This window comes from Mytilus galloprovincialis, chromosome 8, assembly GCF_965363235.1.
Source record: "Mytilus galloprovincialis chromosome 8, xbMytGall1.hap1.1, whole genome shotgun sequence".
NCBI classification, from domain to species: domain Eukaryota; kingdom Metazoa; phylum Mollusca; class Bivalvia; order Mytilida; family Mytilidae; genus Mytilus; species Mytilus galloprovincialis.
Window position 1 is genome coordinate 11367616 of NC_134845.1, and position 144179 is coordinate 11511794.

The following is a 144179-nucleotide window of genomic DNA, read 5'->3' on the forward strand; positions in this document are numbered from 1 at the left end:
ATCTATCTTTTTGTTAACGTTCCAAGTTAAATGTTTAGAAACATAACATTTGATCTTCATACATATATTAACTTCAATAACACTTACTATACACACGAGTGTCATTCGGTTTAACGAGAGAAATGATCGTGAAAGAATATCTAACGACGGTCAAGTATTGAGAGACGACCGTGAAAGCTCTGGTAACGGATCGTGAAAGACATTTAATCGAGAAGACATATGAAAGGTCAATAAATATTCTAATTTAATTAATTACACTGACAACTTAACGACAAAATAAGACTGTCTGTCAAAATGGTTCAACATTATGATCAGTATGTGAGAATATCCAGTTTTAAAAGTACATAGTTATTACAAAACAACAAAAGGCAGATTACTTCTTGACATTTCAATGACATAAAAAATGTAAACAAACATAATGTTTCACAAATTCGACTAGAAAAACTACTTTTATCCGAAAAAGGGGATTCTATTTGAATTAAGCAAAAAGTTTTCATAGTTATTTTGTATAAACATAATCTGAAACTTGGTAAATAAAGAACTATTTACAAAAGTTGATTTTTCGGATCGTGAAAGATCGAGTACCGCGTTTTTGCAGATCGTGAAAAGGATCGTGAAAGATCTGATGGTACAAAGACGTTCAAATTATTCTTCAATTATATCATAATTAATATCTGTTATTGGTATTGAGAAAAGCTAGATAGGTCAACATACTCAATAGGTTTAAGCATTTCAAAGTATTAAAATTTTCAGAAAATGAAATGTAAAACAGTTGGATGATTGTAGGATGAAGCTTTTTATTGTCATTTGAAGTACTCACTTATCACACGAGTTATAAGATACCCAAATTTTGAATATTGGATCCTATAAACTACATGTTCGTCAGACAGGATTCACCTGACCCCGAATTTGCTTCATTTCATGGATGAAGACTCATTTTGTGGTCAAGTCCGTATCACTGATTCGTTAAGCTTTATGATAACTGTCTGTTGTTATGATTGTACGGTGTACATTTTCGACTTCTGCAAGGTTTCAAATAACATCGAATGCATTAGCATGCATCATTGTCAATTCAGTTTATGTTGTTTAGCCTTTTGGATATATACCTGTATGCTATGGCGCCGATGTATTTCGTGTATGGTGTACATGTCTGTCAGCATGTTTCATATATGATCATGATGACGTCAATTGCATTTAATATATTGAAAGATAGTTAGATGTTTATGTCTGGCTGTCGGTCAGGGTTCATATACTCTTGACCTTATGTTCCGAATTAATGGGCCAAACATTACTTTTACATTTGTCAGTTTCTAACAAATACCAAAATTTATGACAAACGCGATTATTTTAATTTTCCTATAGTCAACTTTCCGTTTCTGTTTAGCAACATCCCAGCGGCACCAGCATATGGAGTATATATGTCTCAACTGATACGTTACTCTTGAGCTTGCTCAAAGTACGTTGATTTTGTTGAACGAGGAATACTGCTTTCTCAAAAGTTGCTAAGACAGGACTATGAATATATTAAATTAAGATCATCACTCAAGAAATTTTACGTTCGCCATCATGAGCTGATTGGCCATTATGACAAAAGTGTGTCAGATATCATATCTGATATTCTTCCTCATTTATAATAACCTTCCATCATTACCGAGCTGAACAAAGAAATAACACGACGGGTGTCGTATACGGTGCCGGAAATGCTCACCATTCCGTAGCACCTGATTTCACTCCCGGTTTTTAGTGGAGTTCGTGTTGTTTATTAATTATTATTTATAACTGTTGATGTAAATGTCCTTTAGTTTTGTGAGTCTTTGTTTTCTCCTTGGTTTTAGTTGTTTTTGTCTTCTAAGGCACTGTAAGGATCGGATCACATTCATTTGGTGTACGGGATATTTGTAGAGATCTGTATAACATGGTTCATCTGACCTTGAACTCTTTTTATGAACCATTGACAATCTTAAGCGCATTTGACACTTCTAGTAAACCCTTGATATTATAGACGTTCAACAAATATACTATCATGTGTAAAGCAGACGAGACATTACAGCATTTGCGCTCTGGTATTATATAGTCTGTAGTATATAGTTAAATCAATCCACATCTGCGTTGTATATAACGAACTTAAGAAAGTACTGTTGCACAAAATGTTGGTTATCGTTCAATCTCAAATTACTCATGAAAGATGCTGTTTTGATGATTTTTTTTGTTTAATGGATATCATTTTGGTTTAAACATTGCATGTCCATATTATTGGCTAAATCGTGTCGGTCTGCCTAAATTGCACTTGACCGATTCTCGGAGCTGAATCTTTCACACTTATTTATTCTAGTTGTTTTTTTCGAGGAAAAGTGTTGAATAGAAAAATAACACAATAGCTATATATATATATTTGATGATAACATTCCCAAGTTATGTCTCTATGAGATGGATCACAGAGAGCATAACTGGGAACCAGTATGTAAACAAAATTAATTTTCTATGAATATTCTAGATCTCCCCAAAAGAGGCTTGGTTTGAGAAACAGCTGTATATACAAAGTGTAATCTATAATGTTCATCTTTATCAAAATAGTTACAGGCTTCAACCATTTGCAGGTTTATCAAATGGTAAAAGAAATACTGAATTCTGATTACTAGTATTAAATCTGGTCACGCATTATCTTTCACGATCAAAATAATGCATTGCCTGATCTTTCACGATCAAGTTTGATGGAAATTCAACAAATTCAAGGTTTTCATATACAAATTTATGCTTTTAAGGGAAGAACATGCTTTAATTTAACTGTACCATCAGATACACCAAAGATTAAATTTCATGATAAACTGACATTTGACCATTATAGGTACAAAAAGCGTGTTATTTGTAGTTAATTTCATAGACATGCATTGCGCCTTTTGCGTTTTTTCATAAAGTACTGCATATTTTCTTTATCTTATTTCCCAGTTATGTTAAGGAAGTTAAACCATTTTGACAGATATATTCTTTTGTTCGGATTTTTTCCGCGTTTTGAAAATTGAACCATATTTCATAAGATTCTGAACTAGAATTAACATTAAATGTCTTTCACGATCCGTTACCAGAGCTTTCACGGTCGTCTCTCTATACTTGACCGCCGTTAGATATTCTTTCACGATCATTTCTCTCGTTAAACCGAATGACACCCGTGATACATGTCTTGGTAGTATATTATGTATAACAGTTGATAATTGTTCGATTATCAATGTGTCTACATTGACAAAAACATTGGATCACATGATAAATTAATGTGGTAGATGTTTTTAATTCAGGGGGTATTCTTCATTTTGAATGGTAAGTTGTCTAAATTACTATGACTGAAAAACTGTTTAAAAATAATTAGATGCAAAATTACTGACGATTTGTACATGTAAAGGTGACGACAATTTTCTACAAAATCGAAACACAAACAGCAGGATAAACGTCAAGAATATAGGTCATACACATGCGTACAACATTTATTTACTGGGTTTTCTTAATCATGTTAATACTTGCATTTAATATCAAGTTAAAGAGATATGGCATAACAGCTGTTTGTAAGGCAATCGTTCATATTAATATATTAGTTTAAACTCTAATAACAATATAAACTCGATACATGATTATGACCAAGGTTTCCATGTGTGTATCATAAGTGACATTTGTTTCTTTATAAACAAACTATTCACGTGACATGTGACGTTAATTGGATTTATAAATGAATGAAGGAATGCTATTTCTATTTATGTTTTTCAGAATTTTTGATTGAACTATTTATATCATATTTTCTTGAAAATCTTGTAATCTTATAATATATGACTTTGTTTTGTTATCGAACATTCCAACTATTTGCAATTGCTTGATTGTACTATCAAAACTGTTAAAACTGTATCTGTTTTATCATTTTTTACTAAGAAATGCCTGTACCAAGCTTTTGATTTTGCCATTTGATAAATAGGGGAAAATTCAAATCGAAAATACTAATTAATCAAATGGCAAAATCAAAAGCTCAGAGTCAGGTATTTTTTTGTTATTTTGTTTTATACAATGTTGATCAATGTTGCCTCACGTAAGTAATTAACGAATCCTGAATGAATTATAATAATCTTTATTAAATTTGTATATACATTTAAAAAATTTCCATTGACAGGTCATTGTAGGTATTAATTTTAACTACCAGTAAATGGAAAATTACAATGCTTGTGATTTTTAAAAATCGATACGACTTAGTTTATATCTGCAACTGAATTGGTGATTAAAAAAACAACATGTTGACGTGATTTCTTATACATGTATTAAATTTAAAAACAATGCAATAAACTTCAAATACAGTAATCATATTTCAGTAATATGTATGTGTTGGTTTAAACATGCACTATCAATTAGTGAAAAGATAAACTCATCTATCAGTAAATTGTTAAACGATTCCAATTGTGAATATATAATTACAGTTAATGTAGTAACGCCAGGTGTATTTGATATAAAAGAGGGAAGAAAGATACCAGAAGGACAGTCAAACTCATAGATTGGAAATAAACTGACAACGCCATGGCTAAAAATTGAAAGACAAACATACAAATAATAGTACAGAAGACACAACATACAAAACTAAAGACTAAGCAACACGAACCCCACCAAAAGCTGGGGGTGATCTCAGGTGCTCCGGAATGGTAAGCAGATCTATCTCCACATGTTGCACCCGTCATATAAACAACATATTGTTGAATTGCTGTACCGATACCCAATTATTTACAATTTTTAGGACTAATGCTCTCCGCTGTACATTATAACATATTTTAAGTCAATGGTTTAAAGAAGAAACCATATTCCAAAACCATTAGTTGTAAATTTTTTTAGTCAAGATAGAATTGTTAAAAACCCAAATAAAGGTACAGTCAACAACGTGGTTTCTGTATGACTTTTGAAACAGGTTGTGTATGTTTCTAAATTTTATAGCAATATGTTATTGGCCTCTCATATCTTTTAAAACAAAAAAAATCTTTAATTATGTCTGTTTCCAAATTTCGACTTTTTAACTTTGTTAGGATATGGCAGGTGTTCATGCTTAAAAGATAATGTACTTAAAAAAGGAAAATAATAAAAATGCCGAACTGAGGGGAAAATTCAAACCTGTAAGTTCCTAATCAAATGGTAATGTAAAGGTCAAATACATCAAACGAATGCATAAAAATTGTCATGTTCCTAACTTGGTACAGAATTGTCTGATCTAGAATTGAACATATTATTTCCAAGTTAACAGTGCGAATTGATTCGTTTTGGAGTTTATATAATCCCTCCAGTTTATCAAGATTGAAAACAGAAAAGTTAAATCACTTGATTAATAAGAATAGAAACTTGAATTTATAATAAGAACATAAAAGAAAAATAACAAGTAAGCAATAATTAGCACAAACACATGGACAATCGATTTAAGAAGTGTAGATTGGTAACGTGAAGAAAATGGATAGGAAATGTCATAAGTTTAGGACCCATGTTATTGTGCATTAAGATGGTCTTACGATATGTTTCATTATGGTGAGTTTGTAAACAAATACGTCCACCGCTTAAATACATTAATTTAAGGAAAAGGTATTATGAATTTGGTCAAAATTCAACTATAAAGGGACTAAGGTAAAATTAGGCTGACAAGTCACATTGACATGATGTAAGAACAGATTATAACAAATAGTGTCAGCTTTCAATCTGCGCCTAGCCTTTTATTCAAATGTTCGCTTACAATTAGGATATCGGCGAGGAGAGTTTAAACAAAGGTTTAAAATATTAATAAATTGACAAATCATAGGACAAGTTCCTTAAAACGCTTCCAGGGATACAGAAAGTTTCATTACGGGTTGACTGTTTACAATCGTCATAATTAGACCGTGTCCAGTTCTTTATTATGTTTTTACTACTTAAATGTAGCTTCATTTTGGTAAAACTACATGATTGTGGAAATAATATTTATCTTTATATTTCTCAATATTTACATGAAGTGTAGAAAACAACTTTGGCTAAAATAAATTAAAGTGCACAAGAATAAATATACACTGTAAAACTATGGGAAGTCCCACATTCCAATAGAACACAGATAGCAATATAACAATAGGGAAAATGATTTCGTACGACAATCCAATGGACTATCGTCTTAACACACATACTTTTCCGACAAAACTGAAGTAAAAAGAAGATAAATGTACTTTTTTTTAAATATGAAGTAGCTTTTAAAATCAATACATAATTCGCCAAAAAATCTGTTTATGAAAAAAATTACCAAAATGATTCAATTAATAATTTTCTTCAGGTCATGTACAAGCAATACACACGATTTTTACTAATAATTGAGTGTATATCTATTTTGTTCATATTTTATGCAATTTTAAATGTAGATAATGTTTTAATAAAAAAGGAGGTGCAACAGGTTTTGTGTGTTTTTTTTTAACATTCATGTTTTTTGTCTTTCTGTTCAAGCCCATTTAAGGTTATTGATATTCAAACATTTATGTTTTTTTTTAAGAAAACCTCGAATACATAATACAAGTTTAACTGTCGTCCGTTCAAAAGTATTATCATGTATCTATAAAAAAAATGAAAAATAATTAATGTAGAAAGGAGGCATTTCTTTGGAACACTTAAATAGTCCATAGAAATGTTTATTAAACTCTATTTCTCAGAATTTTCTGTTCAGATGATGGAATTTTTTAACGACCTTGACAGGTTATACAGCTCTGGCACGGAAATGAGCCAGTCAAGCTCTTGAAAACTTCCATCTACCAGAAAATCAAGAAAAAAAGAATTCAATAAATTACAGATTTATGCTTATAATTTTATGAACATGTGTCTGCAGATCCGTTGGCTCTAGCATCCAAACGTGTTTAAGACAATTCGATTAAAAATACCATTCTTGTTCCATTGCGTGAACACAAGATTTGTATTTAAAAGCAAAGCGTGCAAACAGGATCTTTATTTCAATCAGATGAGATTTCAAGTTTTGACAGTGAAATGGGACAATCAGTAAAGATATTAGCATACTACCTATATCTTAAACAGACGACCGCCGTACACATGCACTTAAAGAATTGGTCCGACATAAGGTAAACTAGGTCTGTTCAGAAATATTGAACATCACTAGACAATTGAAGACTACAACTTTCTACAGATTAAAGATTCGTTTTTCTCCCGCGACTTCTTTCTTGTGATAGGACCAACACAATCTGTTAATTGTCAGTTTCATTATCATTTAATCCACCATAAGTCTTTAGTTGTTGTATAAAACGGGAATAAAGATACCAATGATATAGCAAAGTATATTAAATACCTCGAATTACACTTAAATTAAATGAGAACTAAACTTTACAACAACTGTGACAATATTAAGATATTTGTTTTGTTACACAGGGGAGACCATTGTGACGTTTTCAATTTTATCACCCTAGCCCTTCAACACATGAATAAAGCTTCAACTCTACATCTCCAAGTTAAATAAGAATGACATTGCTGGACTTAGTTTACTATGAGAACGTTTTTGATAGATGATTGATTCTCCAATCGAAAAACATGTACTGGGTTATAAAATGAATCTGAAGTCATGTTTATACATTTGAAAGACTTATCACTTGGTTTTGTTCGACCGATATACATCGTTCACAGATGTCAACGGATATTCTCCATTGGTATTAGATGCAATTCCATCTTCCCTCCCTCCATGTTGTCATATCAACGAAAACGATTCATCTGCTTATATCCTCACTGAATGTATTATGTACAATGTAAACCCGAAGGGTGCCACCAGTGCGACACGAAATGTTACTGCACACCTGACGGAGGCACCTTAAGGTAGATAGGGTGTCTTCCTCCATCTTGGATTTTGAAATACTAGAAAACAAGGTCTAGATCTTTGATGAAATGTGCAAATTTTTATAGTAGTAGGTAATTTATGTGTAAGAATTTTCATTATAATATAGAAAATGCCACGTTTGATCATATTTATGATTGTATTTTACAAAAATAAGAATCCTTTTGTTTGATTTATTTTTTTCCAACTTTGTCAAATAAGGGGAAGCAACTCAAATGGAAGGGCAGATAATCCAGATAGTGTTACTTTTACAATAGAATGTGTTAGGAATTTACCCATTTTTAAATGTAGCAAGAAAACGAGTCCGGTGACCCCATTTTTTCTTTTTCTTATCTGAAAGCATAATATTGAAGCTATCTTCTCATATTTTATCGCAAAATTCTATGGTGTGGTTTGCGTTTTATGACGGAAAAATGGGTTTTCCATGCATAATCTATACAAAATCTTGACAATTTTGAACAACCTGTAGCGTGAAAATAAGTCCGGTGACCCATTCTTTTTATTAATGTTTTTAAACAAGCAGGATATGAACTACATTTTGGCAAATTATTAAAAGATTCTATGGATTATAATTTAGACACCCCATCTACCTTAAGGGTTTCGTATTGCTCAGATTTCGCGTATCCGAGTATAATTTGTCTTTCGTATTTTTGTCTTTCTTGCGGAATTGTGTTGGCTATTGATCCATTCGAGTTACAAGGTGTCAGACCACCAATTACTCCCTCCAATTTAGAACGTATGTAAAAGTAGCCCTACTCTGACACAAAGTAGTGCTTTTGATGTCCTTGTTTACTTAAACTAATCAACAAATTTGCAGAAATGAAACTTTTGGTGAAAGAGAAATATATCTAGATCATTTTGAGCCAAAATTTACTTGTCTATGAGTTTGCATTAAAAATTGAGGATTAATGCGCTCCATAGTATACTAATTTTAGATTTCCAGAAAACCAGGTTTTTGTTTTGGAGTACCTCTGTTTGATGGTCAGTTATTTTGTTAGAAGGCTTTAAAGGTATGGTGAAAATTGGCATGTAGAAAGCTGATACATGTACAATTAAGGGTATACCTGGTTTCTATGAAGTTAAACGTAAGGTAAAATATTTAGAAAGCTGTGAAAATTGCAAAATTTTGTTGAACAGATAGGGATTTTTAATTGGTGGTCTGACACCTACAATATTTATTCTTATTTCCGCTTGGAATCTTTCTTGTTTTTATGTTTTAAGTAGATCTAAATAAATGAAGAAAAAAAAAACGTATGCCTTTTAACACATGTACATGCATCAAATTATTATTAATATCTAATGTTTCGGTTGCTCATTGTGTACAACAATGGATACTTGTACGATTCACAATAAGCCTACAGTGATCAAAAAGCCCGAGATCCCATGAGAAAAGTTCAATGTCAAGTTCAATCATGAGTGTTGTCGTCTGTTCAGGAGATATTCTTCATTATATTCGGTAAGATGTCGTAACTATTATATATGAAAATGAATTATTTTCTTCTTAATAATTAAATGTTTTATACTGATGATTTTAACATGTAAGGGTTAACAATTATATCACAAACTCGCAAAACAAAATACCAGAAAAATAAGATTAAAATAGGTCATGTACGTAGTACTACATCTTGATAATTTTAATAAAGAGCTACGGTAATTATGATTACGGTCTTAAATTGTTTATACGTTGGTCACTTTATATATCTTGATAACAATACTTTTTCGATATATAAAAATAGTATGATAATACATTTCAAGTGTGGACCATAAGTGAAATTCTTTTGTTTACAAACAAACCACCAACGTGACATGAGGCGCTTCTCGAATTTATGAATGAAATACTGAATGTTTTCTGTATCTATTTTTGCCGATTTTTATTTTTGAACAAACACAGGTTTATCGTAGTTCTTAAAAATCTTTTAAGTTTACCTTGATTAAAATCTGACATTTGCTATTTTATTGATAATGGTGTCATAGTCATTTCCATAACAACTGGCCCAATTTGTCTTAGTGTCCACTGACCACATTTCTTTACGACAGTAACGTTTCTAATTAGTAAAGAAATGAAAAAAAACATTTTGTTTAGCTATATTACATATTATTTTTCATGTTGAATTTTTCCATCGACTGAACTTCAACTACTTTGTTAAACCAGAGTAAAATGGAAAATTACAAGTCATGTGATGTTTATAAATCGATACTACTTTATTTATGTCTGTTTTTACTAGAGCATGACGTCTACACTGAATTGTTGATTTATAACCGAAAAAAAATGCTGAAGACATGTATCAAATTGTAAAATATAGAACTAAGTACAATTTACAATTACATAAGTCATATTTATATAAGCATTTTTGTTTATATTTAAACAGCGGTGGTCGCAGTTGAAATGAGAACTTATTCCCCAGTAGAAATGTCTTATAAAGTGTAAAAAGATTCCAATTCTTAATATCTTTAAACACAATTCCAGTAAATAGTTGTGTTGCACTGTTGTACTGATGGCAGATGCCTTTTTTTATATTTGAAAGCGTCTTCCGTCTCCCGTTTAGATAAGACACCATGTGCCAAAAGACTTCGAATGAAAATAGAACTAAGAAAACAACTAGATACATGTACAAAGTTTGGATTCACATGGCGGGTTATGCATGCTTAGCTAAAACATCTAATGGGTCTTGCTGAAATTCGGAGTTCATGTGATTCCCCCATGTTTTCTATATGTTACCGTGATTTGTATCTTCTGAATTTACTGGATTTCAACATCGGTAATTTACTGTTGCCTCTTATATTTGATTTAGATATCATAACTCAATCAACATAGATAAATGTGATGGGTATACGGGAATAACAGGGATAGAGATAAACGCAATCAATCTTATGAGGAAGTAACTTATACCTACCAGGTTTGTATTTGTCATGATCAACTCCACGGCATCAACTGATGGATCAGATAACGCGCACTTTTACGGAACAGAAGTTTTCATCCCTCGCGCGTTTTAGTGGCATTTGTGTTGTACAACCTTAGGCCCCTCTTAACTGTTCGAAGTTTCGTATCTTCTTTCTTTTTTTCTCTTGTAATCGTTTCTTCTTTAATTATAAATTGTTCGTTACACAGTGTGCAATGGTCCGTATACGGACATTTATCGGGTCAATACAATTCATATCGAGTTTTATTGACCCGAGTCGTATTAGGACCATTTAACACTGTGTAAAGAATGTATTATGATTGTGTTATCACACCACTTATTTTTTGTTTAAAAAATAATATTCAAACAGAATTTAAATTATTAATTAGTATTAAGGACAATATCAGCCAAATGAAAAAATTGAAAATATTAGGACTTCTTTTATATAGGAGTAAATTCAGTAAAACATCTCCCATTGACTTTAATGCTAACTTCTATGTTTCGAATTAAATTTATACCTAGTTAACCATTAGAAATTCAAAGCTCTCATAAAAGTACAAACGTAGCCCTATTTTTTGCAACAATAGAAACATAGGATCATGCGGCATATTTGGGTGTTCACATGGACTTGTTTACAAACACTGTAGATTCGCACTTAATTCCTTCACTGACCCTATTACTTTTTAACCCTGTAGTAAACAATATTAGTACATCGAATAGTTTGATCCATCTATCCAAAAATATTTATTACAAACATTATATACCACTCAGAATAGCACAGAACTTTATACAGAAAGCTCTACCCCAAATGAGCGGTACCTGATGACGTATATTTATTTACTGAATTTACCCCTATAAAATTAATTACAGTCAATGGTAAAAGGGAGATAATTCGAATTGACTTAAAAAAATTGCACTGAAATATATTAGGACAATATAAGCCAATCATAAAATTAATACTCAGTTTATAAATTTCATGCGTTCAAAGCAATAAAAATCATTTGGTCGAAATTCCCCTACCTGTATATACTTGAATGCCTTCTTTATCTCGTCTTTCTGTTTACATGAGAAGTACTCAATTGAGTTATGGAAAAAAACCGGAATGATTCAAATCAAAACAAAAGACAATAAACAGTTTCGCATTGAGTGCATGATACGAACGTATTCAAAGAATAAATTTCGATAACTTCTAAATGTCATACATGTCATATCAGAAATATATATTAAAAAAAACTTAAAAGGAGGGTATTATAATACCTATAAACCAGTCACCAAAGCTTCATGCAAACTGGTGAAAGCGCTTTACAGATATTATCCGAAAACTGAAAAATCACCCCTAGAAACGCAACATCAAAAATTTATAGAAATAGAAAGGGAGCTCTTGTCAACAGACGGACGGTCAACAATAGCATGACAAAATACGTCCCGTAAATGTGCGTATAAAAAGTAGAACAAAATCATTATCCATTTAAGGAGAGGAATAATACAAACTACTTTTTATTATCAATTTCAGATACACACGATACAGTTAGATGGTAGAATTTTATTTACTACCAGTATTTACACTGCACATACTGCACCAGCTTGTAGCGCCAACGACTTCTACAGAGGTAAATAGTACACTTATCGTTAATAGTGTAGGTTCCCCTGGATGTGTCAAGGGCAAACAGTACTACGACTTCGATCAAGCAAAATGTCGAAGATGTCCACGTTGTAGAAAGGCTAACAACTATTTACAGTTTGTAAGTTGTATGTTCATGTAAAGTTATAAGTTATAGGGTCAACAGGGTAATACTTAAAAGAAATATAAAATAAGTTTATAGAAATAAAGAGCTACTACGACTTATCTTTATAAAAAAAAATAAAGGACTTAGTACCATTTTTGTTAATTCAAAACTATGTAGGTATGAAATACAACAATGTAAAGTACCATAAACATACCGTTTAAAAAACACACTACTTCTTCGAGCTAAATAAATCAAAGAAGAAAATTATCCATATTAATGTCTAACACAATAAATAACACGAATCTTAAATCGAGTCTTAATCATATATATATTTGATGCGTTTTGCTCGGTTTTAGTTTGTAGCCCGGATTTATTTTTTTCTCAATCGATTTATGAATTTCGAATAGCGGTACACTACAGTTGCCTTTATTTATCATACTTCTTTAACACTTTTAGAATATCAGAATCAGTCCAGAATTCGGTGCATTAGACTGTTATCCTTGTTACTGCAAGCTGGGTGTGAAGTTCAATAATGGATATTCTGACAGATGTAGTGAGTGTCCGATCTGTAATACACATGGCCATATGAATAAAAGCAAGGTACGTAGCAACAAAATTGACCATGTATACATGAGTTAGATGTAATATATTTCTTATACCTTTAAAATAGACGGAGAAATCAATTATTAATTAGTACTTATTTTGCAGAAACTTGTACATTGAGAATAAATATATACTCATACAGTTAACGAATTAACATTGTATAACAATATATGCAAGTTGTTTAACTTTGAACTGACTTTAGTGCATACGGGTACTAAATTCGTGATAACAAAAATTATTATTACAGGAAATACCTACCGATGAATTTCATGGAGCATTTGATTGTTATCCATGTATATGTGATCCTGGATACTTTGGGAATGCCTTGACACATTACCAGTGTACAGAATGTCTTGACTGTCATGGACAGAATAAACAATTCAAAACAAACTGTACACAGGACACAGATTCAGAATGTGGTGACTGTCTGAAAGGGTAAGGTTGTTTTCTTACCTAAAATCCTCTGTCTTTCATTTATCTTCAGATTATGAATTGAATCAGTATATTTGTATTCATACAGTTTAAACCCTAATGCTTTCAACTGCATTCATTGCTGGTTTCACCTCTCCTTGTGTTGCCTTTACTTTTCTCTTTAGCATGTAAAAGTATTATTTGATATCTTTATCAGTTTTTACTATTTTTTCTTGAAACCATTTAATACTAATAATTTTTCAATAGTATGGTACTGGATATTTATTTTTCCACTTTAGGTACACAAAATCCTGGATGGAACATGCTGCATGTGGTAAGAGATTTATAGTTGGTCAAAAAAAATAAATAATTAAGGATGTTGTTTATGTAATTCTATTTAGATTCTAGGCATTAAGGGGGCTCGCGGGTCTAAATCAACTTTTTTTCTAATTTAGGATTTTTCTATTTTTTTTCTATGATTAAACTTTATCGTATACCTAATAGAAATATAAAATAAATATGGGGTCAACGTTCATTTAAGCTCAAAATCTGCCCCCGAAAGAAGCATACATTTTTGTTAATGTCCTTTTTTCCGTTTAACTAGTAAGAGAAACATTGGTAATATCGAAATAAAAAAAGAACTTAATTACAGAAATTGCTTAAATTTTACAATACTTAAGTTAAGTACAGCTTGTTTGATAACATTTATACAAAATATAGGTCACAAATGAGTTAAAAAAGATATTTAAGGAATGACTGTAATATTTTTTCTGTCTATGAAGAAATAACATAAAAAAATTGGTGCACACTGAATAACGCGCGTAGCGGATTATTTAACAGTGTGCACCACATTTTTTATGTTATTTCGAATAGACAGAAAAAATATTACAGTCATTTCTTATAAATTAATTCTAAATTCCATTTTAAACCGTAAAAAACCTTGAAAAAACGTTGATGACGTCACGGTCACATGACTAAATTATGTCTATGGTCTGATAACAAAATAACGTCGGCCAATCAGAAGACACGCTACATCCAAAATTAAATTATTTCAATTTAAACGTCAAAAAATGACATGTTTGCACAAACAGGAGATAATTTTTGGCTTTTTCAATGATATAAACATTTTTAAAGTCATCTGTGGCCAAACCAAATCGATTTGTCTTGGTGATTTTTGTACCATATCATAAAGTAATAACTAAAAGTGTCATAAATAAAATATGAAATGAAAAAAAAAAATGTTTAATTTTTTGCAGATTTGTTTCTACCCGCGAGCCTCCTTGAATTTAACTTTTATGTATTTAGCAGTTATGTAGATTTCTAAGGCAATCATGAGAAAAGAATAGGGGATGGAAACGGTAAATGTGTCAAAGAGACAACAACCTGACTAATAAATCGGTGACCAATAAGCAGAAATAGCTGAAAGGCCGCAATAGGTGTTCAATGAATGGTGAAAATCCTTCATCTGGAGACAAGCTTCGTCTGGTCCCTGAACAATAATATAAACTAGTTAAGCAAAATAAACGCCACATAATTCTATAATTTACTTACAAGCTAGAATGTCATTTGAAAATAACAATCATTGCTCGAAAGCAAAACGTTGAAACTATAAAGAACACCTTTTGTCATATGGAATGCTTAGAATATTTCTGATGATTTGATCTCCATTGCTTGCATTAAATACCTGCTATTTATATTCTAGTGAAAATTGAAAAAAAAACGACAGTCACCCCAAAGCTCAGTTCAACTCCAGGAGACACATATTTGCCGCCAATAGTTGGTAATGGTCATGCCAAGAAATCTCAAACCATACTAGTTGTCATATTGGTTATTTCAACTTTCTCTGCATTTTGTATTATATTCTTGGGGTACTATGTCATCAAACATTCATCATGTTGTAGTAAAGACTACTATAACGTAACAGCGTCCACTTCTGCTGCCACACTCGCCCAGTCTAAGTCATCAGTGAACAAGAATGATTATCAAACAACACAACTGAATGGAGGTTCTACACAAACTATTGTTAATGCTTTACGTAAGTTGTAAAGTCGACATGTCGCAAATTTTAACTTTTGCATAAGTGAAACGAGTTGTCGTTCGTCTTGTGAAATATAGAATAAAGCTATTTGTGTTTGCATGCATTTAATAAAGTTATGTTATGTATATTTATTACATTACGCATGTGAGATAATAGGAATTATCTAATAAAACATGATTACATGTTATGCACTACACAAAAAGTCAAAAATACTTTATACTTGGGACTTGTATTTTTTTTCTTATCATTTCCAAATTTAACAAAGTCGAATATCAATAACAGTAATTTATTTTTATTACAATTCTATTTTTTCAGTTCCAGAAAGTACAGACCTTGAGCAATGTGAGAACCCACACCTTGAATGTGACGGTAAGTGACAAATACGTAACAAAAAGTAAAATTACAAAAATACTGAACTCAGAGGAGAATCCAATTGGAAAGTCCATAATCACATTGCAAAATCAAATGACAAAACACATCAAAAACGAATGGACAAGAACTGTCATATTCCTGACTTGATACAGGCATTTTCAAATGTAGAAAAATGGTGGATTAAACCTGGTTTTAAAGCGTCAAACCTCTCACTTTGACGACAGTCTCATCAAATTCCGTTATATTAACAATGATACGTGAACTAAACAGACATAATAAATAAAATAGTCAAAATATGGGTACAGCAATCATCATCGTGGAACAATTTTAAAAGTAACAATTTAACAAAAAACATCTATCTACAAACACATTCATTGATTTGCGTGTCTGACGTCAGAAAATGTTATATCGTTCAATGTATATACAAACAATTTAAAAATTGCACATGGGCAATGTTAGCATACAGGGTTAAAAATCAAAGTATGTAAAAAATATGCTGTAATGCAGAACAAAGTAAAAATGTGTTATCATGCACAACTCATTACAGTTTTCATCTCTTCAGAGATATATACACTGTTTTGCATAATTTATTATAAGACAATTCTTAATTAATTAATCAAATCAATTTGTTTTAAACTACTTAACCACAAGCAGTTTAGGTTTTAATGATAAATCATTAATCAGTAGTTTGCAGATAGCGATTTCATTTGTTCGAATGAGTTGTAGGCAATAACTTTACTGTTTTACAAATATGGTCTCAAGTCAGAACATATTTTAGGGATATCTTTTTTCTTTTCTGATTGTAGGTTTACTGACTGGAGATCAACCACAGAATGTGCGAAGAATGTCAGATGATAAAAATGTGTACATCTTTTACCAGAAAGGTGATTGTAATTCTGTTCATATTGACGCACTGCCAAGTTTACAGTCTTGATGATTATTACAAAATAGGTTATTTTTGACTGTAAATGTATCGTTTGATATTCAATATATAAATAGATCTCAGAAAAATCTCAAGGCTATATAGTGAACTCCTGAATGCAATATTTTACTTTGTATGTCAATATCATGTTATTTTGCTCATCATCTCATATAAATTAATAAATATCCACGGTGACTGAAATGGCATAATCAATTTAAAATGGACGTAAAATTGATTTCGAAACAGGACAAACTGCTCTTACATAAAAACTGTATTATCATTCAGGAGGACATAATTATCAGCCTAGTAACTAGTATTTCGCCTTATAATTTTCATGTACGTTCTCAAACCACAAATAATTTAAATGTACTCAAGTTATATTCGTTTAGGCAAAGTTTAGCCATCAATGGTTTTTGCTGTTTTGTTTAGTTCAATTTGATTTCAATGCACAAATAACTTTTTTTATTGCATCTGTCCTCCAAACATTATGTTCCAATGGGTATACAGATACATATGTCAATTACAGCTCCAAATGCGTTATCAAAGTTGAAATTATATAAGTTTTGTTGATCAAAGAACTAATCTGTCTTGAAATGATTTTGTCTTTATATTGTTTTATTTTTGTTGCTTATGGAAAAGTATTGTTGTCATAACACTATACATGTACTTTTACGTTTGATTTTGTTGCTAATGAAATTAGTAATTGTCATCACACTATAACTGTCTTTTCTTGTTTTATTTTGTTACTAAATGGAATAAGTAATTTTGTCATTACAATATAATTCATTTTCATTAATAGTATGTTAAACATATGCACATTGATTGTTCACTTGTTGATATCTTAATTTTTCCAGTATTATTGATTCAAATCAAACCTCTGCTTTCTGTGATGTTTTGTTATAATAATGTATTCTTAGCTATATAAATACACTATTATCACATCATAACAATTAAATGTAATGAATAAAACATTTTTTTTTATAGCAGCTGTAAAATCGTATCAAATATTTGACTATTTTGTTCATGTGATTTTCATTTTTGTGTTTTACGATTTTATGTATAATAGACGTACTTTAAGACTTTAAAAACTGTTCCACGTTTCTCGTCATAAAGAATTTGTTTAGGTTGGAAAACTATATGAAAATCTGTAATATTCACAATAAAACTGGTCAGTAAATTGTTACCGTCACAAAAAAAAAGAAATATTGGATACCTATAGTTTCATGTACATTGTAGATATTTTGAATGGCAATAGCCCACTAACAGTCTGTGTAAAAAGAAACTACTGATGCAGAAGTCCTTATAGTATACAGGGAAAAGCTCGGATTATACACCACTTTTAATACCGCACCTTGGAAACTCATCTTTTGTTTTCTTTACTCTCAGTATTAAAAAATGTTTAAAGTGAAAAATAAACCTTTGTTTTTTCTTTAACATTTTCCTTAAAATATCTTTTAAATAAAGAGATTGCAGAACTAGCAAGTTCATTAATTGATCAACTCAAAACAATTATAGCTTTTTTCAAAACAAAAAAAAATAGGTAATTTATGTTAACTATATGAACTAATTACTGGGCGATACAATTAATTTCTGTGTCCATAATTTGACTTAGAATTGTTCATAACAAACATTAGTTTGTCGAAAAATTGTCCAAAGCTCATGCATATGTTTCGTGTCTACATTAATTGTATAAATTGATTTTGAGACCAGAATCTCAAGAATTCAAGCAAGATTTGTGAACTAACAGTTATCGCAGATTAAATTGTATATAATATACATGTACCCATTAGTATAAACATTGGCCTTGCTTGGTAAAATTTGTTTCCTTTATTAGTCCCCTACTGACGAAGTCGAAGGGGACTTTATTGTTTTTGTTGTCCATTACGTATCTTAAACAATTTAGTATTAATGTTTTTTTTCTAAATTTGTTTTTGTTTTCTATATGTGGTTCTTTCTTACGCTTAGAATTTAGTACCTGTTTGTTATACTGCCACTAAAAATATGGGTGATAAAATGTTAATTGATAGTTGAGAAAAATGTTAGGAATTAACAAATTAAGTAATAAGTATAAATAACATTGTTCAAAGCGTTTGTTTCCTGAACTAACTGTATAAGCATTTGCATTAAGTGGATTGAAAAGTGAAGTGCTCCTCTTGAATAATGATACTGTGTTACATAATTGTTTTAAAAAGAAATGTGAAATTAGTTTAGACTTCAAGTAAGCATTAATAATTTGAATTGTTGATGTGAGAATGTAAATGGTTGCTATTGTTTGGCCTTGTTTGATATTTAAATAAGTAAATTGAGTCTACTTTTTATCATAGGGTTTACTATAGCCATTTAAAATATGTTGCAGATATTTTAACGATCCATTCGTTTTTTTTAAACAATGTAGCACGTCTATTGATTCAGAAATATCTCAATACAAACTATAAAAACAAAAGACAGTTATCAAATGTTGGGCCATGAACCATCAGGCTAACCAAACCAAGCAGTATAACGGTCAAGAAGACAAACGATGAAAGAGACGAATATAAGTCACACATTAAAGAGCTATCAAATGTCAATTCTGTGAATACTGTTTTCTCTTTTTTTTACTGTATGGAATTTTCATACACCGTTTTCAATTATTTATTAAAAGATATCAACAAAAGAAATTATGTTAAGGGAGACAACTAATAATTTTGATTAAAATTGTTTGGCTAGCGCAGGTTAAATTTAAGTTGAGAATATATTAAAAAAACCAGACATATAGATTAGACCGTTGGTTTTCCCATTTGAATGGTTTTACACTAGTAATTTTGGGGCCCCTTATAGCTTGTTGTTCGGTGTGATTCAAGGCTCCGTGTTGAAGGCTTGACATTGACCTATAACGGTTTACTTTTTTTTAAATTGTTATTTGGATGGAGAGTTGTCTCGTTGGCACTCACACCACATCTTCCTGTATCTATGATTAGAAAACTTGAAAATGTTTTTATGTATGCATAATCAAATATTCATATTGACATAATGTTTGTTCAATATTTTGTTTTCAAATCATTTATATAGATGGCTTTGTTTGTAATTCTTGCTTCTATTTCTGTCATAGATAGACCATTATTCCTTTAACATTTTAACATGTTTAATGTCATTTTTTGTAGATTTATGAGATAAACTGTCTGTTTAATCTTATATGTTATCCTGATGAAAATATGTTATGAAGTCATAAAAACTTTGTTTCCTTATTTTATTTTTATAATCTTACACACGATGAACAATATTACCGTTTGTAATAAAATTTATTAAATATTTTGTCTAAGTCGTTGATAAATTATTTGAGTATAAGAGTTTAGAGAAAAATTAGAACCTTATTCAATGAGTTATAACAACTGATGATTGAAACGGTATTCCATACCTTAAAATTGAGAATGGAAATGGGGAATGTATCAGAGACACAACAATCAGACCAAAGAGCACAAAAACAGCCGAGGCCACCAATGAGTTATCAGTACTTCTACCGCTAATTGGATAGCACATACTGGACTTACACTGTAACCGGATACTCCGTGATTATTCATTGCACCATAAGATTTGGCTAGGTTGGATACAAATGGTTTAATAAACACTGAAACAAACTACAAAAAATAAAAAAAACAAAGTAAGATGTTATCATGTTGTCTTTCTATATGAAAATAAAGTGACATCAGTTAAAGGAGTGTTATGTAATACCACCTTTTATTGCACCAGATGTTGAGTTCTACTACAATGGTCTCTTATATCCGCGGTCAAATTATCTGAAAGTCTAGACCTTATAAACATATGAAGGACCAAATAAAACAAGTTAACAATGTTGTTATACATTTAATTGATATTACAACATTTAAAAAAAGTATCTGAATATAAACTTTGTATATAATCTTCGATCGATACACAATATCTGAGACAAATTATATTTTGAAACCGTGAAAATTGACATAGTTTGTTTTTGATTTCGGTCAATTAAAATAGTTGGTTCATTAGGCGTGACGTATGTGAGAGTAAGCAATGATCTGCTTACGTTTAGTGAATCTTGCAGTCTTAAACTCTTGCAGTCTAAATGTACACGTCATTAGTAGTGTTCAAAAAATATTTGACTGTAAGGAAACATATCTAAAATGTCCCCATGCATAAAAAATGTATGAGGAATCTATGTGTAAAAGAATATGAAAACATCATTCATATATAAGGCCCTTTCTAACTGATTCGTATACCATTCTACGACCTGTTATCCTCCTAATTTTCTGAAAATATTTGTAAGACTTACAGACAGTTAAAACTACTTATTGATTTTATTTGGTATTTAATTCTTATTATTTACGATGATGACGTCGTCATGTTTGACATAGTTAATTTGTCTATTTATATAATCAAATTTGATGGCGCAGATAGCAGCAAGGGAATGTAATATATGTGAAGAAAACGAAGGGAAATATGTCTGCTACGAATGTAGTCACGTTTTTTGTGAATGCTGTAAATTGTTGCATGCTAAGTTTCCAGCTAATAGACACCATACTGTAACGGACTCTGTAACGATCGATCTTCAAACTTTCAGTTTCAAACATAAATGCGAAAAACATAACCATGAGTTTTTGCATTTCTGTAGTACTTGCAGTTGTCTGACTTGCAACGAATGTGTAACATCTGAACATAACAGTCACGTGTTTAGATCTGTTGAAGATGTTGCTACTGATGCACGTGAAATCATTAAGAAAAATATCATCAACGTAAAATCAAAAATTTCAATATTGACACATTTAGCGGAAGAAATCAAATTAACTACAATGGCACAAATTCAAAAGGATTACGAGCAATTCACTTGTGACGTTAAAAATTTATCGGAAACTTTGAAAAATGTTTTACATGAAGTTACAGATAAGAAAATAAATCATGCGTCTGACTACCTTGTATTGGAAAACGTACACTGGAACCATAATCTTGCAAAAGTTGAAACATTATTACAGGAACATACCTTCATGTGCACGAAGTTGGAAAATATTTTGAATGAATCTCATAATGTAACGTTTTATCTTAACCATTCTGAATTAATACAAGAATTTACCGCAGCTGATGAGATACCTGTTTTTGAAGAACCAACGAGAATGATTGGATTAAACGTAGGAGAATTTATAGAAAATGTGTTGGAAATGATCAAATCGAAATACAGTATCAGGTAATAATTTGAATAATGACATTTTTTATATACGTTAAGACACTTCAGTAATTGTTGATGACCGTAATACATTCGGTGTGTTTTATCAAGTTTAATGAAAGGGTGTTTTTTGATTTTCATACATACATACATCATTTTAATTGCTTATGGCAAGTACATTCCTACTAATATAAATATTATCATCTAACTTGTATTAGTCAATAAAAATCAAAATCGGGCATTTTAACGTAAAGTATATATAATTAAAAACCAATTGTTCAAAGAACAATTGAAGGTCTTTCAACTAATAAAGATCTATTTTGATATGAAAATATAGAAATTCAGTTGAAAATGTCAGTTCCTATGGCTTTATGATGTATAAATATGAATTTAAAGCAAAGGTCAAAATCTAGAACGTCCAATTAACCTTTGACCTTGACCTCAATTTCAAGGTCATAGACTAAACATCTCGAATCAAAAGACACTAGTTCCTTAATATGTATGGTTCATGAGTAATATCACTTTACGCATAATTCTAAATATAAGAGGGGCGAAAACTCCCGTTTATTGTCTCCGCACCCTTGCAACCAAAATTTATAAGTTACGACATGTCGCAACTAACAATTTAGTAAAAATAATTTGTCGATATCTTATAAGGTTAATGAAAAGAAGTGAAAATAAGCCCAAATCAAAATTTAGAATTTGACCTTGACCTTTGACCTTGACCTAATTTTCATTTTTTTGGACCAAGGATCTTAAATCAAAAGACCGTAGGTCTGTATCACTTATGGTTTACCAGTTAGAAATGCATATCACTTATATCATAAACAAAAGGGGGGATAACGCTCATATGGAGTCTCCGGATAGCTTCGGTCAAAATAAAACAGAACATCCTGAGGATATAACGAGCAATTTGGAAAAATAAATTTGTCGGTTTCTTATACGGTTGCGAAGCCTTAGAGATAACAAGAAAAACAGTGTTCGGGGAGATAACTCTTACAAGGTAAAGTTTTTTGTTACGCGGTGTCAGTTTCAGAAGCGTATTAACTGTTCGATATCATATACCATATATCTAAGCGATATCTTGGGAAACAAAAAAACAGTGAAGGAAAAAAAAGTTGGCGGAAGAAAAAAAAAAATAATAATAATAATAATAATAATAATAATAATAATAATAATCAGAACAAATACAATAGGTCTTTCACCTGAAAGGTTGAAAGACCTAATAATTGTATCTTATAATCTATATCGGTTGCTGATTTTGGTTAATATATATCAGCATTTCAAAATGCATCTACTTTGAAATTTTAAGATACGGACAAAGTGTTTTTGAAAGAGGGACGAAAGATACCAAAGGGACAATCAAACTCATAAATCTAAAACAGACTGACAACGCCATGGCTAAAAATGAAAAAAAGACAAACAAACAACAGCACACATGACAGAACATAGAAAACTAAAGAATAAACAAAACGAACCCCACCAAACTAGGGGTGATCTCAGGTGCTCCGGAAGGGTAAGCAGATCCTGCTCCAAATGTGGCACCCGTCGTATTGCTTATGTGATAACATATCCGATAAATAGTCTAATTCGGTAGGTCACATTCATGAAAGGGAAGGGGATTGTAGTTACGACGTAAGGAACATATCCGATATCATTTGTGAAACGGTTATTTTATAACGGTCAACCAACTCGTGATGGCGTTGAATTAGTACCCCATTAATATAAAATTTAACAGCTGTTGAAGTGTTTGTTATTATATCAAAATTTGTATTGATAGAGAGAAAACGGTTTAACTGGTCAGCAAAATAAAATGTACAAATAAATCAAACTGTAAATTGTGTCCCTTGAAGAAAAGAATGTTTCCAAGTTTTTCCAAAATGTAGAACAATATTACCGATAGAATTAATCTTTGAATTGAAATAAATGGTCAGCAAATAATAATTTGCCAAAAAATTCAAATTACCGAAATCGTCAATTGATCCCCTTCAAAAGGTATTGAGCTGGTTCAATACTAGTACAATGTACCATTTTAACCCCTTATTTTTACTATTGGTAGAAGCTATCGTAGATAGAGAGAATCTTTGCATAGTAAATACTATGAGGTAGAAGAGCCTTAGTAATTCAAATATTCAAAATTTTTTGTAAACAGTTAATTTGTAAATATGACCATATCAATGATAATTCATGTCAGCACAGAAGTGCTGACTACTGGACTGGTGATACCCTCGGGGAATTAAAATTTCACAGTAGCCACGAGTTTGTTGTAAAAAGTTATATCTTTTACAAATATCAAATAATATTGTCCCATATTTTAACACTATGAATCGATTTATTTCACTACGATACCATGTCGTGTTGTCTAAGTTTGTTTCTGTTTGGACAGTTTTTTAATGTAGTCTTGATAGCCGTAAAAGTCGTCATCTAATGTTATCGTTCAATTAGATACACAATGCCTTCATTTGAAAAGAATCTTGCATAAGAAAATGCCCGTAACAAGTCAGAAATATGTAACTTGTTATCCATTCGTTAAGTGTGTTTGGGCTTTCCATTCCATTTGATTAGGGACTTTCCAATTTGAATTTTCCTCTTAGTTCAGTATATTTTGTGATTTTAACTTTTTTGATTGCAATCGATCGTATGTTTTTGTTAACATTATTATCGCCAATTAATGTAGTACAAGAATAAGAATAAAAGGGGATAATTATAATTCCTGGGAAACCTCAGATTTACACCTCAATATCTGGATGATCTTCATGTACGACTACAACTTGTTTCCAATCTCCCATGAAGTTAAAGACCAATATGTTGGTGTTCTTTTAAAAAAAATAGTGGTCAAGTGAGTGTGTTTTAATATGCGAGACATAGTCGAAAGCTCTGTTATAATTCAGTTAAAAATAGTTTTTAGACATGATGTATAACGTCCATTCGATTGGCGTTACAGCCAAATCTGTTCCCGAAAACCAAGCTGTAGTGGATTAAAGATATAGTGCTGATAAGCATGAGTAATTATTTTACTAGTTTAAATATTTTCCGTAACTTTGCAGGAAATGCAAGTAAGCGGCATTTAGCATTTTGTTACCGTTTTATTCTTATTCTTATGCACAAAACATGATATATTCCTTGTTGCATATAACGACGTCAACATCATCGTACTACCTTTTAGCAATAAAAGTCTGCTTTTCGAAATGTATTGAATATGCAATGTTCATGTAGTACATGTATTATTTAATAATCCTATTTTTTGTAATTTGCACAGTTTCTTACTTAGAAGCTTTCATTTCTGTTTCAAACTTGGACAAATAATACAATTACAATCCTACGAAAAATAGCCAATATCATGGACATTGTAACTTCAACTGGGCAATTCCAGATATGAAATAGTTCACAATCGATAAAATATGCAGATTGAACTATGTTTTCATTACTTCAAAGTATCAAATAAAATTTAGAATGGAAATAGAAAGCGACAATAACCCGACCATATAACAGACAACAGTGAGAGGTCACCAATAGGTCCTCAATGCAGCAAGAAACTCCCACACCCGGAGGCGTCCTTCAGTTGGCCCCTAAACAAATATCTATACTAGTTCGATGATAATGGACGTCATACTTAACTCCGAATTATAAACAAGAAACTAAAATTAAAAATCATACAAAACTAACAAAGGCCATAGGCTCCTGACTTTGCACAGGCGCAAAAATGCGGCGGGGTTCAACATGTTTTTTGAGATCTGAACCCTCCCCTATATCTCTAGCCAATGTAGAAAAGTGAACGCCTAACAATATCCAATATTGCAATGTATAAAGTTGTTGTGTAAAAGTAAATAACTATATCCCTAAAGCTAGGTTCACACTGCCGACCAGACCAACTCGATCAATCCCGATCAAGACAATTTAAGCTATCGGGAGACAGGTCTGATTCAATTGACAAGTATGTTCGGGGTGGTCTAGCTTGGTCATCCTCGATCTTACTTTCTACCCGAGAGTTTTTGACATGTCAAAAACCTTCGAGTAAGGATCGAGAAGGCAGTCACTCGACAAGAGATCGGGAATGTGTCTAGTAGCGGTCGAATTGATCGGGAAAGGATCGTATAAAGATCGAGTTTTGTCGGAATACAAATAGTATACCGATCAGTACTCAATAAATTCGATCTTTGTTTGACTTATTTTCGATCATTTCCCGATAAACATCGACCTGATCGATATGTGTTCCAGATAAACTCGACCAATGCCCGATCGCTTCATAATCACTGCGACTTCTAAATCTTTTTCATTCCAGACTAACTCGACAAAATACTCGATCTCTACGCGACCACATTCGACCTCTCTTCGATCTCTACTCGGCCATACACGATTATCTGATTCTCTAAAAATGTGTGCAGCTCTGATTAACTCTCCTAACTTTGCCTCTGCAAAACTATATTGTCTCTATTTATTTCTTAACTATACACAAATTCCTCAATGTACAGTACGCGACTGTACTTTTGCAAGGAGGTGTAAATTTAAAAAGAGAGACAAAATATACCAAAGGAACAATTAAACTCAAAGCTCGAAAACAAAACTATACAGCCATAGCGAAAAACAAAAGCAGTCATAGAAAACTAAAGACTTAGCAACCCGAAACCCAATAAAACCTGGGATGATCTCAGTTGTTCCGGAAGGGATGCATTTTGGCCCCAGAGGATTTGTCAAACCTGAAAGTAATTGTGCATTAAAATTCATTATTAGACAACTGATGACTAATTTAGCATTCAAAGTTAGTGTTTAAGAACATCCATATTATATTTTACCTGTTGAATAAGCTTTTTTTTGTTTGACTGTCCGTATTTTCCGTTTGTCCAGAAATTTTTGTAGTCTGAGAAAAGAAAATGTGGTATAATTGCTAATGAGAAAACCAGGAGACCAAAAGAGACAGAAATTAACAACTATGTCACCGTACGGTCGAATGTTTACCAACACTTTTTTATACGCGTTTTGACGCAATGTTATATAAAAATATGAGACGAAAGACAAATGATTTTTATTTGAATCCGTGATAGATATATGTAAACAGTTTTATGAAAGGTATCCGTCAGGGGATTGGAATTCTATTCTTGACCAAATTTATGCAAAACATGTGACATCTTTACCCTCTTTAGCAATATTATTAGTAAAAACAAGCAGGTTGTTGCCATGAATAAAAAAGAAATATCTTGAACCATTCATCTACTGGGTATCATATCTTTGCACATATATGACACAAACAGTGACTGTAGGCTTAATTTGTAAGAAAGCGAAAAAATGGGGATGGTAAAATTTATGTATATTGCAATCTAACATTAGTACTTATCTAGTGAAATATCACATTTTGTTGTGCCTTTTTCAAGAAAAGAGCACTAAACTCCCATAACAAATCAGCGTCCTACTTTACTGTCAGGAAGTTTTCATAACCATTGGGGTCCTCTTTAATAAGGTCCGGCAATTTTCTCATACTTTTAATTTTGCCATTTGATTAGGGACTTTCCGTTTTAAATTTTCCTCGGAATTCAGTATTTTTGTGATTACAATTTATACTTCCCACACAGTGGTCGTCGTGTCAGCTAGATCCTATGCATCCTTTGCTGTGTACTCCTTTTTTCGTCTTCTACGCTCTCTTCAAGCTCTGTCACAGTTATTTAACTTCTATCTGAGCTCTAACCACCTTGCCAAATATTCCAACTGCTTTATTTCCATGTAGATACTTTAAATGAATACTTTTTCTCAAACATTCTGTGAACTACTGAATCTAACCAAATAAACGGAGAATGTGGCCATATGAGACACAGATGAATCCCCAGCTTGCATATAACGCTATAAAGAGTCATAACCCAAGAACGATAAACGTAACGCCACCCAAATTCGCACTTGATCTGTGTTTTATGGTATTAAGCATTGTGTATACATTTCATAGAATTTGATTGAAGCATAATAAAATAAGAGAACGGCAACTAAATGTTGGGACGTACGTACACGTACTTAACACTTAATACCCCTTCCGCTGCATGATACAAAAAAATCAGACGTTTATACTGAAATTGTACATATCCCTACCACGCCTATACAATCAAGTCGATCTTGTCTGGGTGAGATCAGGCTGAGACCGAGTATAGTTGATTTGGTCTAGCTAGTCGCGAAAAGATCGTGTAGAGATCGTGAATTATTTGGAATCATCGAATATGTGTTCAATTAGTGGTCGGGTTGGAGTCGTGATTGGGTCATGAATGAGTCGTGAATGATCGAGTACAGTCGTATAGCAGTCGGGTAGAAGTCGTAAACAGGCCCGATCAAGAATTTGGTTGCGCTTAGTCGTGGAAATTTGGACAATCGGGATCATTGTGTTGATCTGATTGGCAGTGTGAACTTAACTTTAAGCTAGGTTTACACTGCGGATCAGATCATCTCGATGACCCCGATTGTCCAAATAACCTGACCAATCATATTAAAATTCTTGATCGGGCATGTTACCCGACTTCTATCCGACTGTACACGACCTATTCTCGACAATTCACGATTCCTTAACGACTTCATCACGACTCCGACCCGACCACTTATTGCATACATATTCGATGATTCCGAATAATTCACGATCTCTACACGATCTTTTCGCGACTAGCTAGACCAAATCAACTATACTCGGTCTCAACCTGATCTCGCCCAGACAAGATCGACTTGATTGTATAGGCGTGGTAGGAATATGTACAATTTCAGTATAAACGTCTGAATTTTTTGTATCATGCAGCGGAAGGGGTATTAAGTGTTAAGTACGTGTACGTACGTCCCAACAATTAGTTGCCGTTCTCTTATTTTATTATGCCTCAATCAAATTCTATGAAATGTATACACAATGCTTAATACCATAAAACATAATTCCGACCAATTAATGATCTCTACACGATCTTTACTCGACTAGCTAGACCAAATCAACTATACCAGATCTCAGTTTGATCTCGACCAGACCAGATAGACCTCATCGTATAGGAGTTGTAGGGATAGTCGGGAAGTAGTCGGGTATGTAGAATTTCAGTATAAAAATCTGCCTTTTTATATACTCGCTGCAGCTGAGGGGACATTAAGTGTTACCCTTGTCCGTCCGTAAATACGTATACATACGTCCCAACAAAAAGTTTCCGTTCTCTAATCTTTTTTGGCCTAAACCCCATTTGAAGAAACGTATACACCATGCTAACATGTACTACCATCAAACAAATATCAAGTGGAAATTTGGATGGCGTCACATTTACCGTTCTTGGGTAATAAAATTGAGAATGGAAATAGGGAATGTGTCAAAGAGACAACAACCCGACCATAGAACAGACAACAGCAGAAGGTAATCAAAAGGTCTTCAATGCAGCGAGAAACTCCCGCACCCGGAGGCGTCCTTCAGCTGGGTGAGATTGCGTCAAAAAGTTTGTGTGAAAAGCGTGTTTGTAAAAATTCGACCGTACCCCGACATATAGTTGTTAATTTCTGTTTCATTTGGCGTCCTGTGTGGAGTTGTCTTATTGCCAATGATACCACATCTTCGTATTCCTTTACTACAAAAATTTCTGGACAGTCAAATAAAAAATAGCCTATAACAGGTTAAATATAATCGTGATGTTCTTAAAAACTAACTTTGAAGACTAAATTAGTCATCAGCTCTCTAATAATGGATTTAAATGCCCAGTTACTTTCAAATATGAAAAATACTCTGTGGCCAAAATGCGGCATCTACCTCTAATCCCAGGTTTGGTTGACTTTCATGTTGATAAGTTTTAAATTTTTCTATGCTGTGTTATGTGGACTGCTGTTGTCTTCTCGTCGGTTTTCGTTTTTCGCTTTGCATGTGTCTGGTGGTTTTCGACCTTTGAGTTTGATTGTTCCTTTGATATCTTTTGTCTTTCTTTTTAAATGTCTCCCCTCATTCGTCGGAGTTCAGTTTTGTGATTTTACTTTTTCCCCTCCTTACAAAAGTACAGGCACTTATTGTACATTTAGGACTGTGTGTACAGTTAAAATGAATAGTAACACTATTGTTTGCGGAAGAAAAATTCTGAATTTATCAGATCTGCAAACACTTTTAGAAAATCGCGTAGCAGTCATGTGTACTAGTTTATGTCCGAGTAGAGATCGAAAAGTGGTCGAATGTAGTCGCCGAGAGATCGAGTATCGGTTGAGTCGGTCTGGGATAAAAAAAAAATATGGAAGTCGGAGTGATCATGAAGGGATCCATCTTTGCTAGCCAAGGGTTACGATCCACTCCCGCTCTCTTCACCCTTGGCAGATTGAGCCAACATTTGTGATATCAATGTCGCGCCATCTATCGAAGATTAAAGTCACGTCCATTCCGAATACATTATTCTTGACCAATGGTAGCACTTGAACTATTCAATTTGGAGGTAAAAACACGGTAGTGTCTAGATTCTACCCACTTGGTAAAGCCGGAAACGAAAATATACGTCAACATCCATGCAGGAACTTCTATTTGTTGATTAAAAACATTCAAGTTGTCACTAAATATAGTCGTATGTTTAGTGATGTAAAGACTTGTTGCACAATAAACACGTGGCACTCAATTGTTTACAAACACTTTCTACATTTACACGTGATCATGTTATAGGCGCTTTTTGATTGGATGCAGCGAGTTTCTACTGCAACCAATAAAAATCCTTACCTTGTGTCTCCGAAATATTATCTCAATCCGCCTAGGGTGAAGAGAGTGGGAGTGGATCGTAACCCTTGGCTAGCGAAGATGGAAGGGATCGGGCATTGACCGAGTTAATCGGAAAATGATCAGATATTAGTCGAGCAAAGAACAAGATGATCGAGTACTGATTGGTAAAATTTGCATATTCCGACCAAACTCGATTTCTACTCGAACTTTTCCCGATCAATTCGACCGCTACTCGACGAATTTTCGATCTTTTCTCAAGTGACTTGTTTCTCGATCCGTACTCTAATATTTTTGACATGTTAAAGACTCTCGGGAAGAAAGTCAGATCGATGACGACCAAGGTCGACCATCCCGAACATTCTTGTCAAATGAGCCAGACCAGTCTCCAGATCGCTTAATCTGTCTTGATCGTGATTGGTCGACATGGTCTAATCGGCAGTATGAACCTAGCTTAAATTATACTTTAGATAATCGTATTACAAACACACATATTTAGTTATTTTGAAGATCATCTTCATAATATCAATAAATACATTTTTTTTCTATTTTGGAAAGATTTAGTATGGAGTTGTTTTTTTTGCCAAAGTCCCTCTATTATGTTGTCTTTTCAAACAATGGTAATGCTATTGTTTGTCAAATATTCCTAAAGGCAAATTTCTACATTGAGTTCTTACTAATATTGTTTTGCTATATTTGATCGCGAACCTCTGGTGAATACCAAGAAGCAGGATAGATGTTTTTATAATATTTTTACAAAACATTAATCTTCTAAATAAATACATTATGTTAAAATGCAAAACAGTGTGCGTTTTTTTATTTTTATAATCTTTATGTGCAATTTCCACTAAAAGAAGGAAAAGAAAAATAATTCCACATGAAACCAAGTAAACTTTTTGTTTATTTTTATTTTAAAACAAAGTTACATGACTGAGGAACTGACAAGATATGAAGTTGAAACAAAGACGTTAAACGAGCAAATATCGAATGACAATGAACGTTATCAGAAAGAAATAGACCAATTAAAAGACATATTAACAAAGGAACAAGCATCTAGGGATGAACTTGCAAAAGCGTAAGTTCCTGTAACATATATTTAGATATTCATAACAGAAAAACAAGTTATAAACACGTTTGTCATAGATGTGATATCATATGTATAGACTGTAAATGAGGCCTAAAGATATACAACAATTTTGTGGAAATATTTATTGAATGGTGTTTCCTTGGGTCCATAAACAGGTAGGTTGTTAAAAGTCGTGTAAAACAAATTTCTTGCAACTATAATGCTACCGAAAGTGTTGAACCGAAGCATTCATATTGAACTTAGTCCTGTTTGCACGATATTTACTTTTTATTACGAACTAAAAATAGCGTACACTCGACAAATTTTATTTTATTCACTGGTCATTTATAGCTATAGTATAAATGTTTGTGTTTGGAACCGAATGTTAACCGGATATATAAAAATCAACACAGATCACATGTAACACGTAAAAAAATATTGAATTTAAAGTTCTGATAGTTTTTTCCCCATATTTTACATGCGTTGCCGTTTGTTAATCTAACGTTTCATTAACATTTGTTTAATAATTTGGTTATTTAATTTGTTCTTTAAGAATCAGTTATTGTTGTTTATCTTAGACTTCTAGAGTCTGTATATTTTACAAAGAAAGGAATTGTGCATTTGGTATTCAAATCAGTGATGCAGATGGACATTTTGTATTATTTAGTTTATCTACAGATGTCATTGTCACTGACAACCAGGGAAAATAACAGCACCAAATAAACTTTTCTGTTTCATTTCAAAGTTTGTCAAATGAAAGGGACCTGTATGAAAAGGGTAAAAAACAATACCAAAAAGAAAAGAACAACTTACATGACGCATTAACAGGAAAGCAAGCAGAAATTGACCTAATGAACGCATCGTAAGTTTATCCAAAATTTTATGAAATTTACAAACTGATTTATTTTAGATTAATTACATATTGTGTGATAGCCAATTAGACAGCTATTCAGTTTAACTAAAAAAGAAAAAAAACAGATTTTAAATGATTTAAAAAAAAAAATGAATAATTTATAGTAGCTCCATGTTTATTCAAAAAAATGTGTGGTTTAAGTTCGTTTCTTTTTTTAGATATATCTTTTGTGACTTGAAATACTTTTCATTTTTACCGTTTGCTGGTTATCCAACAAATCCATTATGAACTAGAACAGGAAGTTAAAGATAGAATCTACAAAATGAAAACAGGTATCAAACTTTCAGGTCAATTGTAATTTGTGATTGAAATTATGCATTCAGATGGACATCTATGATTATTTAGATAATCAATAGGTTTCATTTTCACTAACTGACAGATACAATGAAACCTATCAAATACAGTTTTCTGTTTCATACTTAAGTTGGACAATTGAAAGAAGATTATTTGAGAGGGAAAAAGAACAGTTCAATAGGCAAATAAGGAAAGATAAAGAGAAATACCAGAAAGATACAGAAAACTTAAATGCCAAATTAACAAGAAAGCAAGCAGAAATGGACGAAATGAACGCATTGTAAGTTGTTATAAAATTTAATTACATAAATGAATGTACTAATGTGTGGTGTCAATGATACTACCTATAAATTAAAACACACAGAAAGAAACAATAAAAATCATATTATTCAAAGATCAAATGATATTCTTTCATACTTATTGGAAATTCTCTTTTGAAAACACCTTTTGCCCAATAGCAGCTCCTTATTTAACAACACAGCACTCCTCCGTGTTAAAATCTTTAATTTTGTTTTCAATTCGATGTAACCATAATGTCTTTTAAGTTATCGAGTATATATCACCGCGAAGACGGCATTAAAGATACTATCTGAAGACAAAAACAGAAAATCGGTATATTGGATGAGTTTGGTGATCTCCGATCTATATTTAAAAAACAATGGTTGGCATCAATCATTATGTAAACTGGGTCAAATACAAATAAATAAATTACATGGTATTTTTAAGGAGTGTAACACAATCATGTTCTCCGGTTTTTTTCACTATAGGCTGTTCCTGCGTATCGAAACATCTGACGATCGTAAGTGGCATTTTCTGAAAATCAAACATATTACTAGTAACATTATTACACATTGTTGAAGGCCGTACGATGATGTATAGTTGTTCGCGTTCTAGTTTTTATTGCTGTTTATCTTTAGTCAGTGATGCAAATGAACATCTCGGAATATTTATAAAATCTACATGTGTAAATTCCATTGACACAGTGGAACAGTTGACATTAGCAAATACGCTTTTTTGTTTCATAATCAAGTTACAGAATGGAAAAGGAATTATATGAGACGGAAAATAAAAAGGTATTTGAACAAATGAAGAGTGATCAAGAAAGATTTCAGGAAGAAACAGAAAACTTACACGACACTTTAGTTAGAAAACAAACAGAATTTGACGAGTGGAACATAAAGTAAGTTGTTCTAATATATCTAATATATACAAACAATGTTGAGTGATTATCAATGTTATATTTATTTATGGTGGCAAAGTCTTTCAACTTATCCCATTTTATTAACATAAACTGAATTCGATGAATAGTACATCCTTGTTTAAAAGAATTATTAGGTGTAAGAAGATAACGGTTGAATAAAAATCAAAAGTAAATTGTTTTATTTGAACAAAGTCGGAGATTATAAGCTACTTCTGGTTGACTAAAAGTAACTCTCGTGTCAAATTTCAGTCAATTTTACATAAATCAATATATATGGTTTCGATAAACTTCTAAACAAAAAAGTGAGATAATTGATTGCTTCCTGTTTATAAATCATTTATCTGGTAAGATATGAGTGGTACCTCACAGTGGCCTCAAAATATACGGTGCTTGTGACTTGTACATAAAATGAGTGCAACATATGCTTCTTTAAGATTATATCAGGACTCGTCCGGTTGACGCTGATCATAGTCCTATGTCCTCATAACTAAATAAAAAGAAATTATGGCTTGAATGTGTACCTATATTAAGTTACATTATTAATTCGTATATTTTTACTAATTTGATTCGTTCAGGGATAGTCACACTTTAAACTATACTATCAAAGGTAGATAGAAAACGTCGGATAGGAAAAAGCATATTGCACGATATACTTTGTGACGTAGTGTAATGAATTTCATGACATTCTTAAAAGTTTTGAAAAAAGTGTATATATTTATGATCGATAATTAAAAGAAAAAAAATCAAATACATAAGATGTACCCCCCAAAAAAACAATAAAACATTAAATGAAATAACAAATAACTTGTGTTATTGTCTATGGTACAACATGATAGCTATAGAATTCCAACAAAATCAAATGATCGAATATATTACACCTACGATTTTGATACAAAAATGGACGAAAATTAATTGTATAAAAAATATAATCTTTGTATGAGGTCAATTCAGGATATATCGACCCAAAGAAGAATATAGACCTTGGACTTTAAATTGCCCTCAGTCAATATACTTCTTTCAGGTCCATATACCCTTGTATAGACCTCATACAAAGACTATAATAGATCTTTTTACTAACTCTCGACTACGACTAATGACTCCTACAGTTTACAGGTAAAATGGAGGGGTAGTCTTAAAGACAAAAACGTCTGATTATCATTACGATATATAAATTCGGTACCTCAGTATTGCAATTTTTATTGTTATTAAATGTAATATTAGTATTTAGTACAAATATAAAATTAAATCAATCCTAATTCTTTCTTATTTTTGACAGATAGTTTTATTCATTCAAATGTGACGCCATTTTTCATTTTTGGTGTGCTGTTTTACAAATTCAAATGTGACGTCATTTTTTTGTCCTTTTTTACAATTCCAAATGTGACGTCACTTTGCGTTGAGGCCTTGACTAATTCATGTAATTCGGGTGTGTCCCTTTTTTTTTGTTATGTTGGATTGTGTTGGATTTTGCCGGGTTATGTAATGTATCCGGTTGTTTTCTGTAATTAGTTCATACTTCAGTTTTATCATGTATATCTTTTTTATAGTCATTTTATAAAATTTACTGTTTGCAAAAGTATAAATTATTCTAAATAATAGAGATGTTCTGGTACCTAACAGAAAACCCTGGCCGTTTTTGGCACAACTTTGTGGAACTTTTAGTCCTCGATGCTGTTCAACTTTGTACTTGTTTTGGCTTTCAAACTTTTTTATCTGTGCGTCACTAGTAAGTCTTGTGTGGAAAAAATGCACTTCTGGCGTATTAAATTTTAAACCTGGTACCTTTTGTTAGCTATTATTCGTGTGTTTCTTTGTCAATTCTGTTCTCCTATTTATTTGTATTGTAGTCCTGTAATGTTGTGTTGTCATTTTAATGTTATATTTAACATGGTCATAAAAGAAGGGAGGTTTGGCATGTCACAAAACCAGGTTCAGCCCACCATTTTTTTCTTTAAAAAATGTCCTGTACCAAGTCAGGAATATGTTCATTGTTGTATTATAGTTCGTTTCTGTGTGTGTTACATTTTAACGTTGTGTTTCTTTTGTGTCGTTTGTTTCCTCTTATATTTGAGTGTGAATTCACATGATTATAAGACGTGTCACGGTACTTTTCTATCCCAAAAATTCATGTATTTAGTTTTGATGTTATATTTGTTACTCATCGGATTTTGTCTAATGCTTAGTTCGTTTCTGTGTCTGTCACATTTTAATGTTGTGTCGTCATTCTCTTATATTCAATGCGTTTCCCTCGGTTTTGGTTTGTTACACGGATTTTGTTTTTTTTTCTATCGATTTATGAGTTTTGAACATCGGTATACTACTGTTGTCTTTATTTATAATCCTTTATTTTTTTTCGTACTAATGATTCTTTTTAAATTTCGTCTATGACCATGCATAAGGGATTTTTTTTTGTATCTAATTAGAGTAGTAAAACCCCGTCGCATGTTTTGTGCGCCTGAATCAAGTCCTCAAAATGTTGATACTGTGTACGGCCATCACACGATAGAAATTGTGTTTCGCTAAAAATAAACAGATGTCGACTTCTCATATAGTTTCGTTCATAACCTTGACTTTCTGTGAACTCCACATCTATTTTTATTGGAACTTATTACAAATTGTAAGTCTTAATCATTGATTTACACTGTATTGATCGATTTGATAAAATTATTTCTGGCATCTTGAGGATATACCAAGCAATTTTGGAAAATGGTGTTATCAATGTCTAGTTGAAAAGGAGTTATAAGAAGAAGAACAGATTTAGAGAAGAAACATGTACTAAACAAACATATGTGTTCGATTAAATCACTTTAAAAACTGATTTTACTGTTCGATATCATATATGAATTAACAAACCAACATCTGGCAAAAACAAAAATAAATCATTTGGAAAATAATGATATGAACAAAATTAAAAGATCTTTCCACTGGAAAAGTGAAAAGAACCAGTGACAGGTTTGAGAACGGCATTTAAAATTATCAAAACAGAAACCTGGTATACAAGTAATTACCAATAAACGTCCAAGAGATGTCAACGTGTGACACGATTCAAAGAGAAAACCGGTTGACTGAATAATGCAACAGAAATATAAGAAAAACAATTACGGCAGATTGCAACCAACAATGATATGATTGCAGATTGTGGATTTGGATAGGCACACACATAATTTAAAAAGTTTAATATATATAGGAAGATGTAGTATGAGTGCCATTAATATTGAGACAACTCTCTATCCACGTCACAATTTGTAAAAGTAAACCCTTATTGACCAAAGTACGGCCTGAAACACGGAGCATTGGCACACACAAGTTATAAAGAGTAATGTTAGAGTAATGTCGGTTATACTTTGATTAAGAAATAATTGATGTAAGTTATACGTTGTTGTAGTTTTAACATGGGTAGGCATTATATTCGTGATAATTTTTGCCCGAGCGATAGTGAGGGCTAAAATAACTCGAATATAATGCTTACCCAGGTTACAACTAGAATCAAGTATATCTTGCATTAATTATTTCGATTCTGAATAGAACAATTAAGGTAATTTCTATGGTCGATTATAGTTATCAAAGGTACCAGGATTATAAATTAGTACGCTAGACGCGCGTTTCGTCTACATAAGACTCATCCGTGACGCTCATATCAAAATATTTATAAAGCCAAACAAGTACAAAGGTGAAGAGCATTGAGGATCCAAAATTCCAAAACGTTGTGCCAAATACGGCTAAGGTAATCTATGCCTGGGATAAAAAATCCTTAGTTTTTCGTAAAATTCAAAGTTTTGTAACAGGAAATTTATTAAAATGACCACATTATTGATATTCACGTCAACACCGAAGTGTTGACAACTGGGCTGGTGATACCCTCGGGGACGAAACGTCCACCAGCAGTGGTATCGACCCAGTGGTGTAAATAGTTATCAAAGGTAGCAGGATTATAATTTAGTACGCCAGACGCGCGTTTCGTCTACATAAGACTCATCAGTGACGCTCATATCAAAATATTTATAAAGCCAAACAAGTACAAAGTTGAAGAGCATTGAGGATCCAAAATTTCAAAAAGTTGTGCCAAATACGGCTAAGGTAATCTATGCCTGGGGTAAAAAATCCTTAGTTTTTCGTAAAATTCAAAATTTTGTAACAGGAAATTTATTAAAATGACCACATTACTGATATTAATGTCAACACCGAAGTGTTGACTACTGGGCTGGTGATACCCTCGGGGACGAAACGTCCACCAGCAGTGACATCGACCCAGTGGTGTAAATAGTTATCAAAAGTACCAGGATTATAATTTAGTACGCCAGACGCGCGTTTCGTCTACATAAGACTCATCAGTGACGCCCATATCAAAATATTTATAAAGCCAAACAAGTACAAAGTTGAAGAGCATTGAGGATCCAAAATTTATTAAAATGACCACATTATTGATATTCATGTCAACACCGAAGTGTTGACTACTGGGCTGGTGATACCCTCGATAAGTATAAGTGTGAAAGCGTTTGTGAAGGCTCTTCCATGAACCTCCCTTTTTTTGTTTGTAAAGAGGCAAACGGCTGGCACTGTGATTTTTTAGAGGGAGGAGTTTGAACAGCCAGCCTGAACGGTTGTCGTATCTAGGTCAAATATGTCAATTTCGGAATGCAACACTTTACAGTCATAATCAAATGAATTATTTACATCATGGGCTCCATTTAAGAGTTTGAAAGGGTTTTGAAGTTTTGGAAATATATTAAGTACATGATAATTTGATAAAATTCATTATTCTGAAGAAGTCAATATACGCATGTGCAAACACATTTTATTGGATTTAGAGCATGAGTTTGTTCACAAAGCGGAAGAAAGCACGTCATATTAGAATAATACTCAATACATAACATACATACGTTGTGTGAATCGTCGTATTATTAGGCTCCAATCTAGGTACATTAAAAGTACTTTAAAGATTACACAGACGTTTTTGTAACAACGTTTAAGCCAAAAAGGGAGAAGCACAAAGTAAACTAGAAAAGAATAAATGAAGAGATTCTTCAATTACACCAAATTCTCTTTTCTTTTTAACAGTTGCAGTGATAAACAAATGTAAAAGCTTTCCTTTTAATTAAAATCAACATATAATCAATGTACATTTATTTTTGATAAATCACAAATTAAATAATTGCGAAAAATTTAGCATGTAATTTGTTCGCCTCACAAAAAATATGTTTATATGACCAAATGTTCAATATAAAAAGATCGACGCTGACACTTACTTTTTAAAGTTAAAAAAAATAACATTTCTTAAGAAATAAACAAAAACATGTTTTTCAAATATTTTTAGAACTTAAAAAATTGCAATAAATACGTCTTACCCTTTCTCGTGGTTATCAATTTGAATTCACTGCAAGAATTATAACATTAGTAAATTTGGCAGCGTATTTAAAAAAAATATACGCATACTAGGCTTTTGTGCAAGATATTATGAATTGTGTCGTAGTTTCGTGTCCTACCGTACTTCGAATATACTGAAATGGTTTTGCTCTTATCAAATTTCGAAACCCTATAGATTAAGATAAATATCTCCCTCATTCATATCACATTTACTCAAAAGTATAATATCGAAGACCATGCAGCAACTCTGAATGTCTGTTTTTGGTATTGCATTTTTGCGATTTTATGCTTTATTCGTGCCTAAAGTTTGTTTAATATTCGGTTTTTTTGTCGTAACTGTCAACGTCTTTTTATATGCTTTGTGAAACCAAAAAAAAATTAATATAACCAAAATATGAAATAGAACATGCATGAACAATTTTTAAATATTTTGTAATTTTCAAAAAGTTGAATATAGAAGTAACTTGAACATCAAATTGGCAAACTATGAAGTTTAAAGTGTACTTAATATAGAGGTATCCAATGACACAAATAGGAAACATTGTAAAGACATATGCCATCCTTGTCAATAGACAGAACACGTGTTTTTTTTCAAGTTTAAACAAGGATACTAGATTCACAACTTTTTAGAATACAAAATACAATATATTAAAATTCTCTCTTTTATTCAAATATTTTTAAAAATCACCAAATACTATGTAACAAAAACCAAGAAGACCCCCCACCAAATAAAAAAAAAAGAAAAAAAAAGAAACTATCGTTTTGGTTTATACATATGAAAAATTTATTTCTACTTTTAAGGTTACCACTTGCATATTTCTTGTAGAAAATTTCAACTGTAAGTGACGATAGTTATTAAACAGATCTAGTATATAGACAATAAAATCCTTTTTATGTTACTCAGGATTTAATTTATGGTTGCTCTGTTTAAACAAGTTGATAATGATATGTTTTACCATATGCAAGTTTTATTTTTTGAAAACAGGCATGGAGAGACTAGGATAAATGAAATGGAACAAACAATTGATAGATTAGAAGCAGAACTAAGGAATTGTCTTAATTCAACTGAACCTGATTTAGATAGTCAACTGTTGGAAGAGTATGTAAAATAACTATGATTGTATATGTAAATTTACATTATAATCTGTATGATCACTTTTATGTTATCCGAAAAAGGTTTATTGGCGTAGTGAACATATGTTGCAATCTGAAATATAGATTCGTGAAGAGATCAATGGAATATAACTTATCAATTGGTAGTTATTTGTTTAAGAGTAATGTGGTATATGTTTTTTTTTTTATTTGCTACATCTTAAGCCGTGTACAAAGAGTGAAAGATAAACTTAGGTAATCAGTCCGAAACAAATTGTAAAAGCCAAACAGTTTTTAATGATAATCATACCTCACAGTATGACAACCGGAAGCAACCTAGTTGGGCTTTTATTGTCAAATATCCTGTTTAATATACATGAAGTGAAGATGATAACAGACGTGCAATCAATGAGCATATGAAGTTTTTTACACAGCATTAAGTTTTCATTTTACAAATCCATAAACACAATGACAGTAAATTACATATGCATCGTGTTTAATTAAGACAATATCAGAGAAAAGAATAAATATGTTTACCTTGAATTTTCTCTCACATTGAATGTATTTGTTTTCAACCAATCACTTAATTCCTCTTTACTCATTTTGTAGGCAGCACATCCGTGCTGACATGACTTATCATTGATGGTCATATTTATAAATTAACTGTTTAAACAACTTCTGAATTCTTGAAAACACTAAGGCTTTTTTACATCAGGAATAGATTATCTTAGCTGTATTTGGCCAAACTTTCAGGGATTTTAGAACTTAATTCTCGTACTTAATTTGGCCTTTTAACATTTTTGGATTCGAATGTCACTCATGAGTCTTTTGTGGACGATACTAAATTTAATCCTGGTATCTATGATGAGTTTATTTCCATAGACTACAAGAAAGTGGTACTGAGAAAACTTAGTTATACCTCAATTATACTCATTTTATTAAGCATTGTCTTGCATTACATTAACTCCATGTTACATAGTTTTACAGATGCCACGGATTGATGAAGACTTAAATAAAACCACAACGGTATTATCAGCATTTAATATGAAAATCAATTAGTTAAAATAATATAATATAACATTGCTCAATTTAAATGTTATTGTAATGCATTTGATTGGATTTGTAAATATATACATAAAATAATGTATATTCAAACTCGTTGACACTTCCATCAATTGAAACAACAATTGTTATAAGCGTGACATTCATATTAAGTTAGAATGGTGCTTTTGTCAATAGTCAGACCTCTTAAGATATTCTTATCTGTCTAAAATGCTGTACATTTTAATTTAGTTTTATTATTGGCTGTCACGACGCCTGATAGACATGTTGCTTCCGATTCATATGATGTTCTGTTTGAACTACACCGAATGATTGTCTCATTCGCAATCATATTACATCGATATATTTTTTATGTTTTCGTACATGTAACTCCCCAAAAAAAATGTTCAAGTATTTTTTTCAAATCAACATGAAACCATCTGCATTTATTCAAGTTGAAATTTTTCATATCATCTTTGATGTTATTCTGTGTTCAAATTGTAAGATGCTGAACAATAAGTTTCTTGAATCCTTTCAGGGATGAAGACACAAAAGAAATATCGACACAAGCAGAAAAACTATACAGATGTCGATACTGCAAGTGAGTTTTAACATTGAATGTTATATTTTCACCACACACAATTGAATGATATTCATCATATTTGGTTTTGTAAGTATGTGTACTTAAAGACATCTCATGTCGTCAATTTCTACAATTTTACTTAGATAAAGCGATACTTGTGTTTTAATTTCCGGTCAATAAAAAACTTCTGGTTCTGCGGTTCTGCTGTTATGTTCATACTTTTAACCCTTAATACTTGTACGCAAAATATTCGGTCGATAATGCTTTATACAGGTCATTTTCAGTCTGGATTTGATCTTAGTTTTTAATGTTCAATTTCAAGATAGCATGTCGAGGGTTTTAATTAACAATCACGTGCCCTTTGTTGTTTCACACCATTTCTATGATTAGCTATTTGCTATAAGGTTGATTGGATACTATCCTAAGTAGATAACTACCACTTAAACTAATACAATTTTTTTAGTTTTCTTTACATATGTTTATTCATTCATTAATAGCTAGTTAAGCATTGCAGGACCTTGATTTAGAACAATACTATAAAATGTTCTCTGACATTCGCCTTAAATTTACAGTCCATCTGCCCATGTTATTACAGAGGATCTTAACATAATCTAACGTGGACATCTCCGACATGTGATATTTCATTGTTATAAGTTTATATAACCCTAATACATCAACTGGAACCATAACTTCAAAAACAAACTCTGGATTAAATTGAGGACTATGCATGAGCATAGGCTTAACTGGAAGAGATAGTCAATTTAGCAGAATATTTGTTACAAAACTATCAAGTGATTGACAAAATGTCGAATCAATAAGTCCGTCTTCAGAGACAAAGAGGCTGTGCAATGTTTCTCATCTCATCACTATAAGTATGTTGTTGTTCCTACGATTAAAGCTGCAATTACTATTGTCTTTATGGAAATTGTAGTATAATGAATGTCTTGTACAAGAATAAGAATACATGAGCACCTAGTTAAATCCACATAAAAAACAACGAAGTAATTGTACATTTGATTAAAAACAATCTTTCCGCAGTGGAAGAGGATCGTCAGAAAAACGGTGAAACTTTCTAAACAACTCATGAGAACTTCTAAAAAATATCAAATCTCGATCTTTTCCTGTCGCTAGTTTTTCAATCTTGTATACAACTATTCCACTTGTAAAATTGAAAAATCTTCTAAGAGAAATAATTCACAATAATTTTCAACATTAAAATGGTAGTATTTGCTATACATTTATTACTTTGGGATACAAAGCTTTAAGTTCTATTGTCTTTGTACTGAAATTGTAATTTTACTAGTGTACAAGAATTAGGAATAAATGAGCACCTAGATACACCCACATACAAAAACATATTAAGTCCCCAAAGGTTAATAAAAAAATCACATCAAACACCCAATTGGAGGACTTATTGTATTGGATACCCAAGCTTCATAAAATTTTGTTAAAACAACAGTACATTAGCTGGTCATCTGCACGTTCGACGAAGTAATTGTCCATTTGATTACTAAAAAATCTTTCCAAATGGGAGAGGGTCTTCAGAAAAACCATGAAACTTTCTAAACATGAAACGTGTTGTTTTCAATTTTTTTACATCACTGGGTCAATACCTCTGCTGGTGGACTATCATTCCCCGAGGGTATCAGCAGCTCATTAGTCAGTACAACATACATGTGCATCACCGCGGGCGCATCTAGACTCAAGTGTTACAATAGGAAATAATAACCAAACAGCTAATTAATTCTTTTGAACTATTCGGATGCATTCAGGTAAAGTCAGTTAAGGCACAGATAAAATGTATCGTTCTAGAAAAAAAGGGTACTTCGTGTCAATTGTAGGTATTTTTCCTAGTCTGATGGAAGATAAATATCAGAAGATGTGTTATGAGTGTCATTGAGAAAAACTCTCCATCCAAGTCATAATTTATAAAAATAAACCAGTACAGGTGAAAGTACGGTCTTAAAACGGAGCATTGGCTCACATTGAACAGCAAGCTATAAAGGGCCCCAAAAAATTACTAGACTAAGTGTAAAAATATTCAAATGGGAAAACCAAAGGTCTAATCTATATAAAAAGCGAGAAACGAGAAACACTAATGAACCATATCAACAAGGGACGACAACTACTGGATATCAGATTCCTGACAATAGACAGGTTTAAACAATTGCAGCGTATTATTACCAAACCTTAACCCTTACATGGCACAATAGTATAACACCACAACATAGAAATACACACTATATAACATCAATTGAAATGGCTTAACTCAATCAGAAGACATATAAACACAAGTGAATAAACACTGAACGAATAAGGTTGATCAATGATACAATGTAAATACAAAATCAATAAAATAGAATAAAATAAGGGATGAATAATTAAAGTAACAGTATAATACCGCTATAAAATGTTAAATGTTTTCAGAAAGAAACCACCACCTTGAAAAAAATTCTTCCATTTACAATAATATTATACACAGTTATATACCTATATGGAGTTATTTTCTTTCAGAACGACGGGTCATTCTTTTTCAGAATCAACCCGGACGATACCATGTTTCAATGATATATGCTCCAAGGCACACAATAATGACCTGTGTGAGGTCATTGTTTTCCTTGATAAACATGCAATCTATGATTTATTTCAAAACTTTATTCGTCTTATAGTTTTTTGTTGCCGATTTGGAAATTTATTTTTAAAAGTTCAATCGATGATAGGTGTAAAAGAAACCGTCATTGTAGTCCCGCATTTTAATTTTAGAAACAAATAACGTGAAATACGTGAAGTGTTGTTAATTTATCGCTACAATAAAGAAACATTATCATATATGTCAGATGAATTTTAATGTAGACTTTCATAAAATAAATCAAGATTTTACATATTCGTGTGTAAGATTTTGAAAATCTTCTTGAGTCAAACTGAATAGGTTGATTGATTTATGGTTGCTTGATTAACGTCCAGTGGCAAATTGTTCATGCATGTTCAGAACGATACACACTGAATAGGAAATCATACTGTGAGCTACATGTATTTATATTCGTCTTCGTGCCAGTTTTTAACTTTTTAAAATTTATGTATACCTTTTACTCTATCAAATGGTCAACTGATAAGATAATCTTACATTCTATTGAATAACATTAACGTAACTCACGAAAGGGTCGGGTGCGGAGGGTATATAATTATATCCTGATTATCTATTAATAAAATGTATTGCTATTCAAAAGACAATCTTTCTGAATTTTTCATTCGATTCAAGTAAAATTGTTAAAAAAATAACCACTTTTCCGCGATAGACATTACATAACAAATAGAAAAAAAAAACATAGCCCTCCCCCTTTTCCTTAAGCTAAGTGGTACAATAAACTACTTACAATGTGTCTTGTATTTGTCATACACCGTTTTCGGCTGGTAACAATACATTTGTGTCTTACTTCATGCAGTTACAGTAATATTTTTTTATTGTGTATGGATAATAATTTTCAAAAGGTTTATATTTAAATTATTTAGTGAGTTTTATTTCACATTTTAAATGAGCCGCAGGGCGTATTGAAACCTAAACGCATTAGAAAGGAATATCCCACTTAAGTTTTGTCGGTAAAATAGGATACTAAATTTTACAAATCTTTATAAAATTAATATTTTTTTTATGGTATATAAGTCAGATAATGCATATTTTAAGGTTTTCTTGTCGTAGAACACACCTCGGGGTGTCATGATTGTTCAAAGAAAGACCTCCCTCCGGTCGGTCTTTCATTTGATCAATCTTGACACCCCTCAGTGTGTTCTACACCATGAAAAACCTAAAAATATGCATTATCTATAACGTAATTGAAAATATTTTTTGTTGTTAGGTATACAGTTGAAATGGAGAAAGTAAATATTTTAAAGTTGAATATTTGTTTTTATATTTTTAGAGAGGAAAAAGTGCTACCAAAAGGGTAAGATTTGATACATTACTTTTTGGTCATAATTTAAGAAGACATATATAACAAGTCAATACTGTTTTTTTAAATTTTATTTGCGATGTGAACTGGCACAACTCTTAATTTCCAAAGGTTGTGACAGTTGAGATGTTATAACTGCATGGAGGGCAGTCCACAAACCTTCGACCAACCCTCGTTGTGGTTTATGATTGTGATGGTAAGGTCTTTGAGATCAGCTTGGGCGTGCCCAGGTGATCTCAAATGACGACTTACGAGTAGGTCGGGCTTGCAAGTGTAGTCACTTCGAGGACCATTCATGCGTTTGTTGAATGGCTGCTCTGTCTCGCCAACATACTGCATGCCACATCGACACTGAAGGAGGTAAATAACATTCTGGGTTTTGCAAGTTACATTGCAAAATATAATGTACACAGACCCAGTCTAGTTGCAAGTAAATGTTTGAATATTTAGTTTTTGTTCAGACATCGTCTGTTACCACATGACTTGCACCATCCTGGAATTGAACAGCTTTTATTTGAGGAGACGTCAGCTCTTACAAATAAGTCTTTCAGACTTGCTGGTCTCCGAAAAGCTAAGACAGGAGGATTGGGAAAGATCTTGGATAATTAAGGGTGTTTGGCAATAATTTGCCAATTGGCCCGGATCAAACGTGAGAGATTAGTAAAGGTTGGATTGTATGTTAGAACAAACGGGACTATTTTGCTGCGCCTCTTCCGTTTGTACTGTAACAGGTCATTGCAGCTGTTGTTGTTAGCGCGCAAACCCCTTATCTATGTCCAATTTCTTATAGCCTCGTTTTGTCAAAAATCCGCGACGTTCCTGTAGCCGTTTCGTGACAGCCTTCTCAGAGAAGTAAATCCGCTTTACTCTGAGAGCTTGACTGTACGGGATACGTTTTGTACAGCGTTTAGGGTGACAGCTCTGGGGAGAAAGATACTGATGTTTATCTGTGGGTTTACAGTAGAGGTCTGTTGATATATATATATAAGAAAATTATTAAAAGATAATAACGGTTTCAATGCATCACTTTTTTACTAGTACTTTCACTGCTTCCGCAGATCTTCAGGTAATGTGACTTGTATATAAATAAAACACTTAATTGACGTTAATAATAGTATGACGTTAACAAATACAAGGGAGACTACTATTGTCATTTTAATACTTTAAAATGTTACGTTAAAATTAGAATATCATTTATCATTTAATCCCGGGTTGAGAATGTTTATGAATAATTCTTCTTTCTTCCTCCAGAGAAAATCATTTTGACGATTGACCATATACAATGGAAATATTTTAAATCGTCCATTAGATTAACGATAGAAATAGTCGTTTGCCCTGATGAGTGTTAAATATTCATGGTTGGTTTGCTGTCTATGTAAAGTCATTCTAGTCCGCAGTTCATTTTTTGTCTCTCCAACATAGAATTCCTCACAATTTGAACATCAGATAGAATAGATGACCTTTGAACTTTTATAAGACATATTTTGCTTAACATAAACAAATACTTAACTGACTGAATCAACAGTTTCTGCGTATACTAAACTGTAATATTATTATATTCCTTTTCAGTTAAGGAAACAAATCTCAGTCTTAGAAGGATTAAAAGAATACACGATAACAATATTGAGATTCAGATCAGGTTTAGATGTTCTTAGTCCTCGTGCTCCTGTGGAATTTCTTTTAAATAAAATGAATCAAATATGTTCACTTGTTATTAAATCAAAATTAAGAAACTGAATGGGTTTATCAATACCAATGCTACTTCAATCTTTAAAGATCCAAATGTTGCAAAACATTTGTCCTACCTCCATGCAAAATATGTTGTTGTCCAAACAACATCGTTTTTGTGTGTAAATGTCATTACACATGTTACATAAAACTGCTTGATAAATGGATAAGGTATTGACATTTACTTGAAAACTCAACATATACCCCCACGGAACTTATCAAAGAAAAAATTCTGGATAATCATAGGTCTAATCTATTCCTTTGAAATTTCAACCAATGATGACGAACTAAATTTTCCATCATTGTATTGGATACCTTATTTTAAACTTCATAAGAGTCCTTATAAACAATGGTATACTGTTGGGTCTTTCCAGTGCTCCACGAAACCTCTTTCTTAATTATTAACATCAATTATATCAGCAATCAAAGCCGTGCTTCAAAGTAATTGTAAATATCCTACTCTAGAGGTGACGTTAATCAGATGTGAATACTAAAAAATCCTTAGATCTTTTAGAGAACATACAATCTAAAACTATTTCATCTTGCAATAGTATTAAAGCATTTGACATGTCTACACTTCATACAAGTATTGCCCATTCCAACCTAAAAGACCAATTGAACTAGTTGGTATTGCCTTGTTTCATGAAAACGAATGGCCAACGTAGTCACAACTATCTTGTCTTAGACAATATGTTTCAGAATGTAAGTAAGATGAACAGTTCAGATAAGTATTATACATATATATTCCTTTCACGCAGAGTATAACACACTAAACATACATAGTAATTGTCATTTTAAACTCTAGTACTGTTAAGCGCCTTATCTTTCAGGGGAACATATAAACTACCTACCACATTGTGTTTAAAACTAGATGATCGAATTGTTTACAGTTAACAATACAAAGATCTTCAATATCACAAACAAACTTGTCAAATATAGCAGGCTCATAATCATGTACGTCGGGGCGTTTTTATGTAAAAAAGACCCATTAGTGACTTTGGAACGATAAAAGTCCAAACAAAGTACGAAGTTGACCAGCATTGAGGACAAGACATTCCGAAAGGTTTTCCGAACACTTTTCGTGTAATGATTGTTATGTTTACGATCAATTTATAAATATTACCGTTTCAATGATAATATATGAGAACATACAATTTCTGACTACTTGAAAGATGCCACCTTTGAGGAGGAATCATCTCGACCAACAATGGAATCGACACATTAGTGGTAAATAAAACTGAACAAAAATCATTCAGTTTTTTCATTATCTTTTTGTTTATTATGTACACTTCTGATGAGCCATAAAACGCAATACAAAAGCACCTAAGTATTTAACATGAATAAAACATAAAATAGTGTAAAAGATTACTTAGGCTTATTAAAAATTAAAACTGTCACATTTTAGATTAGATTTTCGCTTGAACACTCCTTACCTACGTAGTTACATACTAAATACACTGGTACTGGTAGTATGCATCTTTTTGTGAGCATTAAATGATAAATCAAAATTTCGTAAACGGTAACAAGGTACAAATTTGTTTCAATTGGAATTGCTATGTATCGGGAACGAGTTTTTGGTCTATATTTCTTAACCATTAACTATAAATATTTCCTTTAAATGTTATGGTTGGCCAATGTCGGCATCTCCACAGGTTTTCACGGTCTCATATTAGGAATACAAGTACAGTCGAAATGACCTATAATATGACCAATTGTGTCATAATACCGAGGGTGACATAGTTTGGATTCGCTTATTTGGTGTTGCAAGGTTTCATTCATTTAGCAGTTCATGTGGTCCCCTCAGAAAGTGTATGCTGGCTTATTTTTACTCTTCTTATCTTAGTTACAAGATAAGCACATCAATTAAATGATGTCCCTTTAATTAATTCCATTTTTCAAATCGACCTGCAATAAAAACAAAAATCAACCTTATATTCCTACATTTACTCCATACATATTATACGATCTTCATAATGATTCAACAAGTATATAGCATTGATACTATTGCTAATGATGATGATGACGTGGAGGAGGAGGTTGTTGATCATTAGTTAACTGCAGATTGTTTTATTTGGTTGAATTATACTAATTGGAAAATTCTTTGTTTTTGTACTTGTAGTAGATTTATTTAATTTTATTTTGCAGCCCGTACGTAAACGTATGAAGATAGGAGAATGTTTATTTTTGTAGTAGATAAGTTTAAATTAAGCAAATGATAAATCAGTTATGTTATTAATTACAAACCAGTATATACTAAAGTTATATTCTGGATTTTCAAATAAAAAGATTTTAATCTAAGACACAAGTACAATTTACGCACTAGAAAAAAAACAATAAGCGTAGGGACATGTTTGTTACGGATATCACGTCCCATTGAAGCCGTAATAAAATTAGACACATCTCACAGCAAGTTTGAGATATCACGTAAAATTTATAAAGCAAATGTTGAACGTGCGACACAAACCTCATTAAAAACCATTAATACATTGGGTGCTCACGCCTTCTACAAGAGTAAGCAGTTTCTACACCACAAGTGGAAACCGTTGCTTTTTATACAAAAACAATCTGGAGATCTCAAAAAGTCACACCAATTTTACCAGGCTTATAATTTGGTGCTATAACTAAGAAAGGTTTAAGCGATCATCATTACTTATTCTGCATAACAATCAGTGTTAACTAGAGACATACAAGTTCACTGTTTATCATGATTCAGAAGCACATTGCTCAAAAGTTAATTGAACTTTAATCTTACTCTTATTATTGAACCCCTTAATTGAAGAGAATCATTGTGCTGTTTATGTAGATTTCAAATGCATACACCATAGTTTTATCCGTGTATCTTGATATCCTAAATGTAAGAATTAACTGTGACATAGACAGTAGATTTTTTGGGTTTTATCTAGTCTCATATTCTTGTAAGTCTTATCAGACTTGTGCATGCGTGGCTGGGAAGAATGTGTTCTTTGTGGGAATATATATAGTAGCGTAAATGTATATATGTCGTATTGAAATTCTTATATGAGTAAATTCGTCTTTATAACATGCAGCGTGTTTTGATTATTCCTCAAAGGATCCTTATGTTACCTAATTTATGCTTTAATTTATCTATGAATGTTTTTACACCGCTAAACCACTGTTGCTTTTATTTGACAAGGCAAATTATTTTGTGAACTCACACAACGATGAATCTTTATTTTTTAATTTTGTTTTGATTTTAATCAAAAATTATATTTAATGTAATTAATAGAAGAAACTTTGAATGATATATGGATTAGTTTTATAGATAATGGAAAAGACAGGATATGCAATATTCATCCATGACCCAAAATTCGGTATAAACACAGCAGACAATAAGCAAAGGTACAACTCAGTTATTGTAGTACTGTGTCACAAAGTCACAGTCACTCGTTGAACTGATCTCAAAAATTTTAGACCTAAAACAATTCAAAACATACAATATGTAATATAACTCCATATTCATCTTGTATACGTAGACCATACCGAATTCAAAACTGAACTGAAAGTGTTTTTTTTTTAAATTTTTCAGCTGGTTAGTATTACTTACGAAAGGCAGCAGATAAGTATATCTCTGGGTTTTTCTTAAAGTACAATCATGAATTTAAAAATTTTAAATAATCACCTTCATCTATAGATGACATTATCATACTTTATAAAGTTTAGTATAAAAATAAGAAGATATGGTATGATTGCCAATGCGCCCACTATTTACCAAAGTTCAGATGGTGTTGATGTAGACAATTATAGGCAACCGTACCATCTTCAGCAATGAGACAAATCTATACCGTATGGTCAGCTATGTACGCAATCATCCCATCGAACGTTCTCACCATGCAAGTTATATTTGCAACTGATTGATAATATACCTGCATGTGCTTCCTTCATTTAAAAAATTTACAAACAATTTAGAGTTTCTGACATTTGTGTCCTATCAAAACCTGCGATATTATCAATAAACATTTGGAATATCTTCTTAAACATAATTTTTGCTCTACATTTGTTGAAACTTTTCTTCATTATTTTGGAAATAAAAAGACCGGCATTTTTTGGCTGTATTTGTATATAATTTAAAAAAATCATCGGTAATTTGGTCATAAAAAATCTTTACTATCGACGTAATCAACCCCGACCTTTTCCTGTATCATATGCCCTTAAGCTTTCTATTGTGACCTTTTTATTTCTATGTATGATAATGTAAGCCTGCAAGTGAAGTTAATATCCCCCAAATGATAAAAAATCTTAGACTTGTGTTTCCTATCGTGTTTTTTTTCGATAGAGGGTTGCTGCTTACAACAAAGCTATTATTAAAGAGAGCCATGGTGTAGTGGTTAGTGCATTGGACTACTAACACAAAGGTTCCTGTTTCGATCCCTGTTCCGATGATAAAATTTCAGGGACTGAAATATCGAATCCCCCACACCATTCGCGAAAATTGTCATACGAAACGATGATAGTCCTACGGAAGGTTAAGGGAACGATAAATGGCTGACCCGTCTAACACGTAAATGCACACTTGAAGAATTCGAAATTAAGCAGGCGTATCCCGCTACAAGACAGCACTCGCACGAGCAAAGTGGAAAGGGATTTATATAAGTTACAATAACTTGTTTCTCAATCCACTATATAATTCAATATGTTTAGATAAAAAGGTTTTTCGTAGCTCAAAATGAAATCATTCATTCGAAACTTTACGAACGTCATCATAACTTTGATGACATTTATAAAATATCTGTGTCTGGTGAAAAAGTAAAATAAAAAATAATTCTGAAATTCAAAATGGAAAGTCCTAAACAAATGGCAAAATCAAGAGCTGAAACACATCAATCAAATAGATAACTACTGCCATATTCCCGACCTAAAACAGGCATATTCTCAAGAAGAAAATGGTGTACTTAAGGGAGTTCGCAGGTCTAAATCATTTATATAGGATTTTTCTATATTATTCTATAAATGAACTTTATCTTATAGTAAATAGAAAAATAAAATAAAAAAGTGGGGTCACCGTTCATTTGCGCTCACAATCTTCCTTCGAAAGAAGCATACATTTTTGTAAAGGTGTTTTTTTTTCTGTTGAAGTAATAGGAGAAATAAAGGTAATATCGAAATAAAAAAAAAGAAATTTATTACAGAAATCGCTAAAATTTTACAATAATTTAGTTTAAGTACAGCTTATATGGAAATTATATTAAAAAAGATAGGTCACCGATGAGTTGAAAAAGATATTTCAATTTTAGAGCCAAAAAATGGCATTTCTCCACCAAAGGGAGATCATTTGGAACTTTTTCAATGATGTATACATTTTGAAAGTCATCTGGGGCCACTACGAATTGATTGTTTTGAATGATTTTTGTACCATATGATAAAGTAACAACTACAAAAGGAAATAAATAAAATTTGTAATGAAAAACAAATGCTTGATTTTTTTCTGAAATTTTTATACCCTCGAGCCTCCTTAACCTGATTGTTTAGCTAGCTAAAGGTCTGATGTGTATGATTCCATTATATTTACAACAATGTGTGATGAATTTGATGAATACGCATTTCTGATTTTTTTCGATTTATTTATCCAGAAATTCTGGCCCACTTACAATTCATAGAGTTTGGTTTGAACATTGGTTTTATACTCTTAGAAAGCGAAAAAATCTTTGATAATCTCGGAAACCATTTGAAAAACGAAGATGTTCATTGCACATCTTGGATGGAATTGTAAAAAATATGTCCTGAAGCTTCCTATATGGTGATAGGAAACTCAAGCTTATCATAAGATATCTTATTATTTGGGATATATCAACTTCATCTACAGGCTGTCATGATCATATATGGCAATAGAAAGGTCACTATAGGAAGCGTAAGGTCATACTGAAGATTGACGACAGAACAGGAAATAACCAACCCCATCATTATAATTAAAAGAAAGGTCACAAAAAGTACCTTAAGGGCATAGTGCAGACTGTAGACAAGAAAGGGAAAAACTTACTTCATCTTGATTTTTGGTATTCCTGTGTATATGTTGCACCAATAAGCACATAAAAGTGGAATAAAAAAAGGAACTTCAAGGAAAATACAAAACGGAAAGTCCTTGAAATAATGGCAAAAGCAAATGCTTTAACACATTTTACGAAAAGAAAACAACTGATCTTGGTACAGGTATTTCTTATGTAGAAAATGGTGACATGTGTAATTATGAAAAATGTCTTGCTGCGTTAATGAAGAGCCCATCCTAAATTCGGTCACGAAGTTGAGAGCAAAACTCTCTCCAATATACAAGAAAAAAAAGAAAGAAAAAACCCCACTTATGACAAAAAGTAGTTAGCTGTCACTACAAAAACTTTAATTAGCTTTTCAAGACATCATAATTATTTGGGCTAATTTCGACGTAGTTATTCGAATGATATATGTTTCTTTTGAATTTTAATTCATGATGTTAAACAAAGTTGTCTTTTCGTACCTTCTACCTTTATGCATATTTCCCCATCAACTGATTTATTTTATTTGTTTCAGTCGTTGTGATCACTGTCGTATGTAAGTAATAATTCCTTGTAAAGCCGTTAATGTCAGCGTCTAAGCCGATATATGAATATGCCTTGCTGTTTGTTTTAATGAATACTTATTATTATATTAAACAACTTTTGTTTTGGTTTTGTGCGGTGAAAGTTATTGATAAAGATCATAATCAATTTTTTAATTATTTAAAGAGAGAACATCATCTATATAGCGGAAAGTAAAGTTAAAGGATATTGCTAACTTCTTGTCTTCCTTCTCTAGATGTTCCTGTATACAGACTCATAATAAAAAGGAATAGGTCGGCAAGAGAAGCGCAATTTGTTCCCATTGGAACGCCGACAGTCGTTTTTAAAAACACGTCCTTAAAACTTAACAAATATGTTGTCGATCATGAAATCAAACATGTTCATAATGTCAGTTTCAGATGTTTTTTGTTTGAATCAGAGTGCTTCTATCCCTCCCTAAGACAAGATAAGTGTGTCTACGTTTGTCATTCTTTTTATGAATCAAAGTAATACCAACCCTTTTAGTTTGTCTTTTAGTTTGGAATGGGGAATACTTGTGTAAAGTGTAAAAAAGTGTAATGATTTAATACTATTGCAAGATGAAAGAGTCTTAGAGTGTATGTACTCTAAACGATCTTTGGAATTTGTTGGTATCCACATCTGATTCACGCCACCTCAATAATGGGCAGTTTTTTTACAACAATGTTGAAGTCCGGCTTTGATTGCTGATACAATAGATGTTAATAATTTAGAAAGAGGTTTCGTGGAGCGCTTGAAAGACCTAGCAATAAACCTTTGTTTGTAAGGACACTTATGTAATTACCAATACAGTGATAGAAGATCAAGTTCTTCAACTTTGGTTAAAATTCCAAAGGAACATGTCATTTAAGTCATAAAGATTTATTGAAATATAGGATTTTTTTTCATTATAATGATCGTTTTTCTTTTTTTTTCAATGATGGCTTGATGATTGTGCAAACTAAGATATAAATGGCTCATGATTATCATAATTCAAATTTTATAAAAAGTTCAAAAATTTTTCATAGATTCACACATTAACCACCAAACATTTATGAACCACCAAAACCATTTCTGAATTTGACAAATAAAGTTGACACTTTATAAGATTAGATTTACACACATACAGGTTTAGATAGTTTCAAGGTTCCATTTAGATTTGTTTTGGCGTAAATGAATCACATGAAAAAGGATAAAAGTGGGACGAAATATACCAGAGGGACAGTCACACTCATAAATCTAAAACAAACTGACAACGCCATGGGTAAAAAATGAGGAAGACAAACAGACAAACAATAGTACATATGACACATCATCAAAAACTAAAGATTAAATAACACGAACCTCACCAAAAACTAGGTCAAACGTTTACAATGTACATTTAGGTTAAACGATTCAAGAATTCTCTGTATTACAAAATATTGAATAAAACAGTTTTTCTTTTTATTTGTTTGTGTTAAATTAATAACTAAGAAATATATTTACGTTTCAGGACCATGGATTATGTTATAGAGGTTGTTACCAGTTGAAGTCTTTTGAGACCACAACTTCATCTCACAGCAAAATATATTAATGATTAAATACACATTAAATATGTTCAAAAATAAGAATATGATTTAAAAGCCTTTGATTAAATTGTTCTTAACAAAGTCAACTGGAACACACTACCTCAGGCATAGTTACCTTAACTGGATTTGGCAAAACGTTTAGGAATTTTGGTCCTTAATGGTCTTCAACTTTGTATGAGTCTTTTGTAGACGAAACGCGCGTCTGGCGTATATAAAAAATTTAGACCTGGTATCTATGATGAGTTTATTTATGTTATATACTTTTAAAGCAATCGTTGAATTAAATAGTTTTCTTCTTCATTTTTTTTTATAAATAATGGTGATTTTGAACCTTCTAATAAAGATTCAATACTGTACTTGATATCCTGAAAGTGTTTTTCAAATGATTTAATGTGTACTTCCTTTTAAAAAATTCAAGAAGTCGACATGACAAACATGAACTGAATTTTTGAAGAGGTGGATAGAATATGTCTATTACTAAAAATGTAGCTACTGATGTAGGGCCTAAGGTTTGGTTATTGATATTCAACTTAAAATGTTTGATACTATGTTTTCTCCAATTCTTCCTTATGGTTGTGAAGTGTGTGTATTTATATGCAGATATAGGTAGATATCCAACGGACATACTTAAAGAGCAGAATGATAGGTATGAGGAAAAGGCTCATATTGTTTCAACCATTAATATGTTCATTTGCAATTTATTGTCTTCCTTTAAACTTCTTAATTTTTCATGTATGCTCATGTATATATGTTAATTTTTGTTTGTAATTTTTACTGCATTACTTTGTTATTTTGTTAGATTATGAATACTTATATTGTAGTTCACATACCACTGTTGGGGTCTTTGAGAAAGTAAAAGGTTGAACTTTAAACTTGCGAAAATGAGGAGTACATGTTTATCAGTTATCAATAAAAGAAAATGGTATTATATAAAATAAATAAACACAGCATATCGATTAACGGGTTATATAACGATCTTGATTTCCACTTTGTTCTTAAATTGTAGTATTACGCCACTTTACTATGTTATGCCTGCAGAGTTTGGAATGTGTTGGTCACATTCCAGAAACCTATCATCCAGGGGTTGTGGTTGATTGCTGTCTACGACAACCGTTCTGGTTTATTGTTGTAGTCTTGTTGTCGTGTTTTTTTTTCTCATTTTCAATTGTTTCTCATTCTGTCAAGCCGGGTCAGTTTGTCTTTTATCATACTGTGGTTATATGATTCAAGCTATAAATGTTCTACTTGTCACATCAACTATGTACTTTTTAGAACTAATCGACAGGCTGTATGTAATACTATGGACACACATCGTGAAATATATAGGGTAGTTATAATGATAGTGGAATAAATGAACTTAGTAAATTATTGTAAATAAAGAAATCTGCTAGGGTTATAGTAGACGCTGACATAATGCCGTCATCCAGTTTTATTGTGTAATAGTTTAAAAATATTAAATGTGGAAAAAAAAATAATTTCAAAAGGCAATACTTGTATTTAAATCATAAAAGGATATAGTTCCTAACTTTTTACAAGGAAACTTTCAATTTATTGATCACTGATAATCAGAATAATAATTTACGTTTAGCTGATGAAAAACTAAGTAATCTCCCAAAGCCAAAAACATTTTTTTAAGAAAACATTTACAGATTCTGGTTCTCAAAATGCTAAAAAAAAGTTTAGATTGTCAGCACATATTTATATCTACTACTGAACAGCAACATTTCATGTTTGTCAGCAGCTCAATTTTGATGAAATGAAAGAGTGTTTGGTATCAGAATATGTCAGACACCTACTCTACTTTGAAATATGAGTCGGCTTAGGTTAAGAACGACATATGGTGCATTCTTATTTTTATATTACGGCTATTTTAGTTTCACACAGTGATCTGTAGTTGTTAACATATTTGTTCTTCAATGACTTTATCATGACTCATGAGAAAATATATGTAAAGTATGATTATATGATTTAAATTATTGTTCATTATAAATAGATAAATGTAGCACAAAGGTGTCAGTATTCACCTCAAAAACTAGCAAAACCTTTGAATAGACTTATTAAGAAGGGATGTAGTTACGATACTGTTGTCAGGTCATTAAAGATTGCATATTTTGGCGTTGATTCACTTATAGGGTCTTTGCATCGGAACTAAACACATTTATTCAAAAACCAGTTGTTGGCATGACACGGGTTATGTTTTTTCTCATATATGTTTTGATGATATTATAATAAACACCTAACGGGAAGGATTGTGCCTGATGTTCATATGATGAAATCATAATCTTTCAGTCAATTTAATTGAAGTCTGGAGCTGGCATGTCAGTTAACTGCTAGCAGACTGTTGTTATTTATGTATTATTGTCATTATGTTTATTTTCTTTGGTTACATCTTCTGACATCAGACTCGGACTTCTCTTGAACTGAATTTTAATGTGCGTATTGTTATTCGTTTACTTTTCTAGAGGTATAGGGGGAGGATTGAGATCTCACAAACATATTTAACCCCGCCGCATGTTTGCGCCTGTCCCAAGTCAGGAGCCTCTGGCCTTTGTTAGTCTTGTATTATTTTAATTTTAGTTTCTTGTGTACAATTTGGAAATTAGTATGGCGTTCATTATCACTGAACTAGTATATATTTATTTAGGGGCCAGCTGAAGGACGCCTCCGGGTGCGGGAATTTTTCGCTACCTTGAAGACCTGTTGGTGACCTTCTGCTTTTGTTTTTTTTCTATGGTCGGGTTGTTGTCTCTTTGGCACATTCCCCATTTCCATTCTCAATTTTACCTATAAACACAGTCGTGAAATATATATGTGGAATCAAAAGCATAATGAAAGGTGAAACTTGCTTCACAAAAGATTAATCTTTACAGACAGAAAAAAAAGTCAAAACGCCACAAATTATAACTGTGGATTGAGTGCACGAGACATCCATAACACCATTGCTGTACAAATAAAATCTGATGTTTCAATAACTAAAAAAACTATGTTTTATAGCTTCTGTTTGTTTTAAAACAAACAGAACCTATAAACAGCTAGACGAGAAAAAAAGTTGTATACGATCAAGAACAGTAAAACCTTAAAATAGTTGTACATAATGTGGACAATGTAAATGAGGCATACACTAATTTTCATACGAAATTAATGAGAATAGTTGACAATCACATAACAGTAGGAAAAAAAATTGTATAGAAATAAGCATCATTTTTGAATAACATATAAAAATGAAATCTACAAGAAACAAATGTTTCACTACTAATTTTTGCATATGAGATAAAAAAAAAAAAACAACAAAAAAAAATAAAAAAAACTAAGACGTTATTTCTGGTCAACAATTAAACCCATTTTGACAAACCAAGGTATTCATTTTGATAACAATATTATATTGTGAAATGATCACGACATCATAAATCATCAATCTAATGTTGCAGTAGTGTTCAATGATTATTTTTCAAATGTAGTCAAAGACATTGGCAATGATAGTTGTGAGGTAGATGATAATCATGCAAGCATTAAAACCATAAATGATTATAAAGAATTGTAATGTTTAAGGCGGATTTATCGTTTGATGAAATTGATGTTGACTTTGTAGAAAAACAAATCAAGAAGATAAATGTAAACAAAGTTACTGGCTTTAATTTGACTAGAACACACACGCGAAATCGCGGACATTTAGAGCTTGGTTAAAAGTATTTAAACTGTCATATTATACTTTTTGAAAAACAAATCATTACTGGAGAATTTCAGGAAAGGTATCAAAAGTCAAAGGTACTGGTGGCAGATCAATTTATTTTAGCCCTCCTCTTTTTTACAAAATCCGTTATTATTAAAAAAAAATCTATTAATTTTCCATATACTGTTAACACACATATATTATAATCTCTGTGTAATAGAAGAATAAAAAGAAGATATTTTATTTTCCAATTATGGGTGCTATAGGGCATAATCATTACAACCTCATAATTTTCATTACAATACAAACAATGAGATAACAAAAGGTATTAATGAGAACTATTTAAGTTCTTAAAGAATATGTAGATAAAGAATCTATAATATTTTTTTCTATAAATATCTTATGCATTTTATTGCAAGTGTGGTTGATATAGATACCAAACAAGCCCAAAAAGATTTTTTTTATATAGATATCCATATATGTAAAGTACACAATTAGTTGGATATAATAAACATATCATGAGTACAATGTATCCAAAAAGAACGTAAAAGTTAAGCATGTAATATATGACCGCCGTTGATGGTAAACTTGGAATAGATAGTAAATACAATTTACACGTTATCTATAGTATGTATGTTCTTAGTATACAGATACAAATATGTCCTGTCCCCAAAGCAACTATGAAAGAGAATAGTAATTAGATATAGGAAGATGTGGTGTGAGTGCCAATGAGACAACTCTCCATACAAATAACAATTTAAAAAGTAAACCATTATAGGTTAAAGTACGGCCTTAGCTCACACCGAACAACAAGCTATAAAGGGCCCCAAAATTACTAGTGTAAAACCATTCAAACGGGAAAACCAACGGTCTAATCTATATAAACAAAACGAGAAACGAGAACCCTTACATATAAGTTTGTTTAAAGGTTCGATGAGTTTACAAGGATCACATAGTGATTTCCTCGCTTTAAGTACAATATTACCATAAAAATTAGGATGTGAAATACCATTTTTAATAAGCTTTCTACAGGTATAGCCAAATGTAATGCCCTTTAACGTTAATTAACGTCATTTTGGGGAGAAAAAAGATAAACGTGATTTTTCAAAATCAGTAAATGTTTTTAGCGTTTAAAAAGAAGTGTTCAAGTGTACATTTTATCGTCATTCACGAAAAATTGCCAATTCAGGAAGAAAGTTTACCGTTATTCGTCATGAAGGTAATCCCATTACGACCCTCATAAAAACTATGTGTAAAAGTAAAAACGTCCTTAACTATTCTATTACTTAAAAGTCCAACCGATGACGGAAACAATATTCGGACGTCTTTATCATCGTTTTTCTCCCAAAATAACCAAAACGGAATAATCATAATCGAGGATGACAAATGCGACTATGCATGGTTCCTATAGGACACAAAGGCATGATGATTAATTTATTGTGGAAGGATGAGGTCTTCTCGTTAAATTGTATAGATGGTGTGTGATCAGCCAAACATTTTAAAATATCCAATACCAATAATTGTAAAATCTTTTACAAAATTGATTAATACGTCAATAAAAACCAACATCTTATATAATATTTCAGTCATATTTCGATATACTCCTATGTCAGCTTTTAGACCTGGCTATGGCTGTAATACGACACTTCTAAAAGTCATTGAGGACTGGAAAAAGCGGTCGATCTAAATGTTGCTTTTATGGACCTTTCGAAGGCCTTTGGTTGCCTACCCCATAACTTACTGTTATTACAGTTGAAGGCATATGACTTATCGAATGAGGCAATAAAACTTATTGAAAACTATATGTCGAACAGAAAACAATGTTTAAAAGTTGGTGCATATTTTAGTACCTGGCAAATTATTAACAAAGGTGTATCACAGGGCTCAGTTTGGGTCCTGTGCTTTTTCAATATTGGTTTTTGTATAAACATGAATTGCACAGCTATACAGATGACAAACATTGTTATACTCAGGACAAGATTTAAACGAATTAGTTAAATCTTTGGAAAAGTAAAGTGCAGTTTTCATAGATAAAAAATTATTCGTTCGGTGTATGCTCATTTGTGTTACTACGTTTTTTGATTCAGTAAAGCCATTCCAATTGATATGATATAGTGTGTCTTTTTATGTTGTGATGTTTGCTTCGCATCACGGTGCGGAGCTATAAGTTTCAGTCGAAATACACGCCATCTTGAATAAATTACTTATCACGTAAAGATTCTGATTGGTGGCATTATAATGAGGCTGAGATACAGCAACAGTTATTGGCTTAAATGAGATAAACAATTACAGACTTTTCTCGTCCAGGATAAGACACCAAATACTGGAAAATTAACTAAGTGTATTTAAGTTCCAATCAACTGTCATTAATTAGTTTTATTGTGCATACATTTCACAGATAAATTCAATATTGAAATATCAATTATTAATACGTGTTTAATTGCTTTGTTACTCTGCAATTTGCACGATTTGCTTTGCTAAACAATGTTTACAAACATGTATTATCTGTATTTTATAACTTCTGAAAATAAGGCACACCTCCAGAAAGGCATACCTCAAGAGTCGTGTTTTAATTTATAATTATTTTAATTTTCAACAAGAAATGTTAATTTTCTAAAAGCATGGGTGTATAACGCACACTCTTAAAGTACATCCATTTTATATCAATCAATATCTAAAAATACCACATTTTCCATTCTAGTTTAACAACCACATGCACACATATATAACCTTAAATTAGTGTAGAGCGAAGCAGTCCATAGCTTTTTAGAAAGCTACCACTTGTATACCATTGTTTCAGATAAGGGAGCAGGTTTGGTTTAATCCCGCTGCAATTGTTTAAGTCGGGAATCTAATGTTCAGTAGTTGTCGTTTGTTCATGTGGTTTATAAGTGTTTCTCGTTTGTCGTTTTTATACACATAGGGTTTTCCCGTTTGAATGATACATCTTCCCATATCTATAAATAGAATGGTTATGAAAGCTAATCTGGATATATTTTAGACCATCGCTATTGGCACTTAATCTAATAGTGGGGATATTTTTAAAATCAATTTTGATGGGAATGAAATTGCATGTGACACTGAGGTAAAGCTCATATGAGTGACAATAGATTATCAAGTTTTCAAAGTTTAAAACACATATTTCTGAAATATGTAAAAAAAAAAAAGCATCAAGGCACTTGAAATGAAAATGAACATTGGGAAGGTTAACATTTTTGATGGACGTCAAGTTGGTTACTTATTCGCTATTCCCTATTCGTTACCTAACTTTTTGTCACAACATATAATGTCAAATTTCAACTATTGTCTTGTGGTTTCGCATATTTGTGGAGACGGTAATACTAATAAAAGGAACAACAGTTCAAATACGTGCCTTGAGGTTCATCTATGAAGATGATAGTAGCGACCAGCAGTTTTGAGTAAAACGAAAAGGCAGGATGGGATGAGACACTATGCAAAAAAAGGCAGGATGGGATGAGACACTATGCAAAAAAAGGCAGGATGGGATGAGACACTATGCAAAAAAAAGGCAGGATGACAATTTTTGTAAACAAAATAGTCAGGATAAACTAATAAAAAAGACAGGACCGACTAGAGTTCAGGACAGTCATTCCAACTAAAAACTTGCAGGACAAAAATTTTCAGCCTAGCCCGTCCCCCTTCCATAGAAATCAAATAATAGCTCTCTTACTTTGAAAATAAGACGTCTACAAATGATAGCAATTGATTTTAAAATCTTGCACAAAGAGTCACCGGTTATCTCAATGCTATTATTATTGATTTTTTAAAATGTACCTTACTCTTTAAGAAAGCAACAGACGGTTGAAGTACCGGCACAGGTGAGAACAACACAATTTGGACTTCACTCCTTATTGTATGCTAGAGCTACACTCTGGAATGAGCTGCCTGATGCGATACGTAAGCAGTCGAACCTGAATCAGTTTAAAAGTATGATCAACAACTGGACTATTTTTAATACCTATTCTGTTGCAAAAATATATTTTTATTTCGAACGACACACACGAGATTTACATACCAGGCTGTTGGTACCGTTGCTGGCACCTGATGGTTCTTGGTTTGACCATAGAGGTATTACATCTATGGTTTGACACTATCTGACAATATAGTGTTATGTAACATCAAAACCCAAGTCAAAGTTCGCCTGTTCGTCAAGGGGCATTACCCTTCTTCTCTTGGGACAAAAATTTTTTTTTTCTTAAAGCAATACATATATATATTTCCGAATAAAGATGAGTTATAATACATAAATTAGGGAAAATACCTTAAAGAAGGAGCTAAAAATAATTTTATAAATTTTAGTGTTAATAATGTTATCATCCGCCATTTTGAAAAAAAAAGAAAAAACATCCCTTTTTTCAATCGACGTGGGACGGATTTTGAGAAGAATATTTCGCCAGATATTTGTTAAAATATACCGAGCATAGTTTTTGAGTATTGTTAGTTAAAATACGCAACCACAAAAAAACATCCATGGATGACCATTTTTCAGTATGATCCCTTGATACTCTCAAACGAAATTGTTGGTCATAAGAATACCAATTTTCAACAGGATGATCAGCCGCTGCACCCCTTATTATTGACATATATGAGAAAAGTTCACTTGCTTTTCCAGGACACCTTTCAATAAGGACCTGGGCATAAGCAATAAAACAATCAGTCCAATCCTCAACAGAATTAACCGTATGGTTTTTCTTAACTTTGTTTTGTATAACCAGCATACCATCATTAATGCCAATGGTGTTTTCATTTGTTTGACTGTTGAAATTGTTGTGATGCATAAGGGACAAATCAATATATTCAAAATTCCAATTTTTTTCCTTAAGCTTTTGACTTATCAATAAAACAACCTCATTAAAACCAGGCAACATTAGATGTTCATCAAAAACTTCAATAACCTCACCTAAGGCAGCTAATTCAGGTTCAATCTCTTGAATTCTACATCTGGTTGCAAGGCAACTAGTTGAGGTCCATCAACACTCCGTCTTCTTACTACAGGGGCATCTTCATCAATATCAACTTCGGGACGCCTTCTCTCATTCCTAAATGGTGGTTGAAGTTGTTCTCTGGGAGCCATGCTAAGACGAAGTCTCCAACTGGGTCCTGCCGACGACGCCTGCCTCTATCTCTTGGCATTGTTATAAAATATTATAATTATAAAAAAAAAAGATTAGCTACATACATCAAGTCTTAAAAGTCCATTCATCTTTCAAAATATAAATTCAACTTCTTATTCAATCATTCGATTTAGATAAATGAAATACCACATATAACCCACTACGTTGTCTTAAATAAAAATAATACATTTGAATGCATTAAACAACTGAAGTTGGTAACAAAACACAATTAAAACACGTGCAATGTTCCTTCAAACCAAATATAACGTCGTTATAAACGGTAAGTTAAATTACCAAGCTTATTTAATTATCCGCAAATTAAAAATCTTATAAAAGATGTACGTGTAACAAACTAAACATTAGCGGGCATGTAAATGTTAACACGGCTTACACTACAAACATGTAATTACCTGTTTAAAGAATATCGCTCATACATTACAATCAAAACAAATATAACCTGTATTAAAGCATTTTAAATTTAATGCTATTCAATGATTAATATATGTGTGCACAAATGTAACTATTGAATAATAGTCTAGTCAGTATAAATGCTATCCAAGTAAGCGATACATTGAATTAAGAATCAAACTATTTGCAAGAACAACTTTCAAATAAAATAAAACTATTCTTTTATAAATTACAGAAATAAAATCATTCGGAAAATTCAACTGCAACAACTATATCTATTTCTCACTAAAACATATGTACTTATCTTATGTCTGAATCAGCCCATCCATTTTGTGTTCCTTCAGTTCAAATCACGCAATGAACAAATCACGAAAAGCATGCAATTTTATACCAAATAAAAGCGGGAAAACCGCTTACGAAATTATGTAGGTAAATAAAACACGCTCAAGTCCTTCAAAATTAAAGAAAAGATAACTCTAGTTTAGCAGACGATAATGTTAATTTATTAAATTGATTTAATGCTTAATGATTAAATCTTAGTATATGTAATATAAGAAAAGGTTCCCAGTTATATATTTCCAATATAAAACTTTACTTAATTCCAACTTTATAAAACATGTTACTTCTTTCTCATCTATAATACAATTCTGAAGTGACTAATACATAAAGTTGATCGTCTATAAACAGCTGTTCTTAAATTAGATTAGACATTACTTTATGTCTTAGATTATTTTGATAAACTTTTAAATGTTATTGCAATACTACTGTGCAACTCATTTACCGTATAAAATGTCACATTAATCAAAATGTAAGATCTTTAAACTGATTAAGAACTGACCATCAAATATTTGCTACATGTAAAGGAAAACAGCATGTGTATACCATAATGTGAATTCAATTGTCTGTACAGAATTTGGAGGGGCTAAACATATTCGTTAGTACTCAACCCTCCTATTAACCGTGGACAGTGGTGTAACAGCACTACATAAGAACAAATGATAAAAATCAGTTGCAATCGGCTTAACTCAACAGATCGATACAAAGTAGAAACACATCTAACAAAAACAAAGAGTGGACGTGGCAGGGTACAGATACACACTATAAAAAAAGGACACTTAGTACAGATTTGAGAGAACTAGCAGTTATTGACAGCTAGAACAAAGCAGAAAACAACTTATAACAAAATTATATCTCTGAAGATTAAACTTTCAATCAGTTCACATCTGACATACAATTAGTAACCTTCTTGAAAAAGTTAATTTGAAGGATCGATAAATGTTCGGGCTCCGTAAACAGCATTTTCGTAAACACTAGGATGTGCTTTTCCATTTATAAAGTTAACGAAATTCCTGACCTTAATTTACCAGTAATGCATTCATTGAAATCCAAATTGACATAAAAGACACAGGCATAGCAAACTAGTTGTGATATATAAACACCATAAGATTGCGCCAAAAGCAACACCACCGTCTAAAAAAGTAAAAGTAATGATAAGGGACGATACATAGTCCCTTTTGTTTTAATTTTAGTGTAGATTTCCTCTGATCAAATCGCAAAATCAAAAGCTCAAACACATCAAACGAATGGATAACAACTGTCATATTCCTGACTTGGTAGATATTGCTAGTAGTCCTTTGTTAGTTTGTGTACCATTGTCATCTTGTTTAGTTTCTTTTGTTACCTATTCCCTATTCTGACATCGGACTCGGACTTCTTTTAAATTGAGCCTTTTAACATTGGATAGAGGTAATTGGGGGGGGGGGGCTGAGATTTCACACAACATGTTAAACCGCGCCTGTCCCAAGTCAGGAGCCTCTCGCCTTTGTTAGTCTTGTATGATTTTTAATTTTAGTTCATTTATATATTTCGGAGTTTAGTACGACGTTCATTATCACTGAACTAGTACAAATTTATATTTATTATAATAGGGTCCAGCTGAATCACGCATCAGGATGCAATATTTTTTCACTGTGTTGAAGACCCATTAATGGCCATCGGCTGTTTTTTGCTCTTTTGTTGGGTTGTTGTCTCTTTGACACATTCCCCATGTCTATTATCAATTTTATGTTACCTATTGAACTAGCACGTTAAAAATCTGGCTCAGGGTGTTGGTACATGTGTAATGCAGGAAAAGTTAATTTTCCTTTTCCAACATACAATTTTCCATCATTATACATGGCCATGTCTGTACAGACTTATTTCAATAAACGTAAACATCATAAAACTGGTGAATGATTTAGTAAGGGATGTTGTTACCACAAAATAATTAGGGCATGTACTAAAAGGTGGAGCGGAGTGCAGTGGAGTGGAGTGGTGGAGTGTTGGAGTGCTTGAGTTTTTGAGTGGAGTTATGGAGTGAAAGTATGCAGATAGGAAAAAAGTGTCGTGGAGTTGTGGGTTCAATAGTTTTGAAATTAAACCAATTTATAAGATATTTTTGTATACATATGAAGCTATAAAATCATAGAATAAATGTTTCAACAGCGTCCAACTGCATTCAAGTAAATAATACCAATATAATTCACCTTGGATGTGTCATGGACATTTTCCAAGGCTATATCTCCAAACAATATTCAAAAAATATAGAAATAATGTTAAATGATAGATTTCTATAATTTAGGAGGGGGTCTTTCGGCAATTTTACCTTAGTTTTCAACATTCTGGTGTAAATAATTGTACATGCAAAGCAAAGTTAAAATTATAAATTAATAGAATATACAAAAACAACAGCTTCAACAGAACAGTCTTTTGCGAGAAAAACGACACATGGATTCTGTATGTTTCAACTGAAAAAGGTATCAATTTGCTAATTTGGTAAAAGATCAATGTATTTATGGCATGCCAATATACATGTATCAATCATTTAAGTTATGTCTGCCCCCTCCCTCTCCCCCTGCGTAATACATTGTGTGGGGCATGGAAATACCGGGCTTCCAGTGTCTGTACGGCTGTGTGTCAGTCCAGTCTTGGTAGCGCTCTCACGGGGCAATTCTTGCCAGATTTTTTATTAAACTTATATATACTATAGGTTAATATCTGTAATATTTTGGGCAAGTTCTATAATGTGGACGATCGATTTTTTAAAAGAGTTATGCACTTTGGAAATATAAGATATGTGCAACGCAGGTTACATTGGAACTCTGTTCTTTTATTAAATCAAGAATCAAACCTTTGGCTGTTTGACATAAATTATATAGTTTTATTCAATGATCAATCAATGATTTTTTTCTACATTTCAATATCATACCTGTCCAATCAAATTTTGATCTTTACATCAGATTCATGGGAAAATCTTTTAAACTTTTAGGTCACATCCAAGAATAAGAACTAAACTGACAATTTGTTGACAGACATTGAATATACGTTGAAATTCAAAGATGTGTTAATCCATAACGAAATAAAGCAAAGGTTATCAGATGAGCAATAGCTTTTACTAGAATCGCTAGTAACTCAACAGGACAATAGATAAAATCTTCATTTTACAATAAAATTTGTTGAAAATGATTTCTGTATATATACATATACATATATCTAAATCTAAATGTATATACAAAATTTAAAAAACTCTTCAATATGTATACATGTATATATTATGTATGCTTTTCAGTCTTGTTTTCATAATATGCAGCACATATAATGTGTGGTTTGTTTTGATTTAACATCTGTTTATTTTATCAAACAAATCAAAAACAACAACATTTCTCAACTATTAAAGTCGTTTAGTTTCTGAGGTTATAGTAATGACAGTTTTATGGGTTCTATGGACAGACGATGGCGGCAAGATACACTTTCACTACCTAATTTTAATTGGAGGAAACACACTGTTTTAAATGGTACAGTCATTAAATTTTCATGTAAGATTAAATCAAAGTGAAAATGTTGATTGGAAATTTAATTTTATAATAATATCGTAGTCCATTGTTAACAAAAATATTTATAAGTATTCCTATTAGAAATACACTACAATTCAGGACAGTAAAGAAAATTACACGATGGATAACATAATCCCACCTCCAACTAAGTTGTCACAAAATGCTACCCAACTTCAATAAAGGGCTGCGCTTTAGTGCATGATACGCCCGTTGTTTGAAAGACGACGGGCGTATAAAAATGGCAAAAAAGACTACAATGACAATGAGAAGCAGCAAGAAGATAACAGGGAAGGTGAAGATGGTGAAAGTGACTCTACTGAAAGTTATGATATAAGTGAGGAAGTAGGTGATGAAAGTAAGGATTTCATTGATGATGAAGATAAAGATTTCATTGATGATGGAGATGAGGATTTCATTGATGATGAGGATGAGGATTTCATTGATGATGAGGAGGCCTCTTCTGAGAATGAAAATGAGGATTTTTCTGATGATGAGGACAGTGATTACAGTGAAGAAGACACTGATGATTAAACCTAGTTCAGCTTTTCAATATTTAGCATAAAAAACAAATATCATTAACATTGGCATATAACATAGAAGTCTTCAATGCAATATAAGGAAAGTGATATATGATTATGGGTTTTAGTAATTCTATTGCTGATTTCCAAATTTTATAGTAGTTTGAAAGAAGGTAATTTTCTTGGGGTATATTGCTCATAGTTAGATTCTGTTGAACACAGTAAGGAATCCATACTAAATTATACAAAGAGTTGTTAAAATGGTGCTTAATATGGTGGATAATGATTATTACCTTTTTATTGTTTAGAATATTCACAAGATGATCATATTGATAAATGTTAAGGAGACTTGATTTCCTTATTTTTTTCATAAAATGACACCCTTTAACATTTAAGGAATATTGAGTCACATGTTAGGATTTTCATGTTGTCACTTGTTCACTTATTATGTGCTATTGTAGACTTGTTATGTTTTATAACATTTTTTATTGCGCTCAACCCTTCCACCGAAACCGAACTCTATAAAAAAAAAAAAAGCTGCAATGCTAAGGTATCATTTGTGATTTCAATTGCAACCATTTTAACAAGAGTAAAACATAATATATGCAAAAACAGTATTTGATTTTTATCCATAGCTTAGATAGTAAAAATGTTATCATAAAATGATATATGCCTCAGGGAACAGTTATTATCTCAGGGACTGCTAATGTACTTTCATCCTTGCAACCATTCAATAATAGTACAAACGTATGACATTCATGGAACCTACTTTTTATAAGAAATTTAATGTTTTAAATTGAACTAAAGATTTTACAAATTTTATGTTTTCATCAGATTTTATTAAGTATTATTTGTTACATCAATAGATATAAACAATTCACCAAAGTTTCATGGACATTTTGAGTTATTGTCCGAAGTGTTAAAGCCCCCTAAATCCAAAACTTAAAATCTGAAATTTATAAAAATTGAAAGGGAGCTTACATCAATAGATATAAACAATTCACCAAAGTTTCATGGACATTGGTGAAAGCCTTTTTGAGTTATTGTCCGAAGTGTTGAAAATCCCCCCTTTTTTATGATTAAAGCCCCATAAATCCAAAACTTAAAATCTGAAATTTTGAAAAAAAAAAACGAAAGGGAGCTTACGTCAATAGATATAAACAATTCACCAAAGTTTCATGGACATTGGTGAAAGACTTTTTGAGTTATTGTCCGAAGTGTTGAAAATCCCCCCTTTTTTATGAATAAAGCCCCATAAATCCAAAACTTAAAATCTGAAATTAAAAAAAACACGAAAGGGAGCTTACGTCAATAGATATAAACAATTCACTTAAGTTTCATGGAAATTGGTGAAAGTGTTTTTGAGTTATTGTCCAAAGTGTGGACGACAGACGGACGGACAACGGTATACCATAATACGTCCCGTCTTAAAGACGGGCGTATAAAAAAAATCAAATATGACAAATGAAATAATATAAAATCATTGTGTGCTGCAATTTAAAAAATATATCACAAAAACCAATTATAAATTATTTAGATAGATATTGAGTTTTTGATATGTTAAGTATTTCACTCCATGACTCCACTCCAACACTCAAGCACTCCACTCCACTCCACCTTTTAGCACATGCCAATAATTAGAAGGGAACAGTGTTAGAGAATTTTTAGTAACTCTTTGATATTTAAATCTTGCTTGTCGATTTTTCAAATGTTTAAAATGCTAAATAAACTTTTAGATTTTCGGCACGTATTTCTCTTCTACTACAGAACAGAATCTTTTAGTATATGGACAGCAGCTCAACAGTGATGAAATGTAGGTGTGTATAAGTTTATATGGGGATATATTTTACACTACTAGTATACTCGTCTGCCTTTCTTTCGATTCTTTGGATTATGGGTCGGGTTATGTTAACTACGACAAAACGTGACATGAAGTTCGTTATCTCTTTGCTTATTTTTTAAAACTTTTTTTTTCTTTATAAATAGTTGGCTCAATGGCAATCATGTCAAGGTAATAAGAGAGTAATTGCGACCCCAAACCTGTATGCTAAATAGATGGTGAGGGAATGCCCTATGCTGCATATAGGAAACTAATATTATAGTTACAAAGTGTGCTAGTGACCTAATACGGTATGTCAGTAAATTCCATATGGAGTTGAGAGCGAAGCTCGAATCCGCATATGGAATTTACTGACCCCATATATGCCGTATTACGTCACTAGCACACTATGTAACGAATTTATCTTACCGACTTAACGTGTGAAATTTAGACTAGTGACCTATCAAAATGAGAACGTCTTCAATTCTGTTAGCATTAAGAAACTACTACCATTGATCCTACAAAAACAGATGCCAACAATAACAATTTGTTAGGTTTAAATGTGTTTTATGAATTTATTTCAATCTTAATCATCAATTTTTTCGTCTGTTGAAATCTTGAAGATTTTTTCTCGGTACCGTTTTGTGTTTACAAAGGGACGTAACACCACGTTTAAGCGTGTATGAAATAAGCCCCGCCTCCCTTCTAACCTACTATGGAATATAAAGGGACGTAACACCACTACTAACCGTGTATGAAATAACCCCCGCCTCCCTACAAACCTAATATGAAATATACACGGTCTCCACGCGGACGCTTTTAATCAATCATATTTCACATATAATAACAATATAAATTTGATAAATATTATGATACAAATGTTCATGTGTGTATCATGAGTGACATTCGTTTGTTTATAAACAAGCTATCCATGTGATATGTGACGTGTTATTTGGATATATGAATGCATGAATGAATGGTAGTTCTTTTATAAATTTCAAAATTTTGAACAATTTTCTTGACAAACCTTCTATAGGTAAAACTGTATCTGCTTAACAATTTTCTACATATGAAAATGTTTATACCAAGTCAAAAATATTACAGTTGTCATCCAATCATTTGATGTGTTTAAGCTTTTGATTTTGCAATTTGATTAATATGGATTTCATATCTAAATTTCATCGGAGGTCGATATTTTTGTTATTTTAACAAAGTTACGTAACTAATTAGCAAATTAAGGAATTATGATATTAAATTTGTATCCATATGCATTTAAAACTTTTCCATTGACAGGTATTAATTTGAAGTTTACTATTTGAACTACCAGTAAATGAAAAATTACAATGCTTGTGATATTCAAAAATCGATACGATATTTCTGCGGTAACTAGAGCATGACGTCGACACAGAATTGTTGATTGAATATGGATTATAGGAACAACAGAATTTGGACGCGATTTCTGTAAAATTTATCAAATTAAAACAATTATACATGTAAAGAAATAAACTTTAAGTATACTGGTCTAAACATGCATAATCAATGGAAAGATAAACTCATACATCAGTAAATTGTAAAACGATTCCAATTATGATTATCTTTATATATAATTACAGTAAGTAGCAAATTGTTGTGCAGCTGTGGCGATACCCAATACATATTTCTCAGAACGGTCTACGCAGTACCTTATAATTAGCTAAGGAACCGTAGGTTCTAATGATATTTTTGTCCATATATATGTGGTTCGCAAATAATCAAAATAAAATATCACAAGGACCTAAGAGATACGGTTCTGCAGCTACCTTATAACATAATAAGTCAATGGTTTAAAGAAGAAACCATATACCAAAATCGTTTGTTGTAAATCGTTCAAATCGAGATAGAAAAAACTAGATATATGAAGTCGAAAGCGTGGTTTATTTATAAGTTTTCAAACAGGTAGTATATGTTTCCCAAACCTATAGCCATATTATCTTTTAATACCAGAAAAAGTCGTTTGTGTTCTTTTCCAAATTATGAAATGTATACTCAGTTTGGTATGCATGCTAAAAAGAATAACGTACAAAAAAAGTAAAGTAACAAAGATACCAAAGTTCGAGGAAAATTCAAAACTGGAAGTTCTTAATCAAATGCCAAAATAAAAAGCAAAAACACATCAAACGAATGGATAACTATGTCGTAATCCTGATTTGGTTATGACATTTTCTGATGTAGAAAATTGTAAAGTGAACAGTGGGAATTGATTCGTTTTGGAGTTTATATAATCCCTCCAGTTTGTCTAGATAAAGAACAGAAATGTTTTATTCACTTGATTAATAAGAATAGAAACTTGAATTTAAATTAGAACCCAAAAGAAATATTATCAGTAAACAATAAATAGCCTAAACACATGGGTAATCGATATAAGAAGTGTGTGTGTGTGTGTGTGTGCGTGTGTGTGTAGATTGGTAACGTGAGGATAATGGATAGGAAATGTCATAAATTAAGGACTCATGTTTGTATGCCTTACGATAGTTCTACGATATATTTTATTATTGTAAGTTTGTCAAAACCTTTAGGAACTTTAGTCCTCAATGCTCTTCAACTTGTTTATTACTCTTTTTGGCCTTTATACCTTTTTTTAGATTCGAGCGTTACTGGCGAGTCTTTCGTAGACGAAACGCTTGTCTGGCGTAAATACAAATTTTGATCATGGTATCTGTGATGAGTTTATTTGTAAACAAATAAGGCCACCGCTTATATATACTTTACTTTAAGGAGAAGGGCAAATACATTTGGTGAAAATAGCTTGTTAAGGAACTTTGAATTTTTGATTGAGTTAAGCCTGCGAATTGATATTTTGTCGTGTGTTTTTCTATCTTGTGATGTTATGCTATTGTTTCAGAAAAAGGGAGAAGGTTTGGTACCATTACAACGTTTAATCCCGCTGCAAATGTTTGCACCTGTCCTAAGTCAGGAATCTGATGTACAGTAGTTGTCGGTCATTTATGTAATTTTTTATATAGATTAGACCGTTGGTTTTCCCGTTTGAATGGTTTTACACTAGTAATTTTGAAGCCCTTTATAGCTTGTTGTTCGGTGTGAGCCAAGGCTCCGTGTTGAAGGCCGTACATTGACCTATATTATTTTACTATATAAATTGTTATTTGGATGGAGAGTTGTCTCATTGGCACTCACACCACATCTTCCTATATCTATGGAACAAATAGGCTTACAAACTTTAACAAAGTAGTTGAAGTTCAGTTTTGTATTTTTGTATTTTTTAATTTCCGATTTGTTTTTGGTTAGTTATGGTATGACATTTTCGTTGTCGTCGTCTTCATCTACGTTCTCTAAATAAATCTAATTTCCAGATAGTAACTTTAATATAAGTGTGTAATTTCATAGCAAAAAAAGATTGTTTGGATCGATTTTGTTTCTTTTTGTTCTAACCTTCATGAATTATTGTCCAAATTGTTTTTTTCTTGTTTTGGGACAATAACTTGTGTGTTAGTGTATGGATCGCTATGAACTTGTACCACAATGTTCTATACAATAAAAGGATGGCTGAGATTGATTTTGGGGGTTATGGCCCTCATTCCATTTTTGAAAAGTAGCCATATGTTGCATGTTGTGTCTATATTTGCCAAACCTGTTCAGGGTTCGACCTCTGTGGTCGTTTCAAGCTTCGCCTTTTACAAAAAATGTTTTATTTAAAGAGAGTTCAAAGATAGTTTTCAAATAATGATGTACTACAAATGTATCTGAGACATGTCTTCAATCGGTCTCAATATTCTATTTTATTCCTAAAATATGTCCATGGACAAATCATAGAACTATTTCCATAAACAAGTACCAGGGAAACAGACAATGTCATTAAGGGAAGACTGTTTACAATCGTAATTATTAGACCATGTCCACGTCTTCTTTGAATTTAGTACTTAGTTTACCTGGTTTTGATAAAACTACATGATAATGAAAATGATATTTATCTTTATATTTCGCAGTATTGTATAGAGTAGATAGTTATCAAAAGTATTAGGATTATAATTTTATACGCCAGAACAACTTTAGCCACGATGTATTAATGTACAAATGAATAAAAATATTCAATACTGTAAAACTATGTGAATTCCCACATTCCAACAATTCACAGAGAACATTAGTACAATCGGGAAAATAATTTCGCTCTAAAATCGAGTTGACTATCGCAGAGTTGTCCGACGATACTGAAGTAAAAAGAAGTTAGATTTACATTTTTGAAAAATAAAGTAGCTTTTAAAATCAGTACATTATTTGAAAAAAAAATCTGTTTATCAAAGAAAGTACCCAAAGCATTCATTTAGGAATGAATTCAACTTCATGTCAAATACAAGCAATACGCACGATTTCCAATCATTGAGTATTTCTTTTGTTCATATGTTATGCATTTTAAATTTAGATATTATATTTGATAAACAAGGGGGTGTAATCGTTTGTTTCTTTTTCATTTATAAGTAAATGTATGATCATAGATGCCTTTTAAAACAATTAAAAAATAATTACTAAATTATAAGACATTTCTTTGGAACAATAACATATTCTTATAATAGTTATCAAAGGTACCAGGATTATAATTTAGTACGCCAGACGCGCGTTTCGTCTACATAAGACTTATCAGTGACGCTCATATAAAATGTACTACATGTATAGAAAATCTTGAAAAAAATAGCAATTCATCAAATGACGCATTCCTGCTCAGAATTTTATGTAAATGTGTCTGCCATTTTTTTTTTGTCTGTTCGCTATATCATCCACAAGTCTTTTAAGGCAATCTGATTGAAATGTAAATCTTGTTCCAAAGCTCGGACACAAGATTTGTATTTGCTAAGTGAGGACAGAGGATCTGTATTCCAATCAGAATGGATTTCAAACCTGTCACTACAACCAACGACCGCCGCATTCATTGGTTGAATAAAACGTAAATAAAGATTGAAAAGTTAAACGTTATAACAGTTGTGACAATAAGATCATTGTTTTGTTACATAGGAGAGACTATTGTGAAGTTTTCAATATTCATTTGCTTTAACCCATAAACACGTTCCTATATCCTTAAATGACCAGTGCAGCACGAACTGTTACTGAATACCCTACCGATGCATCGTTAGAGTCTCGTATTAAACCTTTTCAACAATTGTCTACACCTACAGTTGAGCACGACTACGACAGGTAAGTAGTGAGGGGTCGTCTCAAAAATAAAAATTGAAAATAATACTATTGATCACTATTGAACTTATTGCTTGAAATTTATTTGATTGGCAATGATACAACTTTCTACCAAAGTTCAAATGACATGGATTTTTGTTTCAATTCAGAATAAAGAAGAGGATTAATTTAACGGAGAAAAAAAGAAGAGAACCCCCCCCCCCACCCCCCCAAAAAACACAGAAAAAAACACGATCTATGCATGCGATGATCGACTAAAAAAGAATCATATATGATTGATTGATTGTTGGTTGCTTAACGTCCAGTGGCAAATATTTCATGCATATTCAGGACGAGAACAAGTTCACAATAAATACAATAGGTAGGTTGATACGATAGAGGCCATCTGGGATGATGGTCGGGGAAATTTGGACTGCCACTGGAAAATGAGGGTATCTTGGATAGGGACAGAAATTTTGCCTTGCAACAGGCCACCTACGGACCCCTCAAAAGAGTTGTTGCAAGGGTTCTTAACGTGCAAAGAGCGTGGCACTCTCTTTACACGAGGCATCGGATTTAACGTCCCCCTTCTGACCGGACGTGACTGCGAACTTGACACATATATGAAGATGAAGCATAATGTTAAAATATCCAATCATTAACTAAAATTTCTACTGTGTGAAGACCGTATAAATTAACAACATTTTCAGGACTTTGTTCAGGCGCACAAAACATGCGACAGGGTTTTACTAGTATAGAAAAGATTATAAAACCGGCAAAGCTTTGTCAAGGAAAAGATAAACAGAGAAACAATTTCTGACCCGTTGACAAAAAAATAAAATATAGCAATGACAGTGTAACATATAAAACCAACGAGACTTGATCAACACGGACCCCATTAAACTACAGAATGCATTGCTATGTGATATCCGCTTCTTGTAAGAAACCCTGAGATCATTTTCGAAAATTGTGAAATTGCTCTACGATAAACATGATAAAGGGAACACGGGCAATAATATGGGCCAATCAGTTCGTGAGGACGCCCATATAATTAAATGAGGGATTACTTAAGTCTTTGGGATCCCAACCCCTGCTTATCACTGTCCAAAAAGAATTTGCAATTACAAAGCTCTATAGTAAGTAGCGTGTTGAATAAATTCAATAGGCAGGTATGCGTATGTACTGCTTAAATGTTGATACATTGGAACGAGAAGTCAATTAAATCCCCCCTATTCATGAAAGAAATACATCAACTTTAAGTAGGTATCTTGAAGCGGCGTAGTCTTTCGTTGATAAAAATGGCGATGTGATATTTTCCTTTCACTTTTGAAATCAATATGTTTTCACCTCTCCCGAAATTCAATATGTACATCGGGTAAGGATAAGCTCGTTTGTAAAACAAAAACTCGACCGTGTTTACAAGTGAGTAACAGACGGACAGACAGTCCATTAATTATGCTTCATAAATTCTCAGATATTTTACAGAATTTTACAGATACACATTTATCGTTTATTGACATGCGGCATAACCATAAAATGAAGAGAAAGCTGATCATGCAGGATACGGAATGATTGCAGTAATTTTTAAATCTATTCTACGTGAAATGTCATGTAATATCAATATTATATGATAGAAAATTAAATTTATTTACTTTTTTTATATATCTTCTGTAGATATATATAACCGCCAAATCGAATTTATATACGTAATGATAATCAGACGTTTTTGTATTACAAACGACCCCTTCATTTTACCTGTAAACTGTAGGTGTCATTAGTCGGTGTCGATAGTTGTTGAAAAGGTCTAATACTCAGCCTTCGAGTACCCGAATATAATTCTTTCTTTTTTTTTTTTTGCCTATTTTAAGGAATTGTGCTGTCTGTTGATTCATTAGAGTAACACTATTTATTGTTATTCCGCTTCGTATCTTTCATGTTAATATGTTTCAAGTAAATGGATTAGATAAAAACGCATTTTATTCAACAAATATACATGCATAATCTTGTTATAAATAATATCTAATGTTTCGCTTGTCGATTGTGTACAGCCTGAGTGTACAGCAGTGGACACTTGTACGATTCCCATTGTATCTACAGTGATCACAGACCTGAGATCACATGAGTAAACAAATGGTAAAGTTCAATAATTGACTGTTTTAATGCAGTAGATATTCTTCATTGTATTTGGTAAGATGTCTTAATTACTATGTATAGAAATGAATTACGTTTCTCTAAATAATTAAATGTATCATTACTGACGATTTTAACACGTTAGTGTTAACAATATTATCGCAAACTCGCATAACAAGCTGCAAGAGAAATGTTATGAAAATAGGTCATTCACGTACTACAATTTAAGTTCAATTTAATAAAGAGCTACGGAAACTATGATTTCGGTTTGAATTGGACATATGATAGTTACTTTATATATCTTGATAACAACACATATTCGGTATAAATAAATAGTATGATAGCATAATTCATGTGTGGAACATAAGTGAAATACTTTTGTTTACAAACAAACTACCCACGTGACATGGCCACATTGCCTACGACAGTAACGTTACTAATTAGTAAATAAATTAAAAAAAATTTAGCTATATTATACATATTTTATATTTTCATGTTAAATTTTTCCATCGACTTGTATTTGTTTTGGAGTTTACTATTTAAACATGTTAAATGGAAAATTACAAGTCATGTGATGTTTATAAATCGATACTACTTTATTTATGTCTGTGCTTACTAGAGCATGACGTCTACACTGAATTGTTGATTTATGCACGATAAAGTGGTGATGACATTTAAGAGATGTACATGTATCAAATTGTAAAATATAGAACTAAGTACAATTTACAAATTAATAAGCCATATGTGCATTTTTGATTATACAGCGGTGATTGCAGTGGAAATGAGAACTTATTCCCCAGTAGAAATAAGAACTTATTACCCAGTAGAAATGAGAACTTATTCCCCAGTAGAAATGAGAACTTATTCCCCAGTAGAAATGTATTATAAAGTGGAAATGAGAACTTATTCCCCAGTAGAAATGTATTATAAAGTGGAAATGAGAACTTATTCCCCAGTAGAAATGTATTATGAAGTGGAAATGAGAACTTATTCCCCAGTAGAAATGTATTGTAAAGTGTAAAAAGATTCCAATTCTTAATATCTTAAAACATAATTCCAGTAAATAGTTGTGCTGCACTGCTGTACTGATGGCAGATGCCTTTTTTTTTTTAATTCAAAGTGTTTTTCGTCTCCTGTTTAGATAAGACACCATGTGCCAAAAGACTTCGAATGAAAATAGAATTAAGAAAACAACCAGATACATGTACAAAGTTTGGATTCACATGGCGGGTTATGCATGCTTAGCTAAAACATCTAATGGGTCTTGCTGAAATTCGGAGTTCATGTGATTCCCCCATGTTTTCTATATGTTACCGTGATTTGTATCTTCTGAATTTACTAGATTTCAACATCGGTAATTTACTGTTGCCTCTAATTAAGAAATAATTCATGGGGGCTTGAATATATCGTGATTTTACCACGGGTTGGCCCTTTATGACAAATATTTTACCCCTGAGCGATAGCGAGGGGTAAAATATCGGCATAAAGGGACAACCCGTGGTAAAATCTAGATATATTCAAGCCCCCATGAATTATTTCGATTCTGATAGGACACATACGGCAATTCTTTTGGATCGAAGCACTCTAGGTGTAGGCAAATATTTGCCGTTCCCATAAAAAAACGCACTAATTAACTAGCGTAAAAGAACGGAGCAAACTGCATTAGTGACATGCTTAAACTATTTAAAATAATGTATTTAGACAGTTTGGATGAATTTGAATGATAATTTATTTATATGTCTTATATGATGTACAATAAAGGGCTTTTGCCACATTTTAGCATCATTTGTGTATGTTTCCTTGTGATGATTTTCGGATTCACAAGCGTGTATTTTCCCGTAAAATGCTTACATTCTAACGTCATTGTTCTATGACGTCGGGTATCTCATTCATAAAAAAGCATATGACGTGGGAATACAATCGGAACAGCACTGGCAATATATTCATATTTTACCACGGGTGTGTACTCAAAGCGTTTGAAGGACGTCATGTTAGAATTTGATTTAGATATCACAACTCAATCAATATAGATAAATGTGATGGGTATACGGGAATAACAGGTATAGAAATAAACGCAAACAATCTTACGAGGAAGTAACTTATACCAACAAGGTTTGTATTTGTCATGATCGACACCACGGCTTCCACTGATGGATCGGATAACGCGTACTTTTACGGAACAGAAGTTTTCATCCCTCGCGCTTTTTTGTGGCATTTGTATTGTACAACCTAAGGACCCTCTTAATTGTTCGAAGTTTTTGTTTTGTTTGATTTTCTCTTGTAATCGTTCCTTCATCAATTATAAATTGTTCGTTACACAGTGTGCAATGCTTCGTATACGGGAATTTATCGGGTCAATACAATTTATATCGGTTAAGACGAAGCAAAACCTGATAAAAAAAATTTTATTGACCCGATATATTCCGTATAAGGGCCATTTCACACTGTGTAACGAATTTATTATGATTGTGTTATCACACCACTTATGTGTTGTTTAAAAAATATTATTAAAATAGAATTTAAATTATTAACTATTATTAAGGACAATATCAACCAAATGAAAAATGAAAAATATTAGGACTTCTTTTATATAAAGTCAATAGTAAAAGGGAGATAATTCGAATTGACTTCATAAAAAATTGCACTGAAATATATAAGAACAATATTAGCCAATCATATTGCAAGAAATTACTCGAAATCAGGATAAATCCATTTCCAGTCTTCGGAGTTTAAACATTCGAAATAGAAAAGATCAGTTTATAAATTGCATACGTCCAAAGCAATAAAAATCATTTGGTTGAACTTCCCCAACCTGTATATATTTGAACACTTTCTATATCTCGTCTTTCTGATCACATGGGAAGTATTGTCAGTATTCAATTGAGGTATGAAAAAAACTGAAAGATTCAAAACAAAAGATAACAAACAGTTGCGCCATGATACGACCATCGCTTTTTCAAAGAATAAATTAAATTTCAATAATTTCTTAATATCATACATGTCATATCAGAAATAAATATAAAAAAAAACTAAAAGAAGGGTATTATAATACCTATAAACCAGTCACCAAAATGTCAGGATATCTGGTGAAAGCGCTTTAAGGATATTGTCCGAAAACTGAAAAATTCCCCCTTTTTATGAATTAAATCCTATAACTTGGAAACGTAAAATCAAAAAATTAAAAGATATCGAAAAGGACCTCCTGTCAACAGACGGACGGTCAACAGTATCATGACAAACATACGTCCATAAACGTGCGTATAAAAAGTAAAACAATATTATTTTCCATTCAAGAAGAGGAATTAAACAAACTGTTTTTTATTACTAATTTCAGATCCACTGGATAAAGTTAGATGGTAGAATTATTTCTACTACCAATATTTACTCTGCATATACTGCACCAGCTGGTAGCCTCAACGACTTCGACAGAGGTAAACAGTACACTGATCGTTAATAGTGTAGGTTCCTCTGGATGTGTCAAGGGCAAACAATACTACGACTTCGATCAAGAAAAATGTCGAAGATGTCCACGTTGTAGAAAGGCTACCAATCATTTGCAGTTTGTAAGTTGTAAACTTAGTTGTGAAAGGGTAAAAAGTAAAAATGCTTTAACAAATAAAAAATAAGTTTATAAAAATAAAGAGCTACTAAGATTTACCTGTATTAAAAACAAATCTTACGGTGCCTTTTTCATTTTAAAGCTTTACACATATATAAAATACAACAATACAAAGTACTATGTATATCAGGTTAAAAATAATATTTCTACCTTTTCAATCATACAAATTATAAATCATAATAAAGTTTCTCTGAATTGAGTAAAACTCTACATCAATATTTAACACAATAAGTTATACGAATTTTAATCGACCTCTATTCAAGCTTTCTTTAACACTTTTAGAATATCAGAATCAGTCCCGAATTCGGTGCATTAGATTGTTATCCTTGTTACTGCAAGCTGGGTGTGAAGTTCAATAACGGATATTCTGGCAGATGTAGTGAATGTCCCATCTGTAATACACATGGCCATATAAATAAAAGCAAGGTTAGTAGCAACAAAATTGATCATTTATACATGAGTTAAATGTAATATATTTCTAATACTTTTAAAATAGACGGAGAAATTAATTATGAGTACATATTTTGCAGAAATGTATACACAAACAATTAATGAATTAACATTTAATTACAACATATGCAAGTTGTTTAACTTTGAACTGACTTTAATGCAAACGTGTACTAAATTCGTGATAACAAAATAATATTATTACAGGAAATACCAACCGATGAATTTCATGGAGCATTTGATTGTTATCCATGTATATGTGATCCTGGATACTTTGGTAATGCCTTGACACATCACCAGTGTACAGAGTGTCTTGACTGTCACGGACAAAATAAACAGTTCAAAACTAATTGTACACAGACCACAGATTCAGAATGTGGTGACTGTCTGATAGGGTACGGTTGTTTTCTTAACTTAAATCCTCTGTTTTTCATTTAACTTCAGATTATGAATTGAATCAGTATATTCTTATTCATAGTTTAAGCCCTAATGCTTTCAACTGCATTCATTGCTGGTTTAACCTCTCATTTTGTCTTTACTTTTCTATTTAGCATGTAAAAGTATGATTTGATATCTTTATCGGTTTTTACCGTTTTTTTCTTGAAACCATTTAATACTAATAATTTTTCAATAGTATGGTAATGTATATGTATTTTTCTCACTTCAGGTACACAAAATCATGGATGGAACATGCTGCATGTGGTAAGAGATTTATTGATAAAAATAAAATTTAAGTTAAATTTTGTTTATGTAATGATATTTAGATTCAATGCATTAAATTCAACTTTTATGTATTTAGCAATTACATGTAGGTAGATTTCTAAGGCAATCATGAGAAAGAATAGAGAATGGAAACGGGTAATGTGTCAAATGGATAATAACCTGACTAATAAGCAGAAATAGCTGAAAGGCCACAATAGTTGTTCAATGAATGATGAAAATTCCGCATCTGGAAACGAGCTTCACCTGGGCCCTAAACAATAATATAAACTAGTTAAGCAAAATGAACGACACACTAAATTCTAAAATTTACTTACAAAAGAGGGACGAAAGATACCAGAGGGACAGTAAAACTCATAGTTTGAAAATAAACTGACAACGCTATGGCTAAAAATAAAAAGACACACAAACAAATAATGGTACAGAAGACAAAACATGGAAATCTAAAAAAAAATAAGCCACACGAACCCCACCAAAAACTGGAGGTGGTCTCAGGTGAATTTCATTTGGAGATGACAATCATTGTTAAAAAGCAAAACACAAAATTTTAAAGAACACTTTTTGTCATATGGAATGCCTAACATATTTCTGACTAGTTTATGGCCATTGCTTGCATTAAATACATGCTATTTTATATTCTAGTGAAAATTGAAACAACGATAGTCACCCCAAAACTCAGTTCAACTCCAGAAACAAGAAATCTGCCGGCAAAAGAAGATAATGGACATGCTAAGAAATCTCAAACCATACTAGTTGTCATATTGATGATTTCAACTTTCTCTGCATTTGGTGTTATCTTCTTGGTGTACTATGTCATCAAACATTCATCATGTTGTAGTAAAGCCTATTATAACGTAACAGCCTCAACCTCTGCTGCCACGCTCACCTCTAGGTCATCCATGAACAAGAATGATAATTCACCAGGACAAATGAGTAGTGGGTCCTCAAACTCTGCTGGTAATGTGTTACGTAAGTTTTTGAATTCAGTCGACATATCGCAAATTATAACTGTTGTATAAGGGACACGGGTTGAATGTCTACTTAAGAAATATAGAATAATAGTCTAAAGATGATTTTGCTTGCATCTATCTTAGAACGTTAGATAATGTACAATTACAACAATACGCAAGTGAGATAGCAAGAGTCCCCTTATAAATTATACATGATGTGAATATACTACATGTACTACCAAAAAATATATTTTGATATACTTTAATAACTAAGCCTTGTATCTTTTATCTTAACATTTCAAAATTTAACATATAGTCTAATATTAAGGAAAGTAAATTATTGTTGTTACAATTGTATTTTAATACAGTTTCAGAAAGAACAGACTTCGAGCAGAGTGAGGACCCACACCTTGAATGTGACGGTAAGTGACAAATATGTAACAAATATGCTGTAATGCAGAACAAGGTGAAAATGTGCTATCATGCACCATTATTACAATTTTCATTTCTGCAGAAGACATCATACATTGTTTTGCATTATTTATTGTAATACCATGCTTATATTTGTTGCTCATTTTAATTTTTTTTAGTTAGACTGCTCAACTATAAAAACTATACTTGAAACTTTAAATGATAAATTATTAATTATTAGTATGCAGATAGTGATTCAGTTTATTAAAATGAGTTGTTTGCAACAATTTTTCTATTTGCCAGATGTGTTCTCGAGCCAGAACATTATTTAGGGATATCTGTTTTTATTGTAGGCTTGCTGACTGAAAATCATCCACAGAATGTGCGAAGAACCTCTGATGATAAAAATATTTATTATATTATCCAGAAAGGTGATTGTAATGATGTTCATATTAACTCACTACCAAGTACACCATCTTGATGTTTATTCAAGTAAATACTTCTTTCTCGTTCAATTAGATGATGGATCTCAGAAAAAAACCTGAACTGCAATATTTTATTTTGTATGTCAATATAAAGTTACCTCACTCATCATGTGATCTGAATTGATAAAAAAAAATTACAGTGACTGAAATGGCACAAAGATTATAAATGGACATAATATGAATTTACAAAAGTGAAAACTGTATTTACATAAACATAGCTGGACAATCAATCCAGTAACCAGTACTTTTGTTATTTAAACTACGATTTCAATTTACAATTAATATTACTGTACTCAATTTAAGCTCCTTGTTAAGCTAATATCGATCAGAGGCGGATTTAGAGGGGGGGGGCCAGGGGGCCGGGCCCCCCCTTTTTGGGAAAAAAGTTGGTTGCTTACATAGGGAATCACTGAAGCGTGACTGGAGCGGGCCCCCTCTTAGGTCAGTCAGTGGGCCCCCACTTATGAAAAATTCTGGATCCGCCACTGTCGATTAAGCTTTTCTGTTCTGTTTCTGTTTCTTACTGTTTGAATGCTCCCAACTTCTATCCCGGATTGTATAAAGGTAGTAATTCCAGGAACATATATCAATTACCGTTTTAATTATTGAACTTTTGCTAAACAAAGAACTAATATGTCTGGAAATGTTTTGTTTTATTGTGTTGCTTATGAAATAAATATTTTTGTTATAATATTAATTAATTTCATAACTATTATGTGAAACATAAAAATCAATTGCGGTCTTGTTGATATCTTAATTTTTAGTATTATTGCTTCAAATCAAATCTGTGATTCCTGTAACATTTCATTATATTAATTACATATGCTTATATAGCTATATCATATATATCACCTTTCAACCATTCAATATTAAGAAACATTATACAGTGTACTTGCATTTCATTTCTATTTATTTGTCCATATTTAGACTGCACATTATTCATATTATTAAAAACAATAGATTTTTTTTATACATACACATACACATACACATACACATACACTTGCAAACGTATCAGAATCTCAAGCATACAAGCAGGATAATATTTTAAAATTAATATTTCTGGCAGTTTCGATAGTAAATGATATTTATGTATACATGTATTGGTGTCTCTTTGACACCATTTCCTTTCTCAATTTTATTCATTTGTGTAACTACTTACTTGGTAATAATGTGTTCCCTTTATCCTCTTAGTTGTTCATTGTGTAGTTTTTTTTTAAACATGGACTTTTGAATAAGATAGTTTAAGTATATGCAAAAGAAAGAGTTCTACAATACTACCATGCAATGATGACATCCTTCTATACCTGTATCTCTTTAGAGTGCCCGTGTATTTGTAACTTTTATTGTACTGCAGGGCTTTACACTGTATAACAACATAATAAACATTTAATTATTTTTTTTATATCCAAAGAATTATATTGATGATGTTTAACCATGACCAACTGTTGCTTAGTAAGCAATTAAATATGTATCTTCGTCTGTTTTCTATTAGTTGTATATCCTTTCCGAAACTTCATTTTTTTTTAGAAAAAATTAAAATTATTTGATATGTTTTTAAGCTATAAATTTAGTATCTGTATTTTATACTGCTACTCCAAACATTTGTGATAAAATTTTAACTGTGATATTTCATTTAAATACTAGAACGCTGGTAACGGTCAAACATATTGAGAAATTAATATACATGTACATCGTAGTACCTTTCTAAGTTGTATTTCCTGAACTTGGTGTATTAACATTGTACTAAGTTGATGGATAAGTGTTCCACTTGAATAATGATACTGTGTATCTAATTTGTTTTTAGCTCACCTGTCCCGAAGGGACAAGTGAGCTTATGCCATCACTTGGCGTCCGTCGTCGTCCGTCGTCCGTCGTCTGTCGTCGTAAACTATTTCAAGAATCTTCTCCTCTGAAACTACTCGGCCAAATACTTTCAAACTTTAACTGAATGTTCCTTAGGGTATCTAGTTTGTAAATTGTATCCGAAGTTGTGATCTATCAACAAACATGGTCGCCATTGCTAAAAATAGAACATAGGGGTCAAATGCAGTTTTTGGCTTATAACTCAAAAACCAAAGCATTTAATCAGACAACCTGTTGTTGGGTTACTGCCCCTGAATTGGTAATTTTAAAGAAATTTTGCTGTTTTTGGTTATTATCTTGAATATTATTATAGATAGAGATAAACTGTGAACAGCAATAATGTTCAGCAAAGTAAGATTTACAAATAAGTCAACATGACGGAAATGGTCAGTTGACCCCTTTAGGAGTTATTGCCCTTTATAGTCAATTTTTAACCATTTTTCGTAAATCTTAGTAATCTTTTACAAAAATCTTCTCCTCTGAAACTACTGGGCCAAATACTTCCAAACTTTAACTGAATGTTCCTTAGGGTATCTAGTTTGTAAATTGTATCCGAAGTTATGATCTATCAACAAACATGGTCGCCATTGCTAAAAATAGAACATAGGGGTCAAATGCAGTTTTTGGCTTATAACTCAAAAACCAAAGCATTTAGAGCAAATCTGACATGGGATAATATTGTTTATCAGGTCAAGATCTATCTGCCCTGAAATTTTCAGATGAATCAGACAACCTGTTGTTGGGTTGCTGCCCCTGAATTGATAATTTTAAGGAAATTTTGCTGTTTTTGTTTATTATCTTGAATATAATTATAGATAGAAATAAACTGTAAACAGCAATAATGTTCAGCAAAGTAAGATCTTCAATTAAGTCAATTTGACCAAAATTGTCAATTGACCCCTTAAGGAGTTATTGCCCTTTAAAGACTTTTTTCACAATTTGTTCATCATGTTGACTTACTTTAAAAAATCTTCTCCTTTGAAACTGCTGTATCAATTTCAGCCAAACTTAGGCTAAATGAGTTTCAGAGTATCTAGTATAAATTTTATATTTTATTTCCTTGTATGTCAAGAAACATAGCTCCTATGGCTAAAATAGAACATAGGAGAAAATTATTATTTTTTTTGGCTTTTGAAGAAAATAGGACGATCCAAAAAACATTTAAATAAATTGAAAAGCCAAAATAATCATTGATGAGAGATTTAACCAAAAGAATTAAGGTGAGCGATTCAGGCTCTTGAGAGCCTCTTGTTAAACAATGTAAGATGAGTATAGACTGTTTGTATAAGCATTTAATATACTCTTTACCATAGGGTATACAAGCATAAGAGAATATACTGTATGTATCATTTTACACATAATCAAGATTTTAATAACGTAGCATACATCTGTTAATTCGCAAATATCTTACTAAAACTATACAAATGGAAGAAAACTATTAAATATTGGGAGGAAAACCACAACGCCAACAAAAACTATTATAGTAATTCCTTGTTATCATTAGTTTTGCAAATTGAAATTTCGTCTCACAAGATGACAACTGTTTTTACCTATTAAAATGTGTGAGGAAATCAGGTATTTGATAGGTGATTTGCTGTTGTTGTTTCCATGAACACACATATCTTTTTTTTTTTACTTTCTTGAATGTTTCCTTACAAACAAAGTTACTGATCCATTTTTTAAAGAATTCAGCAACAATAAATATTTAAAGAAAATTAACTATGAAGATTTCAATGTACAGTTGATGATGTATTACTTAGGCTGGTATCATTACATTCTTAATACTTTGTTTTTAACATCATTCGACCACTTTGAAATGCAACTTTTAGGTGCGATTCATCAAATATTCATATTTAAGTAATGTTTGTTCATATAACTTTTCGAAATATTTCAGATACATGGCTTGATCTGTAAAATTGCTTTTCTATTTGTGCACTGCCATATTATTTATCAATGCATTAGTTTGTTATATATGTATTAAATGAAGTGTTTGTGTTATTGTTATGTCATCTTAATCAAGATGTGTTATGAAGACATGATCATTTTGTTTACTTGTTTTATTTTTATATTTTTTTACATGAAGAAAACACTGACATGTTAATAAAGTTGAAATATAAAGTGTCTTATTTTTTCACTAAATATGCATTTAGAAGACTTGAGCAACACAATCGAACATTATAATATGTGTAAAAATAAAACAGCATGGGTATGCCATAATGTGAATTCAATTCGTGTGTACAGAATTTGGAGGGGCTAAACATATTTGTAAGTACTCAACCCTCCCCTAAACATTGGACAGTGGTGCAACAGCACTACATAAGAACAAACGATAAAGATCTGTTGCAATCGACTTAACTCATCAGATCGATACAAATTGAAAGCAGAAATACATCTAACAAAAACAAAGAGTGGACTTGACAGGGTACCTATACACACGCATAACAACAGGACACTAAGTACAGATTTGAGAGAACTAGTAGTTATTGACAGCTAGAACAAAGCAGAAAACAACAAGATCATGTCTCTAAAGCCTAACTTTCAGTCAGTACACATCTAACATCCAATTGGTAACCTTCTTGAAAATGTTAATTTGAAGGGTCGATAAATTTTCGGGCTCGGTAAACAACACCTTCGTTAACACTAGGATGTGCTTTCCCATAAAAAATTAAGTTAATGAAGTCCCTTTAATTTACCCGTAATGCATTCATTGAAATCCAAAATTATGTAAAAGACACAGGCATATCGAACTAGTTGTGATACATAAACACCGCAAGGTGGTGCCAAAGCAACACCGCCGTCCAAAAAAAAGGAACATTAACAATAAGGGAAGGTACACAGACCATTTTGTTTTAATTCTATTGTAAAGTTTCCCCGAGTTAATCTAAAATATCTAATTCTAGGAAAGGACAGTTTCATTGTTTATTTTTTTATTTGAAAAGTAAGTTCCTTTGAATAAATTTTGGAAGTATAATTAGAAAAAATCTTGATTATTTAACGAAAAATATCCTCAAGATAACTATAAGTGTTAACAAGTCTGCTATTTCAGGGGCTCATTTGGTGCCCATATGAATCCACACTTTCTGACGATAAACTTTACTGTCGAAATTGACATTCATATTATATTATCAAGAACATGAACAGCTTCAATTATCGCAGCACACCGAGAGTTAGTTTACCCAACATGTTTCTTTTTTTTCAATATAGAAGAAGGCTGTGAATGCGTTGCAGCTATTACATTTTCTTTTCGGATTTACTAAACGACCATTTGATAAAAACAAGAACACCTAAAAATAACTTATAAAAAAAAATAACAGGATTGAAATTTTATATTAACGCCAGACGCGCGTTTCGTCTACAAAAGACTCATCAGTGACGCTCGAATCAAAAAATGTAAAAAAGGCCAAATAAAGTACGAAGTTGAAGAGCATTAAGGACCCCAAATTCCTAAAATATTTGACAAATACAGCTAAGATAATCTATTCCTATGGTAGAAAAGCCTGAGTTTTTCAAAAATTCAAAGTTTTGTTAACAGTTAATTTATAATTATGAACATATAAATGAGAATTTATTACACTTAAAAGATAGCCAATTCCACTGTGTTCCTATGTTTTATACTTAAAGTTAATGGTAAGTTCTTTTATAGTAGTTTAGGAACCCGTTAAAATTACTGAAATATTAGTCGTAGAACACTTACTAGAGGCCGAAATAAAGTTTTTTTTTGTGTAGCGTAGGTAAGCAACAAAGCTGTAAATATTCTATATATGTGTTTTATGTGCTAATGTTTACCGACAGGCTGTAGATGTTCCTATTTACACCAATCGTATATATTTTAAAACAGACTTTACATGTAAAGTTATGAATCACAGTTATGGCCAAACTGTGTAAGTGAAAAATCGTCTCAATTCCATCTTATTGATGACGTATCGTTACCTCGTTGGTTTTTATTTTGGATCATGAAGAATTTTCTGCTCATTCTCCGAGTGTGGAAGGTCACGGGTTCGAACACATACTGGGGCAAGTCTTGAAGTCTGTATTCGTGGTTCTCTGCTGAGTATGTGGCATTAGGAAGTAAATAAAAAAATCTTTCGGCTCAGAGTCGGTATAACGTGTCCAGGTAGGGGGTAAAGTCATTCGTGGACAATTTTGACTTTAACATTGCTTCATTTATAGGGGTTTTGCATTGGGGAAAAAACACATTTATTCTAAAACCAGTTGTTGGCATGGTACGGGTTAATTAATACAGGAAGATGTGGTATGAGTGCCAATGCGACAACTTTCCGTATAAGTCACAATTAATAAATTAATAAAAATAAACCATAATAGATCAAGTTACGGTCTTCAACACGGAGCATAGGCTCACACAAAACAGCAAGCTATAAAGGGCTACCAAAAGGTGAAGAATTGGTAAGTTTATTGCATTTAAAGCTTAAAGCCGGTTTCGAATCAATCTAAGACTCCTAAATAAAACCATGATTGATGTTATCCGAATTAAACATGAATTGGAAGCATTGAAAAATCACCGGATGTGCAGCAACTGATACAAAAGAATTTGCACACCGTGTTTCGATTATGTCATTTATTATATTGATGTTTGTACTTCGGACTTTAGATCAAGCGTATTTCAAACCAAGAGAACAATCTTAAAGACTTTAGACAAACTACATAATCCTTTTTATGTAATGTGTAACGTGTGCATATTTTGTCTTTTGATTTATGGTAGTGTACTGTATTCACATACATAACTTACTTTCGAATCACGAATAGTTATAATATATGCAGTGATAAGTTAGATAAATAAAGGTAAATGTTTGATCATGGTATATACTTGCCATACTATGTTATCTAGTACGCATTATCCATATTATCAGTTATAATGAGATATGACTGTGCATACACTAAATAAAACTTGACAAAGTACTCTGTAAATAGTCCCTTACCTTTACTTTACTTTTCTCAACTGATATTTTGTAGTTCGGCAACAGGTACATGTACATATAAAGATAATGACATAAGTGTTTACAATCTTTTTTGTGGATTTTCATTCTTTCTCAGGTGAGTTTTACATGGTATATGATGTTGAAAGATACTAAAATTTATCAAGTGTACCTTTTTTTCATAACAGAACATATATCGCTGGTAGATAAATAATGGTCAGGGGTCCCAATGTAAGCGAAATGTTCAAACAACTTTCTCAGCACACATATGTATATTTGGAAATTTATCTAAGTACACTCTGATACTACCAACAGAATACAAACGGCTTTTTGTTTTTAAATGTTTATGAACGAGTATATTGGGGATAAAAAACCGAATTGGCCGAGTAGCCTAAAAGTTTCGATGCGTCAGACCAAATATTCTAACATTTTATATAACTTTCTGATTTATAGTTATTTCCCTTTTGTCATAGCTCGACACAGCCCTAGATTTTCTTCGTAGGATAACAAGACCAAGTGAAAATGAAACTTATGAATTAAGAATGAAGCTACGAATTTGGACGTGATTGTGTACACAAATACTTTTAAATTAAAGCTGTAACTCCCGGGGTAAAGAGGTTCTAGGTGGGGAAAACGGGTGGGGGTGGCGGCTTTGTTTTACCATTGTTTGAATATTTGAAGAAAACAAAGTTGTGCTGAGAATGGTCAAAACAAATATGTTAGGGATTATTAATCTGCAGTATAGACACACCATGCCATTAGAGAAAAAAAAAACTCAAACGTATTTCTGCTTGTTTTGTGATATAAAAAAAACCATTTGGTATGATTACCAATGAGACAAATATTCACAAGAGACCAAATAACACAGACATTAACATCTATAGGTCATAGTATGGCCTTTAACAATGAGCGAAGTAATGCCACAAAGTCAGCTATCAATGGCCCCGACATGACGAATGTAAACAATTCAAATGAGAAAACTTACGGGCTTATTTTTGTACAAAATAATGAACGAAAAACAAATAAATAACCAAACGAAAACCACTGAATTACAGGCTCGTGAATTGAGACAGACACATACATAAAGAGACAGGGTAAACATGTTAGTGGGCGCCCACCCTTCCCCTAATCCTAGGACAGTGTTGCAACAGAACTGTAATTTTTCTTTATCTTTTTGACAAATTACTAATATCATATACATGTATATGAATAAAAAAAAACCACGCGCGGAATATGTTGATTTGGTACCAACCAAACCATACAAAAAAAGACAAAAGACATGAAGACCATATCTCTAGTTATCTGTTATAGTCGTCTACAATAGTCACATGTCTATACATTATGTCAACATCTGAATCGTCTAAAATCGTGAAAAGTTGTAAATTAAAAAAAAATATCTGCATTGACACAGAATTCCCAAAATACTGAACAAGAAAAACATAAAAATATACGACATTAAACAAATACTTTACTTTAGAAAAAGCAAAATTATTTGTGTACAAAACAATCAGTTTGATTCATTCCAGAATTGGAAATATAATCCTAGTTGTATTGATAGCTTGAAAAGTCGGAGAATAACATGCGTGTTTTTATACTATTTTGTTATCTTTATGCCGTTTGATTTGATGCCAATACCATTCACTTTCTTTTTTTTATTTCAGCACAACGATGTCATTCAGTTCCTACCAAAGTGTACTTGCAGTCTGTATAATAATTTGTATAAATGCCAATGATATCAAAGAACCCTACTTTAAACAAGTCACTTTAGAATGCCAGGACAATGCTGTAAATGCTACAAAAATCGATCCGTCTAACATTCATACAAGACAGTGGATTTTCCCTTCAGGAAAAACTTACGACAATGACAACAACTCTCCAATCTGTAGGCGGGAAAAATGTTGGGAAATGGATGCTTCGGGTTTTAACGTAACTATCAAACGTATTAATGACGAAGACTTTGGCGTTTATTATTGTGTTATTGTGATGACGGATAACTCCATATACGTTATACGTAAAGGATTGAATGTCGACGGACCTTACTATGGTGATCTCTTGGCGAAATATACAGAAAATGCGAAAATAGGTGGAATAGCAGCAGCTGTCTTGTTCGTTTTATTAGGCGGTTCGTGTTTCCTCTGGACCTGTCGATACAACAAGAGAAAGAACATTAAAAGCGATAGTAATGGTGATTTTTCTGATATAAACATGGTCCATGCATACGACAACAAAGCTACAGAAATGAATGAGAAGTTGTGAGCTATATAAAAAAAAGTACATATTAGTTATCAATCAGATGTCATTGTATATTACATTTATAATCAGTTCCGCGTGTGCAAGTATTGATTGCTCTTGTCAACTCAATCTAATTTGATCTAAACATTAACTTTTTTTTATCTCAAAGTAAGATGCAGAGCTGCATTATATTCACTCTTGACATCTCAAATTCTCAGTTATTATTTTTATGTGAATCAGTCCGACTTTGAGATAACGAGAGCCGACTGTATTATTTTAACAATCGTTTCATTTAATTGCTAAATTATTATTAAACGTGTAGCTTTACATAAAATGTAATTTTATCAACAGACAACACGCATGGACTGTACTTCAGTTTGTTATTAAATGATATAGTAAGAGAACCTAAACTGTTACATTGTAACAATGCATTTTTCAAATATGTTTCATTAGAGTTACACGAGGTTGTCATAATCATACCACATTCATGTAAACTTTTCATTTGTATGTAGCAACATTCTAGCAACGCCTGCATATGAAATTTTACACTAATTTGGTGTTTAAAGAAGGAAAATTTCTGATTTATTTTTAAACGTGTTATATTCTGTGAAATTTGGAGCTGGAAATATTGTTCTGACACTGACTCGTCGGTTGACAAAACCCATATGGTGACGATAAGATGTATTTTATTTTGTATTGATTCGTTGCTGTCTCATGGAAGTATACCCTACACCTCATTTTATTTATAGCCATATTTGAAGTTGAAGCAAAAAATCTTACAGTGATCGCTATAGACGACGAAAAATTACACATGGATCGATGCATAAAGTTAGTTAAAATAAACACATACAATATTAAAGATTGAAATTCTTTCCTTACTTTCCATACTTTACGTCCATGTGAGCAATATCTGTATACCATGCTGTAATAAAACGACAGCACGCAAGAATTTAACGACAATGTAATTATACGAATACAAGTCAATAAAACACAGTTATTCAAAGAAACACAAACAAAATTGGCCAAAATAAGAGTTATAAAAAAGTAAACCTTCTTGTAGCGTCACACAACAAACCGGGGGAGAACGCATGTGCTCTATACGGTCTAGTAGCTGCACATTTACATATTGCGATAGGAGGAGATCTTTGATGATGTTGTAATGGCATGATTAGTAACTTTCTTATTATAGTGTAAAAGACATTCAGAATGAAAGAGACAATTAATACCTAAAATTTATAGTCATAAAAGATGAACAAATGTGAAATGAAACAAGCACATTTATATTGAAAAATCAAATACATTTGTATAATAAAAATCACAGAAATCGAAAGCAAAAGCAAAATAAATATACAATATTAGGTCAATGTCAGAAAAATATTTTTTTTTTGTATTTGGCTGAGAAACTGGGGAAGGGCGAGGTTTTATCGAGCCCTTCCCTAGATTTCTGACGAAAACGAAAAAAGTTTATATTTTTATTACATTGACCTAATATTGTTTTTATAATACTGCATCTTAAATGAAAACATTGGTTGCTATTTAAATTCTATATCCTAACTTAAATTCACAAAATCATTTCCATGTAAAGATTACTTTTCAACCTATGGTTATATAAATTGAAGTAGAATGGAAAAACATGCCGATAATTCGATAGTGTGAATATAGGGGGGAAAATCACAAACATTGTCTAGATTTTTGTGGCGTAAAGCTTTAGAGTTCCGAGTTTTGTTAAGATCCAAGGTCTGATGTTATGTCATTTCAACAGGCTTTCACATTTGAAGGTTTTGTCTTATTTCAGCTCATTTCGATATTATTGAATTATTTTAGAATATATTCGTCACATGTAGCTTTATTTTGTCACATTGTCGTATAAGTATTTTAATTATCTTCTTTTATTATATCTCATATATCATAATGGAAAGTCCATATATTTTACGTTGAATAATATTAAGTTAAAACAATATGTTTTCAAATATCTATACTATTAAACGAGAAGACCTCATTTTGTGTGTCGCTTCTCTTCCTTCCACGATAAACTAATCAGCATGCCTCTGTGTTCTATAGGTAACATGCATAGTCGCATTTGTCATGTATTCTTATGATTATTCAGATTGAGTTATTTTTGGAGAAAAACGACAAAAAAGGAGTCTGGATAATGATTCCGTCATCAGACTGACTTTTAGTCATAGATAAGACTTCCGGTTTGAAACATGCACAAGTACAACCAATCGTATGATAGATAACAAAAATAAAAAATAGATAAGCCAATCAGAGCGTTCTCCATATCATGGTGTTTAGATCGCAAGAACCACAACTATTATACCTCCTTAGGACAATTATCTTTCGCGTTTATCTTTATGTAAACTACGATTATACTACTTTAATATATATAGACTCTCAGTATTCTGTCTACTGGTTTATTTGAAGTGTTTACTATTTAAGGGGTCATACCAGTTGCATATATATTAAAATAAGTAAAAAATGTGGAAACAAGAAAAGTAGTGATTTGACAAACATGAAAGTAGGGTAGAGATTAGAGGGAGACAGGACCTTTTTCGGAAGTCGGGATCGGGTGTTTTTAAGCTCGGAATTCGGGGATTGATCCTTACGGGATCCGGGAATATATTTTTCGATTTCGCGTTTATCTACATGTAAACTACGATTATACTACTTTAGTATATATAGACTCTCAGTATTCTGTCTACTGGTTTCTTTGAAATGTTTAAGGGGTTATACCAGTTGCATATATATTAAAATAAGTAAAACATGTGGAAACAAGAATGTGTCCATAGTACACGGATGCCACATCGGCACTATATTAAATAAGTTTCGAGTTGATTGGACTTTAACTTCGTCAAAAACTACCTCGACCAAAAACTTTAACCTGAAGCGGGACAGACGGACGGACGAACGAACGAACAAACGCACTGATGCACAGACTAGAAAACATAATGCCCATAAATGGGGCATAAAATTTTATTGTTAAAAGTGAAAGAAGTGATTTGGCAAAAATGAAAAATAGGGTAGAGATTAGAGGGAGGCAGGACCTTTTTCGGGAGTCGGGATCGGGTGTTTTTAAGCTCGGAATTCGGGGATTGATCCTTACGAAATCCGGGAATATATTTTTCCATTTCGGAATCGGGATATGAATTTCTTTAAATTCTGCATCTCGGGATTTCATGTTTTTAAGCCCGGGATTTCGGGATCAGGACCCTCCGACCACCCCTCAAATAAGCCTTAGTCGGTCTTAGACATTTATACAAGATTCATATCCTACCATTGGCATGTTAATAAGGCTCTCAAAAGAAAAAGCACTGATGGATTGTCCTAGAAGAATATTTTAATTGACTAATAATGGTCTACATGTATATATATAAGCAGTTACATTAATTTTATTTCATGTTTGAAGCGGTGCAATTTTTTAATTAATTTGACTTTTACCAAAAGATGCATTGTAGTAAAGGAGAAGAATAATTGTGGTCTGAGGCCAGAAACACAAAAAAAAATTGAATTTAACAGAAAGGAAACAAATATCGGATTTTGGAAAAAGGGAGAGGGCTTTTGATACTTTTTATGAAATTCTCCATACATAATATCTTTTACAAAAAGCTGTATATGCCCGCGATTTCGCGTGTGCGTTCTAGTTTTTGTTATATTTTTCAAAGGACTGAAAAAGACAGCTATATATATAATTGAAATTAAAACAAAATTCTTCAATTGTAATGATATTTCTAATCGAAAACACGCATACGAACAGTTATTTAGTAGAAATATATATAATACTTGATGATCGATCACTCCCATTCAGCAAATTACGTTATAGCAATAAGAAAACAATCATAAAACACACACACAAATCATGCGTTTCATCTTAATAAGTTTTACAGGTGATCCATTGATAGTGTTAGGTAAATTGTGATCCTATTGCCGGTGCACCATATCATATACTGCATCTGTACGGCACCTATCATTCACAGATAAACATCAGATAATGTTAATTAAGGTTATGTAATATACATTTTCTTTCTTTATGACTCACATAACCTGGTGAGAAATAAGTCAGCTTGTTCCATCTGGTCTTTGTAACATGCTACAGACTTCTATGTTGAGTGATAATGTTAATGTTCCATAAAACCACAATGCATGCAACATACAGACTATACTGTTATGTGTAACCTGTCTGTGGTTTTTATGAGTGTGAAGGTGACTCTCTGTTAAAGTTCGATCCTACATTCCTCGACTCTTTGTTATAGTTCGGTTTAACATATTAATTTGTTTTAGTTTGATCCTACATTCCTCATGTATCTGACGCTTTATTTAGGTTTGGCTTAACATTTAACATTTGGCTAGCTTCTTTTCTGCACTAATATCAATGCAAACGATTACTTGAAACCTTTAATTTGAATTTGACATCAGCGCAAGATAGGCCGACGTATACCAAAGTGATATGCAAAATATGACGAAAAGACCACCAACAATCTGCAACACACACCATATAAAACTAAAGACTGAGCTAAAAGAACACCTTTTGAAAGATCTGAATATATATCCTAGCTTAAACTAATCTGAACATGAAGAAAAAGTAAACTTTAACAAAAAATAGAAAATAAAATATGTATGAAGCTCTTGGAAACGTCATTGTTTATTCTTGTTTAATGATACCTATATTCAAAATTTGATCCTGCTCTACGCCAAAGTTTCTATATATGCTATTTCTATTAAGGCATGGATTAAGGTTTAACAAAACAATGATCAACAGAGAAAAAATTGAAAACGCCGTTCAAGATAAAACACAAATAAAAGGAGGTGTGGTGAATACATACATTTTAATGCGACAGAACACTAACGACAACAATCACAAATGATATTATCCACAGAGCAGCAGGTTTTATTTTACAAAGGATAGGTGACCATTAAATCTTAAATCGTCCCGAGTATATACAAGTTGTAAATAAATCTATAAGAAGCAATCAAAGATTAGCCATTAACCCAATTCTCTAAATATCGTTAATCATTAAGTCTTATGTATGACAACTACCGAATATCGACTACTGTTTTTGTTTGCTTTTACTCAAGCCAGACTGAGTTATACATTTTGTACTCTCAACATAGTGGATACATGGTGCTATGCTTTTGTCTTGACGTATACTTTTCTACTGTTGGATTCTGCCTGGCACATTCATGAAAGTAAATACAAGTTTTGCTCAGGACATGATATCATAAATAGTATAACCACTTTGGTCCTAGGATACATACACTACCCCTTTTTCTGTGTAGTTGTATAAACTGTTGTTGTCTTGGTAAAGTTTTCCACTTGACCTTTATCTGTTCAAAAGTTGACAGATTTTCTTGAAATACTCCAGCACTGTAACGTTTGCCAGCCAGGTAGACAGTTCTTAAAATACTATCGAGTAGGATACAACAACTGAGTACATTCTTGTGAGTCTTCCTGTTAATTTGACGTAGAACATTTCAAGAAATACAAACAGAACCATAGATGTTAAACTGCATGCATTGAAATCAGTTTCATTTTCCATGTGGATTATGCAAAGAAAAGTCTTAATTTATTGGGAGAAAAGTACTAAATCGAAACTATTGTGTGAATTGATTTTACTTTGCAACGTCTTACAATAAAGTTTAGTTGGCTAAATAGCTTTCTATATCCCTACACACTTTTGAAGGATTGTACACCTTTTGTATCAAACAGTAATTCGAGTATTTCGCAACAAAATTAAAAAAAAACCTACAGATAACCACCAGCTGTGGATCAGTTTGATTCTTGGTAATATAGTATTTCTATTTACCATTTTTCTAGCAATAATAAATACTATCATTATATTGATAAAATAAGTCACAAATCAACCATGATACACAATTGCGCTATAACCAATTTCATCATTGTTCTTTTCTTTTGGTAAGAAAAATATCTGATTTTAGAAAATTACATACAAAAGAATCTATCTATAGTTCTTAAAGTCTGAATATAAAACGGAACGAGATCTCTCTTTTATCTTCTGGTATGTCATTTTCAGACATTCGTCAGACATTGTGATCCATCTTGAATCCATCCTATTACAGAAAAAGTTACATTCAAAGAATTGGGGAAAGAACTAGTTTATATTAGTTTTTCCCACCAAAACAAAATTCATGTCGTTCAGGATAGTCAGGCAGAGTTGATTCAACAGACACCATTCATGTATTATAGTCCTGCAATATTCCCAATTTCAATTCTCATTTTTTTTTAATTTTGAAACAAAGCTTTTAACAGCACTATGTATCAATGTCTTGGGAAAAAAGTTTGACCAATTATCCACAACCTGTTTGTGAAATCTGATAAAGGGTTTTAGATTTGAATAACATTCAGCTTCATTTTTATGATAAAAGTTTAAAAAAAAAAAAAAAAAAAAAAAACATTTCTTTATACAATTTTAAATATATTTTTCAAATCAAAAGTGTAATTCAGAGGTGTTCATTGCAGTTTATGACATTTTTGTTCGTAGATATCTTAGTTGCAGCTACATAGTATGTATTTTGCATCTTTTGTAGACCACACCACCATACAGTTTCTGTATTTTCTGTACAAAATTTGTCCTCTTTAATACAAGCGTTAGTTTGAATTCTATGATTTGTCTTTTTCAATGTCCTTTATTTCCATGGTCCGTTTTAAATACGATATATATTTACAAAATGCATAATTTATCTCTTAAAGAAGGGAAACACAAGTTTTTAAGTGTACGGAGATAATTTAATTTTCAGTGGTCATAGTATATACTCCTCTGTACAAGAACGTCATAGATTTTTTTTTACTATTTGTTGCTTTACGCTCAGTGGCAAATATTTCAGAACAATCGAAGAGAAAGATATGAGCCTTTGAGCAAATTTGAGGAGGGTATATTAAATTTCGATTTGTATTTTGACTTTTACTTAGAAGTATCCGAGTATGGATACTCTGGAGGGGATTATCAAAATGTATGAATCTATACGTATAACATATAATCTTCTTTCTTTAAACAGAAAAAAGATACACTTATATGTCGCTCCTTAAGCAGTAATTGTGGAAGTTAATTCGACATCTTTATTATTGGTATTAATGACTTCATTTCTTTGAAGTCAGTTACATGTCGTCTCTTCCATTCTACAATATTGATTTTCTTCACCATTCAGTAGCTAGTTAGAAGTTAAACTATCAATATTAGGGTAGTAACTTTCGTTTATGCATTTTATTCTAAATTCGTTATAAAACTCAAGGTAGGTTTTGGGTCACATTCTCAAAATGTAAGAAGAGCCTGAATCGCTCACCTTTAATTTTTTGCTTCAATCTTTCAGTATAATGATTGTTTTTGCTTTTTAGCTCACCTGGCCCAAGGGCCAAGTGAGCTTTTCTCATCACTTGGCGTCCGGCGTCCGTCGTCGTCCGTCCGTCGTCGTTAACTTTTACAAAAATTTTCTCCTCTGAAAATGCTGGGCCAAATTTAACCAAACATGGCCAAAATCATTATAAGGGTATCTAGTTTAAAAATTGTGTCCGGTGACCCGGCCAACCAACCAAGATGGCCGCCATGGCTAAAAATAGAACATAGGGGTAAAATGCAGTTTTTGGCTTATAACTCAAAAACCAAAGCATTTAAAGCAAATCTGACATGGGGGTAAAATTGTTAATCAGGATAAGATCTATCCGGCCTAAAATTTTGAGATGAATCAGACAACCCGTTGATAGGTTGCTGCCCCTGAATTGGTAATTTTAAGGAAATTTTGCTGTTTTTGGTTATTATCTTGAATATTATCATAGATAGAGATAAACTGTAAACAGCAAAAATGTTCAGTAATGTAAGATCTACAAATAAGTCAAACTGGACCAAAATGGTCTGTTGACCCCTTTAGGAGTTATTGCCCTTTATAGTCAATTTTTAACCATTTTTCGTAAATCTTAGTCATCTTTTACAAAAATCTTCTCCTCTACAACTACTGGGCCAAATTAAACCAAACTTGGCCACAATCATTATTGGGGTATCTAGTTTAAAAATTGTGTCCGATGACCTGGCCAACCAACCAAGATGGCCGCCATGGCTAAAAATAGAACATAGGGGTAAAATGTAGTTTTTGGCTTATCACTCAAAAACCAAAGCATTTAGGGCAAATCTGAAACGGCTAAAATTGTTTATCAGGTCAAGATCTATCTGCCCTGAAATTTTGAGATAAATTGGACAACCCGTTGATAGGTTGCTGCCCCTGAATTGGTAATTTTAAGGAAATTTTGCTGTTTTTGGTTATTATCTTGAATATTATTATAGATAGAGATAAACTGTAAACAGCAAAAATGTTCAGCAAAGTAAGATCTACAAATAAGTCAACAAGACTAAAATGGTCTGTTGATCCCTTTAGGAGTTATTGCCCTTTTTAGTCAATTTTTAACCATTTTTCGTAAATCTTAGTATTCTTTTACAAAAATCTTCTCCTCTAAAACTACTGTGCCAAATTAAACCAAACTTGGCCGCAATCATCATTGGGGTATCTAGTTTATAAATTGTGTCCGGTGACCCGGCCAACCAACCAAGATGGCCGCCATGGCTAAAAATAGAACATAGGGGTGAAATGTAGATTTTGGCTTATAACTCTGAAACCACAGCCTTTAGAGCAAATCTGACATGGGGGTAAAATTGTTTATCAGGTCAAGATCTATCTGCCCTGAAATTTTCAGATGAATCTGACAACCCGTTGTTGGGTTGCTGCCCCTGAATTGGTAATTTTAAGGAAATTTTGCTGTTTTTGGTTATTATCTTGAATATTATTATAGATAGAGATAAACTGTAAACATCAATAATGTTAAGCAAAGTAAGATTTACAAATAAGTCAACATGACGGAAATGGTCAATTGACCCCTAAGGAGTTATTGTCCTTTATAGTCAATTTTTAACAATTTTCATAAAATTTGTAAATTTTAACTAACATTTTCCACTGAAACTACTGGGCCAAGTTTATTATAGATAGAGATAATTGTAAGCAGCAAGAATGTTCAGTAAAGTAAGATATACAAACACATCACCATCACCAAAACACAATTTTGTCATGAATCCATCTGCTTCCTTTGTTTAATATTCACATAGACCAAGGTGAGCGACACAGGCTCTTTAGAGCCTCTAGTTAATATATGTTAATGATAGGCTTAAAAATTTCATTCAAATGTTCTTTGCATTTGTCATATTTTCTTCAAAAGCAAAAAAAAAAAATAAAATGAAATGCATTTTACCACTATTTAAGTTCTATCTAAGCAATATAGTGGCTATGATTTTTGACGTACAAGGAAATACAATACAAAATTTATACTACATATTCTGAAACTCATTCAGCCCAAGTTTGACTGAAATTGATTCACCAGTTTCAAAGGAGAAGATTTTCAAAAAAATAAGCAAACTAGATGAACAAATTGTGAAAATTGTCTTTAAAGGGTCAATTGACAATTTTGGTCATAGAAACTAATTTGTAGATCTTACTTTGCTGAACATTTGTTTACAGTTTATCTTCATCATTAATACTATTCAAGATGATTACCAAAAAATGCAAAATTCCCTTAAAATTATCAATTCAGTGGCAGCAACCAAACAATGAGTTGTTAGATTCATTTGATAATTTTGTGGCTGATTGAACTTGACCTTCTTAACCTTTCGCCCTCACATCAGATTTGCTTAAATGCTTTAGTGTTTGAGATATAAGCCAAAATCTGTATTTTAACCCTATGTTCCATTTTTAGCAATGGCGGTCATGTTTTTTTTTTTACGAAACAGGAAATAGACTACAAATTATTTTAGATACCATAAGGATCAATCAGCTTCAGTTTGGTTAGAATTCGTTCAACAGTTTCAGAAGAGAAGTCCTAAAACATGATAAACAAATTATTGAAAATTGTCCTTAAAGGGCAATAACTCCTTAAGGGGTCAATTGACAATATCGATCATATAAACTTAATTGTAGATCTTTCTTTGCTGAACATTTTTACCGGTCACAGTTTATCTCTATCATTTATAATATTCAAGATAATAACCAAAATCAGCCAAAATTCTTTAAAATTACCAATTTAGTGGAAGCAAATCAACAATGGGTTATTAGATCATCTAAAAACTTCAGGGCTGATAGAACTTCACCTAATGAACACTTTTACCCCATGCCAATTTTACTCTAAATTCTTAAGTTTTTATGATATAAGCCAAAAACTTAATTTAACCCCTGTGTTCTAGCCATGGTGGCCATATTTCTTTTGACGAAACAGAAAATAAAACACAAACTTTATTCTAGATACCATAAGGATCATTCAGCTGAAGTTTGATTGGAATTGGTTCAGTAGTTTCAGATGAGAAGATGTTTGAAATAGTTTACACCAGACGGACGATGACAGCCGACGACGGACGCCAAGTGATGGAAAAGCTCATCGTTCCTTCGGGACGGTGAGCTAAAAAGAATATACATGTAGTCAGTCAAATAACAATTGCGAGATTAAATATCAAATTAAAGAAAAGTGTAGGTCAATTATCAGGTAAGATGCTTTTATGTGAAGAATGTTGTCATTAGACTAATAAGAGAACATCCTCGAGATCTACCCGACATAAACTAAACAATCATATAAATAAATATCAATGTTTAACTATATCTTCCTGAAAAATATATTCAGGTTTCTCGTTATATCCTGAACAGATTACTTCACGCCCTAGATTGTATAATATGATTAACTCGTTTAATAATGTATGATTGAATTGGGAAATTGTATTCCTTCAGTACTGAAATTTTCATATAAAGATTTTTTACTAGCGTCGAGAGACGTTAGATATTGATAGGGGAAATAAGATACCAGCTTAAGATACATGCAAGGCCGTACATTTACCTAAAATGGTTTACTTTTATTATTTGTTACTTGGATAGAGAGTTGTCTCATTGGCACTCATACCACATCTTCCTATATCTATATACGAGAATTCCTAAGTTCCTGGGCGACAGATAAGACAAAAAGAAAACCCATCGAAACAGTACATATCGTTACACATTAAAGCTCCTAAATTCAGTCCGAAAACTATATGTAGGCACTGCAGGTCACGTTCATGTTTCTCTTGGCAGTTAATGAATTCTGTATATTTAATCCATTGCCTGTAAACTAATTGGTTTGTTGGTCTGCGATATATGAACTGTATTAGTTATTATTTGTTACGAATTAGCTTTCAAAAAATGCAAGTACTCTCAGATCTTTATTTTATGTCTAGTGTTTTGTTTGTTGTTTCTACACGTTTTATGGATCTAATGAGTTTAGCCCTTTTCGACCTTTTTTTATAGTTAACTTTGTTCTCATGTTGCCTGGTTCAACACTGAGCCAGGTCTGAAAACTATTATTTAGTGGTTGTCATTTATTCTATTTTGTACGTACATATCTTGTTTGCATTATTTTACATTTGTCATGTCAGGGCCTCGAATAGCTTGCTATTTGATTTGATTTCGATTTGCTATTGGTCGCTGCTGGAAATACATTTGTCTTATTGGCAAAAATACCACATCTACTTTTTTTTCAATATAAATTAAACTTTTCCATCTGGACAAAAATCGGGTACATCCCAAAAAGTTGATCATATCAGGTTTTCAAACATATTATACTGAATCGATCGTATCTGCTGCTGTGAATAACCCATTTCGTGATTACCTCTTTTGCAATTCAGATACACATATTTAATCTACTTTTGTATTGGAAATCCCTTCCCAAATAGCATGATGTTAAACATTTGCCGTTAGCCAGACGGAAAGCATATACATAATCCACCTATGATGGAAATATGCAAGGTAAATTGTTTTTCGATCCCATGTATGCCTTACAGTCATTGTATAACTCAAGATAATCTTATGATGGTTAACCACTAACTGAATTATTCATCATGTTTTGTAATGAATATGTTAACTAACAATCTACAAATACAACTTGTAATGGATGAAACTTATATAATTACAGAATGATATGGATACAAAAATATTTCTTACACTTGCAAAACATATCACAATAGTTTCACAGACCCTGATCATATATCATAATGTTGTCTCCATTGACGTGATATTTTGACAAGATCTGGACGTCCCTGTATAGTCTATCACTGGCACAAGAATATTATGTTTATCATTCGGAATATCCAAACTAAATTGCTTTAAAACTGGTATTTTACTTGTTGTTTCACAATAAGGACAAGTGTCGTCCCGTCTATCTACACTATGTGAGCTGCACATCTCAAGCTGTTTAGTTTTATTCCAGTTATCAGCTGTGATACGAAGGATTTGAGGATCATCCGAAGAACTGCTGCTTACAGAATCTCGGTCCTCCCTATTGTCTATTGTAGTTCGTTGTGATTTATCGTAATTTTGAATTTTTATAATGGGTGTCAGATGCACTGGCTGTTTGATATGAGAATGAGGCATGGGTGATTTAGGTTCTGAAGACATACTTTGGTGCTTTGTATTTTTCAGCCGAGTCTTTTTCGAAGGCTTTACGTCACTTTCCGACGAACGAATAGAATCTTGAGTTTTCAATGTAGGTAGACTTTGGTTTAATGCATTTGAATATTTACAATTATGAATATACTGTCTGTGTGTCCTTGCGTGTGACAAACAATGCTGAGACCTAGCACCAGGAATATTTGACGTCGTGTGTACTTTGGACGGAGTAATTTCTTTCCCCTGAGGACATATTATATCGGACTTTACTTTTAGTATTAAAGCTCCTGGTTCCAAAAAGTTATGTTGCTGTTGAACCCAGTCAGCCGTAGCCGATTTCATATCCATAACAACGATTGGAAGTTGTTTATCGTCGTCAGAAATAGAAAATGTTGGCAATAAACGATAAGTCTTATCATGATGAGTTTTTTCTACTTCGTCGTAGAACACTTCGTCATTACATTCGGCGGTATCACCTGCATCGTTGTCATTATTATCCACATTGTCACGAACCTCTATATCAACCAATGATGCTTCCTCACGTGGCATACCACGGTGACGAAACTCATAAAATTGACGCTTAACAAATGCAAGAAGCGGTTTTCTAATTTTTGTTCTATAAATAACGTATAGAAGTAAAGCACTCAACATAACTCCTAGCACTAGTGCTGTATTAAATCCCACGTTAGGATCATAAGTCTTGTAAAATTCCTTTTCAAGTAGATATCTCTGATCTGTTATGTCAGAATCATGTAAGTTCTTACTAATACTTGATGTATTGTTAATAATCTCAAGACTATTCGATAAAATTATTGAAGATGGAACTGTGCTTTTAGGCACAACATCTCTTCTCATTTCGTCATGAGGCTGAAAATAAAAGAATTCAAGTTATAAAATACGTTTCCATAGTAATGTTGATATTCTAAGTTATAAAAGACATGTTTCACATTAAGACATTTAAATACCCACTGGTGAGAAAAGAATGTCACGATTTTCCCGTTTCTAGTTTCTCAACTATTCAAATAAAACAGTTTTTTAATGAGGATTCGAAGAGAAAAAAATCCTGTCGTAACGCATGCCAATTGTTATGACGAATGTATGTACTGATATCGGAATAATTGGTTTGTCTGTCGTTACAGCAAAGAATATTATATTCAAACAATATATAACGTTACACAAATACAACCAATCAATCACATCAAACATTTTTGGATTTGTTGGTATTTCCCAAAGTCAATAAATTACTTCAAACTTCTTATGAAAATGCATGGTCCCTGTAAATCACAAAAAAAAAATCGTTATTAAATGAGATAAAGAGAACTCTATCTAAACGGTAAATAATAAAAACAAGACCTCACAATTTCTTACTGCTTTGGTCAATGTAATATGGAAATAATTGCATTACTTTAATTGATTAGAACAAAAACAAGCATTTGAAAGATTTTCTATCCGACAATTAACTACTGGCGATGAGTATTGGAGGAACAATTGATTTTTAGAACCGAATGACGGAGGAAACATGTGGTGAATTCTGGAGTGATTTGATAAGACTCTAATAAAAATAAATAAGGAAAAGCAATAATTGACATATTAAACCAGAAATTGGATTAAATACAGCAATTAATGTAACTAAACTCATACTAATCTAAAGCTTATCAGATGGAAGTTCCCAGATGACATAGCAGATTCGTTGACAAAATACAATGTAAGGAGATGTGGTATGCGTGACAATGAAATAGCTTTTCGACAATGAAAGAAAAGGACTGTTATCTGAACTACTGCAGGCCACCATACGGATGTTAACAATGAGCAAAACGAATCGTGTACGGTAGACTTTAAAAGGGCCCTGGGATAACAAAAGAGAACATCAAATTCTGATGGAGGCCTTCAAAAACACATTAAAACGAACAGCAACACACGACATTCGTGGAATTATGAAGGCTAAACAACACGTGGCGGGGTGAAACAAAATAACAATACATATAGGAATTTAGTTTGTTCTCCATGACTACTGTCTTGTCCAAGTACGACATTTCTGGTCAATTCTGATGCGTATTGCTTATTCCACTTAATCGTGTCCAATGCAAAATTACACCACAGAACTTTTCACCAAGACGATTAATATGCGTGCAAGACTAAAGCTTGTTGCAGGACGACACAGTGAACTGGTTCCCCAAATTTTCTATGCTTTTGACATTAAATTTATTTGATTTTGGGACCATTTTTCTATTTAAAATTCACCCAAATAACCTCAATAACTACATTAACAATATTCTTTATAATTTTTTATGATAGTGTTCTTGTTGCTCAGACCTTAGTTTTATGTCTTGTTGATACTATTATATAATGTTGTTTGTGTTTTGTTTGTTTATTGTGTTACGTGTCTTAGATGAAAGACAATGGGTTTTTTCCTGTCACTTGTGGTCGTTCTTAGTCTTAGCAGTGTTGTGTGTTATAATGGTAGCAATTATGTTAATAGCATGTGTTTACTTTTTAATGTAAGCAAATGCAAAATCGTACAATATTTTACGTATTGTCAGCAAAAATAAAAGTATTAAACAAAAAGAACAATTTGAACAGAAAAATAAAGCCGCCCGTTTTTATGAAACTGTTTTGTTTTAAATCGCTGCGATAGACTACAGTAACAGCGACAAGCTCATTCAGTTTGAACTTTGCTTCAGTTTCCTTTCTGCCATTTAAGAATGGTTGATGGAAACAGTATTCTTTAATAGTCATTAGTCTGCTGTTTTATATCACGACTTGTATAAGAAGAGCTATAAACTGAACAAATATTGGGTAATGTAGTATCAGACTTCACAGTAAATCACATAAATGGAGTTAAATGGAAAGTGCAATGTACGTATACAGTATTGATTATTTTTTGTCATTTTTCTTTAGACTTCATTCTTTGTATATAGCTTTACTAAACACAATTGCATGTAGGTGTTTATAATGTGTAGTCAAACCCTATGCTTTCTGTCCTTAATGCGAAAATCCTGCAGAAAATCGTCATCATCATCTTCTTTGTCTCGTCGTTGTTGTCGTGGCGTTGTCGTATTTGTTATATACCATGTTGAAAATGATATGCATTTCACACGTGAATTATAATAATCGTAATAACAGGTTTTAATAATAGAACACAGCTGGAGAATAATTCTACCACGTACTTACATCGGAGAATGAATGTCATTAATTTGAAATTATGCCTTTTAGGCTATGATATGTAATATTTCGTATGACTCGTGTAGATTCTTGAAAAACCAGACGTAGATGAACGCTATGTCACGAGGCAGATTAGTCACATGTGCTTGATGTGCAATACTATTAACGGTGCCAATTCTAACTACACTAACTACACCAGGTGCGATTTCGACAGGTAATGCACCTACAGTAATGTCGAGGTAAAAACATTTATTTTGTAATCACAAGCAGAGAGCTGATTTGATAGCTACTAGTTTATTTAAATAAAACATAATTTGTTCTATAAAGAAAAGTACCAAAATAAAAAAAATCTTACAAATAACAACATTTAACGTCTACAAACATAAGACTACTTATTGATTAAAAAAGAGAATTTACAAAGAAGGCATTTGGTGATATTAGTTAAACACAATCATCAAATGTCAGTAACATATATATATTCACCTAATCAGAAGTTTAGAAATGCTGCCACAAAACGAGGTACTTGTTATCATATAGTAATGACAATTTAACGAAAATATTAAAATATTTAAACTTCAAAGAAACATCGACACCTATCGTTGAAAAGTACAAACAGGTTGAACCATTCTGCAAATTACCACCCTACCTAGACTTAAGCTTTATGTTACAATCGCGGATAGTAATCTATTTGAGATCAGATACAGAAGTAAAAATGTAAAATAAGGTATATATATTTAAAGTAAGACTGAAGACGGTTTTAAATGACATGTCACTAATAGAGCAAATATGATAACTTTCAGGATCGTCGACATCATGGTCGAAGTCCAACATTATTGCTAATTTAATAGTTTTATCATTATTTGGATATAAAATGAGGATATGAGTTTTGATTGTTTATTTTAATAACTCTCCATTAAATACAAAAAGAACAAAAAGAACAATGAATTAAAGGACTATAGGGCACTGTTTGACCTTCATAACGAATAATACCCAATTACTATTTATTTTAAACTTTTCTGTGTTTCACCATGATTATCTACATATGCTTTTTATGATATTCTGATTTCAAAGAAAAGAAAGATAGAAAAACTTTATCAATTTTTATTTTTAAAGATATATTTTGCATATATTTGCAATACTGAACATTGTACCAGTTCTGATTATAATGACGTTGTATCAACAGCTTCTGATCTAATTTTTAAAAACAATTATGAACTGGCAAGAATTTTTCCAAGTTTCGTACAAAAACTGGCACGTACGCTGAAAACTCGTATCCTTTTAGATTAGAGCCCAGTGGACATTTTATTTGCAAAAACATGTTGAATCGAAATAAAAGTTGACGTAATATATATCTAGTTTTAGTTCATTTCCATCCTTATGATGACACATGTTATATTTTGTGCATTTTTCAAAATCTCTCCATTTCAAACAATAAATATATTTATTTCAGAAATAATAAAAATGACGATATTGCACCTGCTTCATTAAAATACCTGTACAACTGCTTATTTATTAACAAATCTTGCAACTCGTTAATGGCTGTCTATTTTTATGATCCACAGACAAATGTAAAATTAATTACTAGAAAGAAAAACTCGTTCAATCTTACGCCGCCAACGAATAACTTTAAAAACTGTATGTACCCATGGTATAATTTTTAAGTATAAATGGCAATGTATAGAAACGTGATTACAGCCACAGAAATCGATGTCCCCAAGCCTTGTCAGATTTCAATGCTTGCGATAAGTCTGAATTACAGAAATAATATACGGTTTCGCTGTACATTTATCCTTACCCAAACACCTGCAGACTAATTACAATATACAATACAAAATATAGCAAACAAAAATAACACCCTTTCAACGTTAAAATGAAAGAAATATAACAAATTTAGAAATAAGAACTGTTTTGTAAACATTAATAGGCTAATGTAGTATATAAGATCGAATTAATTATAATGGTACTAACCTTGTTCTACATATTTTCATTTTACATGTTTGCCTGGACAGGTGCGTGTCTGAAACACAGATAAACAATATTCTTTATGATGATAAATATAATTAATACATTGTAAATCTATTATACTATTACTCAGTAGGTATGATGCCATAACCAAACAAACTATTGCATCGTTAACAGATAATTATGATACGTGTTATATTGGTACTGTATCTTGTTAATGGATCAAAAATCAGATATGGACAATTGGTACTCTTGCAGTTGTTTGATAAACCAATACGTTTGTTGAGAGGCAAAGAGAAATACTAACATTTTTAGTTAAGTTTATGATTGGTCTTATATCAGTTGATGGGACATGACGCTTGTTTCAAATAAGAAGAATAAACGGCAAATTTACTGAGATTCACCAATAAAAATCTGAATACTATGGACTTCTTATCATTCATGGCACACTAGCTGTCGCGTATTTCGATAGTCAAGGTAAACCATAAATACAAGTTCAATTTGCATATTCGCTTTTTGTATATATTTTCCAATACAAACATAAAAAGTATACTGAAACATTTTTCCTGAAATAACAAATATGTGATCTAATTGGCCAAAATGATAATGATGAATCTTATGTCATTTGTCCTGTAGATGTAAGTTTAGTAAACAAATAGATTTATGTATAAACGGGCCTTGTCATTTTAGGGGCCTTTTATAGCTTCCTGTTCGGTGTGAGCAATGGGTCCGTGTTAAATGCCGAACTTTGACCTGTAATGGTTTTACAAATTGTATCTTGGATGGAGAATTGTCCCGTTTCCACTCATACCACACCTTCTCATATCTATTTACAACAATATTTTGATCTAGAACACAGACTGCGTGCATACTCGCAAACCTTCTGATTGTTAAATCCTCAAAACTTCTGATTTTTTTCCGCTAAGGGAAATTTTGTTTTAAAGACGTTTTCCCTACTGAGAATTGAGACCTCAAAGCTTGGATTTCTTTTATTCATGACTGGCAAACCAAATGTATTAGATGTACGTTGTTACAATAGACGTGGAAGACACCGAAGGGACAATCAAAATTCATAATTAATGAGTTGCTATAGTCCAATTTATAAGGGAGTTAAAATAAACACATAGAAGTCATATGTATATCAATAGCCACTGACATACATAGACCATCATATTTAGACCTTGACACTTTGCATGAGGAAAACATATCAATAAAAATGTTATCATATCATTTATACCTTACATAATGAAATCATCTCAATCTTTCAGTTAAACGACGATTTAACAATATCAGATAAATACTATCTCATCTAGATACCATAAAAACAATTACCGTTTTGTAAATTGTATTGAGTCATTCAGACTATTAAGTGTCAATGATGGTTCTATAGTAGTCTTTGAAAATTTATCCTAAAAATACCATAGAGGTGATTTGATCTTTTGTACTTCTGTATTTACGAATATTATATTAACGGTACCATTTTAGTACACAAGAAGTGCATTTCGACAATGGACGTCGACATAATAATTGTAGAGGCCAAATATAAGAAAAAACTTAAATTGTACACATATGATGAAGAGTTGATAAAAATAATAAGGACTTAACGTAAAGACACATCTGGAAAAGGCATGCTTAAAAGTACTTTTATATGTTGTAGAACTGATAAAACCGAATGAACCAGAATCGATTCAAAGCCGTTCATGGACAAGAAATCATAGAGCTCAACAAAGGAGATCAAATCCATCAGAAGATTTCAAAATTTCATGACATCATTAAAAAATACAACAATATCCAAATTTTCATTCCAGTATATATCGACGTACTGGCTACTGGGTTGATACTATCTTAAGGGGCTAACAGCCTACCAGGAGAGGTAGAGTTTTCATTAACAATACAATTTTCTGCACTAGATGCTTATCATAAGGACGATTAACCGATAAACTAGCCGGGAATGCTACACATCGGGTGCAAAAAGAAGTAAACACGTAAGATGTATCATATGCTTCGAATAACTTGAGCTATGACACTTTCTATTGTTCTACACGTTCCTTAATTGACAGAACTCTCACCACAAAAAAAAAAAAAACAAAACAAAAAAAAAAACTTGTTAACAACAGGAAAGTGAATCAGTTCCTTTATCATGTACTTTTAAAAATTATGCAGTGTATCTGAAATATCGACTTTCAGTGAGGAATATATTTTAAAAGAAACTTAGTTTGTCTGAGTATCGATCTAGGTCATTCAATTTAATTAATATCCATGATGTGTCCATCATTTGTCAGACTCTAACAAGATGACATATCGTAAATAAATATGAAAATATCAGTGCTGTCAGCTAATAATCATCTGTAAATAATGACTATCTTCCATTTTCAGTAGAAAACAAACAGTTTATAATAATCAGGATTACCGTTTATGGTTTAGTTACAAATTTGTTTAACCCCGCCGCATATTTGCGCCTGTCCCAAGTCAGGAGCCTCTGGCCTTTCTTAGTCTTGTATTAATTTAAACTTTTAGTTTCTTGTATACAATTTTGAGTTAAGTATGGCTTTCATTATCACTAAACTAGTATATATTTGTTAAGGGGCCAGGTGAAGGACGCCTCCGGGTGCTGGAACGTCTCGTTGCATTGGAGACCCGTTGGTGACCTTCTACTGTTGTCTGCTCTAAGGTCGGGTTGTTGTCTCTTTAGCACATTCCCCATTTCCATTCACAATTTTATCTTATTTTGAAATCATCTATTACTATCAATTTGAATGTCCGAATCGGATAATCTCAAATGGATAACAAATTAATCTAATCCGAAATAAAGAGCAAACTTGACCTTTTGCCTCTAAGCTAAAATGAAATGAATTCTCTTTTATTACATCGACACAAGTTGTACCAATATATGTTAACATTTACACATACCATTATTATTGAGGTTGTACCAATATAGTTTTATTGTAATAAAGAATTGTTACTTTTTCGATAGTATCGTTGAATATCATTTTTAAAATTTTGCACTCAAATCACAACAGTATGTCAACATTAAATTGATATGTGTGGGTAGAATTTAGAACTTAATGTGTCTCATTTTAAAGTTCTCAATTGTGAGGAGTGGGGCATGTTGATGTCTGTGGTTTTTTTATGCAAATACTGGGTTCGTATTCGTACTCAAACATTAGTTAAGAAAATCTTTTAGCACTGACTACGTTTTGAACTCCCCTCTAAGTGCTAGTTGTAATATCAACCATCCTCACCTGATATAGAAACATGACTTTCGACGATGGGATTACATTTATCGTTATTGAGCTTCTTCCTTACAAAGCAGTTGATCCAATGACATTACATACACCAAAAATAGCTTTTACGCCTTGCAACAGTTAAGGCTTCGTCAGACAAACTATGATCTTCATAATTATCCTAGTGACAAAGAATGAATCTTGCAGTAGTGCAAAATGCAATTTTTAAAAGATGATTGGTATTGGACTGGAAAAAAAACGCGAAATGGCAATCAAAAGAAAATGGAGGAAGTGCTCTTTTCTTGATTGTTGTATCCCAATCAGTCATGGTTCAGTTTAGTACATGATAAATAAAGGTAACAGTAGTATACCAGTGATCAAAAGTCATAAATCGATTTAGAGGAAAAAACAAATCTGGGTTACAAACCAAAACCAAGGAAAACACATCAAATATAAAAGGAAAACATAGAAACAAAACGAATACCGAAGTGCACCAAAATGCAACATACATCATACATAGTAACGAAATATTTGATACCATCTGCCGTAGTCTTCACTTTGTACAGGGCATATACGAAAAATTGTTGAACTTGGTTTAACTTCAACTTTGTACTTATTTGGCTTTATAAATATTTTGATATGAGCGTCACTGATGAGTCTTATGTAGACGAAACGCGCGTCTGGCGTACTAAATTATAATCCTGTTACCTTTGATAACTATTTTTGAAATGCCAAACTGGTTGATTGTTAACATAATTTGACTATCAGCTTTTCTGTCACCTCATGTCGTAATTTGTTTTTTTTCTATTTTGCAATTGCATTTTGGCATCAGTCTACACGCTGCTGATTTAGACTAGGTCCTGGGTCTTTTAGTCAATAGGGTTACAATCGATGAACGCCGTCTGTAACCTTTATATGTCTGTTAAGTTAACTTAGGATGTTGTTGGGGTACTGTTACGATAACGTATACATAAGTTTTAAACGGATTCCTTGTTTTAAAGGGAAGCGCAATATTTATTCGTCTTCACTTTATATTTTTTGGTTAGAAGTACGTGTTTTATATTATATGTAATTATTCATTTTATTACTGTCTATACAAATTATCAAAATCTACATTATTCCGAATCTAAAGCGAACAGTATATTTGCAATAAAACCTATTCTTAAACTTACGAAAACAATAGTCTACATTGCATACAAAATGTTTTAATTGAATTTGACAATTAAAATAACTCGTTTCAAAAAGTATTTTTAAATAGCTAGTTTCTGTTTGGAATAACTACGTCATAACACCAGTTTACATAACAGATAAGATACCCTTCATGAAAACATAAAAACTGATACATTTCACAATTTTCCTGAGGTCTATCTATGCAGTCGACATATTTAAATTGTCTAGAGGATAAAGCTGTAGCTGACAGAAAACGGAAACCATGGTACTCAAATGAATACCACTTTATCACTTTGTCCACTTGTTGAAGACATTCGTCAATCAAGAAATAAAATTGAAAGTCTAACAATAACTTCTTCTTAATAGTGCGTGTGACAATTAATATTGTCTTAAGAGATAAGTTATAACGTCACATACAATTAACAAAAAACCCGAAAAAGAGTTTTTTACATTAAAAATACAATATAAAGGTAACGGTTTATGTTACTTTGAAAGAAAGTGCAATTTGAAATTAAAATTACAGAATTGTCTCCGTTGACGTAAACAAACAAGTATCTCACTAAAAACTTCAACATCAGATGCTTATTTGTCCAAATGTTGATCGGGCTGTATTCTTTTGTCTATTTTGTTTTTGCTTATTTGAGTTTTCTTGGTTACAAATCATTTGTTTAAATAAATCTATATCTGTAACATTGCGTTTTACCAATTTATTTACAGAAAAGACATCACCATTATACGCCCAATCTTACAATGGATTTAATCATTGATTCTATTTACGTACCGTGTACGCCAGACATAATATGTCAATTTGATATACCAATAGTGACTATAAATGTTAAAAGTTTTATATTTTCGTCCACAACTTAAAAAGTTTTACCCACTTAATCAAATTGTTTTTTTTAGCCATTTCCCGAGAAAAAACAAACAACTAGGCCAGAAAAGATTTACGCAATAAACAATCCCTCATTGAAGATATATAATTCTTGTTTCATGTTAAGAGACTGACACGAGACGCATTGTAGTAGTGATCTACAAATAAAATGAATAAAGTTAACACGACATCAACTTATCCGGTGACTGTATGTATCTTCTGGTTTTAATTATAGAATAGAACCAATGATATATAGATAAATAGTTGCTTTCCTCTCGAAATTTAGACGATTCGTTATATTAAAGGGAACGAATGACAACATATACGGTTTCAACTGTACAATAGGGAATAACACTGACAAAATTTTGACATTACCGAAAGACTCACAAGTATCGAGACGGCCATAACAAAAACAACAAAAGATATAAATATAGTTCGTATTATGGATATATATATCTTTGACTGTCCCTCTGGTATCTTTCGTCCTTCTTTTGATACGTAACGCTCGTGTATGTACACAATAATACGGATTTCATTACCCTAGGTGTGCTACTGACACAAAGCTGCTCCATCAGAGTTATATAGAAACATGTCTGAAATCAATATTATGGTTACAATCACGAATTCGATGACTAGCAACATGATTTCTATGTTCTTGGGTCTTTTGATACAGGAAGAAGCATCTGATCTGTAAATGTACCAATTGTTTATATACGTAATGGTGACATTCTGTCTTAGTTTATATAGTTTTGCAAGGTCGGTGCATGTATACTAGGAGACGCTTATCTTGATAAGACAATCGGTCTCCTATTGGATTTTATGCAAGTCTGTTTTTTCCACTTGATTTGTATTTATTATTGACTTAAATGAATTTTAATAATAACAAGCAGCTGTTTCGTCTTACTCGGGGCGCACTAGCATTGTATTAAACAGAAGCTTTGTCTCTTCTTTACCAATCGTGCCATAAGTCGTGTCATAACTGAGGTTAGACAATGAACCGATGAGATGACCAAATTAAAATCTAGAATCTATCAACAACGTTCCTGCTTCACTAGCGAAATATGTCTTGCAGGAAATGACAAGCTGACCCTATTGTTGCCGTTGAGTTCACCCTATGTTTATGTTTGGTTCAGGTTACGCAGTCTTTCTGTGTTTGTGTATTGTGGAGTGTTGTGTATGTGCTTGTTGTTTTCTTCTGACCATGCTGTGTCTGTTTTTTGTGGACATTTGGTTTTCGATTGGCTTTTTCGGATTTTTACTTTTGATTATTTATAACGACTAAAAAAATATCATGAAAAAGTTTAACTTCAAATCATGTATGTTCATGGTCATGAATAGCAATTGAAAGTAATCAAGCATTGTATTAAGCAGATTCTTCAGAAATATTAAAACAAACATTTTTAACTAATTCTTAATGGCCTCCGTACAATTTTCGGAGGAATTACTTCAACTTTACAACCTGGAACCTTTGGTTAAATAGCTTTCTTGTAAGAAGCAACCCTCATAAAACAATCTGTAGTGGCACTAATTTAATCATATCTTGGCGGATTTTAAAAACGATTTTTATACAATCCATTTTTCATAGTTTATTTCTTTTTCAGATATAAAATAATTTCAAACGTTTTATGTATGTTATGAAAATAGCTTAAAAATTAGTTTATCTTCTGATTTTTCAATATTAATAAAATGCTTCAAATGGTTTTGGATTATCACCCCTAAAATCAGATTCATATTTCGGTACTGCCATGAACATACGGATATTGTTCTATTTATAATTGATTTAGTCGTAGTCATTTTTAATTAATGATTATATCTCCCTCATAAATAGCTATGATTTATTGTCCTGGTTTTTTTGGTAAATCAGGTCTTGAACGTTTACATTAGGTGTTTGGTATTTATACATCACTGTGGATTTATGAAAAAATGAAATTTGTCTCTTTTATAATCCAAACTGACACATAATAGGAAGCTGAATCACTGTTTCTTCAAATTCCTGTGGGAGTTGTTTCCCTTTCATTGTTAAGAGATAACTGAAAAGTTAAAACCAAGGTACAGGTAGAACTGGTGGAAAAAGCAATATCACAAAAATACTGAACTCCGAGGAAAATTCTAAACGGAAATTCTCTACTCGAATGCCAAAATAAAAAGCTCAAACAAATCAAAGAAATTGATACCATAGTTACATTTCACGATTGATGAGTAGCAAAGACACGTCGTACGTTTTTAAACTACTGCCATCCGAAGCAGTAAAATCGGTACAGTTAATTTTGTTATTACCATTATGTCAATTTCTCTAAAGATAGACTGCGAGTCCCCGAGGGTATCCCCAGTCCAGAAGTAAGTACTTTGGTACTGATATGAAAATACAGATACTTTTATATTTGAATTTGCTAATATAAAATTTGGAAATCATTTAAGGGTATTGAATGTATCTCCCTCATGGTTACTTAAGATTTTATAATCTTTGATTAAACATATAGTTCTACTAATATTTGCTTATATCAATACCTATACAATATTCTCCCGAAATAGATTGAATATCCTATCTTTATAGTAGCTAATTAGGTTTTAAGCCATGGTACGTCCTGGAACACTAATTTGTCGTTCTACTTAAGGAGAACAAATTTATCTTATAATAGTTTGTATCTGTAATAAGCAGGATTATTAATCAATTAAAAGGTACTCAGTATCAATACACACGTAATGTCGAAAGCTGTTAAATTCCCAAAATAAACCAATCGTACATGAAAAAACAGTTAAACTAATAAAAATGGGTGATTTTATGCAAGAACATTGCAAAAAAACATTTTAAGACTAAGACTGTTTATGATGAATAAGACTATGTCATGAAATCGGAAACTTCAAATGTCTAGGACAATATATGAAATAGTTTAATCAAATTAGAAAGAAAAGTGCACACAGAAACAATGAATGATATATATGCACTGAGAACACGAACAGGGCTTACAAACTGCCAGCAACAATTGATTGACCAAAATAATATAAGTGATATAGGACAAGAACGTATTTTAAAATCTAGTCAGTTGTTTGGGTAGGTATCACTTTCATACTAAATTATTCAATGTAGATTTAAAGAAGAGATCCGTATTTCATACCAGATAATATAGATGAATCCATTCTCGTATAATCGTATGAAGTTTTTATAAATAAGTGACTGTAGAATGATTTTTCATGAGAAAACTTTCAAATAAAGACCGAATTCCAAGGATTTAAAACAAATACATCAAATTATCAAAATATGTATTGTACTGTTTGAAAAATCTATAGCCAAAGATATGACCTCTAAGGACTATCCTCTGTTATGAATATAAAACATGCAAATATTTGCAATGTGTGCAAATCGTATTTATTGGGAAACGATCATGGATGGGAGAATACGCGCGTCTGGCGTATTTACAAAATTTGGTCCTGGTATCTATGATGAGTTTATTTATTACCACTGGGTCGATGCCACTGCTGGTGGAGACTTATTTCCCCGAGGGTATCACCAGCCCAGTAGTCGGCTCGTTTGTGCTGACATGAATTATCATTGATATGGTTATATTTATAAATTAACTGTTTACAAAAATTTGTAATTTTTTAAAATACTAAGGCTTTTCTACCTCAGGCATAGATTACCTTATCTGTATTTGGCAAAACTTTATGGAATTTTGATCCTTAATGCTCTTCAACTTCGTACTTTATTTGGCATTTATAACTTTTTTGGATTCGAGCGTCACTGATGAGTCTTTTTTAGACGATACGCGCGTCTGGCGTATTTACAAAATTTGGTCCTGGTATCTATGATGAGTTTATTTACTGTATACAATAAAACAACGAAATAATCATTTTGCTACTAAGCATGAATAGAATATAAAAAAAAAATCGGTGACTTATAAATTATGAAGATACTAGAAGTATATTTGTCATTGATTGTTAATGCTCGAATGTCAGTTGTGACGTTTTTGATATTTAATTGATTTATTCTTAAATGTCATTTGAAATTCAACTCTACATTCCTTAGACTAGTACTATGAAAGCTTATGATATCAATAGGTTGTATAACTACTTGGACAAATATGTAACAGGCAATATCCAATGCTAAGAAGATGTAGAATTGATACATACAAAACAGTCAGCATAATTTAGCATATATCAAATAATTGTGTGCTGTAAAAGCTACATTCATAGGAATAGCGAACAAATTAGGAAATATACAATGCACAAAGAAAACTTTGAGTGCATTTAAGACGAAGGAGTAAAAGGGAAAAGTAAAACTACAGTTTTCCCTTGCAATGAAGTATTTAAAAAAGAAAGGAAAACGTACAACTGTTCATATTATTGTTTGGGTAACATCCCAAGAAAATTAAGTAGGTCAAATTTTGAAATTGACGAATATTGAAATTGTACTCAATACCATGTTAATGGTACACAACATTAATTTGTCCATTGGTTTCAACATTTTTCCTGAATGCAGTTTTGTACTACAAAAACACAATTAGATACACATTTGAATTTATGGTGGTCGTTACCTAACATTAAACTAGAACAGATTGATTACAAACTTTTTTAAAAGTCTTCAGTAAATTGATTCTTGTTTAACGAAGACATTGTAGTTTCAAAGTCAACAGATTAATTACGAATGGCATAAGGAAGTGATCCCGTCATATTACATTCTCCTTCTCATATTATTAACCTACTTTATAGTGATGTCTGACTTCATATCGAAGACTATCACATCTATTCTATAATGATCAATTGTACTGGAGGCATTGAGAATGGAAAATTAATAACATATGAAATCTTCATTTTGTACTTAAGGGAATCATTTCAAAAGTCTGACGAACTGCTATCAAAATATTATTGACGCTGGAAAATGATTCATTAATTATGGTTAAATTGTTATAACATGAAATGCGTCAAAATGCCAGGGAAAAATAAGTTTCATTTGTAACAACTTAATATAACACCGTGTATTCCCATCACAATAGCCTCTACCTTCCTAAATATAATAAAGTTGACAGTGTAAACTTAATCGTTGTTGCTAGAACAGCAGATTCAATAGGGTATTCATCTTATACTTTTCAATGTCCTTGTCAAATGTGGTTTTACATACGTAGAACGTGTCGTTTGGATGCCAGGACCATATAACAATACCGTGCAAAATGTCATGTCAACAAAAGTAGACAACATTATCAACCATCGAAACAATTTGTGTTATCCAACTTTTAAACGGGTGTCAAATTGAGAAATCAGTTAAGGTTCAAATGCTGTGGATTCATTTATTTCCGTCGATACCAATTGTTGTGGAATGAAAGACAATTGTTCTTTATAATCTACCAGTCACTTTATGTCTGGTTTTCGTTGTTCACACATGTAATTTTATGCGACTATCATACAAAGGAGAGGTTTAGCCGAAATTGTAGATCTAGATTCATGTTTAAGTAAGAATAATCATATGATCTGTAGTTTTACCATTGTGGCATTTTAATTTAGTGTTAATTATCGGATGATACATGTACAAGCATAGCAGGAAACATATAAACTGTCGAAACAACGGTCTCGCTTTTTTAAAACTCATGCGTTTAGCTCTGGTTTTGTTTGGTACCTAAGTTTTTTTCTCCCTTATTGATTCGCAACAACTGAACATCGAAAATTACTGTTGCCTTAATATGTAAAGCAACAAGTCGAACCAAGTCTAGACAAGTGATGATTAAGAATAATAAGGAAGTTCAATTAGCATTTCGAGTATCCAGCCTTCAACTTTGCTCATTATTTCTCAGTTTGCTTTCTAATTTGATAGGATTTCGGATGTCCGTCTTGTTTCTTTCATTGTCTACTTTTTACAATCAAACAAGCTTTTGAAAGACTTTTAGAAATATTTATTACGACCGTTTGGTGCTTTTCTATATCGTATCTTACAATACTTTTATATTAACATTAAACGTTTACTCAACTATTTATATAATGTCATTAAACTGTGATCGCAATTATATATCAAACAATGCCTTTGAGAAAAAGCCTGGTTGGTTGTGGCGTACACGTATAAGGTAACAAAACAAACAAATGAAAATACACAGGACAGGCATATGTTATCATTTGGTATGCAACACAGGGAGGAAATCCCGCAACCGAAGGGGAGCTAAGCTGGTCTATCATTTGACAGATTTAATTATCCCTGAATGAAACATATGAAAGATTAAAAATGCGCAAATGATACACAAGATATGTTAGTAATGATAGAAGTACTGAAGATGTTGTACCACACGAATTGATTATCTTAGCTGTATTTGGCAAAGCTTTTCTAAATTTGGAACCTCAGGGCTCTTCAACTTCGTAGTGTTTTGGCTTTTACACAAACTTTTGTAATTTGAAAGTCAATAGCGAGTATTTTGTATACGACAAGTGTGTCTAGCGATCACAATATTAATTCTAGGATCTATAATAAGTTTGTTAGCGTCAATATTTTTGAACGACGAAACCTTTAAAATCACATGATGAAAATTGCATTTGAGACAGTCTAACACAACAAACAATGCTATAATGTGTATGAATGATTCAACACATTCGTATCGTTCCGATACCTAATAAGAAAACTTGAAACAATGTGCTTGTAATGTAGCAATAAAACCATAATCTGGAAGTTAAATCATGGGTTTATTCATACATTTCTTAAAAATAAATCGGGATATTTTCTATCATTTTATGCTATTTATATTTGTCTCTGTGAAAAGGAATTAATATTTAAGAAGAAAACCATGTTATTATACTCCGCTCTACCAATACAAAGAATACAGAACATTAAACTTCTAGCAAACTTGTAAAAAAAGTATTGATAATCACTTAAGTCGGCAATTAACGGAAGTTATTAGGTTAGAAGATCGGCACGTTTTTCGAAGACAATTAGACATACGATCATTTTACAGGGCATCGAAGCAAACATATTTCAATTACATTGTCAGTTTATGGTGATTAAAAGACAAGCTGACGCATATTCAATTTAATGAATTAAAACAAATTGGTTTGCTGTTCGATATGTGAATGACTTTTAAAGATATCGACAGAAGACAAACAAGTTTCATCTGTTATTACCCAGTTTTTATGTCTACAGATAAAAGATCCAATAACGATTGCATGGTGAACATAATTAAACATTTTTAAAACAATTTCGAAGCAAAGGTATCTTACAAATGTTGGCCCAGCAATAAAGCTATCAGCATTTGCTAATCATATATAACCAGTCAATAAATGGTTGAATTATATGTTCTTCAAACAGTGGTTACAAATATCAAATTAAAATTTAATTTTGGATGTAACGCGTCTTCTAATTGGCTGACGTTATTTTGTTATGAGCCCATAGACATAATTTAGTCATGTGACCGTGACGTAATCAACGTTTTTTCATGGTTTTCTACGGTTTAAAATGTAATTTAGAATTAAATTATAAGAAATGACTGTAATATTTTTTCTGTCTATTCGAAATAACATAAAAAATGTGGTGCACACTGTTAAATAACCCGCTACCGCGTTATTCAGTGTGCACCAAATTTTTTATGTTATTTCTTCATAGACAGAAAAAATATTACAGTCATTCCTTAAATAAAATTGAGAATGGAAATTGGGAATTTTTCAAAGAGACAACAACCCAATCATAGAGCAGACAACTGCCGAAAGCCACCAATAGATCTTCAAAGCAGCGAGAAACTCCCGCACCCGCAGGTGTCCTTCAGCTGGCCCCTAAACAATATACATATAATACACCTTGAAATGCACATGCAGTTAACGAAGCTGAGTAATTGTAATTTATATTGATAGCAAGCATGAAGCATTTACCAGAATCTATACGATTTAAACTTTACGATTGCTTTTATTTGAGTGCAATTGTCGGTCAGAATACCTAGCACATAAGTCGATTCCTCTTGTTTTGTTGTTTTATCAACGTTTTTACTTGTCTTTTCGTTGTATGTAGGAGAGAATAAGGACATGTTCACGCTGATTGTTTGTTTCGTTTACAATATTTTCTGTTCTTTTACGTAGTTTATTGTCTATATATAGATCTTTCATTATTAAACTGCCACGTTTATTATCCTTTAAATGTTCATGTACTTCTCCTCACTTTGATGAATCTTACCAAGAATGATGTCTGATTATATGCATTATACTAGCTTTATCTAACTCAAAAAATCATGTCAATAGTAAACTCAAGTGAGTAATGAAATGTACTGTAAAATCACTATTTCCAATAGTAAACTCAAGTGAGTAATTAAATGTACTGTAAAATCACTGTTTCCAATAGTAAACTAAAGTGAGAAATGAAATGTACTGTAAAATCACTATTTCCATTAGTTTCATTTGTCTCTGTACTTTTTCACAATTATTATAACTTCAGGAACAGTATATTATTAGACTTAGCTGTATGAATCTGACATTGTCTCTATCCATCATTTGTAATTAGTGTTGTCCTTTGTCCTTTGTCTAGACATACTTTGGGGTTCGTGTTGTTTATTCTTTAGTTTTCTATGTTGTGTCGTGTGTACTATTGTTTTTCTGTTTGTCTTTTTTATTTTTAGCCATGGCGTTGTCAGTTTGTTTTAGATTTATGAGTTTGACTGTCCCTTTGGTATCTTTCGTACCTCTTTTACATCGATATGGTTTGTGTATTATAAGCCTTTTCTTGCACTCTATAGTAAATCTTTCCTATTAGCTACTTACAGTAATACAACTATTCTATTATAATTTATAATTATATTCCAATTTATTCTTTAACTCCATGAAGAGTTCAAGTTAAATGACAAAGCAGGTGTAAGGGAGGCGGATTAATTATTCCATAATAACGCATCTATTCCCCTCATAACATAATAATGCTTCAAAAATGAATATTGTACGCACTTCAGAAAAGACAATGTATACATCAGTATATATAATATTTGTTGTTATAACAAAACCTTGTTTTAAAATGTTTTGCTATCAATAGAACATAGCTGAGTTGAAAATTGCAGTCAAAACAAATTCTTCCAATATATTTTCTAATGATATTCGTGTGAACGTCCTTATTATCAACTACAACCAAAATTATATGTAAGAATAATATATTTATTGTCAACTTTTTGTTATACAAAAATTCTAGGACATTGTTTACACTGTTTTTCGCTTTTTCCATAACCATAACATTTAAATCAGACAAACATATAAGATTTGAACGTCATTATGTGTCCGAAATTTTTAGAAGCATTGTTTGTCGAGGGAATTGAATTGACGCATCCGAAGTATGCCTGTATTAGATTAATTGATATTCAAGCTCCATTGGTCGTTATATGTAGACTATAAGCAACTCCGATAAGGCTTTAACGCAAAAGAATTTTATAAATTTACAAAAATTTACCATTAGATAAAGGACGGTATGATTTCATATCATCGAGTTATGTACTTTGATTTTGCTTTCAGTGTCCTTGGGCAATATTTGTTATTATTGTATTTAGTTAAACATTTGCTTTTGTATTTTGCCTCAGAAACCATTCATGTGTATTTTTTGTAATAATGTCGATTTTCTTTATCCCTTTCGACAAAAAACATTGAGACACTAATTTGTTTTTGATTATGGCCATAATAAGGTTTTAATCTCATAGTCAATAAACTAATTTTCTATGTGCTAGGACGGAAATGACACAGACAGTCTAAACTATATCTGATCCTGTAATTACCCAATTAAACCATCTTTAAAAGACTGCTAGTTACATTGCATATGAATGTGGTTGACAATACACGCACTTGTTGTAGATAAATGGTTTCCTTCTGAAAAGGTTCACGGATGTGCAATTACATCAAATCATAACCAATAATAGACCTTTATAATAGCCATAGACTATTCCATTGTGGTAAAAGAACTAATGTGGTATTTTGACAATGTGTTGTATTATCAATATATAGTAACATTCTAGCACTGCCGTATTTGATCAGATTTAAAAACATTATAGACTTTTGTAATAAACATCCATAATGTCCATTTTTTCTTCCTAAAGAAAATACTAAAGTAGTGTCAGGTCAAAAGTTATAAAAGCCATCACACAAAAGAGATTTCTAACAGTTTAGTTGGAATATTATTAATTTTAAATAGGATAAGACCAGATATGTCGCTTTAATTGACTATAGGCAATTCCAAAGTAATATTAAAAAGAACGGTCTGGATCATGACAAAACATGTTAATTTTCCTAATTTCGTATAAAGCATAGTCTGCAAGTGTAACAAATCATGTCATGAAATATGAAAAAGAAACAAAAGAGAAAATAAAAATCGTAGCTAGAAGAAAAGCAAATGACCTTTGTAGATTGAGAGTAAATGACATTGCATCTCGGTTAAAAGTTAAAACTTATTTAATGGTTAACCCAATAACAGAGCACCTGAGGTCGGTTTATTTGTTTAAATAATTGAGTTTCTAGAAAATAGTTAATTTTGAGGATTAGTGTTTATGGTGATTTTGTTGCTTGTTAATGGATTTTACTCTATGTAACTACGGCGTGTATATGTTTAACAAACGATTTGCTCTCGTCATGCGTCAATTATTTACCATTTGTGACACTAATTTTGAGAATAACTGTTAATTACACAACAGGAATACGTATCAATGAAACAGAAGTTTGTCTCGATTCTGCATTGCTGTTAATCTTTCGTTTCTGATCTAATGATGTCATGTAAAAACATCATTGTCAGTATTGTGGATTCTTGTCAATATTAAAGCAATAACTTACAGTTTATGTGTTTAAATATGCAATTAGTCCCAATAACTGCCAATTTATGCCATAGTAAACATAGCAAAATAAGATAATCGTTGCAATATAAAATAAAGGATCGGCTCTGTCAAATCAATTGTAAAGATCGTTCTATGAATTAAGTCACGACGTGTAAACAAATCAAAATTCGAAAAATTTATAATGACAACTACTTTAATAAAATTCACAGTAAATTTCAGATTAGATTGATATGAAAATTCCGGGAATACCGGATGTATTAGTTTTCAGAAGTGATTACATAATAACAAGATCAGGAAACGTGAAATGAAATTAAAATATAGGAAAAAAATGTTTGAGACACATCCGCAAACGATAAAATGATATCAACTGAAAGAAAAAAATGAATAATTTTATTATCCTGAAATAGTTATTCTAGGTAACTGAAGTTTAAACATTAAGCATTGTTTGTAAAAGTAAACATATAATGTGAAAATAATGTACTTCTATAAGCATTTGGAACGATATATTGTCTGGATACTGGAATGAAATTTAACCGCTTGTTTATCGCGATGGCAAAACAAGAATGGTCATCCAGAATATCATAAAACTTGTAATCGTTAATATTATTACTAATCCAAAATAAAACGGGTTGTTGTGTGATATGTCCGGCGAGACAGGAATCTAGTGACACAAATATAAAAATGTCATATAGAGGTCAATAAGTATTATATAGTTATTTCTAAAAAGAAAAAAATATATATTGATATTTATGTTTGATCTGGCATGCGACAACATAACTGATTACATAACGTTTTATTACAATAGGAAACAGCATGTCGATCGACCGACATTACGGGTCAGTTGTATTGCTTTGGCGATGTTTTAATTAATAGCTGTCATTGATTTTTGGTATTCATTAATATCGTGTAATGCAAATTTCTATTAATTCTCAGGTTAAATTTCCGTTGTGTTAAGTGAACGATAATTCATTAGATTAAGATTATGTAGCATGAATGAACTGATCTGTGTAAAATTTTCTCTGCTGATTTGAACTTCTTTCACTTAGATGTCATGTAGCACAATCAAATGAATAACTCTAATAGCATTAACCATTAAACTATGAATGTGGCAACGGTGTCTGATACTTGAATGCATAAATATAGATGGGATGAACGTATTTTACATTCGAATTACTGCTGTTCATCAAATGCAAGTAACTCGAATGTTTTGTTCTGGTTTTAGAGTTTCTATAAAGGAGGTAAACCCAGAAAAGCGATTTGGACGCTAGAAATTCAATAAAATGTTACTTATATTTACCAGTACTAAGTCTATACCGCTGATAGTACAATGTTAGTTTCGAGGGTACTATCAACTCATTATTCATCATTGATAACCTAATGCAGAGAAATCCCCAAAAAGGTCTGCAAACGGATAAAATTTGTGAAATGTTGTTGTCATTGTTCATCCATTACTCTTATAATAAATATATTTCTGATTGAACACGAAATAGTTATGAAAGGTACCAGGCTTTAAATTTTTCGTCTATATTAGATTCATCAGTGACGTCAGATAAAAATATTTATACAGTCAAACATTTACAAAGTTAAAGAGCATTGAAAACCCAAAATTGCAAACAGTTGTGCCAAATACGGCTTAGGTAGTCGATGACTTGGATAAAAAAAAATCCTTAGAATTTCGGAAAATTTATACTTTTGTAGACAGGAAATTTATAAAAACGATCATTTAATTGATATTCATGTCAACACCAAACTGGTGACTGATGGACTGGTGGTACCCTTGGGGACAAAACTTCCACCAGCAGTGGAACTCAGTTATCAAAGGTACTAGGCGTATAATTTAATACGCCAGACGCGCAAGTACAAAGTTGAAGAGCTTTGGGGACCGAAAATTTTAAAAAGTTGTGCCAAACACGGCTAAGGTAATCTAAAGCTCGAGACAAATAACAGGAACTACCACATTTATATGACATCCATAATAGATAAATCATAATGAACATGATGAACAAAGAAAACCTAAACATCTAAAAATTTAGACATAGACTAGATATTTGAAGGATATATATTATTGTTCCAGACCGTATGAGCATTTGGACCGTAAGCGTACGGTCTGACTTATATTAAGAAGTTGTTCAAGTTTTTAGATACAAATGTATATAACAGATCAACTTAACTAGTATCTAAGATTTATTTAAAAGTACAATAGTAAATGAAATTAAATCTTAATATTTCAACTATTTAAACAAATCACGCGTATTTAATCTGTCAATCTCCTGTATTTAGCATGTCAGTAATTCATTAATTGCCGCCTAGTATGCTCATTGCAATTGAAGTTATCTGAAGTAAACATTATGTGGGAGGACAATTCTTTTAGAATAATTAGGAACTTTAAAAAAAAATGCATATGTCAAGGAACATGCATTCATGAACAAAACATGTAAATGTAAAAAAAAAAATATGACGTTCATTGTGGTACTGAGCAAGTGTCACCTTGGGCCAGAGTAACACAATAAGATTCAGATAATCAATTCAACAAATAGTTCGATTCAATTTATCCATCTAATTGTAATAATAACAATTTGTATAAAGTAATGATTTTGATAAATGTTTGTTTAAATTTAACCAAAATGATCCCGAAACATGATGGGCTATCTGGACAGTACGCGTATGGTCGGACCGTACAAGTATACGTATACGGTCCGGACCGTACAAGTATGCGCATACGGTCCGGACCGTACAAGTATGCGCATACGGTCCGGACCGTACGCGTACGGTCCGAATACTCATATGGTCTGGAACATTATATTCAAATCTAAAGATAGTCATTTGGATTTAAAATTTCAAATATCTTTCATTATGCAGTTGATTTGTTTAGTCCTTCTGATAATTATATTAATAACAACAAAAAGCGCGATGCTATTTTCTATTTATTATTCTAGTTTTTATCTTATATATCCCTCGTGTAATTCCTGTAAACAAACACTGTTGATCAAACATATCATTGTTCTAAAAAGGATTTGTAAAACAGCAAATAGGTAAAATATTTAGCTTTAGTCACCGATTCATTTGAAATGAAGGTTAAAAGTCAGTTATTGTACGATAGCTTTACAAAATATGTTAACTTGCATTGTCAGTTATCCATTCATTCCTTTATATATTATATACATACATGTAGACAAAAAGTCATTTGGTACATAAGTTGTGAAGTATAGCTAGACGCAAATACATATGTATATTACACAAACAAATCACTGTATGATCTAAACTACATGAGAAATACCTTTGTTTGGTAACTGTATATGTTTCAGAAAGTGGCAGACTAAACCAGAGGGGAGTTCCTATTTAAATGTTAATTATGAATCAAAGGCGATTTCGATTTCGTGTCAATACCAATCAGACATCACGAAATGATGTAGCATTACAAATTGTTGTTGCATAAGTGAACCTCGGAGCTGATTAAAACATATGCACTTAAGGTATAACAAAGGTAATAAGGCATTCAAAAACAATACGTATGATGTAGTAACTTTTTTATGGTTTAATTTTGAGATATCATCATTAATATGCTGATATGAATCAATGCTCCCTTACCCAAACTTATCTAGCTACAAGGTACGTATCTTATACAAAGATGGTAATATTTTAAAATATCGTTTTTGTGTATTGCCTTTGATCCAACACTTTTGTAAATTACTTTACCCAAAACTATGACTGTGTGAAATAAGTATTTTGTGTTAAATGTATGATGCAACATATGAAGCGATACTTCTATACTAACCTCGTAGGAAACTGTACTATATGACAGCAACACGTAATTCGTATATGCAGATTTTCATGCAATCTCACCTACAAATTGTTTTCAGAGACCTTGAAAATTTATATATAATGTTCATTATATAACAGATTCAGACAGTTCCGACAATGTTATGCAATATATCTGAATATTTGATAAACGAATACATGCTTTCTTTTTAATTAAGATTGCATAATTATGCAGTAGTATTTATCCCAAAGTGAGTGAACATGAGTACTCATCCAAAAACAGTCATTAATCAAATTTTGAAAGTTAACCTTTGTGTTCTCCTGTTTATATAGAACATTTAACTATGTTTCTAAGAAAAAACAACAAAAAACAAAATAAAAACATATAAATTGCAAGCAATAAGTGGTGACATTCATTCACTTTATATGATTTCAATATTCAATTAAGTGGATGGCGTACTAAATTATAATCCTGATAACTTTGATAACTAATTATCCATTGTCCCGAGTGACTTTATGACTGAATAACAAAAATACATTAGAATATAACGTTGTTACATGAAACTATATGACACATTTTAAAATCAAACGAAAACATATTATTGAGTTCACAAACTGTGACGGAATTACAATGAATAATCAAACACCTATGTTGGTACCATTGGGAGAATATATTTTATTGTCTAGATTTGTGTTATACATTATTAATTTCAAGTTATAATATGTAACATCACTGCCGATGAATCTATACATATTATTCATTACAAAAAGTCTTGATACAGCATGGGTCATACGACCATTGCTCATTTTATCTACATTATGTCATAATAGCTTATACAGTTTATTTGATTTACACAGAAGAATACAGAACATTGAACGATCTAATTCATTTGTAGTTACATTGCAAATATTAGTATAAGAGAGTTTTGCATTGTGTCTAACGTAATACCTGTGTCCCAGGGGAATCGTCTCTATTAATATTTGATTGGTTAATTCATAATCAAAAGGCAATTTACATTTGACAAAGCGCTGACTCATTTACTAGTTGATATAACTCGTAGTAGAAGTAGTATATAAAATGACAATGATATCATGACAGTGTAATGGAAAATATATAAATTGAAAAACACCGTGCAATTAGCATTGCTTTGATAAAGCATGCGTTTCATTTGATTCCAATATTATGTCCTCAAGGATACTGTGCTTAGGTGTGATAGACATTTCTCTATGCTTTAATAAAATGTATAATGAGTATTCTTATGTGCACTTCGCCAATTATCTATAATATAAAAATGGTATTCACAATTGACGACGCTCCTTTGACCTTTAATTCAATCAATCAAGTGGACAAGTTATATTGTTTATAGATTTATACGATTTTATCGCTTAATCTGTTAGTTTTAACATTCAAGAATCAATATATTTTCGAACAGTTTCCATGCACAATCAACGATAGGAAATAAATTATAGCTGACTTCGATATTCCAGTTGTACCAAAACATTCGCTTAAATTAATTGAGAAAAAAAAAACATAGTCATTGGGAAATACGAACAAGCCTTGTAAAAGTAGCGTTACATGTATCTTCTGTTACATTGCTTGTAATTTTGTATTGTCTCTGCTGTATTAACGTCTCTAATATAATTACACAATGCGGCTTGGGGAAAATTGCTTTTTTCACATTGATTATGTGGTACACATATTAGGCCAGTGCCACTAATGTTTAATATACATATTTTAAAACGAACAAGCTGGACAAACTTTGCATCCTTTCACTATTCATTCACAATTATTTTATAAATTCTAGGCCGGTGTAGTGGGTGGTTTGATGAAATTACACAAAGCAGCCATGTAGACAGCGCTTGATCTAAATATCTTGATATTTTGTGTAACTAACTATGAATCAATGCCTGTGATTTTAAATTCTAAGTCATGTAACATAGGTAGTCAGTGATTTTTTTTTAAATACTATTTTACTATTTCAAAAGATCAAGTTGCCAATATGCTTCTAGATATCGCAGGTTCTAATGCTAAATGTGTTAAACCTTTATCTCGATAAGATTTGTTTGGATTCACAGATAAGTGACACAGTTATTAAAGTTTATATATATAAATACCATTTATAATTTAAAATTTAAAATTTGAATGACGTTTATCTTACTTTTATGTTTGTCTAAAAAAAATGATGGATCTTTGAATTTGGTCGGTAGATACTTATTAATTTGTAAGACATTGATAATAGATTTAGTACTATAAATTTGAATGTTTTTTCTTTCCGCTCCAAGCTCGGTCGACAAGTTTTTTGTTAGTGGCCTAGACTTCAAGCTTACATCTTATTTCATTTCAGTTCGGCGGACTTTGTACTACGTGAGCCTATTCACGGTTTGAAACATATGCGTGTTTCAAACCTATTAACTTTGGACTCAAATACACATTTCTCACAGTTTGTTTTTCGAAATGATATTATTCTAGAAGCACAAATTCATAATGCAAATGCAATTGTTTAGCACCGGAAATATGTACACGAAATTGAAATTTAATCAAAATCGAATGAAAGATTGACTGTAAAATTAGCACGAAACATGCATTACCATATTTTATTGTTTAATTTTATATGAAACAGGTTTAGCGTAGTATACATTGTGAATAAACGCGTAGTTTGAAGGTAACATATTTGCTTCAATACTTGTGAAAGAAATGAAATAGCAACTTTAAATGCCACAAGAAATCAATAACTTAGACAAATGGTTTGACACGCGATTGATGCTTTCAAAACTGAAAAACAACATGTGAATTCAATGATACTATAATTAAACATTAAGCAGCTAGGGATTGAATTTCTATAAAATGAATAGAAATATTTCAAATAGTTTACTATTTCATGGGTACTGTTTTCTCTATAAGTTAACAAAATCATCAGCTACAATTATTGATGAACAATTTACAACATCAATGTTGAATCAAACAACAAGTTTATCGCCCGGTTGGATTTCTGTTTACTGTATTTTTTGGCTTTTCGTTATGATTTCAAGAATATCTTCGGAGGAATAACTTGGATAAAGATGTATGTCGCTGTACGGCTTTCGTCAATAAGTAAAACAAACAAAAATTAGGGGCGAAATTCAAACTCAATAGTTGAAAACAAACTGACCAAAGCAAATGACACCCATCATGTCGCTATTGTAAGAACAAACCCGGTGACATGTTTAAAATGTTATCAAAGGTACCAGGATTATAATTAAATACGCCAGACGCGCGTTTCGTCTGCACAAGACTCATCAGTGACTCTCAGATCAAAATAATTATCAAGCCAAACAAGTACAAACATGAAGAGCATTGAGGACCCAAAATTCCAAAACAAGGAAGGTCACAATCGGGGAAAAGAGGACGTGATTGTGGTTACAACAACTGGGATATAACCGGAAACAAAAGTACCGAACTCAAAGGAAAATTCAAAACAGAAAGTTTCTTATCAAGAACCCAAACACACCAAAACGAAAGTAAAGCAACTGTTATAATTCTGACTTGGTACAGGGATTTCCTTATGTAGAGAGTGGTAAATTAAACCTGGTTTTCTAGCTAAGAACCTTAAAGAATTGTTTAGTTGACTAATATCGTCTTTAAAGTAACAAGCAATAATTTCGTAAAAATAATAATTGTATCAATGAAAGAATAAGAATATAAATAAATATTTTGTCGTGGTTATTTGTGTATTTGTTTTGTTTTGCTACGTCCTTCTTTTGGTCATGAAAACAATAATATTACGGTGCGAAAACTTATCTTTCAATAAAGTAGCCTTCATTAATCAAAACAAGTTTTAAGACTAGGTGGTTGGCCGACTAAAAGATTGGTTTGAATTTTAAAACGCACAATAGAAAAACTTATTCTAAATGATGTAATTTTCACAAACATTTAGGAATTTCCTATCCGAGAGTTCAAATGGATCCGCTATATACTGACATCAAACCTCTCACAGTCGTAGAACAGACCCTTACATCAACAAAAAAAGTTATGTGCCAGTAATGAAAAAGTTTGACCTTTATACCAAAAGGGCAAAACTTTCTGTATTTGCCTTAGGGTCTTGAACATTTTAACATTGTTTCTTTTTAATTTTAAAATTGTCATTTGGGGGATTTCATAGAATGCTGTACGAAACACGTTTTTTCTCATTGACGAAGGTGGTGTGATGGCTACTTCAACGTCAAATAGTCTCTGGAAAATATTCGTCTTTTTTTACAATATACCACATCTTATCTTTACATGTATCTATATGCAAACACAATGTTATTGTACAAATACACTTTAACCCACATGTAGAGACATTCATGTTCAAAAACATATAGCATATACAGTCATGAAGATCATGTCAACATAAAAGACATTTTTTTTATAAGTCATTAGCAGCTTATCAAAAAGTAAATCTTTATTAGTAATCAATAGACTATCTTTCTAGTATTGATTTTTGTGACAAGAATTACCTGATGTGAAAAATACGTGTATTGATCTTGTTTTGCAATATAAATTAATCTCATTTTTTTAATGTTTCTCTCCTCATGGACCCAAGCTGTTGAATTAATGCAATAAATTTTTCAACAAGTCAATATACGTTTTATTAAAATGTCAGTTTCCCTAACGGTACACTACATAATAGGTCTTTTAAAACAGACAGCTAAATTTCCGTGACACAATGGTATCAATATACATGCTAATATTGTTGTTGTAGATTTTAATCATGAATGAGTTGTTGCTATTCTTATAGGTATACAATTTCAATGGAATCTTCTCAATTATTAAAAGATTTTTGTTATAGAGGTAAAAATTGACATATTTATAGGACAGAAACGAATGTGTCATTTAAAACATCATTGATTTTGTTTAAATAGAACAAAACAATACTAATTTTTACCCAAAACGTTATCACACAAACAATAATAATAATAATATTAATAATAATACTACTACTAATAATAATAATAATAGTAAAAATATAAAACTGATTACTCTAATAATAATACAAATAATAATGATAGAACTAATAAGAGAAATGAAAAAGAGAACAGTAATTACCTTAAAATGTTCTAACTTTTTTGTGATCTGGTGCTGATCCGTTGTTTGTTTTTAGCAAAGTCGTATCCCTCAAAGAAAACAATACTTTTAATAATCCTCCTTTGATGAATATAATCAAATAATACTTCCTCAGAACAAATGTCCAGTAACTGAATGCACCATTACTTCCTTATTGTTCAATATGAATTATAGTTGATTTTTTGCAGTGTTAACTAATTCCTAAAGCACAAGATAAAAACACGCGGGAATGAAACAAGCACCTGCTGAGAAGTTGTCGTCTGCAAGCGCATCACTGAGCCATGTGTTCCGATTAAATAACAGACTTGATCATGATGCCGCTGTGCTGAGAACTTGTACACCTAGGACTGTAATCTGATTATCCTGAAAAACCAATTGATTCATTATACTGTTAGATCTGATATATTAAGACGGAAAATATTAATGAAAAAGAACTTATAATCGACGTTAAGTTGTTGAAGCAATCAATATTAAAAGAACCTTGCCTTATCGGTTGGAAGTATGACATTACTGTAGTAGAATATAAATAAGGTAGATTGTCTCTGTGGAATCAATATTACTGGCATGTCGTGACGTTGTCACTCAGTCGATCCCACCTTTGTTTAAGAAAACTCAAAATAAGACAATATATTGGAAAATAACGCTTCATAAATATAACTTACTATTACATTGAAAAAAGATGTGTGTATCTTCCGATTTTTTTTACATTTTGTTAAGGCATTTTCACGTTTTTCAATTAATGAAAGATTATTTTTTTTTTGTTAATTAGAAATTATAATTAAATGGAATATGTTATAAAATCGTCGATATAAACAAACTGATCAGACACAAACACCGAGAATGCAACACAGTCTTTGAAAATAGACATGTGACCATACAATATAGTAAAGCATTAAACGTCTTGATATACCAATTTCGTACAGTTGACTCTTCGACACAGTAGCCTTGTCCATTTGGTCAAGTTTAAGTTGTAATGATTGATTTCCATACCATTGTGTTATTTAACATTTTAAGAGGTTTTATGTACAAAATGGGTAAGAGGTTGACATTTCTGAGAATCAACACCAAAACTACACAAAACACCAAAATTAACAGTAAGCAAAGGATAAGAACAATGCCTAAAGATCCCAATCAGAATCGATTCATACAATTTGTGAATTAAAGTTAACGGATAGTCAAATGCCTGACCTATTTGTCTGCAGACAATATATAATTTAAAAGATACTGAAAACCAGGGTATCGCTCTATTTAAAGGATAAACATTCTGAAAATAAAGAAGTTTCTAGGCAACCGGTTGTATTGCGCTACCCATGAAAAGAGGCCGAGTTTATAAAAAAAAAACACACATTTTACAATGCAGATTCTTGATTTCATACATATACATACATTAAAAAAAGGTTTATATGATTTCAACATGATATTGTATGATATTGTGGAATCCTTATGACTTTTCCTTAACAATGCATTACAACTATTTTCCTATAGTCTCCTAAATGTCTGTATAAAATACTACTCAAATTTCTTGACATTTTTCAGAAATTCTATTGATGTGTTCTACCTTTTGTATACATTTTTGAATTAATCTCTTTGTCTTTCACATATGAAAATATCCAGAAACATCAATTAAATAGTTTCAGATTCTGATATCTTGCCTGAAGGCAACATTTGTTCAAAACCAAAATAGAAAATGATTTTGTTTTGATACAGTTAAACAAACATTAAACTTTGAAATTCTAGAAACAGCATAAAAATCATTATTGCTAATAGAAAATTTTACATTAAAAACAAAATCGCCATTTTAATTCTTAATAATCTACAAAATACATATTGAAGGTGCATAATCCTTAGGCGCCTTTAAATTCATATTATAGTAACGATTTTTTGTTCTTTAAAAAAAAAACCAAAAAACAAAGTTAACAAAAAAGCAAGAAACAAACAATATATTACACGATACATTTATCGTAAAACCCGTTCAGTAAAAACAAATCAATACCTGATCGCGTATACCACCTATACGCCAAAAATAAAAACCGATTGTTTACATTGATATGGTTATATTTATAAATTTACTGTTTACAAATTTTTGAATTTTTTGAAATACTAAGGCTTTTCTACCTCAGACATAGATTACCTTAGCTGTATTTGGCAAAACGTTTAGGAATTTTTGTCCTCAATGCTCTTCAACTTTGTACTTTATTTGGCATTTTTAACTTTTTGGGATTCGAGCGTCACTGATGAGTCTTTTGTAGACGAAACGCGCGTCTGGCGTATATTAGAAGATATATTTAGTCCTGGTGTCTATGATGAGTTTAATTATGACAAAAAAAAATGAAGATAATGACTTTCAAAAATTTTCATTATTTTAATTTCATAGTTGAGATTATTTAATATTTTACCGTAAAACTCAAATTTATAGACGCTAGAACTACGAAAAAAAATTATACTGAAAAGTTGTTCCATTTTGGCACACATATAATTTGTGCTGCAACGTTTCATAATGCATTTTTTTGTTCATAGGCATTAAGACGTCTTTGGGTTCCTTTGGATAATAGGTATGTGTGTGTCATTAGTGAAAGCCATAACGTATAAGCTATTTCCTTTTATAATGAGGTGTATTTAACTTTGATCTCGATCGCTAATTTGTTATACATGTACAACAATGTATTATTTGCAATTTGTCTTTTCTTCTGAAAAAAGTAAATACCAAGGGAATATTTAATACTTAGAAGCCGAGGACAACGCCATTGCAAAATCTAAAAGCGGAAAACGACAAAAGAAGAACAAATCCACTACATTCTACACAGAAAACTAAGAATTGAGCAACGCGAGCGCCACCAAAAAAACGGCAGTGAACTCAGGTGTTCAAGATGGTAAGCATTTCTTGCTCCACATGCGACTCCCGTCATGTTGTTCATAAAAGTACAAATCCAGACTGTGTTAAAAAAAAAATCGGTGATGTCTTAAGTAAAAATAAACGTGCTGTTATTATGCTTTAAAATGTGCTATGTACGTGCTGTTATAGTGATTTGCCTATGTTCATTTACATTCTATTTGTCACCGAAGTGAAAAACTGATTGTTCTAGGCATTTAAGAATGAATTGTTTTATGTCGTTCATCTGAGATTATTATCACCCTTTTTATTGATTGCGAATATATTTGATTGCTTATTGAAAACTCTAATGGATTAACATGCATGACAATTTATTTATCCGTCGGTTGAACTTAATTTGTTTTTATAAATAGAAACAAACAGACAAAAATATCTTAATATGTTCAAAGTTATCAGCCAATGACGTCATAGAATAAAGGATGACTTATTCATCTGTAATAAGTTTTATGTAAATATTTCAACGTACCATTGACTCGTACACAGACCGAGAACTGATTGAAATTTTATTACAAGACGACATGCAAATCCATTTGATAATGAAGGTACAAAAGTATGGGCGATTTTCCATTTATTTGATTATTCACAGGGTCGAACTTTAAAAGTTTTTCAAATTCTCATACATTTTTTTAATTATAATAAGCTATATATTAAAATCTCAAAATCTATGAAAGTTTGCCATCGTTCCTTAAAATTAAAATGTTAACCAACATTGTAATTTGACATCATATTCAAAATTTTGCTTTATGGTACCGAGCCGCACCATTATTAAAACCTTAAAGTATAAACATAGAGCTGTGAGGTACTTTGAATTTCAGAAAAGATTGAAATTTAAGAGAATGGCTTTTGTGTGATATTAATTGACTTCAGGAGAAACTTGTTGTTCATCTTTAGTCAACAATTTCTATAAAAAAGTCTAACTATGTTCATAAACTTGTGTGGTATTGGTGTCATCGCAATCTAGTTTTTGGTTTTTGGTAAAAGCATAGATCTTGACCGACGGGTACAGTTTTCCTTTGTTCGATTTGCTTGTCTTTTTTGTAATGTTGGATGTCTATCCTTATCAAATATATACTCTTTTCTCAATGGCAGTCAAAATACTGCTACTCCTTGTTGGCCCACTTTGCAGACTATAGCTATTAAATTATATTTATGTATTGCTTTCTTCCGGATAAGGGAACAACAGTCAATCAATCTAAATACCATAAACCTAATTTTCATTATTCAATTGACTTTGTCACAGGAAAATTGCGTAATCTATATATATATATAATATATAAAATTAAGACATGACATTTTAGTAACAGTTATCAACCTTAATTCTGTCCACAAGAAACCAACTAGTGTTGCAACTACAGCTCGTCCTATGGACCTTTAATACCTCAACAATAAGCAAAACCCGAACCTCATAAAAACACATAATAACTACTGAATAAATGTGCAGATGATGAATTTGTGCCATGGATGGATAACCTCATATCCTTTCTTTTCTATTATAAGGACACACATCAAAATCTGTGGAAAAGTAGGAAAATAAAAAACCAGCGAAACAACTTGAGACACAAAGTACAGATCTGGTCTGAGAGAACTTGCTGTCAATACAAGAGAAACAACTCGAGACACGAAGTACAGATCTGGTCTGAGAGAACTTGCTGTCAATACAAGAGAAACAACTTGAGACACAAAGTACAGATCTGGTCTGAGAGAACTTGCTGTCAATGCAAGAGAAACAACTTGAGACACAAAATACATATTTGGGATCTGAGAGAACTTGCTGTCAATACAAGAGAAACAACTTGAGACACAAAGTACATTTCTGGTCTGAGAGAACTTGCTGTCAACACAAGAGACGTCAATGTCAATAACGACTAATCATGAAACAGTCATGCATCCAAGACCAAAATATGAATGTGTTTCTGTATCACCTTCGAATGTTCTGTATTTGAATCATCAGATGCAAAACGCGTTCCAATCGAGTTATAATGTATTTACAGTATTTAGCATATTTTACACATAATCGTTTGTGCTGTTTATAGTTCACGTGAGTAAATACATTGCACCAAGCTGTGAATACATCCTCACAGAATGCTGATTCAACTGCCTGCCCAATATTTTAGCTTGGGTTTTCCTAATTCATAATTCAGAAGTGTATTGACTTATTTTGAAATCGGACTAAGACTTCTTTTAAACTGCGTTTTACAGTACGTATTATTGTGTGTTTTTTTTTACATCGGCTAGAGAGAGATGGGTAAAATTTCACAAAACATGTTTAATCCCACCGCATTTTTGCTCTTTACAAGTCACTGCACTAATACACACATTTTTGTTTGGAGGCCAGTCGAAACACGCCTTCGGGTGCGAGTTTTTTCGCGTTGAAGACCCATTGGTGGCCTTTGGTTGCTCTTTGGTCGGGAAATTGTACAGTTGTTTCTTTGACACATTTCCCTATTTCCTTCCGCTATTTTGTTACTTAACAAAACCTGGTTGAAAATTAAAAACAAATATGCCAATACAACGTGCTTACGTCCCAAAATAATGTTGCGTTTTCAGCGCATTTATTCGTTTGTGTTTTCCATAATTGAGGAGTTAAAAAATAGTCTAATATAACAAAACTCAAATGAACTCAAAAACCAATCAGGATATGTCTGTTCTTAAAGCCATGTCATCCTCATTCAATAATTGCTCCTATGTTACTCAATGGTTTATTATAACCTCGATGAACTTCTCGTTTGAAATTACTTTTTCCTTCTCGAGAAAGCTATTTTCACATTTGAAACGAAAAGCTTGTTGTAAATTATTCTCTGAAAAAAAGATTAACTGAAGAGGAAACATAGCGATTGCACTCTCAGATCAATGGAAAATTTGTTTTCATTACTGAAAGATTGTTTTCTGAAGTGGTCATTTATAAGGTAGATCAAATATTGGTTTTCTTTGTTATCGAGAAAGTGTAATTTCCGGATTTCAATGGATAAATGGATTAGACTGATAGGAAGCAGCCACCGGAACAATTCTAGAGAGACAATGTATATTGAATGTAGGATACATTGTATCTCACATTGTATATCGGATTTGGTTGTTACAAGTCAGTCACCCATCAGCCACCGGAACAGTCCTAGAGATACAATGTATATTGAATGTAGGACACATTGTATCTCACATTGTATATCGGATCTGGTTGTTACAAGTCAGTCGCCCATTAGTGAATATCAGATCCACGATATGTTATATTTATTATACCTAATTAGTACTTTTGAATTATCAACATACAAAGGCATAGTAACTGCATGAAACTTGTTTCCAACGTGATAGCACATCCTAATAATGACGGAGATACTGTTTACCGAGGACTGATATTTTGATACGATCTAGGTTTTAACGAGCCTTTAAATAAACTTATTCTAAAATATTACCAATTAAATACCTTAAAAAGATGTTTGAATATTGATTTATTGGTATAAATACTGATTTTTTTATTAGTAAATTGAAGTCAAACTAAACATTATTCTCATATTCATATGCACATTCATTGCTGTACGATACCTTTTATTTTGGCATAGCACAAGTTCATGTTTTTCTCTCACAGCAAATAGCGTCTTTAAACTAAGATGTTGGATGTGTACTGATTGAAATGTTAGTATAATATGCCTATCATTTTCAAGGCCTTTTATGGCTGAGTATGTTTTGTATATTGCAGAAGGACAATTGTTGACTTATAGTTGTTAACTTCTATTTCATTGGGTCTCTGTCGGAGAGTTGTCTCATTTGAAATCACACCACATCTTTTTATTTCAATTGTAATGACTGACGGACGTGACTATGTCATAAAGAAACATCAATTGAAAATGTTAAGATATACAAGATAACAAATTTGAATAAAATAAGACTCATTTATAATGATATATTTACGACCGGTTTACACGCAAGCAGCAATCGGTACTGTTTATTGTTCAGCTTGTCACCAGCTTCATAAATACATCATAATGCAAATTATATCATCTTTCCCTATCTTATTATAAACTATGAAATTTCAAATTTGTATTTTCTGAAAATGTCCAGTTTTACACGCTCTTTATATGTTCGAAGAAGAAAATGTATGTTCGAAGAAGAAAATGACAAACTCATTTAAGTCAACAGGAAAAACACACAGTACAGATCAAAAGTGCCAACATCGCATTTGTTCCGAAGTTGATGTTTTGAATTTAAGTTTCCTTGATGAGATCAATTATTTGATCAGCTGACGTATGTAGACATCGATTGACTTACAAAGTAACGTCTCACTGATTTACTACATTAATTGCTGTATTATCATATCTTTGGTTCTCCTAAAGGACATCTCTAGTGTCGCTTAAAGATACCAGAATAACCATTTAATTTCTGGCTTAAGACGGCGATGGCTATTACATCACCTGGGGTCATTTATTATGTTATTATCATTTTTGTAATCTGGACGTACATGTGAATGCAAACAGCAAACTATTTTTGGTA

The 144179-nt window shown here is 31.9% G+C and overlaps 3 protein-coding genes and 1 long non-coding RNA gene across 11 annotated transcripts; 3 read left to right on the top strand and 1 right to left on the bottom strand.

The window, feature by feature from the left end:
- The first annotated feature begins 9217 nt into the window (after positions 1-9217).
- On the top strand, positions 9218-86043 carry LOC143085075 (uncharacterized). 6 transcript variants are annotated; one of them, XM_076261246.1, is made up of 9 exons: positions 9233-9305; positions 10642-10746; positions 12263-12491; positions 12933-13076; positions 13327-13514; positions 13790-13824; positions 15193-15525; positions 15844-15897; positions 16707-20120. In XM_076261246.1, the coding sequence occupies exons 3-9, from the start codon at positions 12282-12284 to the stop codon at positions 16832-16834; spliced, it is 1092 nt and encodes a 363-aa protein (XP_076117361.1). In that variant the 5' UTR covers positions 9233-9305; positions 10642-10746; positions 12263-12281; the 3' UTR covers positions 16835-20120. The 6 variants fall into 6 exon arrangements, with proteins under 6 accessions (XP_076117360.1, XP_076117365.1, XP_076117362.1 ...); XM_076261249.1 differs by having other exon boundaries at positions 12263-12359; XM_076261245.1 differs by lacking the exon at positions 10642-10746 and having other exon boundaries at positions 9218-9305.
- Positions 21224-46159, top strand: LOC143042962 (uncharacterized). Its single transcript, XM_076215465.1, has 8 exons — positions 21224-22010; positions 31583-31735; positions 32472-32588; positions 33064-33213; positions 33964-34113; positions 40484-40597; positions 42170-42232; positions 46132-46159. Exons 1-8 carry the CDS (start codon positions 21622-21624, stop codon positions 46157-46159), a joined length of 1164 nt encoding a protein of 387 aa, XP_076071580.1. The 5' UTR covers positions 21224-21621.
- On the top strand, positions 49784-56945 carry LOC143085073 (uncharacterized). Its single transcript, XR_012981237.1, has 2 exons — positions 49784-54429; positions 55927-56945. It is a non-coding gene; the product is annotated as an uncharacterized LOC143085073 (long non-coding RNA).
- A 20268-nt stretch (positions 86044-106311) lies between the features above and the next one.
- Positions 106312-137277, bottom strand: LOC143085076 (uncharacterized). 3 transcript variants are annotated; one of them, XM_076261253.1, is made up of 4 exons: positions 137050-137277; positions 136790-136857; positions 111959-112007; positions 106312-107695 (listed from the first exon to the last, which is right to left on the bottom strand). In XM_076261253.1, the coding sequence occupies exon 4, from the start codon at positions 107681-107683 to the stop codon at positions 106430-106432; it is 1254 nt and encodes a 417-aa protein (XP_076117368.1). In that variant the 5' UTR covers positions 107684-107695; positions 111959-112007; positions 136790-136857; positions 137050-137277; the 3' UTR covers positions 106312-106429. The 3 variants fall into 3 exon arrangements, with proteins under 3 accessions (XP_076117368.1, XP_076117367.1, XP_076117366.1); XM_076261252.1 differs by adding an exon at positions 131741-131808 and having other exon boundaries at positions 136790-137277; XM_076261251.1 differs by having other exon boundaries at positions 136790-137277.
- Positions 137278-144179: the final 6902 nt, after the last annotated feature.

Excerpts from the sequence above, each read along its gene's own strand:
- LOC143085075 (XM_076261245.1), top strand. The coding sequence starts at position 12,282 with ATGGTAGAATTTTATTTACTACCAGTATTTACACTGCACATACTGCAC. Across the intron at positions 12,492-12,932 it reads CTAACAACTATTTACAGTTT|AATATCAGAATCAGTCCAGA; the intron begins GTAAGTTGTATG and ends TAACACTTTTAG. Across the intron at positions 13,077-13,326 it reads GCCATATGAATAAAAGCAAG|GAAATACCTACCGATGAATT; the intron begins GTACGTAGCAAC and ends TTATTATTACAG.
- LOC143042962 (XM_076215465.1), top strand. The coding sequence starts at position 21,622 with ATGGCACAAATTCAAAAGGATTACGAGCAATTCACTTGTGACGTTAAA. Across the intron at positions 31,736-32,471 it reads AGGGATGAACTTGCAAAAGC|TTTGTCAAATGAAAGGGACC; the intron begins GTAAGTTCCTGT and ends TTCATTTCAAAG. Across the intron at positions 33,214-33,963 it reads ATGGACGAAATGAACGCATT|TTACAGAATGGAAAAGGAAT; the intron begins GTAAGTTGTTAT and ends TTCATAATCAAG.
- LOC143085076 (XM_076261253.1), bottom strand. The coding sequence starts at position 107,683 with ATGAGAAGAGATGTTGTGCCTAAAAGCACAGTTCCATCTTCAATAATT.